At 37.5% G+C, this 144179-nt stretch overlaps 2 protein-coding genes across 4 annotated transcripts; one reads left to right on the top strand and one right to left on the bottom strand.

The window, feature by feature from the left end:
• Positions 1-2205: 2205 nt before the first annotated feature.
• On the bottom strand, positions 2206-12930 carry LOC101872903 (cytosolic beta-glucosidase). The gene is given in 9 exon segments (XM_031048381.2): positions 2206-2340; positions 2989-3068; positions 3071-3397; positions 3400-3477; positions 3480-3570; positions 3572-3613; positions 3615-3706; positions 8455-8688; positions 12861-12930. Coding segments are annotated over 9 exon segments (1149 nt in total).
• Positions 12931-41400: 28470 nt separating this feature from the next.
• On the top strand, positions 41401-97299 carry ADGRA3 (adhesion G protein-coupled receptor A3). Of its 3 annotated transcripts, none has more exons than XM_034064655.1 (19): positions 41401-42021; positions 58340-58411; positions 64901-64972; positions 66292-66363; positions 67207-67278; positions 68855-69015; positions 69832-70045; positions 70925-71089; positions 76216-76417; positions 80044-80193; positions 82985-83146; positions 83528-83653; positions 84731-84944; positions 85101-85309; positions 89643-89767; positions 90320-90443; positions 91395-91540; positions 95425-95520; positions 95714-97299. In XM_034064655.1, the coding sequence occupies exons 1-19, from the start codon at positions 41750-41752 to the stop codon at positions 96954-96956; spliced, it is 3897 nt and encodes a 1298-aa protein (XP_033920546.1). In that variant the 5' UTR covers positions 41401-41749; the 3' UTR covers positions 96957-97299. The 3 variants fall into 3 exon arrangements, with proteins under 3 accessions (XP_033920546.1, XP_033920547.1, XP_005148607.2); XM_005148550.3 differs by having other exon boundaries at positions 41750-42021; positions 83450-83653; XM_034064656.1 differs by lacking the exon at positions 80044-80193 and having other exon boundaries at positions 41403-42021; positions 83450-83653.
• Positions 97300-144179: the final 46880 nt, after the last annotated feature.

Genomic DNA, 144179 nt, shown 5'->3' with positions numbered 1-144179 from the left:
CTTGTGCAAAGCATTTGACACTGTCCCACACAACATCCTTGTCTCTAAATTGGAGACATCAATTTGATAGGTAGACCACTCGGTGGATAAAGAACTGGCTGGATGGGTGCATGCAAAGACTTGTGGTCAATGGCTCAATGTCCAAGTGGAAACCAGTAATGAGTGGTGTCCCTCATGGATCGGTGTTGGGTCTGGTCTTGTTTAACATCTTTGTTGGTGACATGGAGAGTGGGATTGAGTGTGCCCTCAGCAAATTTGCCGATGACTCCAGGCTGTGTGGTTCGGTTGATACGCTGGAGGGAAGGAATGCCATCAGAGGGACTTTGACACACTTGTGAGGTGGGCTGATGCCAACCTCATGAAGTTTAACCATGACAAGTGCAAGGTCCTACACGTGGGTCAGAGCAATCCCAGGCACAGCTACAGGTTGGGCAAAAAGAAAATTCATTGTATTCCTGCGGAGAAGGACTTGGGGGTGTTGGTCAATGAGAAAATGAACATGAGCCAGCATTGTGCACTCACAGCCCAGAAAGCCAACCATATCCTGGGCTGCATCAAGAGGAGCATGACCAGCAGGTTGAAGGAGGTGATCCTGCCCCTCTACTCTGCTCTCGTGAGACCTCACTTGGAGTATTGTGTGCAGTTCTGGTGTCCTCAATAGAAAAAGGACATGGAACTGTTAGAACAAGTCCAGAGGAGGGCCACGAGGATGATCAGGGGACTGGAGCACCTCCCATATGAAGACAGGCTGAGAAAGTTGGGGCTGTTCAGCCTGGAGAAGAGAAGGCTGCGTGGAGACCTCATAGCAGCCTTCCAGTATCTGAAGGGAGGCTACAGGGATGCTGGGGAGGGACTATTCATTAGGGACTGTAGTGATAGGACAAGGGGTAACGGGTTAAAACTTAAACAGCAGGGGTTTAGACTGGATATAAGGAAGAAATTCTTTACTGTTAGGGTGGTGAGGCACTGGAATGGGTTGCCCAGGGAGGTTGTGAATGCTCCATCCCTGGCGGTGTTCAAGGCCAGGTTGGATGAAGTCTTGGGTGACATGGTTTAGTGTGAGGTGTCCCTGCCCATGGCAGGGGGGTTGGAACTAGATGATCTTGAGGTCCTTTCCAATCCTAACTATTCTATGATTCTATGATTCTATGAAGTTCCTTACTGTGAGAGAGGTGATGCACTGGAACAGTCGGCCCAAGGAAATTGTAGATGCTTCATCCCTGGCAGTGTTCAAGGCCAAGTTGGATGGAGCCTTGAGCAACCTGGTCTAGTGTGAGGTGTCCCCATCCATGGCAGCAGTGTTGGAACTAGATTATCTTAACGTCCTTTCCAAGTCAAACCTTTCTGTGATTCTATGATTCTACAAAATTAAGGATAAAGAATAAAACAAGCAAAACTAAAAAAAAAAAAAAAAGCATGAAGATGGAAAAATGGCTACAAAAAACTATTGAACTATAATATGACATTCATGAATGTGATTGCTTTGGACAAATATAACATGGAGACTAGCTGTTATCTAAGTGAACCAGCATTTTAGAATATATTCGATTTGATTCATAGTGAGAAGATCTAATCTTTGTATACCACCAACAGAAGGTAAGGAAGGAATTTCCAGAAAGCTGAAAAGTGGGCTAAGTTTATTTCTATCAAAATTAATGGAAAAGCATGTTTCAAATGAAAAAAGAGCTTCACCAGTGCTAAACACTTCTGGCCATCCTGACATAAAGATAGAAGCTGAGCTATAACAACGTAATGACCTCATACAGGTAGAAATTACCACAAGGAAGATATTTTGTATGCGAGGTTATATTGTGCTGTAAGTATATAATGAGATGCAATGGTCAGGTCTTCAAGTGCACTCAACTTTGTACTCTTCATAATGAAAAGTATGAATGATAAGCACTTCTGAAGATCAGTGTAGTTGCTTTCCTCAATGAAGAAAGGTCATGGTATGGTCCTACAAAACTGAGTTTAAAAATAATGTATGTATGGAGCACCTTTTAATCAGTTTCCACCCCAAGATGGGGAGCAGAATTAATACAGCTTGCTTTCCTTTCAGCTAAACATGTGTTGTTTTTCTTTTAAACCCCTTCCTTTCCCTCCGATTTACAAGAGTTTTAGCTTCGAGAATCATTGGTTATTGCCCAATGCAAATAAGCACAAAGTAAAATTATATTAAGTTTGCACAATTGATCTTTCATTGTTTTAAATTGTGCCTTTTAAAATTTCCTGTAAAATCAGCCTAAAATACTCCCATAGTTGACTGCCATCAAGTAGTGCAGGGTCACTTTGGGAAAACCCATTCTCAGTGATACAAATTGTAGGGTTATTATATGTATCCTAGAACAAGAGAGTAGAAGTTTTATTCAGAACAGATGTAAGAAAGCCTATAAAATCAGATGCATTACCCTCTATCTTTTCTAAGCTACAAACTAAAACTAGTTTTCATCAAATTGCACTGACCCTATTAACTTAATTTTCCATGAGCTGACCTTTTATGACTAACAATGGAAAAGCAAAACTGTGCAAATATCCATGAAGACAGTGAAATGACTTATTTTAATGAGAAGACTAAAATATCTTTCCTGCATTAGCATCTGCTTATTGTCACTGCTCCTTAACCCCTTGGTACTGGCAGTCACTGCATGTCCCATTGCCAGGAGTAGCTGCATGCCAGGAAAACCTTACTGTTGGCGTCAGAAAGATAATTTCTGGACTTCAAAAGATGGTATAACACTGATGTGTCATTTCAAACTGTAAAATAGCTATCAAGTACAAAGGCAACAGGAAAACACTGAAGCTTTTACTTTTTCTACCTAGCATGCAATAATTAAATTAAAAATCCCAAGGTGAGTTGTTTTTTATGTCTTGTACAATGTCTTATGCCATCCAGATGGGCTCCTCAAAAACCCCAAATCACCAAAATTACACACTGGTTTCTTAGATCTTTTCATTGGCCAGCTAATAGCAGTAAAATGGTGCTGTGACCCATTCCTTGATATAACACAGAAGTCAGTGCAAACCCCATGGCACAACAGGCAACCATAAACTCCCAGTTGCAATAGGCCACTTTCAGATTCACCGTCCACTGAAACACTTAGTTTCTTGTCTGCATTTGCTTGGTCTTAGCAGTTCAGAGTGTAGAAGCCAGCAATACCCATGATGATAATTTTTTCCTCTTTAGTGAATTCTGGAAGACTTGTTGATAAGTAACTCTGCTTTGAATGCTTTGCAGAAATATCGGACTTCACAATGGCTGGGTATTCATCATCAACAAATATCCTGAAAAAATTATCTAAGTTAAGGAGCAAAAAGCAAAAGTCACTTTTTGATTTGCTACAGAGGTTTTACCAATCTCAGTTCAGAGTTACAGACACAAGCCCACTTTGTTTTGTCCAAATATCTTGATGCAACTGTGCCAGGTTTTAGCATGAGCTTTTAGCACATTATAAATGGCCTTGTAAGCTCTGGTACCAATACTGAGGGTATACCATTTTCACAGCCACATATAGGAACAACATAAGGCTCATTAATAGTGATCACCCAGTCTACAAATGTTCTGAAGCAATAATTTTTCATGAATATCAAAGGTCTATATGATCTTTTCAGATTCCCCAGTCATCTTCATCTTGCAAGGACTGAGGTAAGCCAAAGTGATACAGGGAGCAGGATGCAAGTTTGTCATTGGTTTTGCTGTAATAATTGACTCTTGAAAATATTAAATGAAACAAAAAAGGGTTACCTTAAAACATTTTACATTTTAACACATGAAGAAACCTCACTGCACATTTTCTCTGTTATGAGATGCAAATATTTTCTCTCAGTTGCATACTGACTACTGTTATAAGACTCCAGAGTTGGCAAAAATGCTCAGCACACAAAATCTTCCAAGCAGGCACATAAAATGAAATGAGGATGCAAATATTCAAAATAGATCAGTGGACAGCAACTCCCCAGGAGAAACATAATTCTGATGGGTGCTGGCCACATGAAAATATAATCCTTTCATTTAAATGCCTGAATGGCAGCCTGGTTGCAGGTACAAAATGCAAGCGTTTTGGAAAAATCCTGACACTTGAGAGCCTTACAGGTAGATTTGTTCTAATGAAAGCATTTATCTCCTTAAGAACTGTGTCTTTTAAAAAGTTCAGTGCCACACTCAGCAAGGTAACTAAGTTGATCTGTTGTGATTTGAACTTGATTGGCGGGGTGAGCTGTTCACTCTAGGCTGTTCCATTGTCTACCACTGTCTGTACCAGCATCAAGACAAAGAAGATACTGTCAATGCATTCAATATTTTGCAGTGGTGTGAATTCAACAGTTCCCTCATTAGATCTATATGATATTTAAAGCTTTTTATGAGGCTCTGCTAGTTTTTAAATAGAGTTTAGGGTATTGATATCTTTAGCCACCAAGTTGAATGACTTGGCATTCGCTTATTTAAGAAACCAACTCTCTTCCTTTTGGACTGCTACTGCTGCAGACTGCTCAGTCCCTCTAACTGCAAGAGGGAATTAGCTCGTCTCTCTAAAAACTCATGAGTTCCTACCTTTTTTGTCCCTCCTTGGTAAGACAGAGATCAACTTTCATTTCCTGGATGTGTTGTTAAAGCTTGCCAGCATTGGGGATGTACTTCTAGAGGCTTAAAAGGAATTCACCCTCTGCTCAGATTTAGCAGTGGCTGACATGAATATGTTTCCTAAAGGACTATTTTTATGCTCCTGAGAGGTCACTGTAAGTTTAAATATCAGGATACTTTAAGCTCTCAAATAGGCATTTTTAGTTTTGCTTGCATCCAAACAAAACTACATTGCTTTTAGGCCTTCTGTAAACGCTAGATATTGCTAAACACATCGTAAGCTCTGGTTCAAAGACTATCAATTAGCTTGCTCTTTTACTTGAACTATCTGGTTTACTGCAGTAATTGGAAAAGGCCAACAGTGGCCTTGAATTATTATTTGTTAAGCTAAGAGGTTCCAGCCAGAAATAGGTCTCCATCACCCTAGTGGAATGTAGAAATCAGTCAGGCTTTGCTTCAGAGACTCGGGCTAAATTATACCAAAGTGTGGGCACATATCCTAATAAGACATAGGTGTGTACAAAATAACTATCCCAAGGCCTTGCTGTATTGAAACCCAGAACTGAGAAAGGTCTAAAGAACTTAACAACAGAAAGGAGGAGGAGGGTTCCTAAGATGCAAAGGTTAACAAAATGTATATTTAGGAGGTTATGGATGGTTTAGATTATTATTCTTAAAAGTTTCTGAACCAGAGATTTTGTTTAATCCAAAGCAGGAAACCTGTTCATTAATAAATGTTTCTGTACTATATTGTACTATATATTCCCTGCTATTCTCAAGTTCAGGTTGCTATGTACTTCTACTTAAAAATGCCAATACAGAACCCCATGCTATCTTCTTCTTGAAAGAACAGTATTAGACTTCAAATTAGCCTAAGTTCAACTGACTGATCGTAAGGATTTGTGTCAAATGTCTTTTTAAAGACAACATTTACTGCAGCAATCAATTACAAACCCCAGATTTAGACAGTGCCTTCTCCTAAATAAACAGGTGCATACACATCCTTTAGCACAGCAAGACTCAATAAGTTTGTTTACAAAGTAATTCACAATAAATCTCACTGGTAATTTGCTTTTCCTTCCAAGTGCAGCACCAGAAAAACACATTAAATTCTGAGGAGATACACGCCTGTGGCCTGAGAATGCACCCATGGAAAAGAGGAAGGAATATACCAGAATTCTAAAATTTGAAAGGCAAATTCTTGCAATTTGCAAGAGAACAAATAAGGTTTGTAAATGTTACTTTTGAACAGGGACCTATTAGACTTTAGTGGGACTGGGTGTGTGTTAACTCTGCTGTTGGGACTACAAGGTTTACTACATAAGCTTAAACTGGGAATAAAGAAATCCTTTGCTGGTACAAAATCCTGTTCTAACATATTGAGAGTAATGCTGTGTAGAAGACTAGCATTTCTCATTCTAATTTTCAGATTATAAATTACTCAGTACAAGTTATAACATTTAAATGCAACCAGCTATCATTAATTTTTTACATCTCAATTAAACACCAATAGTGGAAAAGATTTATGCTTTGTATTAGGAAATGAAGAGAAATAGAACTGCATCCCTGAAAAATGTAAATGTCAAGTGAAATTTTCATGTTGCCTCATACCTTCCAGAGTAGCCTGATTTAGTTTCTATGGCTGTATCTGTGGGTCAGCTAGAAGCAGAAATGCAGAAGAAAATGTTCTTCTGAGAAAGTGTGTATAAGAGTTTCATGCAGACACCCTAAAATTTGTTGATTATAGACATTAAGGTGCATTTTGTCACTGGAAAGTGAAGGATTGTTCTTTTCTCTCATCTTTGCTCCCTATCCTGATTCCCTAACTTCGTGCTGAATTGAGGCATAACATCAAACTCTTCCAGACTCAATGCCTCTACTTCTATTATTTTTGTGTCCCTCCACGCTGACACCTTGTGTTTAGCAGTTAACTTATTCTGCTCAGGGTACCTCCTAGGGTAAAAAACATTGGACAAAAATGCTTTAAAAACAAACTTGGTGTAGGTTTTAACCAAAACCCTGGCACATCTTAGGAACAATACACCTACAACATCTCTACTTTAAAAGACTTTATCCTGACTGGGTTAGAAACAGAACTGGTTTAAAGGTTTTCAAATGTCCTGAGTCCTAGGTGTGAAATTGGTAGTGAATCACTTGGTGTGAATGATTTTATTTGAAAGGACATTGCTCTAGCTTTCTAATTCTTCACATGCTCTTTGTAAAAATGTTTATAAGGAAGATGATGGCCTTTCCATGCTATGCAGTTACAATTGCTTCAACAGATCACTGCACAAGAGAAGTGAACTCCTGCCTAATGAAAGCTGGCCTACTTGGAGTTCTTCCAATGCCCTTTCGTTAAATGTAAAGTTCATAATATTAATCAGGCAACTGCTTATACTGGGGATCAATTGAACGTTTTCTGAAATTACAGCTGAGTTTTGTCAAAATGTTAGCTTTCCTTACCAAGTGCATTCAGAATGTCTGCTTGCTGTCTTCCACTCCGACATCTAAATAACAAAGCCTATTCAGTAGGCAGCTCTGTGGGGTTGTACAGTGCCTGAAGCCTTAGCTGAAGGAATATCAGTATAGGAAAGAAACCACAAGGGCTCAGCCAAATTTAAGTTCAACACATCACAGAAAACATTCCAAGGCAAGGGCAAGCTGTGCCAGTAAAAGTGGGAAGCATACTGTAAATTTTGGTGGCAAAGGAAAAACTTCCATTCAAGCTTCTCCGGGATGTTGGCACAGTTTTTGCTGTCATGCTCTGCAGGGGGAAATGACTGGTTGGTCTGTTTGCAGCAGATTCATCAGGCCCGCTTTCTAATTCTTGAAACAAAGGTTTCTCCACTGTGGTGAAAACTGTAATCTGCAGGATGCAGAGGGCAGGCTGCTGCCTATTGAGCAGCCAAACTCTATATGACCAAAATTCTACAGAAATATACTGCTTCTGATGGTATCTTCCTATCAAGATAGGATAACCTGAAGAGGACTTTCCAAGAAACCTTTCCCTTTGAAGCCTTCCATCTTTGCAATCTTCAAACCAGCAGAAGAAAAGAATTGCCAAAGCAAACACTGCCCTAGAAGTATAAAGATGCATATCTTCTCAGCAAAACTGAGATTCAGAAGAATAAGAAGCAGAACTGAGATTCAGAGTTCATCCAAATCTACTTTGCTTTTTTTTTCTCCTCAAAACATTATGCTCTCAGCATACAAGAGACCTCAGCCAAGTACTTTGATTCTCACATCATTTTTGGTTCAGCCTCAGTTGTTTTTATCCTTCACAATTATTTTTATTTCTTCTTTCTTCTATTCCCTATGTTCTGCAGGCAAAGCTGCCATTTCCTGTCTTTTCCTAGTGAATGATCTTAATCTTAAATCCATACCTACATAATTAAAATTAAAAAATACAAAGTGTAGGAAATTCTTTGTCTGACTTCTAGCAATCTGACAAGCCTGTTTATGTGCTATATCCCTTTTCACTTTTACACTGTATGCTGAGAGTGTGAAAACTTTTCTCTTCAGAGCAGGGACTGTCTTGTGTTTCTGACAGAATGAAGCGCAGCTCCTAGCTGAGTCTAACGAATCCTCTCTAATTTGCTAAAGAAAATACATAGAGTTACAATTAAAAAAACTGGAGTAAGCAAAAAGATACATAGAAAACATAATACTAATCCTTTCCCAAAAGATTGTGCTATCCAAGGGGATCTAGAATATTAATTAGTAAGTTGTTGCAAACCTATAAAAAATCATCCCATAATTACTCTGAAAAAAGTTGCGATTTCAAAGCTACACTGCAGAATAGCATACTGGATTAATTATGCCAGACTGCAGCAATAACCTTGAATTAAAGCTGCAACCTTCTATTTTTAAGAAACAATTGCCTTTCTGGTTGATGAAACCTGTCGTCCCATCAGGTAACAGACGTGACCAGGAAAGAGAAAAGCAATAATGAGTCAATCCAAGCTGTTTGATACATTTCAAATCTTCCTCCCACAGAGTGTAGCTGCCACAAGCTACATCACCAGTCTGGTGCTTGAAAACTCGATCTCCTCCCTGATGGGTGAATGTGTCCCAGACATTAGGGCCCTTTCCATCTGCATTCCAGCTTTCTGCTTGAAAAACTGAACTTGGTCATTACACTTTTGACATCAAAAGACATATGTTAAATGTAAACATTTATCACAAAGTAGGCACAAACCCCTCTAAATCTTGTGAGTAAAATGAGCAGTATTCCTTCCTTGCTCCTTATATCATTTAAAGTAACTAGGAGCTTTCAGTTATTAGTATTTGTGTTAGGCTTTGCATTTATTCATATTTTCACTTGCTGCTAATTATTTGAAAAACCTGTTTTAAAAAGCATTCACAGTTCTGACACTCTTCATACTTCCTTGGCCAAAAATCAGATGTTTGCAACTCTTGAGATATTACAGGTTTTCACAAAGGGCATTTTCTAATGCAGCTTCCATCCATAAATGTAAAAGATCAGTCCATATCAAAGAAAGCCTTTAGGGTATGAGAAATACATCCAACAAATAGGTACTTAACGGCTTTCTGGATGTCCTTTGAAAATCCTGACAGTCTGTTAAAAAGAAAGGAATGCCATTATGAGCCATGGCCCTAGGCACATACAAGCTGAATTAATAACGCAGCTCTGCAAAACTTTTGTATTTTACTTAGCCAAACATTCACAGAAATGAATTTTGAACACTCAAAACCCCTACACCATTTTCTTTGCTTTCAGAGTTTTGGGAAATTTCTATTCCAAAATTGAGATAGACAGATTACTTTTAAAATATTCAAGATAGAGCTGCTGTTTGAGATTACACAGTATTAACATTATGTAGTATTTAAACCAAATAAATGCACCTTTCTTCATTACAAGCTTCTTTGTCTTTCAGAAGCAATGATGTAGCTGAGTCAAAGATTTCATTTTTAACGTGGGGAGCTCTGTAAACTTACACCCCTGCAAAACGTGGTTGCACAATAAAATTACAAATAACCCCAAAATGGCCAGCCTCACTTACATGCAAGGTTTTTCAGAGCCCCAGTGAATGCACAGTTCCAGGGTTACTCTTTAAAAACTAAAATGACATTGTGTGTTAAAATCACATATAAATTAAATATTAGTTGGGTTGTAAGATTAATAACTATATAATAGCTACATATCAATCCTCAATAAAAGTGTTTTAATAATCAATTAGTATCATAGAAATTAGAGATGGAGGAGAACTATTAGGAGGTCATTGAGTCCATCCCTTGCCAACGCAAGATTGCTCCCTTAAGTATATTCAGTACTTAATACACATCTGTCTTATTAAATCTAAGTTTAATGCAAGGTTAAGCATATTGAAGACACTTAATTTAAAGCATTACTAAAATCTGTAATATCACTTCTATAACCTAGCTTTTCAAAGATCATTGTCACATTTCATGCTCTTTACAGGATTTTATTGCTGCATATGAACACGGCTACATCTACATTTGGTTGGTCAGTAAATGAAACTCTTATACGGGACAACCTTCAAAGTAGGTCAAATTTTAGATCCAGACAGCTTGAGTTTCTCTTAGTCTCAGATTTTATCACAGACTTTCTGCTCTGTCTGTATGCTTTTCAGAAAAACACAGTACTAAAAGTTTTCTACATCCTGATTTTGATTTCAATTATGCTGGCTGAAATAAATAGTCATTTTAGAGGAGTGCAGGAAATAAATAAGTTCCGGTGATACCTAGAAATTAGAAGCCTTTAAAGCAGGCTTCCTGCACTGTATTGATAAGATATAGCTCTTTTTTCACTACAGTGGGAGCAAAGGGAACCAAAACCTGCCATAATGGGCAGCTGACACACCTTCGGTTAAGAATCAATCAGCAGCTAGAGCAGGTGCTGAACAATTTTGTTTTTTGTCTGCCTTCCTCCAGCAAAGGAGGTGGGAGGGAGGAGGAGAAGCATTTGACTTTCAGCAGGGTATGACAGTGCTACTCCAATGGCCATTAGCCACCAAAAAGCCCTGACTGGGGCTGCAGCAACAAACCCACTTCCAAGCACTCCTCATGCTCTTCGAAGAGTCTCTCTGTACAGCCTAGAGTATCTGAGCTAGCTATATATAGTGTAGGAAGCAATCTAGCCAAGGCAACAGAAAGCTTCACATACACTAGCATATCCTGCTGAGCCACAATTAGTCTGCACAGAACACTGCTCTGCTTCAATGAACTGAGCTTGCACCTCTAAGTTTGCTTGGAAATCTCCACACTACACAGCACTGCATAGTGCAGACAGACCCTGAGTTTTAGTGACCTTTGGAGAGAGGAAAGAACAGTGATGAAGAACTGATTTTACATTTCAAGCACATAGGTAAGACTTAACTACCAACTTATCACATAACATCAGTGGTTAATATGAATTATCATGAAACATGATGCATGTTCTCTGTTCTCTGCATTATGTAATGCATTCCATTATTACAATGGAATAAGATAGAATGTTTTTCCATTTAAGTGAAGCTCATGAAACAGGAATATTACTGATCAGAGTATTTGAGTTTTCATGTACTTTTCCAAGTTAGCTTTTCTTCTAATTCAGATGTGCTTTCACCTTTTGGAATGAATCTTTTCTGGCCTGGTCTCTGCCCAGAAGGTGACATTTTGCTTGAATTAATACAGTTCAACTATTTGGCATATGAAAGAAGTGAAGAAAACTACTTTTACCATTACAAGATTTTTTGCAACTTTTCCTTCTCTCTCTAAAAAAGAAATAAAGAATTAAAAAAAAAAAATCAAGCAGAGTTGAAATTTAGCATAGAAATGGCCCTCAGTAAGAAGAAGTGCTTTTGAGTGTTCTGGTGCAAATTGATTTTGATTTGACTGAGTCATGAACCTTTGAAATCTGCACTTTGAGCATGCAGAGTACAATTGGTATGATTTTTTAGCACTTTGAAATATACAGAGTGGAGGAGGTTGTGCTGTGCATAAATACATAGCTGACAGTAAAAAATAAAGTACTCTGTCAGCCTTTGCCTCATCCACTGTGTATCTTGTGATATGTGCAGCAACTGAGTTTGGAATCTACAAGAACTATTGCTTCAGTCATGCTGGCTTTAGGTTGGAAGCTGCACAGCTCCAAAGCTTTCAGGAGGAGGAATTCCCTGTTGTGTTTCTTACTTCTGCAGGAAGAGGGTCATCTGAGTAGTGTCTAGACCACATTATAGATTTTTTTAATGTTTCTCCCACTCAGAAGCCTTAGGAAAGCTCATTAAAAATACATTAAGAGCACATTAAGGTTGCACATCTAGCCACTCAAAAGGCAGGAAATTATAATGTCATTCTATATGCACACACAATTCTCATTTTAAAAATTAGTTAGTAGAGCTATGCGCATTGCAGGACTCGAGTTAGAATCTCGCCCAGAATATTGATTCCCTAGGAACAGTGAGCTGCTCAGTCTATTAGGTAAAGCTAACTGAGCTCGTTAAAAGGTACCAAGCATGGGCAAGTACTCTCACTTTCAGCAATAACCAAGAACTAAAGGCTACATCCTCATAGACAATTTTAGATCTACAACTCCCATTTAGGTACTGAAATCAATGGGAGTTAAGTGCCTGCAAGCTGCAGCGTATAATATGAGAAAATCAGATCTATATGTATTTTAAAGGTCTCTAAACACACATTTATGAAGGGATAAACTTTGGGGGTGGTTATGGGCTGTCGGTGACCCTGTACCTTATGGGTTTTCATTCCCTAATCTGCCACATATTTTTGTATCATACTGGACAAATCACTTTATGAGCACCTCCATCAGTTGGGAACATGAAACATGTCCCTGGGGGAAGGCCTCCACAAGTCCAGCTGCTAAACTCTCAGTTCACTGTTTTTCATGTTCTTTGAAGCTGAATTCCTAACTGAGGAACTCTTATGACTGTCAATGTCTGATGAGATGGTTCTCCCATCTGGTTTTGGAATAGCCAATAGTAATTACTTAAATTAGCTCTAGAGAAAGAAAATCCTCAAGAACTAATTGGAAAATAACTTGTATATACCTTTTTTTTTGCCCCCATTCTCAATAGCTAGTGAAAGGTTTCTCCTCCATTTCTATTACCTAACCATATTTCTGAGATTTGAAACATCTTTTACCCTCTTCTTACTACTCAGGCCAGAATTGTTTAAACAGAAGTGCCACATGGATTTGCTTCACATGTAGCATCTACATAACACAGCAAACACTCTCCTTTCTGAATCCAGACTTTTAGTTCACTTAAAACTTTACACTTTGTCAGCTAAAAATTTACACCTTCAATTTGATATGCTATTGTAGCTGCACCCCAAGCAAATCCAACTGGAAAAGCAATATCCTCTGGCATCAGCTCCAGAGGACAGGCGAATACGCAGCATTATGCAATGCTATGGAGATGTGGGCTTCATTTGCAGACAACAGTTTCTGGCTTGATCACTCTTCCACTTGTTACAAGCAGATTCTATACTGAAGACAAAAATAAACCCTGTGCAGCTTCACACACTGAAGGGCAAGCCATGCACTTTGCATATCTCAGGATTAAAGCAGAGTGGTTCAGTCAGCTAACAGTGAAAGTGGAAAAGGCAGCAGTGGAAAAGCCTAGGGTGGTCACAGTAAAGGGGCACCACCTACTACAAAGCGTTAGTAAGCAGAACAGATCACTGCTCACTTTCCTCTCATCTCTCACTTCCCAGCCAAAGGACTTTTTGGATGCTCTACTCAACATAAATCTGTAGTCATCAGGCAAAAAGTCATTTTCACCCCTTTTAGAAAACTTCAAAAAACAGCACCATATCTTCTTTTCTGGCATCAAATAGCTATTTTTTCTCTCCCAAAACCAAAACAACTTGCCTGCAGTATGTGAGAAAGGGTGTTTTGGACATTACATGTTTGGCAGTTGAAACCAATGGGTAGAAGAGGAAGATTTGTATGAGCATACAGACAGAACAGCTATCCTTCTTTAAAATGCCGTGGATGTTCATTTTTTCTAAGGCAGCAATGACAACTTTACAGCATGTGTGCCAGAATCAGCATCTGCAGAACAGCCTTCAGGTCTCTTCCTCTACCTTCTGTCAATGCTATTACCACTCTCCTGTCAGCAGGCTGGAAAGGGAGCAGCAGCAGGAAGACAAGTCAAGGTACGGTTGTAGCAAGTGGAGTGGGCTGCGAGTAGTTCACTGTCCCTTCCCAAAAACCTACAATACCTGGCACACTAGGTGGCACTACTGCAATTTTTTTGTGGACTTAAAGGAGGGTTTTTTTCCCATTATAATATTATAATCACACTGCTTTTGCAAAGGTCAGTACCTGCACCTATCAGACTGCTGGGCAATAATGCATGACCACTACTAATTTTTAATGCTTCTTTGCTCCTCTAGCACCTTTTTGATTTCACAGTCTTTCTGGGTGAGGACCTACTCCTACAAACCATTATACACATAAGTTATATTTTCTTTGATAACAAAAATAAGACAAACCTTAACATACCCAGAGAAGCCACTAGCACAGCTAATGCACATACTTTCACCAGAATTGCACACAATGAAAGAGTCAGCTTCTTAGGGAAAAAAAAAAAAAAACCACAACAAAAACACACATAATCCTTTGTAGAGATGCAGAGAAGCTGATTTAATTCCACAGTGCACATTGCAGAACCAGACAGTGCAGATGCAATGAAAAATAAATCAGGCTTTCACAGCAGGCATGCATTTCCTCAAGTGTCTTTCAAAGGAAAGGTAAAAGCCCCTTGAATACAAAGGACCAAAGGGGGAAATGAGGAACAACATACCAACTTGTTCCCAAAACTCATGCTGACATATGTTCTAGGCAAACATACACATCCTTTACATGTTTAATACAGATGACCAAAAATTGATACCATGAACTAGTTAATGGTCTCTGATCTCCTCAGGCTTTCATTTGCAAGAAGGTAAGCTTTGGTCAGTGAACAGTAAAACTCATCAGGGACACCTGAAATCATGATTAATAGGTATTAATGAACCAGAGTAATAATGCATATTTTTTACATCATTGAATGTTATTGGTAGGTACCTTTGAAAACTTAAGTGACATTGAATCTTTTCGTAGATAATCATACAATTTCATTTCACAAGAGATATAATAAGTATGAAACTCAATAATAAGGGGTGAGGGGCAGACAGGAGATAGTAGCAATAAAAAACCAATAAAAAGTTTTATAAAATGCTTAACCATAAAAACAGGGCTAAAAAGTATCATTGCTGATTCCCTAGCAGGAATGAGCAGAGACAGAGATGGAGTTTAGGAGACACCGAGTGGGAGGAAAATATTCCATAAGCAGGCTGGGGAAGAGTGAACAAAATTTGCCTCAGAGGTTAAGGAAGATTTGCAGTAATGAGATACCCAGCTATGCCAGATAAGTAGGTAGATACTGAAAGATACAGAGCTTCAAAATTCAGAAAAGCTGTGTTTATAGCAACTAATTTCAAACTCTTCTGCCAATATGATTTCTTGATTTGTGACTCTACTTCTGGTTGTATTTCTGGACTCATGAATCCACTCCTTGTTGCAAGAACTGGACTTGGCAATTATATTTCCACTAGACCCACTGCACATGATGGCACCTGGGATGCACCCACCTTCTTACTCTGGTAATTTTCACTACATCTAACAAATAACTTGAACCCAACCTAAATGTCAGTATTTCACTGTCCCATTGTTTTGTTCAACACATATAAATACAAAACCGAGCAAGATCTCAGTTCTACCTTGAGGCAATTTTTTTTCCATACTAGGTTTTAGGATTTTACGTTTTCACTGGCACAGAATATATGTAACTAGTTCAACTCAAGCCAAGTATTCCTATGAATAAATCAAGCAGTTATTGGGTATCCAAATGTATCTGGACAAAGATATTCAACCAATGAAGACCAAGAGTAATTGGCACTGATGCTAAGGGCTGTCAACCTAACTTTGTAAAATGCTAGGTATTACATTAAGGTGAAGGATGAATAGGCTTTGGTGTTGACCCCTTAAGACAAGTCATGTGGATTAATTATTATCAGAGTAATTATATCGTGTCAAAACTAGTTTTTCCTGACTGATGTTTCCTAATTACGTATCACAAATACGTTTAATAGTATTTATTATGGAATTTAGAAATCAAACTTTGAAAGAGTTGTGAAAGTTAAAATCTCTTTCCTGACTTTTTATACTGTGCAGGAACAGTAGGATGTAGCTGCTTTGGAAGCATGACTGTATGTCTCTGAAACAGCCAAAAATAGAAGTTCATATATTCCGTGAGTTGTCTTTGTAATAGCTATTCATAAGTTTAGCTTCCCTCCCTGGCAGTATAATGGAACAGCTATTGAGAAAACAAATTTACTAAAACATGTTAAAGTCTGCCAGACAAACTTGATTTTTTAATAGTAATACAAAATTAATGAATAAAGAGCTGAAGCTATACTGTCACGTCTGAATTTTAGCAGTATACTGTTTTCTGTGGGATATTTTATCACTGGGCTTAAAATGTTCTCGATTAAGTTATGGAGACAGTTTCCACCTTACTTTATGGCTGCAGTAGAGGACTCCTAACTTTGATCCTCTAAATTGAGCATTAATTAGAAGCCTCTGCTGCATTGTTGATTAGCTTTCCATCTCCTATTTCAAATGTGTAAAATTCTGCTCCCAAATTTAAATCAAATTGGAAATGAACTATCATGTTGTCTGAAATGAAGGGTGATAATAAACAATGAAGGGTAATGATAAACAACAACTTTGAAGGGAGGCATTTAGTGCAGTACACAAAGATTAGTATTACTTCTGATCTCATTTAATAGCTTCAATAATGAGCTAGAAGAGGGAGTAAATGGTACATTAATGAAATCTGCAGATCTATTAAACTAGGAGGAGCTGAGCACAGTGCTGAAAATGGAGAAATAATACAAGGGGTCATGGGAAGATTAGAAACATGGGCAGAATATGGCAATGAGATTCAGTTTAGAAAACAGAAGAATATTTGGGTAAAAAAAAACAACAGGTGATAACAGGTAAAAGTCTGGAGAGCTTTTGTGCTTGAAGAGATTTAAAATTAAGAACATTGGGAAAAGGCAAGAATATATAATTGAGAGCAGAGAAAAACAGTGAAATTGGGGCAAAACTATTAAAGAATAAGCAAAGAAGTAAAGGCTCATCTTAAGCATCTCTACAACCATCAGCTTTTTCTGCATTTAGTCTGGGCACTGGAAAAACAGGCTCTAACTCAGATGGTTAGAAATTCTGTAGCTATGGGTTTTTTACCTGGAAGAAAACGTGAAAGTAACCCATCCATTTAACGGAGAGTTGTCCTTCATGAGGTGAATGGCAGAACAGCGAGCTACTAGCTAAAACACCATAAAAGAACGTGACACTGAAGAAATAAAATATTCTCCTACTGCTTCTGGTAATCGCATCATGCAGCATGAATTTTTTGATATTGCTGAGGAAACTGATGATGTAATGCCGGCTGTTATGAGCTTGCCAATACCAGATATATGTGCACAATATCTTGGAGAGCTAAAGCTAGTTGTGAGCAAGTTAATTCCAGTTGAAGAGCTCACACAAATTAATCTTGCTGGGAGTAACTCTACACAAGCTACGGTGGAGTGCCAAATTAGTGTTACATCACTCCCCATACCAGACACAGTTTTGGCCATTCTGCATGGCACAGAATTAGGATGTATAGTATGCATGTAAAGTGATATTTCAAGTTGGTCATCAGTCTTCAAAAGTCCTTGGTAGCTCTTGACTGCTGAAGGCATCGTCCTTTATTGCTGAGTGCCTCCATACAGTTTTTTAAGTGGGCTTGGCTGCTCAGGAGTTTGTCACTGTCACTGTTGTGACCCAACACTAAGTGTGCAGATAGCAAGGCACTGATCCACAGCTTTAAATTTTCACACTTCAGTAAAAAAAACCTGGCAAAAGCCCTTTCATGTAAAACCATGCTCCATTCATTTATATCTCAGCATGTCCTGCCATTCCTTGTGTCTGGATTGTTCATCTTCTAGGTGAACACGCTTAAAGGCAATGAGCCATCATGCAAAAATGTCAAGATAAAAAAAAAAGGAGGATATATATGAAAACCAATGCAAAAATCATCAGAAGCAGAGACAGACCCCTTGGTTTCTCGTGAATGTGACTTGTTTGCTGAGACAGCAGCCCTTCACTGATGCTTCAGGGAGACCTGCCTATGTTTTACAGAAATCGAGTTTCAAGCCGTTTGTAGAGCTACCTACAGGCAAACTTGCTTGATATGATTTTTACCAGGAAAACATCTGCTGTACTTAATCAGATTTGCTGCAACTGGTTAGAATGACACATCTGAGTGATTTTAAATGAAATGTGTTAACATTTTTAAAATTGAAGGCAAAGAAATCCTATGTGTGTGTGAAAGCAGTGTATTTTCCTTATTTATGTCATGAATCTGCAGGCTATTTCATTACACAGCTGAATTTTCAAAATCATGTACATATAATCCTTGTTGCACATACCACATTCTGCCTAAAACCAGCATGTCCCATTTTTTTACAGTATGTACTTCAAAATCCTAGCACCTTATCCAAGAGTTATCTCACTCTGGAATATCATTTAAGTGTCCAAATGAATGCAAATCCAGAGAACAAATCTGACTCTTTTGAAAATGTGGGCCCAGTATCTGTTTGTTCTGATGCTTCTGAAACTTCTCCCCTGTTAACAGCTAAATCATATTTACCCTTAGAAACATATCACTTGGATTTTATTCCTGGGAGATTACATATGTGATGCCTATATTATTCTCCCACTCTAACACTCACAACTTCCATATTTCCCAGCACAGCTTTTGCTTGCTTTTGACCCTATATGTATCAACAAGAAGAAACCAAAGGAGGAAAGAACTCACAGAATCTGTCCTGCCACCCCATGCACTCATCCACCCACAGCCCCTGCTGCTGTTGCACTCCCAGGAGGCACAGGTGTGTGCTCCTGTCACAACATCCAGTTGTTGAGAAGTCTGAGTGTTCACAGGGATAATGAAGCTTTGTCTCACAGTCCATCAACCTCATACTGATATCAGTGGAAATCACCAGTCAGTGACAACCAAATTTGATAGAAAATTACAATTTGAGAGAACACATGGCTGAACAAATGGACAGACTGATATTGTTTTTGCAACTGATGGAAAGCCTGAAAAGTAGGTACAACTATAATATTAGGCACCAAAGAATGTACTCGGAGGAGGCACATTACTATTGAGGATACTATGGGAAATGCTTCAAGCAGGATGCGCAAGACCACACAAAAGTAAAAATCAAAATTCTCAGATAAAACTCTCTTTAAAACAGAATGACCATAGATGCACTTTTTGATTTTTCAATTCTATGCAGGTTTTCTCACCAAAACACCAGTAACCTAAAAATAACCCTTAACACTTCTTACTGCTGTTTCCTTTTAAGGCTTTTTTATTTCAGCATATACATAGAATAAACTAGGAAAGGATTCTGCTTAGAACAATTTTATACTTGGGATATATTGACTAATTTATTACATGTATTAAGTCCTGTAAAGTCCCACATTTTGTTTTCAGAATTAGCTAGAAATACTGCAACTGGTTTTCACAGCAGTGAAACTGTATCTTTAATTTTCTTTTCTTAGAGAAATGTTGTTTCTAATGTCATTGACTATGACTAATGACACTGACTATGACTTTAGCAAATATGCTTGAAAAGCTTCTTCCACCAGTCAGGATTAAGAAATCTCATTATATTAGTGCATTTACATAAAGTTTACTTCCCTATATATGGAACTATCTACTATTAAGCAGCAGCAAACCATGAGAGACAGTAGTTGATATTACTTTCAAAAGATTTGTGCTATGCCCTTATGCTGTAAATATTTTTTCCTTTTGCAAGAAATACTACCCATTGTATTCTTCATTTTTACCTTGCAAAATATTAGTGAACACTACTGCTTGCACCTGGAAAGGGAGATAAGTAGGTACAGCAATACTTTAATTTGACAAAGTAATCCAGATACCTATTTGAAATGCAGCAAATACAGGTTCTTTTTCAAACAACTTATGCTTCATATGTATATTATTTTTGGTCTTCTAAGCAGTATTACAGATGTGCAGTGATTTCTCAGGATTATGCTATTCTGGGAATTTCACAAAACACATACCTGACCCTGAAGCTAAACTAATGGAATCAAAAGAAAAAAAAAATCAACACAACTGTTTAATATAGCTCTCTTATGCTTGATTTAAACACATGAATAAAAAAAAAAAGAAAGATTAAAGGATACAATACATATAATGGTGCAGCACTAACCTTTTTATCATCACACAGGTTGCCTACTTAACAAAGAAGTCACATGGATGAATAAAAGATCTCATTCAATTTAAGCTCTTTAGATCTTTCCTCATATTTTAGCTTGACACAAAGAAAAGTGAACAGTGGTATAGTACAGATGAAATCATAAACATTTTTCCCTTTCTGATGAAATACTAGATAATTTTATAAGCACACAACAAAAAAAGTGTAGTTTATGAGTAAGCAAGCCTGGTTTTGGATCTATTTCCTTTGTGTCTCTTTCTCCTTTAATTGCCTCTTTCAAACTAAACTGCTGAATACATCAACTAATGGTTGTTGTATTAAGACTTTTGGCCCCTGACTGATCAATATCCAGTAGGAGGCAATAGTTAAAGATGCCAGGATGTGGAGGTTGGGTGAACAGACATATCAAGCTCTTAGAAAGTTTGCTGGTTCCTTACATTCCCATGGAGGCCTGTAGCAATATAGTGGATGTTTATGTAATGAAAAGATTACATCATGATCTATGACACAGACTAGGATGGGGAACAAAAAGGCAACCTTTTATTTTCTAGCCTTTGAAAAGCAGATTTTGTGAATTACCCTTATTTTAGCAGAATACATATAGCAACTTGTTAAATATATTTAAAAACTATTCACTGGTGGTCCTGCTACACACATCAGTGGTCATTGGTTTCGGTTATTTGTTTCCTTGTCAAAGACTGAGTAACTTTATGTTGAGTTCCAAGTTCTGCAGCAGAGTGTGCTCTACTGATTATCAATTATTTTTATACGCTGCTTCTGGCCTGCATTCCTGATCTTAGTGTCTGGCTTTTTTAAAAAAACAACTTTTGGCAACAGTGGGAAAATATCAGGGAAAGTTTTGTTTGGCCTCTGAACTCTAGCATGGAGCCTGCTCAATCTCTGTAGGAACAGCCTGATCCATTTAACGTAAAGAAGCTGAGAGGGCTGAAGTGTCATTCGCAAAGTGGACTGAATCTTTGGCAGATTACACAAACAAACCCTAACAAGTTCTCCACTGAGCTTCTGTAAAATGTATTTCTTCCAATGCTTACACTGGGTCCAAATTTTAATAAATCTTAAGAGACAGGAAAAGAGAGGTATGCTGACAATGACGTGCTATTGGTGTTCCAATTTTGATTCACTTCTTCAGTATCTGCAGATTTTAAAGCTATCTTGTTTTCTTCCTGCAAAAAAAATCTCAAGTTTCAGACACCTCTGATCCATACAATGACAAATTTGAGACTGAAAAGAAAAAGGTGGTCAGACACATGGTCCAAAACAATGAGGAACAGAGCTGTTAGCTGAAATATTTGCAGGAGTCTAGTCTTACTTTGCCTGAGTCAGGTTGGAATGTGCACTCACTACCAGATGAGTGTCCTAAGCAGCATACATTAGCTATCCTGCACTGAAATCATAAATTCCTCTTCTTTTTTTTTTTTGCCATTCTGACTATTTTATAGAGAAAAAAATTCATATGATGCACAATGCTGCATTCTGACAAAATATATGGTTCTAATGGAAGTGTCATTTTTTCCACAGTAAAAATAATTTAGAAAAGTCATAATAATCTCTGGCTTAAAACCCACATTTTCTTCCTTCAAAATGCATTAGTGTGGAATTCCTCAGAGTGCAGTGGAAAAATGCAAATTCTATCGTATTTTCAACATGTAGAATACAAAAAGATTCCCATTTTGGACTCTGTACACAGCTTCTATGAACAAAATCAACACAAACTTTCCATTAAAGCCACTGGAAGTTGGATCGGGTCTTAGCTTTCACCAGAACAAACTGTTTAATAAACCCAGATTAAAGGAAAATGCGACAATTGAATGGTATCCACATTTTTTCCTCCAGCAAAATGTCTTCATGTAGCCGTAACTGATACCTTAACTATTTTCTCAGCCCTCTTTCAATATGGCTGAATTTCCACTATGATAATAGAAATTGCAAGATGGTTGGGTTTTTTTTTTCATTCTTTCATTCTCCCTTTCCCTCTCCCAGTCAAGATTAGGCAACTCCTCATTAACATATGCTATATATATATATGGCTTCTAAGGGTGTTCTAAAGACTGCAGGTTCTGTATTTCTCCTGCAGTTACAGCACAGACTCTTGGATTGATGCCTAGAACAGACCCACGATGTGTATCTCTCAGCATACTCTCTCATGTGCTATTGGTTATAAAGCTTGCAATTGTTATACAGCTGGATTACTGCCTTAAGCATACCTTTGCCATTCAAGGACAAAATTTAAATGAAACAAAACCTTTGCTCTCCTAGCAACCTTCAATGAGAATGTCAGTATGACAAAGCAAGGAGTGCGTGTTTTTTAACTCGGAGATGATCTTGTGATTAGTACAACTTCTGTTTCTGGTAAATACCTGGTTATTTTGCATGGAATACTTTACAGCCATTAATTTGTCTAGGCATTGATTTATTCTCTTCCCTATTTAAAAATAAGGTGATATTAATTTTTTGAATTTTTTTAATCTAATTTTTTTCCCTTGAATGTTCTGAGTTTTCACATGAGAAGTCTTCATAGATGGAACAATGGAAAGAGAACAAAAGAAGGAGGAAATAACACTGTCAAAAGACAAAGAATCTTAAAAAAAATCAAGTGATAACAATTGTTTCCTGCTACAATACCATAAGCATGCCAGTGCAAAAAGATTCCAGTGCTGTTGTTCACAGATCTTTCTCTGTCTCTGAAAATACACTGTACACGAGAACAGAGTCCCTAGAGAAAAGAGAAATGATTTCTCAAAAGCCATACAAAAGATCAATATCAGGATTAGGAAAACATTTAGATCTTTCATCAGGCAAATGTACTTTTCAGGAGACAATACCTATCTGTACCTTCCCACATCTGCTAAAGAATTATCTGGCATTGAGCGTATTTCTGAAGAATTAGGAAAACATGTAGATAGATATTTACTTTACAATATAGTTATAAAAATGGAAATCTAAAAGTTCTTTGTTAGCTTTGGTTTTTATATTTAGGAACATAATGAAAATAATTTTATAGTGCTGTTTTTTTCTGGAAAGCATGTCTGTAGAAATGCTCAACAGAGTATGAAACTTCATATAATCCTTCAAAAATTGACATTAACAGAGCTTTATAGCTCAAATGTTAAAATGGCAGAAAGAAGACATGAAAATCAAAATCATGTATCCAAGCTCTGCTTTTCTATGCCATGATACTGCTGAGTGGATGCTGAAATGTACCTTTTTATCCATAAAAATAACTTTGCAATAGCAAGTTTCCTGTACTAAATTTACTTTGTATTTTAAAAGTTTAAAAGTTGAATGATTGCCTGTTAAAGTCAATACTACAGAATCTCAGCTTCTGCGGAGAAGGAGATCTTAAAGGCTTGTGTTCAGTATACAACCAATTCAAACATGAACACTGTAATGACATTAGAGATTACCTTTTTATCATTCAAATTTCTCCTGTAAATCTGTAAGGGAAAGAGGTGATTTTATAAAAGACATAATTATAACTGCTTTTGAAGTGAGTTGTGATTATAATCTACTAAAAAGGTGGATAAGTATTTGACTAGGACTAGAATTTTAATATGTGTCAAATCTATCTGCAAACAATAGCTTTTTCATTGAACAGCATCAAAAAACTGTTACAGTTTTACATTGTGGTTTATCTTTTGTTGCCCACCCAGCACTTTAAAATTTATCCTCTTAACAATCATTACAATTTTAATACAAATTCTTCTCAAACTGTATTTGTGTATATATATTGTGTAGATATTCATCACCATGATAAATGAAGGAAAGTTTTTTTGAACACAGGAAACAAATGGCCAAAAGACTTGTTTGGCTGTTTGAACCTAACTCAGGTGAATCTATACAGTAATGCCATTACACCACTCACAGAATCTGATACTTGCAACCTTCCGTGACTTCAGTCATCCTGCTCATTTTTTTTCAGGCACTGTCTCTTTACAATTCTTTGACCATTGTGGATTCTCTCCTAGGTGCTAGTTTCCCCTGCAGTCACTGCATCATTTAGCGAGTTAAATCATAGAATCATAGAATAGTTAGGGTTGGAAAGGACCTTAAGGTCATCTAGTTCCAACCCCCCTGCCATGAGCAGGGACACCTCACACTAAACCATGTCACCCAAGGCTTTGTCCAGCCTGGCCTTGAACACTGCCAGGGATGGAGCATTCACAACCTCCCTGGGCAACCCATTCCAGTGCCTCACCATCCTCACAGGAAAGAATTTCTTCCTTATATCCAATCTAAACCTCTGCTGTTTAAGTTTCAACCCGTTACCCCTTGTCGTATTACTACAGTCCCTAATGAATAGTCCCTCCCCAGCATCCCTGTAGCCCCCTTCATATACTGGAAGGCTGCTATGAGGTCTCCACGCAGCCTTCTCTTCTCCAGGCTGAACAGCCCCAACTTTCTCAGCCTGTCTTCATACAGGAGGTGCTCCAGTCCCCTGATCATCCTCGTGATCCTCCTCTGGACTTGTTCCAACAGTTCCATGTTCTTTTTATGTTGAGGACACCAGAACTGCACACAATACTCCAAGTGGGGTCGCATAAGAGCAGAGTAGAGGGGCAGGATCATCTTCTCCAACCTGCTGGTCACGCTCCTTTCGATGCAGCCCAGAATACGGTTGGCTTTCTGGGCTACAGAAATGTTTGCATGTATTTATTCTGAGAGGAACCTTACCAAAATGACAGAAAATAATTCAAGTTTCCAAACACTGGCCATCTCATAATTTCATTTGTTTCTTAAAGTTCTGTCTCTTTCCACACATGGCCCATACAACTGAAAAATGAATATAGCTTGGGTAAGCTGAATAACTCCACTAATAGGAGTAGGCTGGTAATAAAGCACTGAAAAGAACATTTCTACATGAAGGGATCTATGTGACAAATTTTGAAGTGTTCAGATAAGAGTGATGCTTAGAGCCATGTTAGAAAAAGTACAGAACCTTTCACTTAAGTAAAAGCAAACTGTTACATGAATTAAGATCACAAAGTTGGATGAAATGTAATTTTTTCTAATACTTTCTAAGTAAGTCACCTAGAATAAAACTGATCTTTGGTTAATGATCATATTGAAGAAATTTCAGCTATGAAGGTGAAAGTTTGACAAACTCACAAGTAACTGAAAAGGACAGAAAGAAAACATTAAGGGAACTATGAATGCCACTATGTTTCCCGTCAAGAATACCATTGCTAGTACTCTTACAACACAGTACAGACAGCAGAGTAAGGTGATCTATGGAAGAGCAATTTATCATTAATAAAGACAACAATCATCATGGAGACTGGAGATGAGATCATGGATCATCCAGAAGACCACCTAATGAAAAAACCAAAAAGACAAAGGCGGAAAGAAATTCTGTTTTAGACAGCTTCAGTTTCTTAGCAGTCTGACCCTTGAACCACTAAGTCATCAATTTCCAAATATCCAGTTTTACTGGCCAATTTCTCAGCAGAACATGACATGATCAATGATCTGAAAGTTTTTAGCTGGTTGTATTGATCAAATATATAAACAAAACACAACTCTCAGGTGCTCTGGGTTTACTGCTGATTAAGTGATATTTAAAACAATTAATGAATTAATGCTTGAACACAGAAGAAAAAAGACTAACTGATATAAAAGAGTAAAAATGTTTAGTGCTCAATTAATAATTTGCCTTATAATTGTTTTTTTTAATTGTTTGACGGGGAAAACAGAGGTGTGAACTAAAATTACCAGCTACCTACAACAGCTCATTTTTGGATTTCTGTTCATTATTCCAAAAGTGAAGGAAGCAGGATCACTGAGACTGCCAAACTCTCTTTGAATTATTGGAGCTAAAAAAAATAAACATCAGAAAATTCCAATTATTACAAAATGTGAAGGTTGATTACTTTTCGTAGTTGAAAAAGCAGATGAGCAAATGCTATGAAACGTTGAGGCAGGGCTGGTGCACACAAAGGAATTATGGTAAACTAATGAGCTTCCAGGTGTTGGCTGAGCTTGGGTAACTAACAATATTTGCACTCTTAGCCTCAAGCAAAAGTGAAGCAAAATATGTTTGATAAACCTTAAGAAAGAGCACCCTCCGGTAGCAGGACCAGCCCTAAACAAGAACCAAGTTTGCAATGACGTACCACTTCAGGAAAAAACAACCTACCTTATTCCTTCTTTTCCTGATCTGAGAACAGGAATGGTTTCAACTTTTAAAGGCAGCAATTTAATTTCTGACAGCAACAGAATGATTCAAGATGAAGTACTATCTTGCCTTTTCAGAGGAAGTATCAATAAAACAGGGGAAGCTTTCAGAAAGAGACTTGGAGTTAAATTCTGTATTGGTCTCACTGGAAAATGTAATTTATGCCTTGCTTAGACAGGTAAGATGGAAGGCAATCTAGCTGTTAGAAAATAAGGACCTGAGTTAAAGAAAATGGAAGGTAAGAGATTTAAGCCAGAAAAGAACACTATTTAAAGAAACTGTGAAAGCTCAGAGATTAATTTACTGTTAGTTCCATTTTACTTCTTGCAAGTACATTTCTTAATTCTTTAAATCAAAGTTCTTCTGCTATGCATGTTGCCATTATTTCCCTGGAATTGAAAATGTCTGTTTTGTTCAGCAAGTGCATGTTGGAAATCTTGGGCTATTAAAAGATGGTGCCAATGTTAACTATTATACAAAGGATTAAATCTTAACTAAGTAGTATTAAAAAGTGACTATAAACCTTTAGGTTATTGGTACTTCAAGACTTTTCAAAGAAAAGAAGACCAATATGAAGGATTAATAGTTAAGGTTATGCAAAATCCACTTAATCAGCATGGCTAATTTTAGCTTTAACTAAAGCTGCTGGCAACTATGTGCATTCTGCTTTAGGGCTTTACTTTTTAAGAGAGTGTTGAATACATTTTTGAGGTAAATTCATCTTAACTGAGAGTCTACCTAATGCTCTTTAATTGCTGAAAAAAGTGATTTTAATAGCATTTGTATTTAGGAGAGGAAGGATGTCTTCAACTGTGCATCTTTAAGACCCTAATATAAGCATTTTATTTTCACATTTATATAATACAATGCTTGACTATAAACAGGTGAGTTTTATAAACAATACAGTCATCAACATGGGCATTGTTTATGAAGAAAGAGCTGTTCTCCTGACAGTACATATACCATTCAGAAAAGATCTTAGGAAAATTGAAGCATACTCTGAAGAAATGAGTACAATGATTTGCTGGTCTATCTGAGCCACAAATGCTGAGGATGAGGGTCTTTCATTGACAAATGCTACCTAAGCAAGGCAGATGTACAGACTGTCAGCTCAAGCGCCCCAGGCACCTTAAGCCAGAAATATAAACTTGCTGATACTTACAGCTCTTTTACCCTGCTCCAAAATCACAAAGGATTAGATTATTCAACATGAATTGGATTAGATATGGTTAAAACAACATTATATGAACAATATATTTCCTGCCCAGGGAGAGTCAGATAAAATCTGACCACATTTCAGACTGGTGGGGTAATGTGTGGTGAAAGCAATGGGGTGGGTTTTTGGTGAACTCAGCTTTCACAAGGTTGTGAAAATCTTGTGGGAGAAGTTACCCTTTATATTGCAAAAAGTAAGAGCCATAATCATTATTCCTTAGCGAATTACAAAAGGCTTTTTCTAGAGGGAAAAGTGGGTGAGTCTGGTAAAAATAGACTATTGATTCACGATGATGTTATTGCAGTTGGAGGCCCAAGTGAAATTCAGATGAGTGTACCTATGTTAGCACACAGCTATTACTTATACAAACAAGGTAATGCTATGTTAAAACATATGTGTATATCCTATCATACTAGTATAAGATAATTTAATTTCTCATAAATTGAAGTCTTTTTAGGCACCTTTAATACTATTTTTTTTCCTGCATCATGAATTAAACAATTGTAATTCATGATCCTGCCCCTCTACTCTGCTCTTGTGTGACCACACTTGGAGTATTGTGTGCAGTTCTGGTGTCCTCAACATAAAAAGGACATGGAACTGTTGGAACAAGTCCAGAGGAGGATCACGAGGATGATCAGGGGACTGGAGCACCTCCTGTATGAAGACAGGCTGAGAAAGTTGGGGCTGTTCAGCCTGGAGAAGAGAAGGCTGCATGGAGACCTCATAGCAGCCTTCCAGTATATGAAGGGGGCTACAGGGATGCTGGGGAGGGACTATTCATTAGGGACTGTAGTGATAGGACAAGGGGTAATGGGTTAAAACTTAAACAGCAGAGGTTTAGATTGGATATAAGGAAGAAATTCTTTCCTGTGAGGATGGTGAGGCACTGGAATGGGTTGCCCAGGGAGGTTGTGAATGCTCCATCCCTGGCAGTGTTCAAGGCCAGGCTGGATGAAGCCTTGGGTGACATGGTTTAGTGTGAGGTGTCTCTGCCCATGGCAGGGGGTTGGAACTAGATTATCTTAAGGTCCTTTCCAACCCTAACTATTCTATGATTCTATGCAGTTTTGCTTCACTGTGCCTGCTTGCATGGCCTTAGAAGGTCATCCCAACTTCCCTTGGGATTTTCATTGCTAGTGCTTTTTCAGCGAAATCTGTTCATCAGCTAGGATCATCAGGGGTGATATGCTGCATTGGATTCAGTGCATCCACCTATGTGAATATTCTGCATGTGGCAGTGATCAGCAGAAGATGCTCCAGAAGAAGGCACTAAACCTCCCATGAGGAAATAAACTTTCTTTTACTCTAAATTAATGGTTGGAGAAGGCTTAGGCCATGGGTACCAAAGTTCACAATTGCATGTAATTAAGTCTGTTCACTCTATATAAAATCAGGCAAAGTCAGTAACTGAACAAAAAGCCACTTCAAGGAAACAGGGAATATCAAAAGCAAGTCAGAAGTGATTTCTTCCTTCCAACAGTAAATTTATGCTGTAATGCAGGTTGTGATGAGCTCTGTGCACTTACAGAAGTTAGGGTTTCAGCTAACCAGTTTCAGTGCTGTTATCATTATTGTGCTAGCAATTGTACTTAAAAGTCTATTAAATATTCACATAAATACGTAGACAGTAATCTGTCACTGATCTTGGTGCTGCCATGGCTATACGGCCATCCACAGCTCTGTTGCAGGTTGCCTTTGCTACAGTCAGTATCTGCAACAGCTACTTTTCTAAAGGGGTTTTATTTGAGTGCAGCATAGATGTCTTGAGACCCTTGCATGTTTTGTATATACGTCTCACAAGTGGGTTGAATCATGGCTATGTTAGAAATGCTTTCTTCCAGACTGAAAATTGTAATTAGATTGAGTATACTCAATGGAACTGAAATAACACATATTGTACTATTTCCCTTTTCTAAATATAATTCATTAACACAATTCTGCCTGTTTAAAATCTTCCTGTTCCTGCCACATAGTCTTACTCAGACATTGGCTTTGATCCATGGCAAGGGGGTTGGAAATAGATGATCTTAAGGTTCTTTCCAACCCTAACTGTTCTATGATTCTATCCTATGATTCTGTTAGTTTAGACCACTGCACAGCAGGCCACTGCATGGTCTTCTTTGCTACACCACAGAAGAAGCTGTATCTCTTTGATTGTTTGTAGTGAATTGTGGGAGGTGTGTCTTTGAAAATAAATTATGCTAATAGTTCACTTAAAAAATCTTCCAAGTTTTGAATTTTCTGTTTATCATTGTAGACTGGCACTCAGAGAATAGTAATTATGAGCAATAAGCAATTGAGGCTGAAACTTCATATTCAAATTTAATTCAAATTTCTTCACCTTCAGAGTATCACACAACTCTCATCACCTTATGCAGTTGTGGGTTTGGGTTTTTTTTTTTGCTGGTGGCATTCAGATAACATACATTTGCTGGACATATGTATATTACCTTAACAGTTGTTACCTTGTTTTCTGTTCTTACTTATATTCATGTGCCAAAATCCATTTCTGTGAGGTAGATCTGAAAAACACATTAAAACTATTTGGGAACTATTTATCTGTGTATGTTTGTACATACATGTTTATAGTACAGTTTCTCAATTAACAACGAAAAAGAATACCTTTCTGTATCTTCTAGGAGCTATAAGCTCTAACCAGACATCCCTAAATCAGATGATGTGTGGTTTTCCTGTTATTGTTTTCTTTTTTCTTTTTTTTTAAGTAAAAGCATTGTTACTCATAAATCAATCTATTTAGGTATATAATAAATTATTTTAGTTCTAGAGTAGAAAGTTAAGTACTTAAATCTATTTCAACTTATAAGGAATTACTTGCAATGTAAACATTGAAACATTAGACAGGGTGAACTTTTCCCAGCATTTTTTGTGTAAACTGTCTGGCACATTAGTTCCTCAGAAATGGGTACTGGTGCATGTAGGCTTCCAAAGTAGCAGAATATTCAGAAAACATGGTAGCCTCTGAGTTGGAAGTTGAAGTTTTACAGCACCCTTACTGCTTGGTGAGACTAATTTAACATATCTCATGTCTTCTCATTTGACACTGCAGCATCAACTCTAGGCATGTGGGTCTCCAGTAACAGCAACTCTGCAGTCACTCCTGTTTGCTGTCTAATCTGCTCATCATAAACAAAATTTCTCCTTTGTAATTTGCCTATAGTTCTTATCTTGTTCTCAGCAAGCAGTATTTGCAATCTAATATATATTTGTATTTGTAGGTTATTAAATGTTGCCATCATTCTTTTCTATGAAGTGAACACTCCTACCTGGAAACCCAGTTATAAGGAAAAATCCTAAACCAGTAATTTTTATTACATTTTTTTCACTCTTAAATTTATCTTACAATAACACTGCGATTGTATTAGTATGTACATTTGAGGTAGCATTCATTATGGAGAATAGATCTACCTTATTCATTGCATCTTTACATGTGGTACTTGCCCTGAAAAAAATCAGTCATATTTTTTCTGTTATTTTATCCTTGCTCTTTTTAAAATGAAGTATCATGTGATATTTGACTGAAATTAGCAGGTAGACTGCCCAGAAGTGAAAAGCCACTCCTGCAGAAGTCAGAGGCAATCCCACATTTATTTCAACTTTAATGCAATCTGGTCTATATTAAGGGTGTAGAAGTGACCGCGGCAAAGTTTTACTGACAAGGATGTTATTTGTTATCTATATCTTACTGTTCCCTTCATTATACTTTGAAATAAAACCTACCGCAGACTGTACAGGCAGACAAAATCAACTGCTGAACAATTACTGCTATTTTCTTTTTCTTGTGTAAAACACTGTTAATTTCATCTGCTTATTCTCTGTGCTCTGCATCTCAATCCTTTTTTACATCTGATGTTTCCTCTCAAGACTTTATTTTTATTCTAATATCTAAAATACTTTTTTTGGTGTTTTGTTGTCAAATTTGATTAGCTCACTCTCTGTTCAAGTGTCTACTGCTCTTCTTACTTGGGAACAAGTATCTTTGAAACGAAATGTTAATCTTCCTTTAAGACTTCTAAAAACTGTTCCTTTCCTCTAGCACCTATGAAAAACCTTGACAATGATGAGTCAGCTACAATGATGTGTCTACAGTTGCTGTCTTACAAAAGTTCTTCTCATTGATGTCTTGGGCTCTTACGTCTTTATCATATGAGTTCTCTTGTCACATCAGCTTTTGAGACAAGTTTTTCTTCTGTATACTTAAAATCCAAAATATTCTCTTAAGTGTCAAAACACATAGATGCCATAACTGCCAACAGCATGCCGACTGGCAAAAATAAACAAATAATCCTAAGATTCTTTATTAGCTTTTATAAAGAAAACAGAGCAAAAGTTCCCAGATGCATGTGACGCCACTAGACAGCTTTTCTCACTCAGTCACAACAAAAAGGCATAAACATTTCATGAATCGTGTGATTTTTATAGACGAATGGACAGAAATATCAGTCAGCAGAAGCAACGTCAATAAATAAATTTGAGATAATCCTGCGGTAATCAAAGCTCTATTTAGATAGGCTTTGGAGTATTTAATACATCTAAATAAAGAAACTCAGCTGTGTACCAGAAAAACGATGCTGATGCAAGCTATTCTGGTGCTGGCATAGAACCAAAATGGCTGTCATTTCTGCTGTTCTGCTCAGTTTCTTTATTTAGGTGTTTCTTATACTCAATGCTGTTTTATGGGGTTTATCTTTAAAAAAAAAAAAAAAGGTTAACAAAAGCCCCTCATGTCTAAATTGAGCTGTGTAACATGTTTGATCATCTGAAGTGTTTCTGATCTCCTCCCAGCAGCCAGCTCAACTGTTCATAAAGTTTCTCAGTGTTTGATTTATTTACCTGCTTATTAATTTCATGTTGGTTCCATTTAATCCCACTTTATTTAGCTTCTTTTTGAGAATGCCATGTGCAACTGATATCAGTGTCTTACTAATATTAAGAAATTCTGTGTACCACTTTTGCTTTATACATTCATTATTTCATCGAAGAAACCAATTAGTTCAGTTTCACTTCATTTGTGCTTTTTACAAATGTGTTACCGATTTATCACTGCGTTTTCTTCAAGCTGTTTACATACTGACTGCTCTTGCTTTACTAATTGTTCTAGTTATTTGTCAGGTATTGAAGTTAAATTTAGTGGCCTATAATTCTTCTTCATATTTCCTCAACAATCACTTTTTCTCTTATTTTAAACTGCAATTTAATTTATGCTCCCCTTGGTTTCTAGACACAAAGAAATGGAGATAGATATTAAACTAAGCAGTAAAGAGTAACACTTAACTAATAAAATCTAGTTCAATCTACAAATGTCTTTAGTGGGCACAGGAGAAAGTTTTGCTTAAACTGGACTTGAGAAGTGGCTTCTATCTTTGGCTTACAAGACTGTACCCTCTCTTGTTGCCTGTACTTCCTGTTTTCCATAAGTGTGCATTTCTTCATGGTGAGAGGGACAGTAAAGTAAAATGTTGGCACCGTTGTTTGCTTGGTATTTTTGGATCATGAATCAGCTGAGATTAAAGATAACTGCTCCAGCCAAATTAGAACTAGGACTACAACATCACTCCTAAGGCAGTACAGCAAGAAATGGATGTCAAGAAACAGAAATTATGTAATCTCTGGCTTTATATGAGGAACTAACATCAAGTCCTACCAAGACAAAGAAAATGGACACTATTTGAAAAGTGGAGAGAAGTGGTTTTCAAGCAGCCGAGAACCAATACACAAAGACATTTATTTTTTAAATCTCATCAAAGTTTTGGATCTTGGCCTTAAACTCAACTGTCAGCCAGAAACAGCTAAACAATGCAAAGGGCAGTAAATCTGTCTATATTATTTCTTTAGCTAAAGCAATTTAACTCTTTTTAAAGACTCCCTGTTTTCTCAGACTGCTCAAGATTATGAGGCTTGAACTCTCTCATGGCAGTGACTGCCAACAACTCCCTCAACTTTCAACTTCCATTAGAGGAAAGTCCTCACCAACATTGTTTTATCTCTGCAGCAAAGGCAGACTCAAACTAATAATATTCTACACAACAAATGTGAAGCTAGCCAGAAAGGCTCAATGCTAGCCTGCACTTCAGGAATGTGATTTTTAAAGCAATCCTTTGACTGTTCACCATTTGCAGCATACCATGCCAGTCTCCATTCTGTTCTGTGATTTGCCTGCTAGGGACAGGTAGTTGATACATCTGGCATGCAGTGCTATAGGGTGGGAGAAAAACTACAACATGGAATTGAAAACTTATGAGAACACAGACTGGCTGCAAGATGCTGCAAAATAGAAATTACTGGACAAACTTAAGAGGTCTGCCCAAGAGCAGAGAAAACAGTTGAAATTCTATATTTAATATTTGGAGGCCTTATGTCTTGTAAAAATAACACATTTGATTTTGTCTCTTTACTGTGGCCCTGACATGGTGTCATACAACATCTATAAAGGATACTTTCTTTTCCTAGTGATCAAATAGCTTCTGGTTGAGACTGCAGGGAGAGTCTGCTAAGCATCTCTCTTACTCAGAGACGTTCAATTAATATGTCTTGTACAGCTGAATGAATTCCAGAGAACAGAAGCTGTATTACTGTTGTGCAGTATTAAAACATAATGACTTGTGTGAATTTTAAATATGGAAAAATATAGCATAATTCAACACAGGATTGAACTGATAGTATATTTTAGACTATATGATTCAATGCCAGGTGCTTCTGGCATTAATTTTGAGGAGACTTGCCCCTTTCTACAATGAAACATCCAGTTCTTAGATTAAAATACTCCAATGCCAGCTATTGCTCATGACTGTGCAGTCTTCCTCGAGTCCTAGACTCCAAGGTCTAATTCCAGCACTATTGCAGCTTCTCACATCTGTTATGCACAGGACTGCAATGACACAGTCACTTCTAGATCAGTTCTGTGGTGATCTTGATTCATTTAAAGAAAATTATTTCAAAAATTTCCAGTCCTTCATCCTCTCTTGAGATGTGGTCATTTTGTAAACTCAAAATATGTAAATCCCACAATTTTTGACTCACTGATTTTAATGAACTGCTGAATATCAGGTCTTTCAGTCAACAGGGATTACTTTTCCCAAACAAATACGTGATATTTTATTATCTTCAGGTAACGCTAATTACACTGGAAGAAGATGGGAGAGAATCTTTAATATCACTGTTAGCTGAGAAGCCTGGCAGAATGTGATTCACAGAGCACCTAGTAAGTGCATGCTAAATGAAACAAATTTACTCTGTCTTTAACACTAATTTTAGTAGAAAATATGAAACAAAGATCAGATCTGCTGGGAAAATTGGTAACCTTTTAAATTAATGTTCCCTCAGCCACAATTAATTTAGATTTAATAGGACAGTTAATGTATGTTATTTGAATACTGATTATTAAACATTCATCAAGGATTAAAAGTTATGTAATAGACTCATGACTGTGAAATTGATATGGACCTTTTGCATAGTCATAATACTCTGCAAATATGTTTTAGTATGTAGTTGCTAGTTGTTTAATATATGATAACTGTTTAATGAAGTCTAAATTAAATACTTGTATTTTAAGTTGAAAAAATGTCTGGGAAGTACAAAACACAATGTAGAGCATGTTTACCATGCTGCATTTATCAACATAAAATCACATTGTTTAGAAAGTAGCCAAAAAAGTGAGTATGCTGTGGGGTCTGCCTGAACAAAAAGTTTTCTCTGGGTAGTTTCATTGCTGAAACTCCCATGAAACTGCCTCAGTGTCAGGATGACTGAGTACTCAAAAAGCAAGACCCAGAAATTCTGCTGATGTTGACATCAAAATGCATTGTTTTCCCTACTGCCTTCCGCCTTGAGAGGCAAACCTATAATGATGTATTAATTGCTATTTATTATTATGTTTCCAATTGTTTCATTTTTTTTACGGCTTGTGGCTGTTTACCAGAACTAAAAGAATCCTTTGGATAAAATGGACTGGGGGAAAAGACCAGTGTGAGTCGTAATGCAGAATGTTCAGATCGTGTTTTTATTCAGTAATTGAGGGTGCCACAAAGATCTCTTCTCTAATGACAGGAATGCTAGCTCTGCAGCCAGACAGGCATGCTATAACCTACTGCTGTGGCTCCACCTGCTGAAAGGTATGGGTTTGAGTTCAGGAGTACCACGGTAAGACACATTGCTTCTCTGATCCACTTAGTGCTTTTTTTCTGCATTTCTGCATGGTACTGGCTATGCCATATGTCTTTATGCCATACCGGGTGTAGATGCACCTGGGTTACTGGACAGCAAGGACCTCAGCCTCTGTCTCAAGGGCAACATGTTACTTATTGTCATCAATGTGTCTGTATCTTCTGCTACATTGGCTGCACATACACCTCTGAGCCCAGATGTACTTCTTATCATTCTCCCCTTTTTGCTTTTTTGACTATCATCCAACCCTGTCTCAATCCTGTAGGATATTGTCTGGCCTACAGTTGCCTGTCAGTGTAGGACTCAGCTGCTGTTTGGCTCTGGCCAGTGTAGCCTTTGTTATTTTCTTTAACTATCACATTAGCCTTTTCCATTCTGGTTTTCCTTCTGAATTTTCTGTCTGAGTTCAGGGTACTGTTCAGGGAAGAGAAAGAGAATCTCTTGCTTCAGGCACCATTATACAGCCAATAAAATTGAGACTTTTCGATAGTTAATGTTCTGTAAAATCTAAGGTGATAAGATTTGGGAGTGAAGGAAATTCTTCAACGTGTTCATGTTAAGGAAGTTTAACTTCTGAACCATTTGAATTGCTTAAACATCAGATAGCTTCTCTTTCATATGTTCACACAACAGTACAAATCCTGATCCATCTAGCTAGACATAATCACTATCATCTTGGAACACTATTGCCTTCTTTTCAGCCATAAACGCTGATGTGCTAGTAATGAAGTAGTTCAGCTTTTGTTTCCCCTACTAATTTTTCCCAAAACTCTGTGTGTTTGGATCCTACTTACATTATGAAATTAATATATTAAAGTTTTTAAGAAAGTATAACAAGGAGTAGAAATAAAACTATTTTATTTCAATCTTTACTAGTAGATTACTGGTTGGAAGCCTGTAAGCTTATTACTGCTGAGTAATGTGCCTAACTAATGACAATCTTTTCAAAAGGGGCTGAATTGACAGTTACACATTTTAGCAAAATTTTTAATGCAAGGTTGTATAAAAACTACATTTATCTCCTTCTCTTCCATATAAATTTAAATTTAAATAGCTCTATATTTATTTCCTTGAAAATTAACATCAGGTTTATAAAAAGCCAGGAGAATGCAAAATTATATGAAACAATTATCTGGAGGCCAAACACTAAAAAAGTGGTGATGGAATTGCATGTCAAAAAGAAACCTTGCACAACACATTTTAGGTTTTTTTTCAAGCTGTGTACACTGCTTCCTAAAATTTAGCAATGGGACTGTATTTCAAAGTTAGTATTCCATCTAAAATTATAGGCTGGAACAGCAGAAGAGGAGCAAGATCCCTCTATGAATCTGCTGAATCCACACCGTATGGGTTTTTTCCTTCATTCAAGGCAAAGAAAATAATGAAAATCAAGCATAAAAATCTTCAGGGCCTGACAGTTCTTTCTGCAAAAGTGCATCTGTTGATATTTCAAGTTTTAATACATAAAATCTAAGAGTCTAATGGTGGCTTAATTTGGGATTTATTGATAACCAAACCCAGAGACTTAATAAATAAACAGCTTTGAGAGCATTCTCCTTTTAAGCATTTCCAAAAAGTTTTCCATAACTACACAAACTAAACCAACTAATGTCTGGTATTCTGCCAAAGCATTCTTGAAATATGCCTACTTAAAGGAACAACCGGGTAATGAGAAATAGTGTTTCTCTAGAGACTCCCAACTGAGTCTAAAAACTGTATTTTCCCCAGTTATACTATTGACACTGAAGATCTGGAGTCAGCTGGGAGAAGGAGTTGCACAGAACATCTCTGTGTCTGAGAACAAATGGAGGATGTCCAACATGACAAACACCAGCCAAGCATCTGCGAATACCTGTGTTTGTCACAAGCAACAGCAGAGCTTGAGGTAACTCAGTGAACTGCCTGATAGAGGCACGGATGTAATACTACAACCTGCAGCTCTGTAAGAAGTAGTTATAGAAAGATGCCTCTGTGACTGCTTGGTTACCAACACCATGTCAGCATGTGCCAGCAGTTATCATCAGTTCCCTGTACTTGGAATAGCAGATAACCACACTACTGCAGACATAACTGAGGGCAACCAAATGCTTCTTCTTTCTTGACAATTGCTGTAGCAAGCAAAACATAACTGATGATGTCCCAGTCCATGACATGTGGTAGGTAGAAGACTGTGACAGTGAGAAAATAAAAACAGAGATGATCTAAAGGCACTGGCAGTATGAGAGTCCCTTGAGAGGAGAATTAGGGAGCAACCATGTCAGTGAAGGTGATGATAACCCATAAAAATGTGCAGGGATGTGAAACCTGAACTGATAAAAGCAAAGGACAGGAGTAAGCAAAGAATCAGAATGACAGATAGACAAAAATCACTTAAAAGCTCCTATTTATCTCTCCAACCTCAGGACAAATGAAGGATTTGAAGTGCTGCCAAAGCTACCTTTGTTTACACAAACACTGTGAGATTCTTTTCTTTTTTTTTTTGCCTTCCCCTCTTTCCCACACCCTTTTTCTTAATATCTTCGGTAAAGAATTTAGTATTTAGTAGATGAGGAAGAAGAGAGGAAAAAAAATTAATTTTCAACATTGAATGCACTAGTCCCAAATTTTATGAAAGGAAGGGGAAAAAAAAGACAAGGACAAAGTATACTTGTTTGCAATCTGGAAGCAAAGCACATTCAAAAAAGTTCAGCTTACATGCCTCACCTCCAGTAAAGCATTACCAGCAGCAATAAGATTACAAGAACTGATGGAGAATGAGGAGGATTGAGAGAAAGTGAGTTTGAGGGTATTTTTTTCAATACAGAAAAAGGAGCAAGAATTGCAGGAAGAAGTAATATTCATGCAGCTATATCCAGAAAGTTTTAGGAACAGCTTGCTTCCATTTTTGCAATACCAACTACTATAATAAAAGATACTGCCTCCCTCTACAAACCTTGTCTTCCTTGAAGTTACATAGGATGACTTACTTTGCTGCCCAGGCAAGCGGCTCCTCTCCCCTCCCTAGTGCCCTCACCTTCCTCCAGCTCTGGCATTTAACCCTCCAACTCAGTAACCTGGCAGAAAACTAAACTGAAAGATAATAGAAAAGGTGTTTGAAGCAAACATACAATGTAACTGTACTTATATCCTTAGAGCACTACAACTACAATAAAGATAGTAATTGAATAAACTTGACAAAGGTATATGGCAGTTTAAGAAAAAAAAAAACCATGAAATTTGTTAAGTGACTGCTGTGGGACATATGTTTTGGATTAAGAGCTTTCCTGAGTCAATGTAAGAGAATACATTTTCAAATCTTTGGCACAGAATGGAAGTTGCAGTGATTTGCATGAAAGAAGAAAGATGAAGGTAAAAGCACAAGCCTTCAAAAACAGCCTTTTGCTTGAAGCCTTCAAACTTTTTGAAGATAGGTGAGGAACAATATGCCCTGGAGTCAGATTCACTGCAGAAGCAGACAAACTAAGACAACACAAAACAGCAGAGAACAACACTTCCAGGTTTCCATAGTGGCAGTTTAGAGGCATCATTTAAAATTGTAGGAGAGTTGCAACTGTGATCCCCAGTTAGAGATCTGAGTAGGGGTGGTCTCAGTGGAGTGGAAAGAGCAGAGCAGGTGATTTTCAGAAACACCAAGGGCAAGTAACACACTTGAAAAGAACTGGACATGACATTAAGATGAAAACCAGTGGCAAGAAATGTGTCTCACCACTATTATGGGAAAATCAAGAGTTAATATGATCACAGTCACCAGAAGCAACAGTTCACCACTTCCATCATCATCTTTAGGTGATGTGACTATGGGGTCATCTCACTGATACAACTGGACACTAATGGTGTCAAAACATACACATTGCCACAAATGTGAGAGAACCAAATAGCTTCAGAAAAACTTGGGAATGTTTCCACCAGTAGCACTGAAGTGCCATCTTGGTTAGCTATGCTGAAGCTGTAGTGATGCCAAGCCAAAATTCTGGTGGGATCAATGGTTTAAACTCACAAACCAGCTCCAGTGCCAGAAGAGGCAGCTTGTATGCACTATCTTCATGTTAATCCCTAACCCAGCACAAAAGTTTTAGGAAGCTGTGCAGTGAATTGGGTCATGTTATTGATGTAGCTGAAGGTTATGAGACGAAAGCAGCAAAAAGAAAAATTGTTTAACCCAGCACTAATTCTGAGGGGAAAAGTATCTTAGGCTCTTGTTTGATATTGTCATTCTGGCTTTAAAACTCCTGGTGCCAGATTAAAAATGATGGGGCTCCATGCTACCAAGCACTGATCTAATACAAATTCACTCTGCAGCTTGAATTTGCTTAAAACAAAGCCCTACATGGAAGAATCAACTGGTGAACTTATGCTAACTAGCTCTCTTTTTTTTTGCAGCTGGCACAACAGCAGCACAGGAGCACAAAAGAATTGTTAACTTTGTATTTTGTGTCCTGACCTAATTTAGTTCAAGTGTAGCAGCAGCCTTACATCTCTCTCAGATCAGGTTGGTCCTGCTGTGTGACTCAGTGGCAAGCAAACCTAATATTAGACTTGAAGGACCTGTGTCCTCTTTGCATTCTGGTCAACAATTTCAGTACGTGGGACAGGTTCCATCCTCATTTGTAAGAGGCCATACAATCGGGGAGAGAAAACATGATAATGGGCAAAGGGTATCCACAACATCTCCCAATAATTGTGAAGTTATTACTCTAACCTTGTTTCACTTGCCCCAGTCCACAATTCCTGTTGCTTGCCAGCATCTTTCATTAGGTTACATTTAAAACTGGGTCACAACCCGAATGTTCAGTATTACCCAAGGATACCTTAGGTTAATGACTCCGTAAGACTGATTTTGGCAGCTGTTTTTGCCAATGCCTAAAATTGCACTGCTGTGTAATAACAGGTATTTTGCAGGATGTTATTTGCCAGTGCTCTTCTGCAAGAATGGGGCATTGTGAGCTCTTGGTTAGGGACCAGAACTTCCTATGGGTTCTGTGAAGTCTTGCCTAAAATTTTAAAGTAGGTACTGCCAGTTCTTGTAATTTGATTGCGAGTCAGGTAACAGTTACTTTATTATCCTCACACCTACCGGGGGCAAAGAACATATTGAGAATTTCAGCTGTCATTGGCAAAAAGGCATTTGTGCCTGGCTGAAGAGAAATGTGAGAACATGACCTAATTACACCAAGAAAAGCAGCCCCAAGCATGAAATGAAAAGGCACATTGTAGGAAGGGTGGGGTTTAGGTTGGTTTTTTGTTTTGTGGGCTTCTTTTTTTTTTTTTTTACATTTCAGTTTTATATTTTTCCATCCTTTGGCTCTTCAGCTGCCAAGTGAGAGTAAAAGGTTACCTCATTTTACAGGGATGATTTGAGGACAAATGTCTTACAAGCACAAGATACTTGGTGTTCAAGAGTCTTCAAAGTCATTCAGCCTCTAACCAGGAGATGATCCTTCCTCTATGAAAGCGTGAACAAGAGCTCCTCCAGTTAAATCCACGGGTTTGGAACTGGGTAAAATAGGTAAGCTATGGAAGCAGAAGCAAACTGCGCCACCCTGTTACTGCGACGGGACAGAGCTGAAGAAGCAGGGCCCAAAGATATCGGTCATCGGGGAACCGGCAACTGCTCGGGCACGGAGCTGCCGGCCGAGGAGGAAGGGGCAGGAAGGCCTCGACAGCTCGCGGTGGCGCCGCTGCAGGGAGCGGTGGGACTCAGAGCGGACCCAGACCAGGCCTGGCGCTGCCAATAGCCCTTGCAGGGAGGGGCGACTGGAACAGACCAAGGGCTCCCCATCGAGAAGTGGCAGGCTGCCTTAGAAAACCTCAGTCCCTCCGCTGGGGCGCGGCGCAGGAGAGCTGCAACACAACCCCCGACCCCCGACACGGAAGCGTGCTCGCAGCGGCAGCAGAGGCGACCAGCGCGGCGCTTGCGCAGTAGAACCGAGGCCCGCCGGGCGTGTTAGCTGCCGCGGGGCTCCAGCACCGGCGGAAGGCGGCGCTGCTGCAGCTGCACGGAGCCCGCTCGGTCCCACACAAAGAGGAGGGCGGTTGTAGTGGTCACGGCTCCCGCCCGCAACCCACCGGCCCCGCGGCACCACATGGCGGTAGTGGTGCGGACGCGTCCGGTGCCGCCTCCGTGGAGCTAGGCCAGGGCGAACCGCGGCTTCTGCCTCTGCTCGCCGCTCTCCCCCCCGGCCCGGCTGACCCCGTCCGTCCCCGCCGTCCGCCGGAGTAGCGGAGCAGGGCCCTGCACGGCCCCGCCATGCTGCCGCCCGGCCGCCGCATTCTCTGTCGCCCACCGCGCCGCCGTCGCCGTCGCCCGGCCGAGCTCCTGCCCGCGCTCCTTCTCCTGACGGCACTGGGGGGCGGTGGCAGTGCCGCGCTGCCCCCAGGCTGCAAGTACGATGGTCGTCCCAAGAGCGCAGGTAAAGCGGCGGCGGCCGGTGCCCCGGTGGAGGTGAAGGTAGTTTGCAGCAACCTGGAGCTTGCTCGGGTTCTGCCTCCCGAGACGCTGCCTAACCGGACGGTCACCCTGTGAGTACCGATTCCGGGTGGGGGGCGAGCGGCCTCGCTCGGACGTGGATGGGGTAGGGAGGTGGGAGGGAGTGCTGGTCTGAGGTAGAGTGGGGTCAGCCAGGGGGTGTGGAAGCGTGGTTGCCCCCTCTGCTGCTGTGGAAAGCCCCAGGAGTGTTTGGGTTTGGGTTGGTTTTGTTTGTTTGTTTTTCCCCCTACACTTTTAATGTTTTCTCTTACTTTCCCGGGATGGTGATCTGGGGAGCGCATCCCGTTGCTCACCGGCGGGGCAGGGTGTTCGGCTCGGCGGGAGCAGCATCCGTCCACCTTGCTCCTTCCCTCTTGGGGTTGCTCTCCATCAAAGGGTTCGGGCTGATCCGAAGGCTTAGCTGTTTCTTTATTAAAAGTAATTAACTCCACAGTTTTATTTGTTTATTGTGTGGGAGGGGTTGTTGGTTGTTTTAAACTTCCCTAAATTATTATTTTTAATTTATCAGGAGAAATGGGGATTGAGAGTACCGTGCTTTGACGTAGTTCTAACAACTGAGTGCTAATAGGGAGTACGAGCTGCTCAGTCTGCTGTCGGCTAGGTGGGCCTGAAGTTTCGCTGTAGCGAACAGCAACTTGTTTGTTGCACTTCGCAGTAAAACCAGCCAAAGGGATTTGTTTTCTTTCTTTGGAAGAAAGCTCAGTTTACTTCCATGTAGCAGTAGGTGTGCTCTTTTTATGTGGAGGCAATCCTAGCTCATCCATTTGAATAACAAGTTTCAAACAGGATATGCAGCTTATTCCAAAGTAAGAAATATTTTGCTATTTACTTAGACATGAGTGTGCACATGTAAAAAAGTTATTTGCAAGTTGTTTTTCTTGTGGAGACATTAACTGGTCACTCTAACAAAGAAGTTGTTCATAGAATCATGGAATGGTTTGGGCTGGAAGGCAACTTTAAAGGTGTCCAACCCCCCTGACATCAGCAGTACTGGATTTCATTGGTTGATGGTCCTGGAAGTGGAGCCCTGTCTGTTCTTTTAGAGTCTTAAAGTGCTTGTACTACCATGGAAAGACTCGAGCAGCCAAGTAGTACTCCAGAAAATCGATGCAAAGAAACGGAATTATGGGGTCTAGTTTAAGATATGCATCTACTTAACTAGAAATTACAGGTTTGAAAGATCTACCAGTAAGTACAGTATGACTGTAGTTCTGTCATGAGAACAAGTCTGACTACTGCTTTTGTGAAATTAAGACAGCATTGAAGCACCGAGGGGCTTACTTCAGTAAGTCTTCGTGACTTTGAGGATCCAGTCAGTGGCAGATGGATGGATCTGGACATAAGAGAAAAGGGAAGGCCAAAAAAGGGAAGGTGATTAAGGCTAAAGTAGTTGTGTTCTCACTTAGCACACTGCAAGGGTTCAGAAGATAGTTCAATGTCACCTGTGAGAAGGGACCAGAAATACTCATATGTGAAATAGAAAAGAAAGCAAAAAGTAGGTGTTGATGACTGGTCAACAAACGTATTTCAGTCTTTGTTAGGCTCAAATGCTTTGCAGCTGAACAGCTGTTAAAATATAGTATTATCCATTATAATTTTGATAATAGTGAATGTTAGTATGGTTATTATGCTGAACTTGACTTTGGGATCTTTTGGTTCAGAAAACTTGGAGCTCTGATGACAAAAAGATATCACACACTGCAGCCTTACCGTGTATGGGCCTTTGTTCAAAACTGCAGTGACAAAAGAATTTGGAAGAATGGTTCATCTTTCATCTTGATTTTGATAGTCCATTATCTAGAGTGTACCTGGAGCGTATCTACATACACTAATTAGTTGCTTTCTACTTTAATTGAGCTTTGAAGCTTATAGCTTCCAAAATATTTATTTCTCCCTTTTAAACTTTTTACTAAACATAGCAATAACCAATGTGATAATTTTCATTGTTACTTCTGGTATCATAACTGTGATTCAGATATCATCATAAGCTGATACAATTTATTAAGAACACAGGCTTTGAAATTTTCCTTAAATATAAGGCAAAGACTACTAAACCAATGCTTCAGCTTTTTCTAAGAGTGAACACAGTAACTGTTATTGTTCAGGATCTTTCAAGTTGTTGATTCTGGAGGCATTACTTTCCGTATCATTGAGAGAGTTTTTACTGAATCCATGTTAACCTGGTTAGAAAGTTCAGGTGATTTATGGGATGTATTGCTAGGTGCCATTTCACTAACATGTTGATTAGTAGTGGCTGGGTTAATTGTTATCTAATCTTTTGCCAAAAAAATACCCCCTTCCTCCCCCCTCCCCAGCTGATACTTAGAATTGAAACAATTGGATAGTGAAAGGCTGGCTGATTAGAGTCAGAGTGCCCTGAGTTATCTTGAATCTTGATTCTCGTGGGATTCTTCTATTAAGATAAGTAGGAGTTCTATTATAGCTTTTTGGATTAGTGGATCACTGCAGAGATAAGTAGTTGAAAATAGATCACTGTGGTGTAGATCGGCTTTTAATTCAGCTAACTTCTTTTTATGTTGACTCTTATTTTGTGCAAACCTGTTTTAAATATGAGCGCGTATATAGTTTTACATGACATCTTGGTTTTCAAGGAAGCTAGGAATGACTCAAGTGTTTATATTAATTTTAGAAATCCTGATTCCATTCTTATCCCCTGGTCAAATTCTGGGACTTTCAGTAGATCAGCTATGGTGCATTTAGCATTTCAATTTTTTATTTTTTTTTCCCAGTTTAATTGTCCTTTTGAGGACAAAAGTCTCAAAAAAGGAAGGAAATAAGTAGTGGAAATGAGAATAAACTAATAGTGTCTTAGAATGCTGGCAAGGTTCTTTCATTCTTGCACCCATTGTAGTTAGTGGTTAACAGTGATACTGATAAGTTGGACAAAGTCACTTCATTTATGAAATGTCTTGGCCTTTGTTTGCCAGAAAACATTTTATTGTACTAATAATTTAAGTCAGTACTATTTAGAATCTTTAGTTACAATTCATAAAAAAAATAAATCTAAGCTTGATTTCACTTGGTAAGAGACAAAAAGAGTTTGTTTCATGATTGAGGAAGGAAAGCAAATACTGGAAGAAAAGTATTAGAGATATTTATGGGAGAATATGTAATGTTTGGATTTTGACAGTACTATAAATTAAAATTGTTTTAGAATCAAGGTGGAATTAACTGGTGCTTTACCGAGATTCTGGTCAAATTCCAAGGTGAATTCAAGTATAGTTATAGCTAAGCAAAGGGCCTTTTTCAAGCCATATATAATAAAAACTGATTGGGATGCAAATGAAGGGTGTATCTACATGAAAATCATAGATGGCATTGAACTTTGTAGTTTAACTAGCCAGGTGAGATGCTTTTGGTGTGAAGATAACATAACTGCTTGAATGTAACTCAGTACTTTGACATGCTCTGTATTTCAGTAGATAATTGAAGTCATTGCCATGATTCACATTTAAGTAAGGAGTGCCCTATACTCTTGTAATAGCAGTCTGAGATAAGGTATTAATTGCTGTTGTGTTTCTTGAGGTAATCTCTAATGATGATGTCATAACCTATTGGATATTAGCCATTACTTCATTCTTTGGAAGAGAATGTCTAATCCTACTGAAGACAAACCCATGAAATTGTAATCCTTGTTACTTGATGAGAATTTTTGTTTCCTGTTATACATAGGTTATGCTATAGGAAAAGGAATCTAATTAAACAGAGGAAAAGCATATTTATTCAGTAAAGAATTCTACTTCTGAGTTTGGATCCATACTGGTCTGCAAACAACTTTACTTACCTATGTATCCTGACAGGAACATATAAGTGTTTGCACTTTGAAGTGTTAGAATTTCTAAGCCATCAGCCAGGATTTGTGATCAGAACTGTTCCAATACATACTTAACTGGATTGCTGTTGAGAAACATCCTAAAATGTCATGGGATTTGAGCAGCTGAAAGGCATGCAGTGAAAGGACTTCTGGATATCTACACAGCCTTTCCATTTATAACACAAGTTCCTAAATTCCGAAGTTTCATAGCAAAAGATCACTGGTATTGCAAGAAATAACTTGTATCACAGTCTGTGGTTACGTTATGATTACATTGCAATTACATGTATTTTGTGTCACTACATAATTTTTTTCCTTCTTATATAAAAGGAACTCTTCAAGTCTTCAAGTTTTAAAACTGTAAGAAAACTTGAAGTAGAAAACTACTATTACGTAGTGATTTATATTTATGATTTATAATAGTGTTTTTCTGGGGTATAATCTAATGCTTTGCTAAACCGTTTTAATTTCCTTTGTTTTTCTTATACCAGCCTTTCTCTATTATGTGTTTGGAAAAGTGTCCTTTCCCAAAATGTTGACAAACAGGAAGTAGGCGTAGTAAATGCAGCAGTTTGCCTCTTCAGGTATATTTCCATTATTAATCTGAAGGTATTCTTGGCAGCTGGTGCCTTTTTGTTAAAATATTCTAGCTTAGATTTTTATAAATGCCCAGTACTAATAGCTTGAGCAAGGATAACATTTTTTTTGAAGACAGAAATGCTAATAATTCCCATTAAAACTTTAATTTTCTTTGGTCAGTGGATACACAGACTATGCAAAATATATTTTGGTTTATGGACACATGGTAGTACAGAGATAGAACTTTAGAATTGTCCACCATTTAGTAATTCACAAGTACTTGTCCACCATTTAGTAATCACAGCTACTTGTAGTTGCGTTTTTACCAGTGGCATCTGACTCCTAAAAGTTATTAGTGATATTTCTTTTCTGGTAGGCTTGTATTCTAGTACACCTAGTCAGTCTATCAGATTTTGTGTATGTCTTTTACCTTGTTGAGAAAATTCAGGAATAGATTAATCCTTTGCTGTATGTCAAATCTAAAAGTTAATGCTAAGTTTAAGGAATTGAACTAGAATTTGTGTTGCAGTGATGAAGAATTAATGTGTCTCATTCCTCCTTGCTTGCGGTTTATGTTTCAGAGTTTATTTTCATGATTTAAAGTATGGAACTGCGAGATTAGATTTTTCAGAATTTAATGGTTCCCATATGTACTTTGCATGGGCCAGATAAGTTGTAGGTTCATGGATTTGTCATTATTGCATTATTTAGTTTATCTTCGCCATAATAGTCTCTATGGTTTTTGATTCTACACAGTTTGAATACTTCCTTTGTACCAGTAGTTAGTTAATCCATGAAGATTAAAAGCAGTTGATAATTTCCTTAGTCATAATAAATGGTTTTAAACTTCAGAACTTAAGAGAACTAATGTATGTTTTTGTGAGTTTTGCTTTCTGCAGTGAGATAAGGAGTGAATTTTAAATACTAATTTGCAAAATCTTAATTTTATTGAATATCTTTAGTCTTTAACAAAGTAAGTAGGTTAGAGTTTTCTTTTTACCTTTGGATTTCACTATTTGGCTGTTCAGCAGTGAGCACTGCAATGTCTTGTTGCCTTTAGCATACTACAGTGAGATAGATCATATCCATTATGTGCATTACTGTGTTGTGACTCCTTCTGTAATGACACAGGGCTTGTCCAATGGTGCAGTACAGTAATGTCCTACAGATCTCCAAGATGCCTTAGAGTAAATGGGATGACAGTGCACTGCAGAGCAGAGCTGTTTTGTCCCAGAGGTAGTTGCTTTGCTAGTATGTGTGATCCAAGCTAGTCAGCCAGTTTTGGCAGTGCTGTGGAGGACACTTTTGAGGTAGTAACTTGACCTTTCTGCCAAGGAAAACAAACTAAGAGCTGGTTTTTTTTTGGGGTGGGGGTGAGAGGACACTGAAACAAACCAAACATGATAAATACAGACTGATGAAAGATGTTTAATAGGATGTTTAAGAATTAGGAAGCTTAATTCCACAGTTTTCTGCACTGAGCAGTGTGTTCTAGGATTTATCCAAGCAAGTTTACAGCATTACATCTGTAGGTGGCTGTGGGTTGTGCTGTTTTCAGGTGCTTTGTCTAAGAGTACAGTCTCTGTCCTCTGCTAGATCATTTCAATTTAGGGAAAAAGATGCTTTGAGGTAGAGGGAAGCAAGGGTCTAGACAGAGAGTGAAGAAAGGCGAGGAGATCTAGATTAAAATTCAGAAACTACTACTGGGAGTTGGGGAGGTGTTAAGATGGGAGCGTGGGTTTCTTTGAATGGAGATGAGAAGTCAGAAGGATTTCAGAGGCAATGAAAGCAGGTGCTGAAGGATGAGTGTAACTGACTTAGCGTGCTATCGGCAAGAATTCTTGGAAGTTCAGCAACTGCACACAAAATCAGTAAAGGTGGGATTAGTGACTGAATGTCAGTAGGAGGTGGATCATATAATGAAATGGTACTGGCATAATACAATCTGGAAAAACTTCTGTTATCCACATAATGTGCTATTTCCATCTGAGGAGATGAACATAAAGGCTTACTTCTGTCAGAAAGTTAGCATTAAGTAGAGTTAGCAAGTTATGCTCAGATTTCTAAAAGTATCCTGTAAGACATCTCGAACAGCTGATTCCAATACCTTGAACTATTTAGGGCAACAGCCTCTGGTGTTAACAGAAACTTAAGGCAGTTAGAATCACAGAATCATAGAATAGTTAGGGTTGGAAAGGACCTTAAGGTCATCTAGTTCCAACCCCCCTGCCATGGGCAGAGACACCTCACTCTAAACCATGTCACCCAAGGCTCTGTCCAAACTGGCCTTGAACACTGCCAGGGATGGAGCATTCACCACCTCCTTGGGCAGCCCATTCCAGTGCCTCACCACCCTAACAGTAAAGAATTTCTTCCTTATATCCAATCAAACCTCCCCTGTTTAAGTTTTAACCCGTTACCTCATGTCTTATCAGTACAATCCCTAATGAATAGTCCCTTACCAGCATCCTTATAGTCCCCCTTCAGATACTGGAAGGCTGCTCTGAGGTCTCCATGCAGCCTTCTCTTCTCCAGGCTGAACAGCCCCAACTTTCTCAGCCTGTCTTCATATGGGAGGTTCTCCAGTCCCCTGATCATCCTCATGGCCCTCCTCTGGACTTGTTCCAACAGTTCCATGTCCTTTTTATGTTGAGGACACCAGAACTGCACAAAGTCCTCCAAGTGAGTTCTCATGAGAGCAGAGTAGAGGGGCAGGATCCCCTCCTTTGACCTGCTGGTCACGCTTTTGATGCAGCCCAGGATGCAGTTGGCTTTCTGGGCTGCAAGCGCACACTGAAGCTGGCTCATGTTCATTTTCTCATCGACCAACACCCCCAAGTCCTTCTCCTCAAGACTGCTCTGAATGTCTTCTCCAAGAGAGAAGAGAGAGTTCTCAGAATTGTATGTTGTTAGGCTCATTAAGGTTTCCATAGATTGCAGTGAGCTGGCCTTACAGCTGTGTGCTGGAGAAGGGAGGTCCCCTTCTACCCTCTCTTGCTTCTGACACAGGGATGATGAGAAGCAAGGGCAGGGGAGAGGAGGTCTCTTCCTCTGAGTGAAAGTTACATCTGCATCCAGCTGCCTGTAGAACTTTAGCCTGAACTGGAGGTGTAAACTGGTGTGTTTGTACCTTCACCTCCCAGTTTCTCACGGTGTGGGTGGCTTCCCACCTCCCCCCCCAGTTGCTGCTGTACTAGTATTTCTCTGGCTCCATGCCTAGTCAGTTCAGGGTGCTAAACTATCCAAAACCAGTTTACATCTATAGGATTAGGATTTAAATTTTTGTAAAAATATCTCTGTGTGCCAGCAGCTAACAGGAAGAGGTTGCTAACGTGTCTAGACAAAGCACTTTCTAGAGAACACGTATACCTGACAGGGAATGTAAATAAATATGCGACTGGGTGTGACAGCCTATGCTATAATTAATACTTCTGCGATATGACAAATAAAATGTATTGGCTGTAACAGCTTGTTAGGAGAGTCTGGCTAGGCATCTATGTGAGCAGAATGTTCTGTGAAGCAAGTTACTCTCTTTCATGTATGTATGGAGGGGTGGGGTAAACTTGCACTTAAGGGTGAGACAATGAGAATCCTAAACAGTGTATGTATGGTAGATAAGCTCCTGGACAAAATCAGAAAAAGAAAGCCTACAGAGGATGGAAGCAAGGATAGGTAGCCTAGAAAGAATACAGAGAAATTGTCAGAGCAACTAGGGATAGGGTTAGAAAAACTAAAGCCCTGATAGAGTTAAATCTGACCAGAGATTCAAGGGCAATAAGAAAAGATTCTACTGATACATTGGTGATAAAAGGAAGGTTAAGGAAAATGTGGGCCTTCTCTGGAAGGAAATGGGAGAGCTGGTTACCTAGGATGTGGAAAAGACTGATGTACTTGACAACTTTTGCCTCAGTCTTCAATGGCAAGTGCTCCAGGCACACTGCCCAAGTTGCAGAAGGCAAAGGAAGGGACGAGGAGAGTGAAGAAACACCTGTTGTGGGAGAAGATCAGGTGTATCTAAGGAACCTGAAGAGTGCATAAGGACCTGATGAGATGCATCCACAGGTTCTGGGGAAACTGGAGGATGAAGTGGCTAAGCCACTATCCATCGTATCTGAGCAGTCATGGCAGTCCGTGAAGTTCCCACTGACTGGAAAAGGAGAAGCATAATGCCCATTTTAAAAAATAGAATGAAGGAAGACCCAGGGACCTATAGGCTAGTCAGTCTTATGGTGGTGCCAGGCAAGATAATGTAGCAAATCCTTCTGGAAACTACGCTGAGGTACAGGGACAATAAAGGGGTTATGGGGTGCAGCCAACATAGCTCCACAAGGGCAAATTGTGCCTGACAAACTTGATAACCTTCTATGATGGGGCTACAGCATTAGTGAATGAAGGAAGAGCCACTGACATCATCTGTCCAGGCTTGTGTGAAGCTTTTGACTCTGTCTCACATGACATCCTTGTTTCTACACTGGAGAGACACAGATTTGATGGATGGACCACTCAGTAGATAAAGAATTGGCTGCAGGACTCATTCAGAGAGTTGTGGTGAACAGTTTGATATCAAATGGAGACTGGTGATGAATGGTGTTCTTCAAAGTTTGATACTGAGACTGGTGCTGCTTAACATCTTTGTTGGCAACATGGACAAGTGGGATTGAACCTTGACAAGTTTGCCAATGATACCAAGCTGTGTGGTGTTATCAATATGCAGGAGGGAAGGGATGCCATCTAGAGGGACCTTGACACACTTGAAAGTTAGGTCAACGCAACCTCATGAAGTTCAAAAAAGCAAAGTGGGTTGGGGCAATCCCAAGTACAAATACAGATTAGGCAGAGAAGTGATCCAGAGCAGCCCTGAGGAGAAAGATTTGGGGTGTTGGTTGATGAGAAACAGAACAGATGTTGACCGCAACTCTTTCAGTGAGACCAGCTAGCCAGCAGTAGGTGCTCACAGCCCAGAAAGCCAGCAGTACGCTGGACTGCATCAAAAAGAGTGTGATCAGGTTGAGGAAGGAGATTCTCCCCCTCTACTCTGCTCTCATGAGACCCCACCTGGACTACTGTATCCAACTGTGGGGCTCCAACACAAGAGGGACTTGAGCCTGTTGGAGCAAGCTGTAGCAAGTTCAGAGGGCCACGAAGATGCTTGTAGGGCTGGAGTACCTTTCCTATGAGTAGGGGGTGAGAGAGCTCGTGTTGTTCAGCCTGGAGAGGAGAAGGCTCTGGGGAGACCTTAGAGCAGCATAACAGTATCTAAATGTGGCCTACAAGAAAGCTGGAGGAGGAACATTTTACAAGAACATGTAGTGACAAGACAAGGGGGAATGGCTTTAATACGAAAGAGGGGAGATTTAGATAAAATATTAGAAAGATGTTCTTTACTGTGAGGGGGGTGTGACACTGGTACAGGTTGCCCCAGGAAGTTGTGGAACTGGAAGTGTTCAAGGCCAGGTTGGATGGGGCTTGAAGCAGCCTAGCTTAGTGGAAGGTGTCCCTGCCTATGTCTGGGAGGTTGAAACTAGGTGATCTTTAAGGTCCCTTCCAACCCAAACTATTCTATGATTCTCTGAACTCAGGAGGGAGCAGAAGGAAGGGGAGTAAGTGAAGAGTGTTACTACAGAAGAAGGTCATCGTCTTCTCTTAAACTTACATATATTTAAGGTAGAGAGAGCTTTAATGAAGCTTCATAGAATGTAATGTTTTTTGTTAGCTTTAGAAACAGCACCTCAGCATTACTCTTAGAAGAAATTGGGTGATTGAATGTTCAGGAATCATGTAGGAATAAAAAAAAAAGTCCACCATTGCATGATATAAAGTTAGGACACTCCCAGCTACAAATGGAGTGGTATAAATAGATACAGTTTTAATTCTGTGATTTTGCTATATCTGAATGTTTTAGTTTACAGTCTTAGTATTGTTTACGATGCGTAATAATGAAATAGTACAGGAAACCTTTTATGTGTTCCAAACTACTTTTCAAATGTTTCATTGCTAAGCTTCCTCAATTATAATGCTTTTGTTAAATTGGAAAATACTGTCTCCTTTTGTTAGAGGCTCAGGAAAGGTTCGTATTTTTTATATGTAGCTTGTGGAGTGTTTTCATTTTAGGGTTACTTGTATGCAAGTCCTGTTCATGTTCTGTGCAGTCTATTATTTATGTTTCTTTCCCTTTGACACAAGTAACTCACTAGAAGTCGAAATACTTAACTGTTGAAAAATATTGATTTTATATCCTCGCTAAATCACAGCTTCTACAAGATAAACTTTGAAAAATGTGTTTCTTTTTGCATGTTCACAGCTTTCAGCAGAAAGCATTTTTCTTGGTTGTACAGATGGTTATTTTAGTCCAGTTTTTGTTGGTGGATGCTTTCCCAGTCCTTAGAATATACAACCATCATCATGTAATGATTTGATTTATTTTCTTTTTCCTGGATCTCTATTTGAGTGTTTTAAAATGTGTTCTGGAAGTTCCTTCAGCATTCAGCTAAAAGTTACTCGTCTCCCAGGCTGTGTACAGCCTTCTTGGTGGCCATTTCAACTATTTTGTGATAGTATTAATGGAGGTGTATTTTAGTAGTATCCTATGAAGGGATTAATTTGTGAACTCGCAGATGCATTCTAAATTCCTGTCTAGTTGACTGCTGCTTTAGTGAATCAAAACTGTTTTATTGAATAAAACCTTTTTTCCCTTAGTTTGTTTCACTTTAATGATAAAACAAATCAAGCCTTGATTATTTTTCTTGCTGCTGTATCAAAAAGAATGTTTATATCACCTTTAGTATGTGTTGCTAAAACTCATTCTTGTACAAAGGACAAACTTTAAGTTGCACTGTGTAGTTATGTTTTGCATGCTAGAAACTGGACATCAATAGCTAAAGGTCTTGCCAGTAAGTTAAGAGACAGAGTTAAGTTTGTTTGCAGAGTTTTGCCAAATTCTTCTGCCACTTTATGAAGCAAAATGGAAACAGGGCTTTTGAATCCAACAAAGGATCACTATTAACAAAGGGTCTCTTAATAAAGGCTATTCAACAAAGGAACATTTCAGCAATGTTCTTGGAATGGATGAAAAGCTGGGATGGTATTTGGTTTGTTGGTTTGCTTGGAGTTCTTCTTGGGGGGGGGAGGGTTGACATTTTTTTTTTTTCTGAGGTACACTGTTTTACCTCAGTCTTTAAAACCATTGTGCTTGATCAAAGGAGAGTTTGTTGCTTGTTTGTGTTACTTTAAGGTGGCTTGAGATATTAATAATGCTTTCTAGCACCTACTTTTTAGCTGCCTTTTCTTAGAAGTTTTTTAATTCCTGTGGCTGTATGTTTGCATGTGGTTGTTCCATATTTTATTTGCAGTTATGTAAAGGTTGGGCAAGCAAAATGCATTTATTCCAAGCAGGTATTGTTGCTCATTTAAAAGAGGGGTTGCGGGGTGTGGTGGAAATCTGCTCTAGAGCTTGTAAGACATATGGAGCAACAGTGACACTGGGCTACGGAAACCCCTTTGTGAAATCTCCAAGTGCATAGCTTAGGTTACAGCCACTTGTTAAAGAAGGGTTGAACAGGGTGAGGATGAAGTGAAGATCTGTTGCTCTCTATGGTTTCCCTTTAAATTTCTTAATGATGGAAGAGCTTGTGTATTTTCAGAATTACTTGCTTCTTAGGAAAAATTATAGTCTTAAACTAGTAACTTAGAATTATTACTGATCACAGATAATTTCCTGTGTCTAAGTGGTACATAGCAGTCCATCAGTTCACTGTACATTAATGTACAGAAATTGTGAAAGTGACTATAAAACATTTACTTTGAGGTGAATGCTTCATTATATTTTGTCATCTTATGCCACACCCCTTAACATTTCAAATAATGTATAGACTAAATATATTAATAGCAAGTTTTAAACTGCATTTTTTTTAAAGATTGCACTTACTACATTTTTAAGTGTGATGAAATGTCTTAGGTTATATGGAGTGTTGTAAAATCTACCATTTATTGTGCTAAACCTTTATGGTTGAGCAACTAACAGCCTCTGCAGTGAAAATACTAAATCAGGCTGACTATAATTTGTACATCACACTCCAGAGAGAAATTTACCTGGTGCACAGATATTCAAAGGCTTCTACTTTAGGCCTATTATTTTATAGTCAATGTCAGAAAAATAATTTTTTTTATAGAACTGTAATTTTTATTTAGTTTAAACTTAGTTCTGTCAGTTATAGCTGCTTTTGATGTAGTTTCTGTTCTGTTTTGAATAGCTCTTTTTTCCTAGAAAAATACAGATAAAATCAATAAATGTTAAGATGAAGTCAGTTACAACTAAAATACAAATAACTTCTGTGCTACTAAAGATGGTAGTGTGCACGCTTGCTTCTGTTGACTTGGATGTTTTGTGAACCTCCTATTTTTCTTATTGTATCCATAAGTCTGAAATTGGTCTTTTTTCATGCCGTTGCTGTTATGCTTTATGTTCAGTATGCATTAACTGTTAATAAAGGGTTTTATACATGTCTTAATTTTTTTATATGTTATTATTTTTCTTCCTGCTGATGTTTCTGAAACCAGGGAGGGTGTTGAAATAAGGATGTACTTTGCTCTCAATAGATTTGATTTGCAGAATGAATCCTGACCTACCATTTCTGTAATAATACTTACTATATAGGTTAAAACCTTTTTGAGTAGAAGTGAAAGTAGTTTCAAAGATTTCAGGATGTGTGATTGTAATGCTTTGGTTAAATTTTACTAGGTTTGCAGGCATTCCAAGTTGTAGATTATTACTGTTATGCTTACCAAACTTGAAGTCTTGCAAATATATATTCTGTTTCTGTTAATGTTGAGCCTTCCTTGATGCAGAGTTTCCTTGAAATACATGTAGATTTATAAAGAGTACCTGGGCTTCCTGGATTTGTACATCTGCTTTTAAAAAATACTCTGTTTCATTTGTTTGGTCATCTAGGTTATTACAGCTGCAGCCAAGGGGCAGTTTGCCTTCTTTTCTTCCTATAAGGTAGCTTAATGTATTTGACTATACTGTATTTTCACAAGAGCATATTTTCTTTGTTGACACTCCAGTGAATGTTACAGGCATTATAGGCACATACAACAAATTCTCAGTATACTTTTTAAGTATTTTTTTTTCTCATCCTTTCTATCATTCTTGTGATCAGCCTTCACCTGGGATTAGCCAACTGTGTAACATACTATGATGATCACACTTTTACAGTTGACACAAATTGACCTCTTGAAAGATGCCTTGGGTAACTGTGTAGTTTAACATTCGTTGCTTACACAGCAGTGGGCACTAGGGATGACTAGAGATGAGCTGCAGAAATACATGGTATGACTGTAAGGTAAAGAGAAGGAATGGGTTCTCTCCTTTTAGCATCAGAACTATTACTGTGGTTGAAAGTTTTTTCAAAGAATTTTCAAACTTCTGTCTGTCAGACTTGAAATGGAAAGATTTTCAAATAATTTGTTCAGCTCTCTTGATTCTGTGTGTGTAAAATTGAGAAAGATTGATGCAAAATCAGAGCTTTGAGACCAAAAAAAGCCTGCCCTATGTTCATCTAAGCGACAGAGACTTGAGGCAATCTTTGAGAAACCTGGGCATGAAAACTACTTAGCTTAATACATGGTTGTATCAAAATGGTGCTGTTTTCATAGACTGGTATTTCTGTATTTTAGTTCTACCTTATTCGTGTGCTTTCAAGTACTAATCCTTGTCATTAGGTAATAAATTTTATGTATTGGATGAAAGAGTGTTGTGTGTTTATAGTTAATGGCTTTTTTTAAAGGATATCTGAAAGATGTAGTAGGCTGGAAAGCAATCTCCTAGTGGCAGTTTTAAGTGCCTGAAAATGTAATTGGTGTAAGTGAAGAAGTGCATGAACATGATGGATCTGTAAGATGTGTTTGTCAGAGGACTTGTCTGAAATTGAAGTGACTGTAGCAGAAGTTGTGGAACAATCTGACAGAGTGAATAAATTTCCAGGACATGACGGTGTGCATGGGAGAGCTTTTGGGAGAAATCAAGGATGAAGAAGTCAGGTGGTGAATGTCTGAAGTCTTGCTTAGAATGAAACTGATTTCTGAGGACTGGCGGGATGGCAAATGCGCATGTTCATAAGTACATCAGGAGTTTAGGAGAAATGTGTTTCTGAGTCTGATGTTTATATTGAACAAATCAGTAGAATTTATAATAAATTTGCAGTTTACAATAAATATACTTTACACCTAGACAAAGAGAAGGAGATGTACTCTGGAATATTAACATCTCCTGTAATGCGAAGCTCTTCCCCACAAACTTTGAGTTTTTCAGAATCTGCAAACAGGGATGATCCAGTTGATATAATGGGACAGATGCTTTTCTAAAAGCTGTCTCTCTGTCCCTTTCCAAAGGATTTGATGAAAATGGTGTGTCAGCCTGAAATGGAAAATCACTGTATGAACAGCTAACTTGCCGGGGAATAAGAAGCGGATGTAGAAGTAAATGGTTAGCCTTCTCAGTGGAATGGAGTTTGAGAGATCTGAAACACACAACATATTTCTTCATAATGTGTATAACATTGTGAGTGTGAGTTGCTTGATATATAATAAAGAAGAGGGTTAAGTGAAGAATTTTGGAAGACATTTATGAAACTAATAATTGGGCTGTAAAGTGGCAGAAGCAGTACAGTGAAAATTGTATCGGGAATGATGACAGTTCTGTCTTCATATATACGATGATGGGCACTGAGCTGACCAGAAATCTTCAATTCTTAGTACAAGTGGTGAAGAGATATTAGGTATTAAAATTTGCTAGGAAAACAGGAGGAAACAGAACATCATTATCCCATTATGCAGATTTGTGACTTGTCTGTTAAAGACTGACTGAGTTCTGGTGGTCTTACCTCAGAATTTTTTTAGCATAATCAGGCTGGAAAGCTCAGGAATTACTATGGTGCCACAAAATTACTTTTGTGTGAAGAGTAATTAAGTAAAATATGAATCTTCCATCTGGCAAGAGACCATCTAGGTTTCTGCATAATTACACACAAAAGAGGGGGTAGGTAGGGATTGATTACTGCTTGTTTCAATGTAAGAAATGCAGAGCATCAAATGAAGATAGCAGGAGCTGTGCTCAAAATGTACTGAGATGAAGCACACTTTATGAAGCAGAGCTTTGTACTGTGAGACTTCATTGTGGATGCTAAAATTTTGTGATTCAGAATGAAAATACACCCTTTTTTTGTGATAGAGAAATGTGAAGGTCCTTCTAAGTAAGGAAGTGCCCAGCTGTACAAGGGGTTTCCTAACTTAAAGGTAATTCGCATCTGCAGACAGCTGTGACTGGAGGTTGACTTGTCTAGATGGGTCTAAGCCACTTGTGTGGAAGGGAATTTGCAGTTGTGTGGTCCTTTTAAGAGAAAAAAATGATACATAAAAGGAGTGCTTGCAGAGCTTTTTTTTCAGATGTTTTAAGAAGACTGTATTGAGAAGAAGGATCAATGTGCTGGGATGATGGCTGGGAAGGGTGGCATGACATGGGAGAAGTGAACTTGTGTATGCGGCTGAGGGTGGCAGCAGAGGAGAAGGGAAGCAGGCAATATGCTACATGGCTTTGAAAATCAAAATGGGTATGAAAGAATGGAATGTTGAATGTGTAGACTGGCTGTTTAGTACCATTATTTATTATGCCAATTCTTGTGTTTTATTATGATAATTTTTTATAAGGGTACTTTCATATGTTAATTATGTAAAGTTGCATGCTACTTGGGGGCACATAACAAAATCCTCATTCACAATCTTTAAGCAGTACTGTTATATACAACTCGGATAATGAGTTAGGCATTGTAGTTTGATGTAAAGGCTGTTAAACAGAAAGATGTACACCAGAAGTGTAAGCTGCAGCAAATAATTTGTTACCAAACTTAAAATATGTTGTTCTTGTCTGGTTTTGTTTACAGGATCCTGAATAATAATAAAATAACAGAGTTGAAGAATGGCTCTTTCTCTGGATTACACCTTCTTGAAAGATTGTAAGCACTTCTTAAGAAGCTATTTTCACTTTAAAAATAAGTGATATACCGTTTGTTTTATTAATAATTTTGCAAACAAAAATATCTTGAGAGATATGTTCTTTATTTTGATGTATTTTCATTTGTGTGTGTTTGAAGAATTAACAGAGATAAGTATTCTCTTCAAGGATGTGAATGTCATGTAACAGCATAAAGGGATAATCTGAGCAGTGGGTGTGATTAGGGCAGTTTCTGTAGGAAGTTCAATGGAATGCTGTACCAACTGGATGTGCTTCATTGTTGTTAGCCTCATAGCATGAAACCTTATGTTGTAAAGAAAACTATAATTTCTTATGAAGTGTGAAACCCTTTGTTGAACAATAGTAAGGGATATTTGCATGGGAAGCAGATGAAGGCTAGATTCATTTGAAGTTGTTGACATTTAACAGTTTTGCTTCTTCATATACTTCATATGCTTCTTCATACACTTCATATACTTCTTCATATACTGAATGCATGGGGGAGGACAATGGGGGCAAATCTGATGGGAGTAACTTTTTGGATATGTTTTGTTTCCTGTTTTCACTTTCCTTTTCAGATGATATATTGCCTATGGCATAAGAAGCATTTTAGCTTCTGTTACAGTCAGCTTTTTTCCAGCTGGTAGAAGGTCAGGATTGGCAGGTTGATCTACCTGGGAGCACGCAGAAACTTTAGAGATAAGGATTTTTCTAGGCCATTTGACTGGGAAAGTCGCCAGCTTCATAATCATCTCACAACATCTAGGAAGCGTTCCAAATGAAATTTGGCTTCAGGGGATTAAAAGTATTTTATTCTTCCTCTAAAACTTGAAGGCTGCAATCCCGCTCACCTGGCCTAAGTAAATCCGAACACTTACACCACTCTGTCCCCCACATGCCAGAAGAAAGATTTGTTTTATGCCTTAGCAGATGAGCTTTATTGTAGAAATAAGCCAGCATGACAGAGAAACAAGGTTATCAGAGCGATGGCATTATAGATCTATACACATTCTTTTGACATCCTTGCTTAGGTAATAAAGGTGTCTGCTGACAGTTATTTGTTATAACTCGTTACAATTTCCAGACAGGAAATACTCGAAACCCTAATTAGTTTGAGGTGATAATTTACGTTTGCTCAATGAATCCAAATCTTAATTTTCCTTAAAATCATAAGCACCTAGCTTTGTTCCATTTAACTCCTGTCATTTGTAAGGTCTTTTAGTTTTTTTTAATATCTTCCCTTTTTATGAATGAAGAGAAAACAATAAGGCAGTTATCATGTTTTGAGCATTTAAAGTGATCTGTGATAGTATTTTAGAGGGTGTGGTGGTTTCATCTGGAGACAACATGCTTAATGTACACTGGTGTGTACAAATGATTCTAATAGATCAGACACCTTCATCATGAAGGAAGGGATAACTAGCATGACACTAATCATTAATGACATTCTCTTCTATTTTTGTGTGTGCATGACTTATTTAAAAACAGTATCTAACCACAGTAAACTGAAACTTTTCTGTTTTAAATCTTGTAACCCTGAACAGAAGCTACTACCGTAATTAAAATAATTTTTCAAATTTACATGGCTAATCCTTAGAAGAAAAATTGAAAGCCATTGTAACTTCTAAATTTTAGCATTGTTAAGCCGATTCAAATTACACTCCTTAATGTACATGGTGGTAACTTGCATGCCTTCAAAACTGCAGTTTTTTGACAGTTACTTGCTTGTTTTTTTTTCTTACTACTCGTACTTCCCCTTGTTTCTTTGAGTGTTTTCTTCCTTTGTATATATGCTCTTTTCCCCACTCTTTAAGAGAGGAAACAGAGATAAAGAAGTTCACTCAGCATTTAAGTAGTAGTTCATTCAGATAGTAGCATTGTCACTTAACAATACTACTTGCTAGGGAAGACATTTTGTATGCATTTAATGCTTGCTTGTTCATTCCTTGTAACATTATACTTGCCAACAAATATTTTTTGCCATTTCTCTGTAATGGTTTTCAGATAGAGTTTAGATGTGTAGATATATTTAACCAAAGCCTTTAAAACAAAATATACTATTATCAGGAGCATATATCAGCATAATAATTGTTTTTAATTGCATTTTAATCAGTATTTGAATCCTCAAATACACATTCACTATTTCATAATTTATGTGTTAACGCACTAAACTTTTTTTTCCTGTTTAGTTCTTAAGCATCTTAATGAAACTGTACATATTTTTAAATGGTATCTGTTATTTTATCAGTTCTTCAAATAAATTTGGGGATATGATATCTGCAGCCCTTTAGGTTTTTGTTTTACTCAAACATGTTATGTTCTGACCTCATCCATTCCTTTCTGACAATTATTCACTGTTACTGTTGCAAGGAAGAAATGGTTTTATTTGTTGCTTGTATGCCAAAAATTATGGGGAAGTACATTAAAAATGCTGCCCCCAAGTAAGAATTTCAAGTCTGTTTGTTAAATTTTGTTTATGTATGTTAATTTATTAAGATGTAAAATTTGGTAATGCATTAGTTTGTAAATGGGGTGATAAGATTACCAAAACAAGAGTTTGTTTTACTGGAGGGTGAAGTGTTCGTTAATTATAGCATAGTCATTTTCTACTATATCAGCATCTACTCTTCTAGGAAAAAATCATGCAAATAACAGTAAGCAGATCAAAGATTTTAACTGCCATAAGTGATAATTAAAGTATCTGTACAAAAATATGTTAAATATTTTAATCTCCATTGGCTTTGTTAATGCTGTGTTTTGCTATGAATTTCCTGCAGTTTAAATGCTGAAATAACTTCTTGCACACCTAAATTATGACAGCTAATATTTCATTTAGTAGATACTTAAATTTATACAGCATTATTCAAACTTCACCAGTTTAGAAGAAAACTGCTGTCTTTCCATCTGGAAGCTAGTCAGTGCTGCTGGTTGATTTTTGCAAGGATAAGGAAGATTATGTATTTGTAAAGTACTGTTTTTAATCATACATGAGGGAGAAGAGAGGAAGAGACAAGCTTGGGATTTAGTAAGGTATTTAAATAGCAGAAGAGGGGTTTGATATTTATTGAACTATAAATAATGCTGAGGGCTTACCAAAGTATTTTTAGGATACACTAATATACCTTTGAAAAGGGAAAATATGCAGTGTGAAAGGAGGGTTATTTGTAGACAGTCTTATTTTTGTCTCTTGTTTTTACAGCACCAGTCTACAGATACATGGATGCTTTCAGTAAAAATAGAAGCATTTAATAGTTTTTCAGAGAGTAATAAATTCTGATTTTAATTCTTTCTGTGATAGTGCAGCAGAGCATGTGAAAAGATAGACCTGAGTTCTCTTAATGATTTATCTGACTCTTTTCTTTTTTAAAGTTGCTAAAAGAGATTGGAAAGTATCAGTATTTCTTCTTTGAATTTTATTGAGCAGAGAAACAGTTCAGGAATATTCATGAAGTTGTTTTCTGCTCTAACTTTAGTTCTGGTTTTGGTCGTGAAAGCTCCCATCTTTTTGTTAGCTGTCTTCTCTCCGGAGAAGACCCAGAGTGTTGGGCTAAGAAAGTACGAACAAAATACTTGCTTTTGCCATCTTCACCTTCTTCTTGGTAATTTCCAAAAGATGAATGGTGCTGGTGGGAAATAGGGTTGTAGTCTCTGGTAAAAAAATCTGTGCTGTGAAATTGAATGCTTTGGAGTATTCTGTACTGTCGGAAGAAATCATTTGAAGGAAGCAAAAAGGTTTTTTTTTTTTTTGGTCTAGGTTTTAGCTTTCGTTTAGTTTGCAGAAATGGCTTGGGCATTTCCTTTTTTTAAAACTTTTTTGCATTACGTCTTGAAGTTTTTGCTTTTGGAGTTTATCAGTGCATGTCACAGGTGGTTTGATGGGGTAAACACAAAACAGCAAAATGAAGTGTTCTAAGTTGCTGTTGAATTTTCTAGATGTGAGGGGGTTTCAGAAGAGTATGTAAGAACTTTTCAGAAAGAGATTATTTTTATAATGATATTTTAATTTCCATTTGGAAAATGTCCAGGTCTCAGAACTGTCTGTTGTGGAGTTGTAATATTACCCTAGCTGAAACACTCTTCTAATGGATTTATTTTGGACAGATTTTTTTATTTGGACAAATTGGTATCTGTGACTGTATCCTGTTGGTTGAGCTTTCCAAAGAAAAATTATTAAAATCCCACTGCTAAAAATGAATAGCTTGTATAAATGTATTTATTTACAAGTGGTAAAACCAATGGAAACTTCAAAGCCAAACACAACTGTCTGAGATTGTCTCCCCCACCTCCCTTATACATGAGAATCCTCTCAATCTGTTGGTTTACCCATGACTGTAATTTCTTCATTTAGAAACTGCCCTAGATCTGAAATCCTGGCAGTTGCACCAGCCTGTGTATCAACAGCTTTCAATGTTTCAGAATTGCTGCCAGACATGTCAGCTCGATGTTAATTTTGTGATCTTTATATTTTATTTCACAGTTTTCATCTGCTAATACATTTTGATAGATTAATACATAGCTAGTGCTTTCTTGTGACTGCTGCTGGGAGGGGGAAAATTCCCCAGAGACTCCCCAACTGTTATAGATGCTGATTGAGAAAATGCTGACAATTTGGGCTTTCAGGATGTTTTTTTAACAATTACTTCAGTACTGTGCTTCATTAGTGCTTTGCTATCTTATTTGAAAATACAGAATACACACTGAGTTTTATAAACACATTTTTTTGGCATTTCTTAAAAGAGAATTTATCCATTCTAGTGTAATTATCCCTCTAGAACTGGTATTAAGGAGGAGACAAAAAGACAAAAAATTACATAAAGAGACTAGGAAGTACTATCAACTAATCTGACAAAATGTATAAACAGTTTGTGGAAATAGTAAAACTCTTGCTTTTAGTTTTAAAATTTCACACTGAAGCAGTGGATTTGAGAAAGGGGTGTATCAGGGTGTATGCTTCGAATTCAAGTAATTAATGGGATGCTCACTGATATAGGCTAGTGGATTTCCAAGACATGTTGTCCAGGTTTTTCTTCCCTGAGTATTTTCCACAGTGAGATTTTGAGTTTAAGTGGGAGTTACATGATTTTAAACTGAAATTTTGAATGTGCAGAATAAATATTATTTTTCTTTGTGTCCCAAACACTGATGGTAAAGAAAAGATTAATAACATTTAGTATTCTGAAATTTGTCATGGTCTTGGTACTGGCTTTATAAGCCTGCAGAAAGAGGCTTAAAAACATGACAGTTCTTAAAAATGTTTATTAGCCACAACATTGAAGTGTGATCCATGTGCCATGACACTGTTTTACCAAGGCTTTTTAATCTGTCTGCAGTAAACGGTATTGTGAAATCTTGGGATGAATTTATGTTTTCACTCATGCATATCTGTGTGATGGTAGGCATAATCTTCTTGTGCTGTTCTCTTTTGGGAAGAATTGTTAATGTTGTGGTAGGTTTAAGAGATGTATTTTCTAACCCCAGCATACTAAAACTTTGACTTTAGTTGGAAGTTACTGATTTTTTTCTTTTCAAATGCAGAACATTCAGATATTACCAAGGAATGATTTCTTTTTTTTTTTTTTTTTGGTAGTAATAAGTGCCTGTGAAGTTTCAGATAGTATAGTAAAAATCTTGGCTTCATAAGGAGGTCGAAATAATTTTAACATTTGTGCAGTGATAAAAGTTTGTTCAAAACTATAGAAGCTGACACATACTTTCTGTGACCTTTCAAATTAAGCTGTATCTACAAAATACTTTGAATTAAGAGTTAAAACTCCTATATCACTTGCACAATTAATTAAGCAGTTTAATGACATAGTTACCTGAGATTTCTCCTCACAATGTCATAGTCTGGAAACTTAAGATTTAAAAATCTGTCCTCTGAGTTTTTCACCAGCTTTACTTGGGATTTGCAGCCAGGGCTTTGCTTTAGTGCCAACAATCAGTGGTAACTTTCGATGCTGTGTCTTTGGTGTGCTTTTAGGATTTTGTTTTGCTTCTTTTGGTAGGTGTTGGGCACTGCTAAAGTATTTGAAAACGGGTAGGCTGAAGAAGACAACTGTGCTAAACAGTATGGTACTGTGTGATGAGCAAATGTTACACCCTGAGCAGCTGTAACCTACTGGGACACTGTGGCAAAGTATCTTTAGCTCTATAACCTTTCATGTGATAGGAACTGGTAGAATATTTAATGAAATACACATGCTATTTATATTCCTCTTTCTAATTAAAATACACATTCTCAATTTTTTGAAAAATACTGTTAGAAAAAGTAGAATGTGTTGCATGGGTTCTGGTTTTGTGTGGTTTGTTGGGTTTTTTTATTTTCTATTTTTTGTTCTGGGGGGTTGGGATTTTTTAGGGGGTTTTTGGTTTGGGCTTTTTTTTTTTTTTCAAACAAGACTTTCAAACAAGTTAAATGTATCTTCATGCCTGTGTATCTGTTTTAAAGGGTAGTTTGTGGTAAACGTAATGTCGTGATTTTTCTCCACAGAGACCTCAAGAACAACCTTATTAGTACGATAGATCCAGGAGCTTTTCTGGGGCTTTCATCTCTGAAAAGACTGTAAGTAGTATATATATATATATAGCTAGTCAGTCTAAACAAAACAGCCCCTGAGGAGTACGTCTTAGGTTCTGGGAATGTAGATAGCTAAGCTATTAAATATTAAAAGTTGAATATGTATTTGGTGTCTATATACATACATATATTTATGTATGAAACAAAGTGCTTTCAGTATTATGACTGAAGAACATTCACTGCTTATGGCTTGGCAGTCTCATTTTTCTTATGGACTGTCTTTTGTTTTATTCCTCTGTTTTTGTTTTTGTGACTTGAAACATCACTGGGTGAACATTCATTCAGAGCTTTGGTGCCATCTAGTCTTGTTTTGTTAAATGTTAAACTCCTTATGATTACTTTTCCCCCCAGAAGGTCATGGTGGAACACATTGTCCCTTGCTATTGATACTGCATTGAATTACAGCACTGTTAATGCTTCTTTATTGAAGGTTGTGCCAACATTCCCCTTAACACATTTTTTATGTTTAAGGTTTTATACCTTCATTGTAAAAATTCTGTCCCAGGTGAAACATGAAAAAAAAGATATTGGCACGATGGCCTCCCCTCATCTAGTCTGCCCCTTTCACTCTTCAGATTTTCAAAATATCTGGACAGTTTTTAAGTCTTACTGATTTTCCTGCTTTACCCCTCTGCTTCCTCTAGTCAGCATACAGCTTTCCATCTTAAGTTTTTGTAGTATATATGTTCATTTGTCACTGATTAGATTATTTGCCTCACTTAAAAGGAAATCTTACTGGTAATCGCACTTTTGGAAACCTGAAAAGTAAAGGTGAAGGACCAATTCTGGACCGTTACTGCTTGCAAGCTTAATTTTTATTCCTTTAAAATGTTTTTGGCAATTTGATTTAAGACCTACATTGTAAAATATGTAATATTTAAACATTTATGTAAGTGTAAATATAGAAGTGGTCCTACTTATGTACAACAAATGTACCATTATAGGAGTCTCTGGCATGTTAAATTAAGTGATGTAGCACATGTAATGAATATACTGTACAAATATGAAAATTTATTTCTAGTGATGTAAGCCAAACCTGTTCTAAGGGGTTTTACTGGTCAGACAAGGCTCATTTAACCGTGTATAGGCAAACCAGTACTGCTGCAGAAATGGAATAAGAACTCTATGTGCCTGTGTACACCCATACAGAAGTACCATTTGGGTTTTGCTGAAAAAGTTTAGATGAAAGGCCAGCTCAATCTGTTAAGTATTTCAATGAAAATTCATGATTCTGTTTGCACACTATGTCATTGGAAAGAAAAAGTTTTTTCCTTATTTTTTTTTTTGCCTTTTCCTATTTACAGAGACTTAACTAATAACAGAATAGGCTGCCTGAATGCAGACATATTTAGAGGACTTGTAAATCTAATTAGATTGTAAGTATGTTTTGATGCATATAACTTCTTTAGTCTTATATACATTAACAGTCTTTGTTTCAATGGGAGTAGTTTGTTTTAAGCATGTGCTTGAAGGCCAAGCAGTGTGATTATGAGGGTGTGTGATAGGGGCAACCCAAACCATGCTACTCAGTGCTTTGTGTGCTTTGCAGGTGTTTCCCAGTTTCTTAGAAGGTGTAGCAGGGTAAGGGCTAGCAGACTGTACAAAGTATTTTCCTTACAAAAATATTTCAGGGTTATAGAATCTTTTTAAATCCATGCCTTATACCATGGCATCAGTGTTATTGTGTTTTGCTGGCTCTCTTGCATGGTTTGTAGCTCTTCATTTACATTAAGGAGATAACATGTAAGATTACAGAATGTTTCTTTGCCCTGGTTATTAGTGTCTTAGGCAATGTTCTCACTGATAACAGAGAAAGTGAGATGTATAATATTTTTAAAAAACATTCTGCTAGCTCGAACATGCCTTTTAATAGCATGTTAATGGCAGGATAAGTTCACTGTGAACAACAAAGTTAATTTTAAACTTCTTGAAATGTATGCTCAACATGTGTTAGTTGTTGCTTTAAATACTTTATTTTTATTTGTTTTCAATCCTTGTTCCAAATCTTAAAGTTCTTCAGCTGAAAAAGTACTGGGGAACATATAATTTGGGGATTTTGGTAGGCTATCAGACCTTGTTATTGTTCTTATGGTCTTGTAACAGTATTGTAATAGTATCTTGTGAGTTTTAAAGTAATGTTATCTTGAAGAGGGTTTTTTTTAATTTCATATGTCAGCTGCTTGAGCATGAGTTCGAATCATGATGCTTTCGCTTAATAGGAATCTTTCTGGAAATCTGTTTTCTACGCTTACGCAGGGAACGTTTGATCATCTTGTTTCACTAAAGTCTCTGTAAGTACTTACATGTACTGCATCTAATCTTTATTTACATCATCATTTGTGTTCTTAACAGAAACCATTTCACATAATTGCTTGTACTGCATTTCTGCATTTTTACTTTTAAGCCTCTTAACTGTTTTTTTATCTGAATAAGCACATAGGAAATGTATGTACAGATATTTGTGTGTTTATATAACTTCCCTCAAAAGTTGCTCAATATTTGGTAACTTAATTCTGGGAGAACAAAGCTGTAACTGCATCTGAGCTTCCAAAAGCTTTATTCTGTATGTCATTTATTACTTTATATATATATATGTATATATAAAATAAATACAGTGTTCCACACCTTCTTTTGACAAAGGAAACAAATACTTTTAAAAAAGCTCTAATCCTTTAAAACAGTATAATTTTGTTGCATATGATGGTGTGTACATCTCAACCTCATGTTACTTTTCTCTCATTTAATTTCATGAGAGTTGTAGTCTTCTGTAAAGAAGACAGTAAATGAAAAAAGTTACCAGTGCTGATGATTAGCTTGCATTTTTCCGTGATACTCATGACATTTGGCTCACGGTACTGGGACTTTGTCAAGAGCTCTGACTTTTGGCTTTGACACTGAGTTTCTTGTTTATAAAGGCAAATATTTCTTTCCCTCCTTCAGCTTCTTTTAATTGTTCACAAGTTGCTATTCCTGGTATTTTATTTGTGTACAGAAAAGTTGCTGTCCAAGAACATCACAGGTCTGACAAGAGCCTGGGTATAACTTGCTATTAAAAATGTGTGTCTGGAGGAATTCCTGTGAACAAAGACCAAATGGAGTTTCACAGGAATGTTGATATAGTTTATGAAGCGTTCTGTCTGTGATGTTGTGTTATCCTCTAGATATTTGCAAAAAGAAAGAGAAATTATGTTTTCACTAGAAATAAAAAAGAGTATAGACAAAGCCATATGGCTTGATACATTTTTAACTGTTTCTAAACAGAGAAAATATTTATACTCTCTTTTTTTTTTTTACTTCAGCTGACTGTATCAGACACCTGTGGGGATATTTAGTGTTTTTTTAGTAGAAAGTATTAAATTGTACAGAGAAGACTTTAAGAATCAGTGAAAAAGACATATGATTTTTGTATAAAGCAGAATAAAACTATCATTAAAATCATGTGACTAGTGGTTCTGAAAAGAGAATTATGTGAAAGACTATATTTTTGTTGATTTTATTGTTAAAGCGCTTGATTGCTAAAATGAAGTAATGAAATGTGTTCTTATGTTGATGCATATTCAAGCAATTCCTTCTCAGTGCTCAGTTAAATACTTGAATTTACTCCATGAAAGAAATTACTAGAAAACCTTTCATGCACAGATGTTGCTCATGTTTATGGAGAAGATTCCTTTTCTTGGGGAGAGTGTGTACTTTTGTTCTTAGACCCCAGCTTGCAGAATTGTATATATATGTCGTGGTAGGCTATTCTGGGGTCGGACTGCTGGACTCTTGAGTGTGTGACATAGGTATTGCATATCTGTTGACCTTAAGCTTTCAGACCTTTGAGTGTTGCATTTTGTCACTGTGAGCACTTATTTTGTGTTGCAGAGAATTTCAGACTGATTATCTTCTTTGTGATTGCAATATACTGTGGATGCATCAGTGGTTAAAGGAAAGAAATATAACTGTACGTGAAACTAAATGTGCATATCCCAAATCACTACAGTCACAGATGGTGACTGGTGTTAAGCAGGAACTTCTAACCTGCGGTAAGCACTCCAGACAATGGATACTTGTTTTCTAACATATTCCATATTCTGTTAATATCAGTGAACAAACTTTGTTTCCCTGAAATCCAGCACTTACATGGTAGTGGTAATAGTGTTTCTTTTTCAAAGGCTGAATCTTTAGTGGTGATTCAGTGGTGTTTGCTTTGGAAATAAATTGGTCATTGTGGACGTTAGTTTGTAGAACCTAAGGATGAGTAGCACTCTGTGGAAATAAATTCCTTTTTCCTGGTAATCCATGTTTTTCAGGGTTTTTTACCCAAAATTCACAAGAGTCAGAAATTGAAAATTTTGCTCCAAAGCCTAGCTATCCAACTTAAGATGTGTAAATTATTCTAAGCCTGAATTTCTGAAGTTTAAAGGACTTGCTTTTATGACTTAGTTTTCTACATGATAATTCTGTTGTTGATTAGCCTTTTTGTTTTGGTGAAACAATGACCAACTTGCTGAACTTCTTTAGAGATACTCTGTCAAAATAATAAAGCATGTATTTGTGACTTTGAAATCTTAATAGTGAGAAATAGCAAAGAAATAAAATGCACACATATATTTTTCATTCAAGTTTATATGCTTCATTCTTTTGGACGTAGGGGTAACAAAAGATTTTTTGAAGTGTGTTACATAAAAGGGATATATGTTTTGAAGAAGAATATGATGAGAATGTGTTTTTCAGTATCCAATGTGTAAAAGGTAGCTTTTATATAAATCTTGAACTCAGTGTATTTTTCTCCTCTTTTGAAAATTATGTATATGACAGATTCTTGGTCTTAATTGTTCATTTTATTTCTTGAATTCTAGAACCGCCACTTGAATTACCATCTTTCTATATGACTCCATCTCACCGTCAGGTTGTGTTTGAAGGAGATAGCCTACCCTTCCAGTGTATGGCTTCATATATTGATCAAGACATGCAAGTCTTGTGGTATCAGGATGGAAAAATAGTGGAAACTGATGAGTCCCAGGGTATTTTTGTCGAAAAAAACATGATTCATAACTGCTCACTGATTGCAAGGTGAATCCATAAAGAGAAAATGTATTTCACACTCATTTTCTGCTCTTTCCATAGTGACTCTTTCCATAACCAGTAAGGCCCCCTTATATCTTTGCTGGGTGAACATATGTAGACAGAAGTGTCCAATTAAGGAAGTGGTCTTATAACTTCACATATCTCTTAAATTTCCTAGATTTGGTCACCTTTGCTAACTACCAAGTTTGAGGAGGGTGGTCTAGCAATTTGATTAGTCAAACCCACCTGCTTACAACAGGATTAGCTAGAGCAAGTTACCCAGGAAACTGTTGCAGGAGAATATTGCACTTCTGAAAATAAGGTATTTAAGTGAACTGCTCATGGATTTTTCCTGTTCATTTTGAACACACCACAGCTGGTATTATTGAAGATCTCCAGCAGAGATCTGTGAGTATAATTTATTTTGCCTGCAGCAGATTTTTTACTCATTCAGCATTTACAAAGTGTTATATATCCTGTAGTTGTATTAGTAAGTTAGGACTTTTTTCTCACAAATTATGCATTTGAGAAGTTATTTTAGTTTGGTCTTTCTGGAGCAACTAGAAAAATTTTGTGTTGGAGAGCAATGATAATAACACTTGGGGAATTTGGACTTCTTTGTGAAGTCAAGGAAGTTTTTTGCATGGCTGTGCTTTTCCTTTTCTACCTTCGCAAAAATGAAAGCTGGAAGTATAATAAATAATTCTCTATGAATTATAGTACATGGTTTCATAGATAGCTCTGGTTTTGTAAGATGGCTCACAGTTGTATGTAATTGGTTATTTCTTCCATTGTCTTTCTGTACTTTATTCATCTTTTGGTAAAAGTTTATATAAATTTTATTGCAAGACTTTTGGGGTTTATTTGTTTATTTTCTCTTCCCAGTGCACTGACAATCTCAAACATTCAGGCTGGCTCCACAGGAAACTGGGGTTGCCATGTACAAACCAGACGTGGGAATAACACAAGGACAGTAGACATTGTGGTGTTAGAAAGCTCTGCACAGTACTGCCCTCCAGAGAGGGTTGTGAACAATAAAGGGGATTTCAGGTTTGTAACCTCCATTTTATTTTTTTTTTTTAACTAAGGTATTAGTATTATGCTTTAAAGGCACCTATGTGGATATCCTAAATGATGTGTAATAGATTATTAATTGTACTAAATGAAGAAGTGCCCACAACTATACCATAGAATGTTAGACTTTGAGCTTGTTAGTTCACATCTTTGGAAGAGATGGAAAGTAAGTGATGATATTTGAAATATATAAATGAAATTATTGGAATAGAGTTAAACTTTTTAGATGACCTGTAAGCTAGAGTTGGACTGCGTACTGACTGGGGCTTTCCATCAAATTATCATTCTGTTTTTAAAACCCTCCTGCTCCTGTATGAAAAATCACTACATAAGAAATAAGTTCTCTATATATATAATTTTTAGAAATTATGTATGTGTGTATATGTATATACACACACACATAAATATACACAAGATATTCTCCACACGTACACCTTATGAGTATTAGAATAAATAAGATGAATGGTGCTTCTTTTAATGATTGTTGAGACTGTAGTGGTAGCTCTGATGTTCCATTGTTTATCTTTTGTTCTTACCTCTTCACCTGTTTTCCCTTTTCTGATCTTTCTGCTGCTGGTCACTCTAACAACACGTTACTCCTGGAGGTGCCAGCTGTAACAGATAGCTTCTGTATAGATTCTCTATCTGTAAGGTAATTCCCTTTATAACTACTCTATGTTGTACCTCCCCGCAATAGCTCCTACTGAGAATTAGTGTATGTCATAGCATAAGTTTTCACTACAGTCTGTAGGATTTCTTAATGTTGTAATAACTGCTTTTACACACTTACGTATTTTAATTTTCCTTATGCTGCTTGACTATGTTGATCTTCTGCTTGATCTTCTGTTTACAGTTACAAACTTTTCTTCCTTTCCCTGTGTACATTAGAGTTGCATTATAAGTTGCCTTATTTCTATACAGCTAATCTAAGAACATAAATCTTTTATCTCAAGAAATTAAAAGTAAGTTAAAGCATGTTGCTGGTACATAGTTTTTGGGGTAAGACAAGCTTTCAAGTGCAGAAGGCCTTCTCCAGTTGTAGCAAGAATTCAGGTAAAGTTTTGAGCAAGAGCATTTGTTTTGAGTTCATCTTTTTTATGTTTATCAGCTGGACAATTTGAGAAGGATAACCGTGTATGTGGAACTGTTAGTAAGGGAAGTAGTGTTAAGATAACCTGCTGCACAGAGGCAATTTGGAGCTACCGAAGAACTTCCCTTTCACATTGTAAGGAATTATTTGTATAAAAAACTTCGTGCATATTCTCTTTTTACACTTTGGTGGTTTCAATTGCAGGGATGAGCATTATCTTAGAAAATGAGAACTTCCTGTGTAAGATAAAAGGTGAAGAAAGTCAAACAGATGCATGCTGTATTCATCAAAGAACACAACTATTTAAATCACTTATGCTTTTTTTTATGATACGAGTGTGAATCGTTCTTCTTTGATTTGCCATTAGAGGTGAAAACAGATGGTAAAGGCTTATTTCAAAGTGTTTTCCATTAAATTAACCTATGCTGTTCAGTGACTGTTCAGTGTAATAGTATTTACCCCCTCTGGAATTCAGTAGAAAGAAATAAGATTTCAGGAAATGTTCAGTGTATCCAAAAGTTCACTGTGTCTGGGTTTACTGTAAAAGACTTCCATTTGTAGTTTAGGTAGTGTAATAATAAAGAGTAATTTTTCACCTTTGAGACCATATGGAAATAAGGCTTTGACTAGTGAGAAAATGGTTCTGAGCAGATGGCTGTAAATGATCCTAGGTGAATTTGATTTTATAGCTTTTTAGTTGGAACTGGTTAGTCATTTTAGCTTGGAATCTGTTTCAAAACTGACATCTAGATTTTTATCCCTTCAGAGATGGGATAGCAAAGTGTGGCAAAGGTGGATGTTTCTTCAATGTGTTTGGCAGTAATAGTAGTTTACGAAGATTAGGCAAAAACTGTCTTCATCATGGAACCAATTTAAAAAAAAGTATTCTTTTAAGTCTTACTCAGATAATATCCCTGATATTACAATCCATTATTAAATTGAAAATACAGCTTACACGTTAAAATTTAACCTAATGCTTCTGTTTCAGTAAATCCTCCGTCCAACTGTTGTGTTTAGAATAATTTTGTGCTGGTAGGTGATAGAAAACTTTCTTAAATATGAGACTTATCCTTTTGAAAACTATTACTCAACTGGATGTAATTAATCCTAAAACTGTAATTGTCATGCTGAATTTAGAGAATTACTAAAGTATAATAAGAAAAAAACATTAGACTACGTGTAAGCTAATGAAATGATGACATATAAACTCATTGTGACTGAACGTATTGTTGATTTAAATAAATTAATGTTTTCAAAACAGAATGAATATGCATGAAGAAAAGGATTCTTTTATAATCTCATGGTCTGACTTTATTTTTTTTTCTTCCCTGAAATGAAATTACAGTACTTAAATGTAAATGAACCATCTTTTTCTGCACAGCTGTCTACTCTCATGTACATGTGATAAATTTTGAGCACCAATTATAAATGGCAGTAAAATAAGAGTTAATACAGTCCAAATTTGCACTCCTCCTAGCAGTTATGTAAACTGTGAAAGATATTCTGGCTTAAGCTCATAAGAAATTAAGAATGCAGCCAAACTGATGAAGCCTTTGTTTGAATAATGAGAATTTCACGTCATTAGTCACCTTTTTGAGCCCTGCTGGAGGGATGTCCTCTCTGACTTCATGGAAAGTGGAGAGTTCCTCATCAGCTCATCTCATACAAGTATTGGGAGTATGTCTGGGAATGACTCAGTTTAACATTCACTTAGCAAAAATATAAAGAATAAGGGAAGTGCGAATGTAGCTGCAGCTGGAATCAGTCCTTCTGTCTCATTCACCACTGGGCTGCAAAGAAACTTGTAACTCCATAAGGTGTATTGTGAATGGGAGAGGAAAGACGGTAAGGGACACTTCCCCACAAAGCTATTTTCTTGGTGACATTGTGTATGTTGTTTTTGTGATGTGAAATCATAGCAAAAAGGTTGGAGTTTTAAATTTTCCACCTTTCAGTCTGGTTTAGTGGGAAGCTTTCTAAAACATAAGACAAATAATATGAGTTTTATTAGTTAAATCTTTCTGTAGATATCTTTTATAAATGTAGTACAGACTGTGACTGGCATTGCTAATACTCTTTTGAGAAGATTGTGGTAAAAGATAAAATGCTGTGTAGAGAGATAAATGAAAAGTAAATGCAGTAGGAATAAAAGGACAGTAACAGAAGGGGAAGAGGTGGATTAAAAAAATAGAAAAAATGGTAGGAAGAGCAGGGAGAGGAGACAAATAATATTGTGATAATCTGATAACCTTTGAAGTAGTGTTCAACACTGAAACTCTCCCTTTTTCCATTTGATGGCTACCAGAGTTCCAGAAGATATATATATAGAAATTATACTAATTTAAAAATACAGTAATTAAAGCTCTCCTGCAAACCATGTTTCTTCTTTAAGTTCTGGTGTTCCACTCTGGTCTTTAGTTTTCTAATATTTTAGCACTAGGTGTGACTAGTGAGTGCCGTTTTTCTGTGAAAATATTTGTCTTGGAGGCTGTGTCATATAAAATCTGTCAGTACCCCAGAGTTTAAACTATTCTAAGGCCATGTGGCCATGTGGAAAATGGAGCTTGCTCAGTTTCTGTTTTGGCAATATTACTTGGATTTTAATTTTCTGAGATGGAACATTCTTCTAGGCAGTTACTGCATCCTTCTGGAAACACAGATATTTGTTTCTCTTTTTTTTTCTTTCAAATACAGATACATTCTGAGCATATCTTAACTTACGTGATAATAGTGACTAAATGGCCACTTACTGAAATGCAGTCCAGATACAAAAAGCAAACTAAATCACTGTCTAATCCAATGGAATTTTTTGTTTGACCATTTCAATTTTTGGAGACATCTGCTTTGTGCAAAGCCCTTTGAAAGACTTAAAGTTGAGAAAAAGTATGTTAGCTCTTAAGACTGTTCAAGGAACTTGACTTAATTAGGGTACAGAAAGTCTGATACAATTAAATGTAGCTCTGTTCTGCTGTCAGTTTTAGTTAAACCTTGTATGTTGGGTTGTTGTAGTTGAGATGCTTAGCTTTCTGCAATTTAGGTATGTATGCTTATTGCTTTTAAACTTTAAGTGTTACTCTACTGAATGATAAAATACTGCTTATCCATATGCTAACAAGGGAGAGTGCCAGAAGCAGGGGCAGGCAGACTGGCTGGCATTCCTTGTCCCTGTCCTTCTCTGTTCTCAGCACCGAAGCTTGATTCAAGCATGGTTGCCTTCTATTCCTAAGATTCCTTTAAATCATTTCTGATCTAATGAATGATCAGTGCACTAAAGCTGTATTGCAACTTAATTTTATGTATTTATTCTTTAATTCATTTTTATCTCTGCATATATTTATACTGATAAAATATGCAGCAAAATTACAGAGGAGAAAGTTGAGAGACTTAGAAGTTTTCTTAAAAAGTGCTTAGTTCCACATGCCTCCCGTGAAAAGAATTCTCTTCTGCTCTTAACTTTATGACCACTTTCTTTTCCCATTGATTATTATTTGGTATCATGTTAGGTTACAAAATTGATCAAAGTCATAGTACTACTGCTACTCTTAAATACTGTAAATGTAGTCTGCTGTTCATATCTGCAGTTTAGTTTTGATATGAATGCTGTTTGAAAGTTATATTGATCCACGTGAAGAGGACAAGTAGAAAGCTTGCAGGGCTTTACTATGTGTTTAACTGGTTTTATAGTGTTAATACGGATTTTTTCATGAAGTAGGCAAGGTTTCTTATAAAAAGGTGAACTATTTTTAGTAATCCTATAAGCACCTTCTCTCCACCTGCAACCTCATAAAAGAATGAAAAAAAGCATGCTAGCATTAGAACTCATTTTGTTAATAGTATACAAATATGAACAGCTTGAAAATACTGAATGTGAGCCAAGGTGGCCCTTTAAATACTTTAGAGATGCTTAGTTTTGAGTGTCTCATTATTATCTTTATTTCACATTGTGGTGCTTAATCCTTTTATTTACTTGTCATGTAAATTTGTCTAATTTTTTTTTTTTTTGCCTCCCCAGGTGGCCTAGAACATTGGCAGGCATCACAGCATACCTGCTGTGCACACGGTATTCTGCTGGCAGTGGGATATATCCTGGCAACTCACAAGATGAGAGAAGAGCCTGGCGCAGATGTGACAGGGGAGGGTACTGGGCCGAAGAGGACTACTCCAGGTGCCAGTATGCAAATGATGTGACTCGAGTTCTTTATATGTTCAATCAGGTAATTTTTGCATTTCTAGAAAATCTAATTCTTTAATGAAAATAAAAACTCTGAAGTCTGTTTCTCTGATTTTTTTTTAAACTGGTAATGCTGGTGGTGTAGGTAAATTATGATGAATACATGGCTCTGAATACAACTTTGTAGGGTTATGTTAAGAGCTTGGTTTAATATCTGTTTTGAGTGCCCCTAGATTGAAAGTGCAAAGAAAATTTTACTCTTTGGTGTACTTGTGTAAAGCATGGGAGAATGGTACTTGTCATGATTGGTTTTCTCAACTGTGTGCCCTGTCCTGACCATATGCTGCAAAGAAATAAGGCAGACTGAAGTTGTAAGGTAGAGCAGCTATTTCCATTATAATAACAGAGAATAGTCAAACTCTGCCTCTGTTGTTGCAAAACTCTAATAGACTCAGTGTGGGCAATGAGAGTTAACTAGTGAAAGTAGTATTAACTAGGTACTGTAATCTGGTAGTACTTACCAGGATGCAAGAGGGTATTCTTGATTTTAAATGTAGGTATGAAACAAAGTTTCTTGTCTCCAAATTCCTTTCGAGGCTCATGTCTAGTTAACTCATACTTTCACAAATGCTTTTCTACAGTGATGTATCCAGCCTTGTATGTATAGGTGCTGTATTGTATAATAATCCACGAAGTTTTGAGCCTCTGCTTTAAGCTTGATGATTTCCACTGCACACTGTCAGATCACTAGCATCAGTGCAACTGGTAAAACTGCAGAGATGTGAGAATGTTTTTTGGTATAGTGTGTCTTTTATATTTTTTGGGGTTTTGTTGTGTTTTGGGTTTTTTGTTTGTTTATTGAATTTGGTTTGTTTGGTTTTTACTAATACAGCCATGCCACTTGATTTGATGTTGGTAGCACTGCCCATATTTAACATAAGTTCTGGTGCTCATCTGATCTCAGGATAGGATTACTGAGTGTGATCAGGGTGTGAGTTCACATACTTTCAGAGAAAACTTCACACTATCAGAAGTGCCATATGTCCTGTCTGAGACAATCTGGATCTGAACCGATATTTGTGCTTGTATTTCTCTGATTTATACATGTAGTGAGGTCTTGATATCTAGTGGCTTGGGCTATATCTAGTTTGAGGCAAAAGCATTATACTGCATATTGTGTAGATAGGTTGTTGCTGACTTGCTTCCTCTGTATTGTTACTTACTAATGCAGGCATAGCTTTTTATCTTCATGCTCTGATTCCCTGAAGACCAATGAGCAGTGGTGTAAGGAAGATCGAAAGTATGGGAGAGAGGGGGAAAGGGAAAGGACTAACTGTTTTGGTCCAAGACAAACTTAGGGATTGACATAACTGTTCTCTGCTGCTTTATATTCCAGGCACTAGATGGGCATGCTGTGGCTTGGTCGCAAGAAAGATACTTCAGGGCTGAAATGGAGGGTGGTAGTGCAAAATGATTGATTAGCAGGTGGGAGATAATGCTGGGCGATAATGCTGGGCATCCCTTTGCAGGAGACTGCAAGAGTTGAGTGTTTGCTTATTGAGAACTTCGCTGCTGCTGGTTTGCTTTTTCCTCACCTGGCAATTTTATCGGCAGGCCATATAACTGCTCCTGGCTGTGTCCTGTAGAGTCACAACTGCTCAAGAGCCTGGATTACTTCAGTCTGGCTTAACTGCTTTTGTCTAGCCAGCATTTATCAGGTTGTGAAAGAATGTTGCCAACTTAAAAAGTTTAAAATGTGAGGGTCAGATCAGTATCTTCGGAAAGAGCTGAAGTATAATTTCTATGTGTGAAGTAGTCATTAAAAATACATGCACACAGTGGTTTTACACTGAAATATAGGTTTATTTTTGTATTTTCAAGGAATAAGTGGCATGCTTCTATTTTAGTTGTTTTTACTCATTAGACCCTTCATTTTTACATGTAATATGCCCAGAATTTTTAACCGTATTCTGCAGAGAAATTTATTGTCTCTTTGAGACTAATAATAAAAATAGTAGCATTATAAGCACCTTTAACACCTTTGAGCACAAAGGTAGTTGAACTGTTCTGAAAATTAGAACTCTGCCAAGTAATTTAAATGAAATAGAGATCTAAGTTTAAAGTAGAGTGAAACCTTTGTAGTAGTTATGTAAGAACACTTACATTTCACTGTTCTTGTTTGTGTATCTGTCATGGTTTAAACCCAGTCAGCCACACAGTTTCTAGTCCTGTCCCATCCCCCCTGCTGCAGGAGGGATGGGGAGGAGAATTGAAAGAATATAACTCCCATGGGTTGAGATAAGAACAGTCCAGTAACTAAAGTATAACACAAACCACTACTGCTATCACCAATAATAATAATAAGGGAAATAACAAGGGGAGAGGATATGATACCACCTGCCGAAACGGGCCCTTCCGGGTAACTCCCAGTTACCTCCTGGGCATGACGTGCTGTGGTATGGAATACCTCTTTGGCTAGTTTGGGTCCAGTGTCCTGTCTTTGCTTCCTCCCAGCTTCCCCTCCTCCCTGCGGAGCATGAGACTCACAAAGTCCTAAGGCAAGTCTAAACACTTGAGCAGTAACTAAAAACATTGGTGTTACCAGCTCTGTTCCCAGGCCAAAAGTCAAAAACACAGCAGTGCACCAGCTACTGAGAAGGAAAAAAAAATGACGGCTACTGTTGAACCCAGGACAGTATCATACAGATAAAGTTTTAGGTGAAAGGAAATGTTAAAAAAAAAAGTTCAAAGAAATTATACAGAATATCTGAATATGAAAGTTTACTTTGTTCAAAGTGTGTGTTATGACTTTGAACTTTATTTACTCTTTATATGCATGACTTTTAGTGCTTTGGGGGAAAAAAATCTGTTAATTGCATTCAAATCTACATACAAGTGCTAAGACTAGCAGGAACAAATACATAGTTGTGCTTATGTGGTACATTACAAATTTGGTAGGACAGACGAGATGTCTGTACACCAGAAAACGGAGGGATGGAACTACTCTGTTTTGGATTATCATGGATAAGCAGCATCTGAACATGAGCTGATAACATTCACGCAGTTTTCAACTGTCCTATGTGAAATATCCCATTTTTGGTCCCTGCTGGCTCAGTCATGTTGATGTTGTACACTATTTAGTGAACAATTTTCCAGCATGGTGCTTGTTTCAGGAATGAAATAATGAGCTTTGTCATAAAGAGGATCTATCTTGTTTGGGTTGTGTTTGTATGTGTGTATCCCAAATGCTTTCTGTAATTACAGAATCAAGAGTGAATGCTCCAGCAGTGGTGTGCTTGAATGTCTTTTGGTTTTTGTTGCTATAAAATGTATTTTAGGAGCTTTGTGTTCTCTTGCCTAGGCTTGCGTAAAAAGGAAAATAAGCACTTTACAGTAATGGTTTCCCCCTTTCCTTTTCTTGGTGCAACACCTTTCTCCCTACTAGGGCAACAGGACAAAACCCAGTTTTTGGGTGCTGGTACAAGTGCTGGTTCCTTGGTTTGTAGGAAGTATTTTTGCCAACAGATGAAGTGGTAGTCCCTGGCTAAAGCACTGTGATCCCGGTGGGAATTGCCGTCCTCTTCAGGGAAAATGCTTATTAATTACTGAATTGTTGCCTCTATCTTGCACTTTTCACTTCTACAAAATGATTGTTTGTTCTCTATGTAGATGCCGCTCAACCTTACTAATGCAGTGGCAACAGCAAGACAGCTCTTGGCTTACACTGTTGAAGCAGCAAATTTTTCTGATAAGATGGATGTTATTTTTGTGGCTGAAATGATAGAGAAATTTGGAAGATTTGCTGAAAAATATAAAGAGGTAACTGGATAATTTGCCATCACTTTAAGGATAATCAAAGTGTTTGTCCTAAAGTATTCTGAGCAGTGAAACCTTCTCAACATTAAATGCAGGCACTGAGTTAGTGGATTATCAGATTCTATTCCATGTTTTTGTTTGTTTAGTAGGTCCCTGAAGTTGCTGACCCATGGTCACAGACTTCGCACTCGTACTGAGATGATCCAGCATTCACTGGACCTGTAATGTGAGTAACACCTCTGGTCAGCACTGGAGCAGGGAGATAGGTACAGTAAGTCTGTTTTTATTTAATATGGAGTGGGTCACACAGGTTTTCATTGATGTGTTCTTATCTAATAAAAATACAAGTAATGAAAGCCTCAGAGATCCTCTCAATAATGAATAAAACAAGACTTATGTTCTCCCCTCCCACCACGGTAGGCTGTCTTTATTCAGTATTGAGCTGTATCTCTAAGGTTTTCAGTATTCCTCTATCTTGCAGGATATAAGACATTAAAATAAAATCTTAGAGAATGCTCATTGTTGGGGAGAAAAATGCAAGTGGTTGTACCACTTGTGGGTAGGAACTCTGTTTCACTGCTGAACAGAGGTTGTATTGATCTCACTGTACAGTGCATGTTGGGAACTTGGAGACCACAATACCTCAATTTTAAATTTGTGCAAAAAAAAAACCAAAAGAACTCAAAACAAAATAACTAAAGAAAAAAAAAAGAAAACAAAAAAACAAACCAAAACCAAACCACCCCACAACCAACCAACCGAAAAAAAAAAAACAACCCGTACAAAACCCAACCAAATTTTTCCTGTCTGTCCCCAGCAAACCATAAATGCTGAATCCAGATTCTTTGCAGAACTCCTTGGAGAATTGTCAAGCCAAAACTTCCTTTTTACAGTCATAGCTTGGATGTTTTGGTGTATTTTGGAATTATACAAGCAGTTAATTAAATGGCTGGTTTTGTACCCAGTTGAAAATAGAAACATGTTTTAGATTGCTACATGATTTGTTACATTACAGGGATATTCTTGGCTCTGATTTGTTGGCTGTAGAGTGACATGGTCTGGCATTACATTGCCATGTCTGAAGGTATATAGGTGATAGGAAAAAATTCTTAGGTAGTTAAAGTTGGTCTTAATTGGTTTGATTTGAAGTCAGCCTTTGCTTTGCTGGTATATTCAGGGAATGTGAATACCATTTCATGTAATTTTTTAGGATCTATAATAAGACATAGTTATTAGGGTATTGCTCTGCAAACTTTTTCTTGTTATTGTATTCACATACCATGCTACTGTTCTTTAGTTTGTGTTACAGTGGATATACTTTTAAGAGAAATACTATAATTTATAGAAAGCTTAATTTAATAGCTTTTGCATGTCAGAAGCAGCAAACTGAAGACAAATGTTCAGGAAGTTCTTGACAGATAGTCTTAAGTTAGAATAGAGTTGGCAAAAAGCTTGTCTGTACCTTGATAAGCCAGGGAAGAAATTAAAAGATTTTTTTTTTAACAGTATGAAAAAACTTGAGTCCTGTGACTTCAGGATCTTAATACTGATACTTTATTGTAAACCCACCATTTGTTGATGTGTAAAACATGTTACCACTTTTTAGGTCATTATATCATAATAAACATCTTCAATTAATTGAAATTTTATTTGTTCTTGAGAATTTAAAGGGCTACAACCTGCAAATGTTCTTTGAGGCTCCGTTAGCTGTTGAGAATGTTTACTGACTGTAGTTTCTGTCCTTACAAGAGGCAGTTCCTAAAACAGGAAATATTTTTATATTTATTTCTTGCCTTTATCTTTAAAGATGTAAAAATCACAACAACTGACTGTATTCTGTCCTTATAAGTAATACTCTAAAAAGAAACTGATCTGGATGGCAATGGAGTTGTCTTCCATGCCCCACCCTGTTTCTCTTTAAGCAGAAAATCACAGTCCCTGAATTTAGTCACTGTGAATTGCATTTCAGTCAATTCAATTAGAAAATACGTGCACCTTCCCTTTTGGTCCAGTATTTGCCACTGTTTCTTAAATGTCATGAAAATCCAGTGAAGGCCAGTGTTGTCAATGCAGGTGCTTGTTAATTTTGGTGGAGTTGTGGCCTAAATAAATTTCCTTTATAGTTTGTCTGTCATACAGAAGACAGGGTAGGACTTGTGAGCATAAACGTACAGCAACAAAATTGGTGGCTTGAAAGCAGCTCTGGTGTCAACAGGTATTTGTTGTCTCATGTACAACCTGTGACCTAAAACAGGTCATGCAAAAATGAAGGCAAGTAAGGAAGCAGTAAAAGAAAAGGCAGACATACCAAAAAGAGGAAAAAGCAGGATTGCATCCTCATCTTTGCCTATATTACTCTTTTCTTATCTTCCCCTGTACATGCAAACTGCTTTACTGTTGACTTATAGTTTATTTTTTATTTTAATTTAATTTTATTTTAATAAATATAACTCCTAAAGTAGATTATAAGTAGTCCTTTTAAGTAATTATTACAGTAGAATATGGAGCATTACACTCTGCTTTTAATGAAATACCTTTATTTCTTGCATTTTTGTTTTCTAAGTATTATATAAACAGAAAAATTATATTGGCATCAAATTTTTCTTGAAAGAAGGTAAATGCTTGAGTCAACAGAATTTCAATATCTCAATGTGACAAGCAGGTGATTGAAATAGGAACAACCAATTTCCTTTTGTTTTTTGTGCTGATGAGTCACTTTGAATTTTCTGATAATGATCCTACCTGATGAATACTTTCGGAGATATAAAATAGTTTTATTTTGCTTCTCTGCTAGCTCGGTGACGTGATGGTGGACATAGCAAGTAACATTATGTTAGCTGATGAGCGTGTACTGTGGATGGCACAAAGGGAAGCCAAGGCTTGCACTAGAATTGTACAGTGTCTACAGAAAATTGCTATGTATCGACTTGCAAATGGAGCTCAAGTTTATTCTACTGTAAGTATAAATTTATTTATTTAGAAGACATTTTGCTGCCTCTTGAGTTTCAATAGCTTTTTATTTTTCTTAATAGATGTTGGCATTATCTGAAATGCCTACTATTTCTGTAGAGAGAAGAGAAATACTCCAAACAGATTTATCTCTGCCAGATAAAGTTTTCTGGGTGATTTTTGTTTTGTTTGGAGGGGGGGGGTTATTTCGTTAAGGCAGCGAATCCCTTTTAAGATTATTATTATTATTCCTGTGATATGTAAAATTATTTAATGTTTGATTTTATTAATTTTTTTTTTGTCGTCACAGTATTCTCCAAATATTGCTCTTGAGGCTTACATAATAAAGGCTGCTGGTTTCACTGGGATGACATGCACTGTGTTTCAGAAAGTGGCTACATCAGACCGTACAGGACTCAATGATTATGGGAGAAGAGATCCAGATGGAAATCTGGATAAACAATTAAGCTTTAAGTGCAACGTTTCAAATACACTGTCAAGTCTGGCTTTAAAGGTAGTATACTCATTGTTTCCCTACTGACTCTGGAAAAATATCTTAAGTATGAGTCATTTGGAAAGCAAGCTTATATTATTTATTTCTAATGTTAAAGTAGCATTTTACATAATCCAGAATGACTATGACAAGAGATAATTAAAGTGACAAAGGATAATAAGGCTTGATTATAGAATATTTTTTAATGGACAGGATTTCTAATGAGCAGGTGTGGCTTCCTTTATTAAAACTTACTAAGTTGAGAGATACTTTCAGACCATTTCATTAAGTACGGAAATTGAAGTGCTCCCTAGGTCATAATAATATTTGGCTTTATTTTGCTGTGTTTTCACCTTCATTACATATTAAATGAAATATTACCAGTCTCCTTTAGTATTTGAAGTATTCTGCTCAGAGTGATGCTGTAATTAAGTATGAAGTAGAAAATTAAACTAAAAAGTTAATTTTACTTGAATGTGTGTGAGCATATACACACACACATGCATATGTATTTGTGGCTGGGTATAGAATAGAAACACTTCCTCATATTCTGTAAAGGTAATCTTTCAGTTACACTCCCTAACATGCTGGCTTGCTTTTATCACTTAATTTGCTTGAATTTCACTGTCGGGTGTATATTTGAAATTACATTTATGTAATTCTATGAAATTACATGCATGCTTCTCTACCCAAGTATAATTTATATACAGATTGTCAAAACCTGTTTGTATACAGCATTTAATTTCAAATGGTATTAATGCACAGTTACAGCATTTCTCTTTGCTTGTCTTGGTAGCTGCTTTTAGTTGCCAGTAGTCTGATTGGGAAAACTGGTAATACTTTGCTGATGTTACAGAGAGTAAAGTTGAAGTTAATAAGTAAGGTAACTGCAGATTTAATTTAATTTCTTTTTCTTTCTTAAAAACTGTTAAGAGTTCAGTAACCTGATTCAATAATTTTATTGTGGATTACTTGGAAGCATTGTCAGATAGGTTTGTCACAACACATAGCCTGCTAAATGCAGTTGGAGGAGTTGTTAATTTAATCTCTACAAAGAATTTCACTTTCTCTTAAAACATAAAATCTGTTTATTTTTAGAACACAGTTGTAGAGGCCTCTATCCAGTTGCCAGCTTCCCTCTTCGCCCAGAAGCAAAAAAGAGAAATCAGACCAGCAGATGAATCTGTCTGCAAGCTTCAGCTTATTGCATTTCGCAATGGAAAGCTTTTTCCAGCAACAGGAAATTCCACAAATCTGGCTGACGATGGGAAACGCCGTACGGTTGTAACACCAGTTATTCTTACCAAGATAGGTTTGTCTTTTATTATTACTGTTTTATAATTTTTAAAAAGTAGGAAACATTTTTGACCTCTTTGTTTCAGCTACTGTAGATCTTATAAAAGGGTTTTAGGATCTCATGTGCTATGTGTTGAGAAATTTACATGCAAATGCATTTCTTTCGTAACAGATGGTTTAAACCTAGCCAGTCACCACGTTCCTATAAATGTGACACTGCGGCGCATTGCACATGGAGCAGATGCTGTTGCAGCTCAGTGGGACTTTGATCTACTTAACGGACAAGGGGGATGGAAATCTGATGGTTGTCGCATTCTTCTGTCCGATGAAAACATTACCACCATTCAGTGCTACTCCCTCAGCAACTATGCTGTTTTAATGGTATGACAGTTAGAATTACGTGTCTCTTTCTGGAACTTAAAAATATTCAAAATACAGTTCTGGTTTTGTTTTTTCCTTGAATGAAAGGAAATGAGCTTTCCAGTGTTTCATTTCACAAAACTGGGCATAAGAAATGTTCAGGTTTTGCTTGCATTGATACAAATGTTGATGTAAGATGAGGTTTAAATAGAAATCTGTTAAAATACACTTAATTGCTGAATATACTAGGCACAAAAGAATTTTCAAATGAAAAGTACTGTGTTTTAGGAAGCCATTTTAATGAGCTACTTAATCAAATAGGCTTCTGTGAACTTAAGTCTAATAAAGACAGTTTAAAAATAAAGTTGAAAAAGTTTAATCTAATACAGAGAAGATAGGATTTTCTAAGTTGTTAGCTTTGTTTGTTGACAGATGTTTTCCAAAGTGTTTCTTTTTTCTGTGATCTATAAGCAGAGATAACTATTTCACTGCAAATTAGCTTTTCATTCACTAGTGTAGAAGTCTGTTACCAGAAGATGTCAATTGAAAAAGGAGAGAATCTATGTTGGTAAAATGGTTAACCAGTTCTAAAATGTAGCAATAGTTAAAGAAGAAGGGGACAAGACACCTTCTTTTCGTGCGTGTCCGTTATGAAGCAGGATTAATTCTCTCTCTGTTCCCAGAGCTCTTAATTTCAGAATTTGGCCTGGGAAGCTTCCCTTTTTACAGGTGGTATCTGCTATCCTGCTCGTCAATCATCACCACAGATGCTAAATGATAAAATATGATACCTAAAAATGGTGGGCTAGTAGGAAGCTGACTGAAATAGTAAGAGGTTTAGGAAATATTGTGAAGTGTTAATTTGGTATGAGGTATGTTGTAGTTAATATGCTCTCTGTGGAATTAAATACATATTGTCATGTAATCGTGTGTGGAAGAAAGAGGATTCCTTTATGAAAATCAGTGCATTAGAAGCTACTTTTTTGTTTTGTAACCCAAATTTTCAAATATATTCCTCTTAAGAGAATTAAATATTAGAATACAAAAAAGCTAAGCAGAAATAAATTTTTACATGACAGGCTTTAAAAAAGAACGCAGCAACTTTACCTTTGAAGGTACTGTTTTAAATTACTTCAAGCTGTTATAATCCTATAGTTACTGTCTTTGATATTTTTAAATATATAATCCTTTTCTGAAACATAACAGCATTCTTTAAAATTCAGAATTAAACTTCATTTGTATGTGTAGTATGCATTAAAGAGATTATGCTTTAAGTTGGTCACATTTCTGTCCTCTAGAGGAAATAAAATGAAAAGCATATATAGTCTGTTGCTGTAAATGAGTACTTGTAAATTAATAGATGGTAAGATTATATCAGTATCTTATTATGAGTTATATAAAGAACTATTGACAATCAGAAATCAAAAAAAGAGAAGTAGCAGCTTTCTTCCTTTTCTGTGGGTGGCTCTCATTCTATGCTTGCTAAAAACTAGTATTCCTTAAATATTTATCTGATTTCCAAAATAATTAGGCTCTAGGAGCTGGAGTAGAGGGGGTAGGTGAAGTAGAACATTGTAATATTTGTCTTGCACACAGTTAATACACTGCAAAAGCTCTAGATGTCTTAAGTGGCTGCTGAAAAAGGTTTTCATGCCTATCCATATAGTAATTAAAAAAGACGTAATAACTTAGTTCATTTATAAAATCTTACAGTGTTATGAAAGTCTGGGTTTTGGCCCCAGGCTTATAAGAGATTCTTTTGGGTTCTGTTTTAGACATTTGGCTTTTAATTCAACAGTTGTCATTAATGTCAGATACATGAACAGTAGTGTCAGGAGAGAGCTGAATGCAATGCATCCTGGCTGGTTGGTGAATGAGTTAACCAGAGTTATGTCACTCTTTTTTTGATCTACTTTAGTGTGTATATGTATAGAAGAAAGCAGGCTGTAATGTACTGACCTGTCTTCAGACATTTCAGAACATAGGTCTCATCTCAGGAGGAAACTTGTAACGGAGTGCCTAGTTTTCTAATCTAGTGATTTGGGAAGATACAGTTGTAAAATTTTGTTTTAATTTGGAAATTATTTTAGCCACTGTTTAATAGTAGAGGAGGCAACCAGGAGGATCAGCTGAAGTTTCATTATTACAGGCCTGTAACAGAGGAAAAAAAACAGCGCAGGCAGTCGAGAAGAGAGCTCTGCTAGTTGGCTGTAAATGCCCCAGTGTTGTTCTTAATGCCATCTCTACTGTTATTTTACTGTCATTTTTTTTTTTTTACTGAAACATTATGTAGGGTCAGTTTAGCTTAGAAATAGCATTATTAGCTCCCTCACTCCTTTTCGTAGGTCAGATTAAAAATTAGTGCAATCAGTAAGAATTCCACTGATTTAGTGGGTATTGAGTCAAGGCCTGTGCTAGCTAGGCTAGGCATACTGAGTTTTCTCAGATGTTTCAGAAGATTATTGTAAGTCTTGTGATTTTGTAGATCTTGTTCTCAACATTCACACCAATACATCTTGTTATTTGTCACTAATCTGGAAGCAGCAGTCAAAATATTATAAAGGCCTACAAGGATACTGGAGAAGGACTGTAGCAATAGGACAAGTTTAAGTTTAAACTTAAACAGGGGAAGTTCAACTTAGATATAAGGAAGAAGTTCATTACTGTGAGGGTGGTGGGGCACTGGAACAGGTTCCCCGAAGAAGTGATAAGTGCTCCATCTCTGGCAGTGTTCAAGGCCAGAGGTTGGACAGAGCACTGGTCTGACATAGGTGACATGGTTTAGTGTGAGGGATCCCTGCCCATGGAAAGGGGGTTGGAACTAGATGATCTTTAGGTCTTTTCAAACCCAAACCATTCCATGATTCTGTAAGTTGCTGTTCTTCAGTACTCACTGACTGTGTGATAATGTATTTGCTCATGCTTGTAACAGCAGTGAGTTCCTAGGGAGCTCTGGCTGGATATCCACCAACCTATGAGTAGTGTTGAAATCATATGACACTGACTGCCTGAGGCATAATATCTCATGATCTTTCCCGAAAATTTTTTTCCAGGTGCCAAAGAAAACCAAGTATATAAAACCCAAACTGACAATCTGATTAAATTAGTTTGAAATGAGGTTGGTGAGTTAGTTAGGAATAACAAATTTATATTCTGATGAAAGAATAATTGAAGGAGTGGTGAAGAGACTGCTGACTCCAATTACAGGCTTCGTTTCAAGAGCTCTTCTTCTGTCCATGAAATTAGATTACCCATCTTAAACTATAACAACAGATTTTACATCACTGTGCTTTTTCTCAAAACAGACTGAGGCTTCTTCCTAATTTTGTACTTTATGATTGGTAAATTTGTTCTCCTTTCCACCAGCACGCTTTTAAACTTTGCCAGCTCTAGAGGGTTTAGAGTGACTTACTCAATTATAGGTGAGAGAAGTTTCTGTATCCTGTCTGTTCTGAAAAAATATTTTTCATAAACCAGATTTGCCTAAGATTGGAGTTAGGTGTCATAGCAGCCTTCCAGTATCTGAAGGGGGTCTACCAATGATGTTGGAGAGGACCTCTTCATTAGGGACTGTTGGTATAGGACAAGGAGGTAATGGGTTCAAACTTAAACAGGGAAAGTTCAGGTTAGATATAAAGAAGAAATTCTTTACTGTGAGGGTGGTGAGGCACTGAAATGGGTTGCCCAAATAAGTGATAAATGTTCCATCCCTGGCAGTGTTCAACACCAGGTGGGACAGAGCCCTCAGTGACATGGTCTAGTGCTAGGTGTCGCTGCCTATGATGGGGGGTTTGGAACTGAATGATCGTGAGGTCCTTTGCAACCCTAACTATTCTGTGATCAGTGGTAAAGCCTATTTTGTGCTGGAATGGACTGAAGGGTGTCCCAGTGTCCATTACCATTATGGAAATGGAACTCCAGTAAATTGTAGCTGCATTCAAACAGAATTCCTTTTTTTTGCTCTTTATTAGTAAGTGAAAAAGTCACCTTAGATGCTTGAAACACTTCCATGCATTAACAGTTCAAGGTTGCATTTCATGCTTATTTGTTGAGTAATATTTTGATGAGTGGCTTCAGAAAACTTGAACTACGCTGAAGAGCTGTTGAATTCTATTTGCGTTTTCAGCTATCTGTTCTGGTCAAACAATAATCATAAAATAACAGCCTGGTAGGAACATGTGGGTGTCATTTGGTCCAGTTACCTGCCCAAAGTTTGATCACCTTTAAAGTCAGATCATATTACATCGTATTTCACCTAAAAGGTTCCTCTTACTACCTGTGTTTCCTCTGCCAGTCCCCTGCCCTCAGAAGAATAGATATGGTGAACTAACATTAATTTTGTTGTTGTTGTCAGGACTTGACGGGAGCTGAATTATATACGCAGCCAGCTGATCTTCTGCATCCAGTAATTTATGCCACTGCCATGGTTTTGCTAATGTGTCTGTTGATGATCATAATCAGTTACATATACCATCACAGGTATGAATCAAGACTTAACTGAAAAATTAGTTTCATGCGTACTTTTTCTTTTTGATGGAAACTTGATATGGCAATCTGCATTTGGTTGAGGTTTTTCCCTACAAAGTTTGTTGATGCAAACTAACAGTTAAGCAAGTAGCCATTTCATCTGCTATTGAGTTTGATAGTTTAGCTCTCATAACCATGTATCTCTTTTTAATATTTTTAACAATGTATCTCACTTTTGCTTCAGGATGAAACAAGAGACCACTCAAGAATGCTGGTAGAATTTAACAAACTCTTCATTTGTTCAGCTTTACATTTTTGTTGATGTGAAAGCTTGAAGGCTAACATTTTTTAATCAGCCCTTAAATAGTTGTATAAAGCTAGTTAATATGAGGTTGTTATAATTTCTTGTGATGAAGACCAGATTCTATTTGATTGCAAAGTATGTGGTAGTCAAATGATCATTCATAGTAATTACAGCTTATTTATCACAAGTGTATCTTGCTAGTTTATGAAACACAATAATGTAGCTTTGTTTTACTTTGTCTAATTTTTTCCTTTTAACAGTGTGATCAGGATCAGTGTGAAAAGCTGGCATATGCTAGTTAACCTGAGCTTTCATATTTTCCTGACATGTGTGATGTTTATTGGAGGCATAACTCAGACCAGGAATGCCAGCATTTGCCAAGCAGTAAGTAAACATGGCAAACACTTGAAAAAATCAGTTACTGGTTTCATACTCCTACATCTGTATGCACCCCTTCTTCCACCTGCAGAACAGCACAGTACGGGCATATTATCAGAAGGTAAAATTTTAGACAAAAAGTAGGGGTTTTTTTTGAGATTTCTCTGCATTTTCAATCAGCCATGGAGGTAAAACGAGTTTCTCACTCAAAAACTAGATTTTTTTTTTTCTTAAAATGCTGTCACAAAATCCAAGCCTTACTGATTAGTTTTGTTTTTGAGACTAACTTACTATGGAATTATTATGTATAGGCCTTTATGTGGCCTTTACTGGTTATGCAAAAACTGATTTCTGTAGGTATTAAAGTAATTACTTCCAGTTGCTTGGTAGTATACCCTAAAGAGAGGAAGAGAGAAGTGTTTAAGGTCAGAGAACCATGCTTTTGCTAGACAAACATCGCTAGCTTTATTGAGACTCATCATTTGTAGTGACTTGTTCTTCTAAGATTTGGCCATCTTTAATTCAGTTGCAGTGTTTCAGTATAATGACAGTCCCCAGTATGGAATGATATCAGTGAAACTTCTTTTAATGTTCTGGTTTGGTTTGTTTTTTTTTCATCCAGTGATTCATAGGAGTTTCTAATCCCTCACCTTAATACTCCATAATGCTTTTTGGTTTTGGTTTGGTTTTTTTCCTTTGTGTGTTAAGTTTCCCTTCCACTAGAGGCAGCTGCAGCTATGTAGCCTTTACAGACTCAGCTGATATGAAGATGGGTTTGTAAAACATTCTTTATTTTTCACAATGAATTGGCCTTTAGAACAGTCACAGTAAAGGACTTTTTCTTAACTTGAAATGAGCTTGTGAAAATTCAGGCTTTATGTGAGATGCATGTTAAATGATAAATTTTTTAACTTATTAGGGAAATGTTTAGGCATTCATTTATATTTTTCTTCTCAGGTTGGGATAATTCTTCATTATTCCACTCTTGCGACAGTACTGTGGTTGGGAGTGACTTCTCGTAATATTTACAAGCAAGTAACCAAAAAAGCAAAAAGATGTCAAGATCCTGATGAACCACCTCCTCCACCCAGACCAATGCTGAGGTGGGACTGTTTCTGCAACTCATTATTTCCTAGGTTGCTGAGCTTATATTCTGACCAGAGAATGTAACAGGTCATTGCTTCCTTTTCCTTCCAGGAGGTCCATAAAGTTCCTTCTAGATTTTTCTGTTCCTCATCATTGTGTTAAAGAGGATGAGGTGAAGGACAGTTGGTCTTAGATTATTGCTGTTATGTTGCTGTGTGTCTGATTTGTACAATAAGAAATTGGTAGCTTTTCAGCATCATCAGTGGGGCTTTGATTAGCACTTCCCACGAAATTATCAGAAATAGCAACACTTCCCATGAAATTATCAGAGAAAAAAGGAAGTATAGAACTGCTGTCACACCATTAACAATAAACACTGCAATTTAAGTAAATAAAGATTAATATGTTTTCCAAGGATTCCTTACAGCTAATTTGAAAAGTAGGTGTCACTCTTTATCAAATGAAAATAGTGTTCTTCATGAAGTGTTCCTCTTAGAAATTTTACATCTGAAATCACCAAAATGGGACAAACTAATGATCTGTGAAATTCATCCTAGGTAAAGAATTTCTGATAGAAAAGAATAACATACATTGTTCATGTAGCTTAGTGAGCCTGGGGGTGTTAATTAAGAACTGCTAATCTGGAATCGTCCACAAGGTGGCAGAAGGCGATTAATTTTGATTAGTTATAGGCAAAAATGTGGAAAACTTGATTTCCAAGTACGGAGACTGCAGAAAATCAAAAATGCTTTTCAGAATATCATAAAATTTGCGTTATTACATATAAGCATATAGAAATATTTAATTGATAAGTTAAAAGCTTAATATTCATACCACTTTTAAGTGCTCTCTTTGCTTTCCTTAACTTTTATTGGATTTTTTTCAAGGAAAAGTCAATCTGATGTATTCACTATAGGATATCATGCCTGTTGCCAACTGTTTGCCTTCTAGCAGGGTATTGAGTAGCCTTTTCAACACCCATTGTGAGTTTTTTCTTTTTTATCCCTTATTTGTCATGGAGTTCTTGCTTTGGGAAATGTTACAGTAATTACCAGCCTCACAGACTCAACTCTGCATAGACATAAACATGTACATATCATTTCATCTCATCTGTGACAATGGCAGTGACCCTTCAGACAAGTGTCAGATCAGAGTAACCAGGCTTCATATTCTTCAGTTTTTTCTGTGTCCAACTTCTTTCAGATCAGGGATTTCCACAGTCAGAGTGATGTGTGATGTTTTTGCATGGAACAGCCATAGCAGGATTACTTTTGTTTAGGCTGGGTTTTTTTTTAATTCAGTTGTCTTTTAAATTTATGATCAAAACAAAACTATCTGTGGTGACATAGTACAAAGTTTTATGCAAGAACTGGTCACCCACTGTTATCAGGTCTCATATTTCTTGAACTTTGAGGGACAAAAACCGATTCTCTGTTGCCTCCACACTGTTTATATTCCTCTTCTATATGCCTTTTCAGAATTACAAAAGGTCTTTCTGACCATTAAAAATAAAAGCCCTGATTAATGTGTGTAAGTAAACATTTTTCTGCTTAGGTGCCATATCTAAATTATTCTCCTCTGTGGTTTGGGGGTTTGAAGAAGTCCACTTTGCAGGTGGTAGATAGGCATGATCTTTATACTGATCTTCAGCTTCTGTAGGTATTTTCTAAAGGTGCACCTCATACCTGTTAGCTTCCTTCCACTCTAGCACAGACAAGCTTTTTTCTTTATTTTGGGAAATAAGACAGTTTTGCTGGTGGTGATTATAGTTACTCAGTGTTGATGGAACTTTGTCACAGGTCACAAACAACGTGGGGGAAGACTTTTTGAAATGGGTCTGGTTTTCTTCAGAAAGCTGCTATAGACATTAAAGAGGAGTTGCTGTGGTTCACTGTAGCCAAGTGGAGAAGATAGTGCAACAGTTGGCACCAGCTGGAATTTCTTAACTGGGAAAAATCCATGACAACTAAATATTTTGCCTTGCTATGCCAGGCAAAAGAGTGTAAAAATACCCTGAGGTACTTAGATGCCAATCACAAGAAGTAAATGGAGTTTGTCAGGCAGAAATGGCATTTGTTTAATGGACCCCAAACAGGACAAAAGGAAACTCAGTTTTTCTTTTACATAAAAGAGCTGCTTTGCAAATTATCTTACTGAAGATCTTAATAATGGGGTACTTCATGTAAAGTATGAAATTAAATATTTGTAGTACTATAATAAAAATAATGGGTGAATGTTCTACTTAGGAACACATTTTGCTATTTAATGGTTTGTCACCAGCATAGCACCTCTTGTGTACTCATGTCATTGGATTTGTTTTTCTCTTTTTGATCTAATTTAATGAAAAGCTTTAGTTCACACAGCACTCTACTCCCAAGTCATAGTATTACTGTATGTCCTTTAGAATAGGATCAGAGAACCACAGAGTAGTTTGGGTTGGAAAGGACCTTAAACATCATCTAGTTCCAACCCCTTGCCATGGGCAGAGAACCTTCCACTAGACCAAGTTTGCTCAAAGCCCCATCCAGCCTGACCTTGCAGCACGTCTTGTGTATGGTTTTTGGTTACTATTCTGTTCATAGAACTCCTTGTTGCTTAATAATTTTGGGTTGTAATTTGGAGTCTTAGGAATTGGGGAAGACTTAAACTCAACAACACACAACTGAACAGGTTTTGTTTTTTCTCTGTTTTGTTTTTGGGGTTTTTTTTTGGTGTTGGTACTTGGTGTCTTGGTTTGGTCCAAGACCAGTTTTAAACATGTTCCTTCAATACAGCAACATGAACTACAGATGCAAGCAATCCATATTGCTTCACTCTCCCACCAGTAACAACTTGCCTTGTGTAGAACCACCTTGACCTGTCCATGTGTGAGTAGTAGTGCATCATTGAGGCAATGATTTAGTTATTTTTAGTGCAAGAGAAGTAGAATAAAATCTGCCACAAAGATCTGTTTCACTTGGCCAGGTCCTGATTGCTGCATCAAGATACAGAATAAACCAATCACGGTATTTGATCTTGGTAGGATTCAGCAACTGAGTAATACATTTAGTCTACCTAGACTTCTAAGAAAAAGGATTTATGTGACTGTTGTTTTCTGTCTCAAGGGGGACAGTGGTAACTCCTGGTGAATGATCTACAGTGGAAAGGTCCAGGATCGTAGGAATAGGTGTCTCCAGATGATAAACTAAACTATGAATCTGTATGTCACAGCAGTAGGTTTTACTGCATGTTCTGATCTGAATTTGGGCTGGATTAGCGTAAGATCCAGGACAGAGTGACATTAATTGGAGCAATTATCAATAACTGTTGATCTGCCACTAATGAATTCAATGTGAATTCATAGAAATAGGAATGAAAAGTAAGATATTCCAATAACAAATGCCCTTGTGCTTGTGAAGGCAGTTTTCATTAACACCACCACAGGGAAGCAGGAGGTATATGTTTTGAGATTACAGGGTCTATTAAAACCAAATAAATAAGACCACCACCAACACCTTCACCCTCAAAAAATCAAGGTACAAGAGCTCTTGCAGCTGATCTTCTGAACATAGTGTCTATAATATGGGCAAGTTATCTCTGGAACAAGAGACTGCTATTTTCCTTCTAAGTTTCCATATTTTCTTCCACCAGTTTACAACTTCTGACTGCCAACTTTTGCTTCTTCGTTCTAACCATGTAACCAGTGCCAGCGAGGGAGGTGAGAGAGAGATGGTTTATCGGGGAGGAAGGAATTGTAGTGAGGAAGGCATAGGAAAGAAGTCATATTGCTATAGCCCAAACCTGTTTATTTTCTCAGAGAACTTTATGAGTTTCAGAATCCTGGAAAGTTCTAATTTTCTTCATTCTGAATAAATTCCATTGCCATTAAGCAGCCGCTAATATACTGACTTTTACTTTTTAGGTTCTACCTTATTGGTGGAGGGATCCCTATCATAGTCTGTGGAATAACAGCAGCAGCAAACATCCGAAATTATGGCAGCAGACCTAATGCTCCTTAGTAAGTACTGTATAGCTGGGAGCTCTGTCATAAGATTTCATGGGTTTGCTTTTCTTAGTACTTGTTGCCATTAATCCTGATTCGTCCAGAAAATGTAACACGGCCAAAACCATTTCAAAGTACCATTATGAACTGATAAAGCATAAGTGACTTGTGATGTTAATTCTGATTCTTTGGTTTGTTTCTTTTCTAGTTGCTGGATGACGTGGGAGCCTAGCTTAGGAGCATTTTATGGACCAGCTAGCTTTATAATTTTCATAAACTGTATGTATTTTCTGAGCATATTCATACAACTGAAACGTCACCCTGAACGTAAATATGAACTTAAGGAACCTGTTGAGGAGCAGCAGCGTCTGGCCACCAATGAACACGGAGAACTGGCTCATCAAGATTCACTGTCGGTGTCACTAGTTTCCACATCTGCTTTGGAGAACGAGCACAGTTTTCAGTCACAGCTGCTGGGAGTAGGCCTTACTTTGCTTTTGTATGTCGCTCTGTGGATCTTTGGAGCTATGTCAGTTTCCCTGTATTACCCCATGGACCTGGTCTTCAGCTGTTTTTTTGGGGCAACATGCTTAAGCTTCAGTGCCTTCCTTATGGTGCACCATTGCATTAACAGGGAAGATGTCAGGCATGCTTGGATAACGACTTGCTGCCCTGGAAGAAGTACATATTCAGTGCAAGTAAATGTGCAGCCATCCAGTTCCAGTGGAACCAATGGAGAAGCCCCTAAGTGCACTAACAGTAGTGCAGAATCTTCATGCACAAATAAAAGTGCATCAAGCCTAAAAAATTCTTCTCAAGGTTGTAAACTAACTAACTTGCAAGCTGCAGCAGCTCAGTGCCACCCTACTTCCCTGCCACTGAACACAGGTCCTCAGCTTGATAACAGCCTCACTGAACATTCAGTGGATAATGATATCAAAATGCATGTAGCTCCCTTAGAGGTACAGTTCCGGACAAACGGACACCAAAGTCGGCACCATAAGAACAGAAGCAAGGGGCATCGTGCTAGCAGGCTTGCTGTGTTGAGGGAATATGCGTATGATGTTCCCACAAGTGTGGAAGGAAGTGTGCAAAATGGCTTACCTAAAAGTCGACAAAGCAACATTGAAGGGCATTCAAGGAGCCGAAGAGCCTACTTGGCATATAGAGAACGTCAGTATAACCAGTCCCAACAAGACAGCAGTGATGCTTGCAGTACACTTCCAAAAAGTAGCAGAAATACTGAAAAAGCAATAGCTACCAACAACAAAAAAGATATTCTAAGGAAACCTATAGCGGTTGAACTTGAAAACCAACAAAAATCTTATGGCTTAAATTTAGCCATTCAGAATGGACCACTTAAAAGCAGTGGACAGGATGGACCCTTGCTCACTGCAGACGGTACCGGGAATATTAGAACTGGGTTATGGAAACACGAAACTACTGTGTAGCAACATAATTCATTGAGGGATGAATCCATATGGACTGTGATTACACATTCCTTAAAGCTGTTAACACTTTTGAAGACTGTTTACAAACTGTAGGTACCTTATGCAGGGAGGGAACAAAGATAATCTTCCAAGCAAGAGATTATTGTATGCTTTATTGTCTTTGCTGTTTTTAGACAGATGAACTCTTGGTATTTTGTGGCATTTTTTGGAAGCATCAGTCTTGAGGGATGCAGAACACAACAACTTTGTACATTTTTATTTTTTACGTGTAACCCTGCAGATGTGTCCACAACACATTTCAAATTTGTATTTAAATGTATAATAAATAGTATTTTCCCCAGCAGCCCAGAGTTTCACTTATTTATTGGGTTTTTGAGGATTATTGTACTGAGGCATCATCTTGAGCTTATTACTTCAGTGTTTGAAACTTAGGAGTTTTAGTTACTAAAGAAAATACTTGGTGACTGAAATAGGCAATGGAAATAGCTCAATTATTTGCATAAGGCCTAGAATTTGTTGGAAATGAAGCAATGTTTTAACGATATTTTTTATATACAAGTAATTTCTTAATGCCAAAATAATTGTTTGCTACTTGTTTCATAAGTTACTTATATTTTCAGATGGATGTAGCATATTTTAATGCACGTGTACAGAGTTGCAGTTTACTTGATAATGGTTTTGGAATAATACTCTATTTTGCACTCAGATCTAATTGATCTGCCTGGGATGTTTTTGTTAATTTGTTCTCATTCATAATTGAGAAGATTATGAATGTTCACAGACAATAGGTGCTAATTTGCAAAGGTCATCGGTAACAACCAGTAAAAACTCAGTTGTAATGGTGAGGAAGAATAATAACACAGGTGTTTTTTGTAGGTGCTAATGAGTTAGTCTGCTAGTGTGCAAAATCAGAGGCTTCAGGTTCAGTGCCTCTGTACAAGCTGACTCCTGTGGAGTGTTTTGAGTTGCAAGTTCACTTTTACTCACCTGTATGTGACAACTTGGAGAATAATCTCCCATACTATACAGCATCTGTGTGAAAAACAGTTCCAGTAGCAGAGCTATGTTAATAAGGTTAGCAGTTTTTAAAAGCATGTAAATCCCGGCAGTTAGGAATAGCTAAACCATGTAATGTTTAAATTATTGTAAATCTTGAAAAGTAAAAAGTTGTACTTTAAACACAAATTTATAAAGTAGTATAATTACAAACCTTAGTGTCAAGGTCAAAAGTTTTCATGCAAAATGAAATATTACAGAATTATTTTTTAAATTACAAGTATAGTTTTCTATACTTGTTGACATCTTAATGTAAGCAAGATATTTTGTGCCATCCTGCTGCAGTGACAAATTTGAGGTAGCAGTTGCAGAGGGAAATGCTTTGTCTGTTTCTGGTGCCAATTCCTGTCTTGATAAAACCATATGCGTTAAATAGCAAAAAATATTTCTATATAATCTAATACTGATAACTTTTAAGCAACAAGTGGAGTTGGATTGTGTATACGTGGCTCCCTGTTTACTTCTTCTAGACATGTTGCTGTTGGATATTTTAGTTAAGTGTATCTATTTGAATACAGATACAGGGCTAATTCTCAGTACTGAAATGTGTTAAATAATTTATAATGTGAGGATTCAGGTATGTTTAGTTACTGCTTGCCAGGTTCACTGCACCCTCTACTGATGAGGTTCATGGTCTGAACTAATCTTGGATGCATTGTACAAACCTCTCCAGTACAGTGTTAGGAATTGGGTTCTATTTCTGCTTGTGAGTAATTACCATTTAAAAATTCCTCAAGCAACATTCTCACAAGTGGATGACTCAGTTTTGATTGCTATTCTATTTTACTGCTTCAAGAGAGGTTACTTTTAGCTTGTAATTGAGCTTACAGCTACTGTTTGGGTAGGTGCAGGAAGGTGTAACTTCAAAGTGCTGCGATCTCTGGGAATGCATTAAAAAACATGTATGAAATACAAGTCACTTTTGGATTAGGCAGCTTTGAAGAAAGTGTCTTTCCTGACCAAAAAGGTAAGTTTTCCTGCTTTTGATAAACACTTGAATACAAAATTCACACATGAAACATCATTGCTTGAACATACAATTAAGACATGAAGGTGCAAATGTTTTGGTTTTACTGAATGAAGAGCTCTCTATATTAGTATTTGCTCATAGATGAGATGTTATCAGAATATCTGAAATGCTGTTTTAAATTTGTGTTTTAGTTTCTGTACTGTACTCCATTTTGACCAGTTAACACTGTCCTGCTTGCCAAAGCTGTTTGTCTTATTTATTGTATTGGTGCTTTTTCACATCCCTGAGTGAACTGAAGGATTGGAGCTTTTTCAGTGTGTTTTGGCTGCTTTTTTTTTTTTTTTTGGGGGGGGGGGTGGTGTGGTATCAGTTTCTAGATCTGATAGAGATTAATAGCATAGACATCTGTGAGAAATTCTATTGTCCTTACAGTTCAAAGTTAATATACAAAACATGAAGAAAGTTTCTGATTTAAACAAACACCCTGTGAATTTTTAATCCCTGCATTCAAAACTTTTTTTGTGTTGTAGAAGTGATTTTAGTTTTAGTTTAAACTAGGTTTATATACTTCCACCATTTCCACGATTGGTTGAGTATGGACACTTGGGGAGAGGGAGAAGGAAATGAAGTAGTGTTATCTAGATGTTAGATGTAAAATTAGTTTTGTATAGAAGACAACCTTTGGAAACTTTTAGGTTGGCAAGAGTGTAAGTATGACAAACTTTCATCTCTGTAATACCAGTCCACTAAAACCACCTCACATCTGAAAAGGAAACATCTGAAGCATCTTGAGTAGAGGTGAGGAAGGGAGCTGGATGCTGCTGTTCATCAGCCTGGCTGTTTCTTAAAGCCCTTGAAGAATTAGTGCTGCTGACTGAGCTCTTCTGACTCCAGCCATGGCTCTCCAACATATCACATACTAAACCTTGAGTCAGGTGGGGGATGGATCTGCAAAGTTGAAAGACAGTAGCTAAAAGATCAGTGCAGAGATGTGCCAACTTTATTAAGCAAGCTTTACAGCCAGTTGAGTACATGGCTAATGTGACTTTCATTTAGAAACCCAACCGACCTTCAGTTGCTGCAGCGATCTGCTATGAGAATGGAAGTACTTGAATCAAAATGAAATCCTGAAATACACAATTTGAGTATACAAATGAAGCACTTAGCTGAATGTAGCATTTTCTCTGAAGTTGGTGTCTACTCAGTATGATAGTGCTTATAAATCTTACATTCTTCAAGCTCTGCAGTGAAGTAGATGAGGCAAGACTTAATTTTAGTTTCCATTAGATAAAGATTCTTGAAATCCCGTACTTGATGCCTAAGTGCTGAATACAGTAAAAGTTCGATGCACCTCTTCCAAGGGATATCTCTGAAAAGCCTCAAATCCAATAATTAACTTGCACGAATGAAAAAGAATGCTAAATGTTAGAATAACATAAAAGATTAATTTCTTAAGTGGCTAGAGTTGCTTCAGAGAACATACTTTTCATTAAATGAGTAAAGCCACAGTAGACAGAAACTTTATACAAAAGAAAATATCAAGTGTAAATCTAAGTTCTCACTTGGAGGAGGAGTTCAGCCCCCTCGCAAATCCTAAAGGGCCTGCTGTGAGGAATCACTGTAATTCTTGATACGATGATTGTTTCATATAAAACATACCTGATGTTTTCACTTCATCCACCCAAAGTTCTCTTTGCTATGATTTCTCTTTTTCTCCCAACAGTCATAGAATGGTTTGCCCCCCACTCCCACCAGGGACAGGTACACCAAGATGAAATATTCCTCTTGCACCCTTTTTCCTAATCTCTTACCTGTTATGAGTTAATACAGTGTTAGATTGTTGGCTGCAGCCTCCCAACACCGTTCTACATCATTAAGCTGTACAGCAGCTTCCCGAATTGTTTGCAGCAATTTCCCTTTAGATCATGGTAAGTACATAAGTCCTTTCAGACAGAGTCCAAATCTGAGCAGCAGAAAACTGCAGTAGGCTGAGGCATGATTTCATCTGTTAGCTGATGATGTTTGATGCAACTAGTGAAATGGGAACTTGTAGGAAGGATGGGTTTCCTCCTAGGGGGAGGGGGCACCCCTGGTAACATCCAGAACTGCTGAGAAAGATATTTAAAGTTAGAATAAATACTCAGATGTAGTGTGCATCTAATCATTGACAGGCTTATCTAAAGGTGCTAGACATGCAACTTCTGCAGGCCCTCACAGGAGCTGTAATACAAGTACTTGAGGACTCTGTTGACACAGAGCACTTAACCAGGTGAGACCACAATTTAATCTTTAATGGGCTGAAGTTGTACTGCTATTACAAATTTTCATGTAAAACTGTACTTGAGTTTAATCATAGCATGATAACTACAAGGCAGATAGTCTTGCAGGGGAGAAGAGTTTGATGCCAAACAGGAAAGGATAGTTGAAAGGCCATGTTCTATGAAACACGATTGTAGGTGTAAAAACACCTCTTTGCAGGCCATTACAGTCCTAAGATTTGATAAGCAGAAAATGGTGCTATCACTGGTACCTCATTCCTTCCACCTGTAGATGATGAGCAACCCAGCAGGTTGCTCTAGAATGCTACTGTGCTAGGGTGATGTACACAGTTGGCCAGTAACCCTCAACAGAAGGAGGATCAGGATGTGGGAGCCATTACCAGTTTGTCGGCACCTACCTGGGAATGACTGGCATTATCCCACCCTGTGCTGTAAGGCCATGCGGCTATCTCATGGCTGAAGTTTTCTCTCAACTGTGTGGACAGTGCAAACTGGCTTTAAAATGCCAGGAATAGAGTTAGAACAGCCTTATGTTACCAGCTTCAGAGAAATGGATCTTCCTACCTAAAACAGTCAGCAGCACAGTGATAACTGCAGGTAGAGTAAATAGTGTCAACTGCTCCCTCCAATACATGGCTCCATAGCTTTCCTGTCACCTTCAGCAGCCAATAACGAAGCGACCCCTGTTGTGTCCATCTTTTTTGACACTGTTTCATACTTTATGAGATTTTTTCCTTGTCCGTCTGCTATGTAAGTGAGCTACCTGGCAAGTTTCATTCTTTAAACGTATCAGCTCAAACAGTGTGATTTCCCCTTCCCTGCGGCCACCTTCTATTTAGTGTTCCTGGGTGCAAGAACAGGAAGGAAATACAGCTTAAGATTTGATCATTAGTTTTGTAATGAACTCTTGAATAAACTCATGATAGAGGGAAGTTTGAGAAATGGGAGAGGAGTTTCCTAATCCTGTCTAGTATTTCTGATACAGCAGATGGGAAGTTTTAGTCCAGTGCTTGCCAGAAAAAACAACTACACAACAAAAAGACACCAGCCCCACACAACACCAAAAATACAAGCCAGACCTAAGCTAGCAAACAAAAAAAACCTTCCTAGACAGAGAAAGCAAACAAATTCCTGATGCAGATCCCAAAAGCAGCAAGAGCAAAATTTAAATACTGCTTAATAGGTAAAAATGTGTTCACAGTAGCAAAGATGAAGCTGCTCCTTCCTCTGAGGTGCCCTTAGGTTGCCCAGTGTCTAGACATGGTGATAGTACTGGAGACTAATTGCTGAGATCTGGTGGTGCTAATTCAGCCCCCACTGGCTTATGTTTGAAGCCTTTGTCTGAAAACAGGCAGGCAGACCCAGGAGTGTCAGGAAACAGTAACTTGGAGTGAGGTTACATGCTAGAAATACCACAGCAATTAATGGCCAAAGCTGCTGGAGGGGTGATCTGTGTTCCATGAACATCTTGTTGTAGAACAGTGTAAGTACCACAGTCCTCAGACTGGGGTAAAATTATTTCCTCCCTGCTGTCAAACAGCTTATACTCAACTTACACAGGCACCCAATGGGGTTTTTTCAACTCCTTTCCCCCCTGAAGTTAACAGATAACAGCTGTTCACTCAGCAAGTTGGTAGCTCAGCTTGTCCAACACATATGGTGTGAGTAGCTTTCCTCTCCTAACAGGTTCCATCTAATTACCTTGTTTCCCAAAATACTTTTTTCCTTAATGATGTGCACTGGAATAAGCAAAGCCCCAGAAGCTCACCCCAAGCCGCCCGCACACCCTTCCGCCCCGAAATACTGCCTGCTGCTGCAGGGTCCTTTTTTTTTAAAGTGAGAAGCATTTCTTAAAGCTTTATTCAACATTATTGAAATTAAGGCAGACAGTAAATTCCTGCAAGGTCAAAGGATTTCTTCCATGAGACTTGAACTGTTTACCTGTGTAAGATGATGAGCTCTGCAATAGCATGATATCCTTGTTAGTCTGGATCAGAAATGCAAAAGGTTGCCCGGAGGTGTATCTACGAGCTGCTATACTATTCCTGTTAATTTCCTTAGGGCTTCTGCTTTTTAACAAGTATCACCTTAAGAGTCTTCTCAAGAGAATGCTAAATCATTCCTAATGCACTGAAGAGCACTTAAGGAAATAAAAAGTCTACCCCTTTTCTTTCTGAGGGCACAAGACAGAGATTTTAAATTTATGCCCACCTGCCAGCGTAACTTTAACACAGCTGTTAAATACAGCTCTATTGAAAAATAATAAAAATGATACATACAAACTTCTTCAGGAAACCGGGTTGATTTTGGTTGGTTTTTCCAGATGTGTCTGCTGAAAAGATCCAAGTTACACTTGGAGTGTAGTTTACATTAAGGTGAGTTTTCAGTGTGTTACAGAACGGGTGTCCAGATCCACAAAGCTATAGGGAATGCCTCTCAATGCTCTGCCTTTTCCATTGCGTGTTATCAAATCAAAAGCCAGGGTGCTATGAGGCAGGTGTTGGAGGTGAGCTGCTGGTACCTTGTGCATTGTGATAATGAGGCCCCAACTCCTCATTTCCATGGATGTAAAATCTCAGTGAGTCCCTGCTCTCACACTAGCTGTGATCAAGTCTAGCCATGGCCAGCAGAGCTACCTGCTAACTGTAAGTCATTGCTCTCCCAGAGTACTGGACTGCATGAAACTTCAGCAGGAAGAAAACACATGCTGCTTTCCAAAGCCTGACCTGCACAACTGCCCTCCTCAGCCTCATGTACACAGCTATGAGAAACAAGCTTGGTTTTCACTCTGGAGAAGCTGTCCCTTGGAGAGCTACAGCACAGCACTTGGCAGCTCTTAGCCTGAGGCAGAGTTAGAGACAGACTTCATTTGAAATTATTTGACCTATAGGCAATAAACAAAAGGAAAAAATAAACAGTGCATGTTGGTTATCAGCCAAATGATTTACGGAACATAGAAATTTGATATCAGTAATGGAATTGTTGATCCATTTTTTTATACTGTGAGCATAAGATTCCAAGTATCGTATTCCACCTGTTCTAACTCTCCTCATCCAGAAGTATAAGCTTCAGTGGCTATGTGCAAAGGAAGGGAACTGCTTACAGCCCTGTGAGGAAGAAGCCAGCAACTCTGCCTTTTCCCACAAATTTCTGTGGGCTTTGAATGACAAGAGCTGTTCTCTGACCGAAGAGGGCAACTAAAAATACATGAAGTCAGAAGAGCTGATATTCTACATACATTACTTTTGAAGAGCAAAGAATTGAGCCAAGAGTACTGAGAAAATGTTTAGTTCTTGATGTACAGCCTTTGTTTCAAGGAAACTTGCTATTAATATATATATATATATAATAATGCAAATATTCCCTTTAAGAACAAATTTAAGTTTGCGTTTCTAGTTTTACAAGTTTTGTGATGTTTCTTTTGTTCAAACTTAAATAATGTATACACTTTTCAGCAATATTACAACTGTATTTATTTGATAGTGGGGAGACGCAAATTCCCTAGAACTGTGCCCCACTTGTGCAAAAGCAAGGAGGAAGCCAAGGAACATTAAAGGACAGGCAAAATGAGAATGGGGACAGTAATGGAAGAAGAAAATGTGAAAGAAAAGATTTTTCCATCTACGCCAGGACTCTGAGGGCCGGTAGGCACCAATAGGTGCTGCTTCTGCCTCCCGATCCTCACACACTTCCAAGTACCTTATGGCTGCAGAAATAACTTCAAGGGCCTGAAAGATCCCAAGAAGATTTGAGAAGGAAGAACAGAGAAAAAATAATTGTGAAGACAAAATTATAAATATATCATAACGTTGGTAGTGCCATGCACCGGTAATGGGCAATATAAAGGAATGGGAACTATCACAAAGATAGGGAAGGGACATAATAAATAAATGATCTGAAGTAACAATGTGAGCAATAGCAGGATGGGAAAAGGCAGTGCAAGCCTGTCACAATAGACTGTTTCAGTCACGGAGAGAGCGTTGCCATGGATTTCAATAGGGAGCAGACTTTCAAAGTTGCCCGCAGTTACATTAAAATGGAAAAAGTTCCCAAATGAGAGCACACTCAAGATTCATCTCCAGAAATGAAAGCCTACTTCAGTTATAGTGGTAGCAGAGAAAACAAAGAGCACACTGCTGCTGTGATAAGGAACAGAAAATGCAGAAGACTGGTAGGTAATACTGCATTCTAAATAAAGACTTATTATTTTCACTTTTTCTATAGTGCCTTGGAATTGTATAATTGCTTTCTGGTCCCTCTATTGCTATCAGCTCTATCTGTATTACCAGATAGTAACAAAAATCAGAGCTTTCACTCAAAATCACAGTGTGCATAACGTATTTTTGGTCCACAGCATCATTATCCAAGGTGTTATTCTAACATTCTTTCTTACGAGAGAAGTTTAATCAAAGAACAGCAGGCTCTAATGTCAGCTTAGCAAAGCATTTTGACTCTTATGGCTAAATAGATTTGTAAGGCACAGGAGAAGTTAATGTAGAAAGTGATCCTTCTGAAGAGTTTATGTGCCAGTTTATTATAAACTGTAAATTGCTTTTGGAGATGAAAGACATTCTTTTCTGTTATTAACTATAAGATAATGACACTTACTGATTCTGAAATAATTTCAAAGCTAGGGACAGAAATATGCTCATCTCACTGCACCTCAGCACTCCTGAAAGAGTACAGTACTGAAGTATTCACCTTTCAATCCCAGAAGGATGTGGATGCAACAATAACCAAACCCTTCCCATAATATCCATGCTGTAACAAATTGGGTCTTCTGGGTTCTTCATGGGTGTTTTTACAAAAGGGTAGCATTCCTTAAGACTCTTTGTCTGAAGTGGCAGAGAAATGGTCATAAAGGTACCAAGAAACACCAGGAAATCAGTGGAATTTAACCTACATTCATATATCTTAAATAAACTAGAAGAGGCAATTTTGAATTCTGATTAGTAATCTCCTATGTCTTGAGTCATCCTGCCAGTTTTCCTGGGATTAGTTGTTGATGAAGGTACTAGTTAAACAGCATCTCTAAACTCCTGCAGTCAATCACTGCAATTTTTACCACATAAACTTCTTTCACTAGTAAGATACAAGAAATACATTATCAACCAATAGTAAGTTCCCTAAAGCAGGAAATCAGGCAGTTTTGAGTATTCACTAAGTAAATAACATCAAACAGCAATTTTGCAGCATCTGCTCATGTATGCAAAAGTTACATTTATGTTCGCCATACCCATTAGGTGAATTGTGAAACTCTTATACATGTGATGGACTCCAGTGGTTCCCCTGGTCTGATGGTAGTGGTGATGGTAGTAGCTCTGCCTAAAAGCCACTGAAAATCAAGATAGAAAATAAGCAAGGAAACAGAGCTGAGAGTGAAGCATTAACCAGCCACCTATATCAAGGCAATGTTTGTTGGTTCTGTTGTTTGCCAAACAGAAGCTTTATTTACAACAAGAACAAAGAATAGAGATTTGGGTCTGGTCCAACAAAAGCCTGAGCTTGTTAATGTCAGAACTGAACCCAAATTCTCAGGATAATTCTACTCATTCTAGATTTTTTGCTAATTTGTTAGTATTTGCTGCAAATCAAAACAGGGGTTGTGTGTGCACATGCATGTCTGTGGGTGGGTGTATAAAATGTATCAGCTTCACCCTCTTCCAAATATCCCCTGGTAGTTAATTAAAGAATGCAAAATTTCCTATGGATATTTTCAGAAGATCCCAGGTGATTTAGGAGCTAATAAATTACTTTCACAGAGATCACAGAGCTCTTTGCTTCTGACTCAAAAGGCACATTGTAAAATCCCATCTCGCATTCTTGTGTTTTGATTTTTGTTAAGAAGCCATCACAGGTTTATTTGCTTGCTGCTGCTTTTTTACAAAATAAGATTTACTACACTGGCAAACCTTTATTTCCCCAGAAGATGGCTCTGAAGGCTATATTGCAGGGTGTACATTTTTCTATACTGCAGTGTAAAATCCTTTCATGTGTTATATACATTGCAGGCAGCTGATTCCAAGGAATTTACAGCCAATATGCAAATATTTCCTAAAGTCCTTGAGTTTGCCCCAATAGCGTTACTGCAAAACCTATGGCCAGTGACTCTGCCTGAATTGTGGGTAACCTCTGTGGCAAGGGGAGCTTTGCTCTCTGCAGAATCACATATTCAACTTATCTTTCCACCACTGTAGTATTTTATTGTTGTTATCATTATTATACATCTAGGATAATGATTATACTATTCTCCAAGCAAATTAGTATCATGTGCCTTCTGTTTGAGGAAGGAGCTATTAGAATTAGGACAAGTCCACCAACAAGTTATAACTCCAAACCCCTCCAAACCCCTCTTTGTTATCTGTAAATTGGGTGTCAATGGGCTATTAGCTGCATGAGCAGGTTCAGCAGACTGACAAAGAACCAGACAAACCTTCAGAGATTCTCCCTGTTGTCTCTTGCAATGGGCATGTTATGGTGGTGCCTCCCCATAGGCAGCTAGTGCCTGATTTGGTATAACACTGTGCTCTTACAGCGTAGTGAATGAGGTGTCATCAGATTGGGACTGGGACCAATTTACTGGAATAGACTGACCACCACTGTCCTCTATAGAAATTCAGCAATACTTTTGTACAGTTAATGTCACCACCTCATGAAAACCATGTTTTCTCTCCATAAGACACATATGATTAGCAGCAGGAGGATATTCCATCTTTGCCATTGTCAATGCTCTCCCCTTGCTCCCTAGGTTGTTCTCATCAGGAGGCAGACCTGGTTCACTGGTGGTCTGTGCAGGAATATCCTCACAAAATCTGGCACCTTTTGTGTGAGTTTCTTGTCTGGTTCCACAAGGATCTTACTCCTGCTACCTTCTGTTGTACAGCCCTTGGCACTCTGTACTAGTTATCAACTTGTAATGACTCCATAGCACCCTGGAAGCAGCTTCAGAACACGGAATTGGGTATTTTCCTCATTGATCCTAATTTTCCTGTCCCCCAGCTTTATTTGTGCTATTAATGCTTCTTTATTTCCAAGGCCCATTAAAGAAATTTTTTTAATTACAGCCAATATTGTTTTTTCCTTGTTTCAAAACTTGGGAGAATCAGATTAATTTCAAATGCAGTCACTGGAACATTAACCAAAAGTGTAATTAGAAAACAATGTGTGAAATGCATATTAACTAACATATGAAGATAGACTTTCGTATGTGGTTTATATTGCTGGAAGTCATCTTCATGACCCTCTCAAAACTGTGGCTGATGACGAATCATGCGACTAAGGACCTAACACTTACTTTAAGCAAAATATTTTGGGGTTGATCTAATACCTATATATGATCTCAGTTATTTTGCTATAAATGTCTTGAGTACATCCTGTAAAGCCCGCTGGATACATAATCTCTTAATTTAATTATTGAAACATGAAGAAGTCTGGAAGATTAATGGAAAGATTTGGAATTGCACTGCTCTTGTAAAACTGGACAGAGTAATAAAAATGACAATCCTGAGTAGTTTTATGAAATTCTTTTCAGTATTGCAGAACGAAAACATACTTTTATGATAGTGGTGAACTGTAAGTGATAAGATATTAAAGTAGATCATAAATTCCTAGTAAATATTTAAAATGGGTTCTTCCAACTGGAATTTGACTCAGAAGACAGCCGCTTTGAGGACTAGCATTTTAAAGAAGCAGACACAAGGAGTTACACTTCTGAGGCTCATCCATATGATAAAATGGGTCATTTTGTGACCATAAAGTTGTCAGACTACTGAGGTAGTTCCCAACCACAATGGTATGCCCACATAATATGTGCTGGGCAGCGCTGTTCAGAGATGCTGCCTGGGGACTACAACACAGCAGGCCCACATCAGCATGATTCTGAGCTTGGGTTGGCAAGTCCTGCCTTCAAGCAAGACCAAACAGTGCCAACATGCTCCATCCCTGGTGGTGTTCAAGGCCAGGCTGGACAGAGCCTTGGGTGACATGGTTTAGTGTGATGTGTCCCTGCCCATGGCAGGGGGGTTAGAATTAGATGATCTTAAAGTCCTTTCCAACCCTAACTATTCTATGATTCTATAACACAGTGCTGTTTTGCCACGGCTACTAATGTCATACTCTGCAGCAATACCACACTCAAAGCCTCACCCTTTTACTTCAATGACCTGAGTTACACAGGCATTTTTCACAGAACCACAGAATCCCAAGGGTTGGAAGGGACCTGGAAAGATCATCTAGTCCAACCCTGCCACAAGAGCAGGGTAACGTAGAGTACATCACACAGGAAAGACTAACTCTCCTTAATGAGTAAGTTGGTGACTTTTGAAACCAAGCTTAAGATTTCTAAATTTCTAAATTATTTCACTTCAAAATGTTCCATGACAAAGGATCAGCTGTAGCATGTTCAGAGAGGTTACTGTGTCAGCAAGGCACAAAACATGTATTTGCAACAAGTGGAACCATCAAACTTCAACTGTGGATATGGCAAAATGTCTCTTTCTCCCTTTAATGCTAAAGTTGCTTGACAAGGCCAGAGAAGAGCCATGATGCATTTAGCTAAGTGTGATGCTTGGAATAAGCTGGTAGCATCAGTGAAAGTACTCTTATTTTCTGGAGATGTGGAAGTAATGTGAAGGAGATGCCCTGTGGATATTCATATCATGGAAATCGTATGCAGGCATCCAAAGCAGCTTTTCACTTAAGAGAGGTAAATATTATCTGTCGCTGTACCTTCTGCCTGTTAAACTCCCCTTATAATTTTCTGTATCATAAATCTCCCTACTTTTTAGAAAAGCAGGTGGAAAAAAGATCCATTTGGGGCACATTCCTTTCAGATGAGTATCTACCTTCACCCATTTCAATTTGTATGGAACATTCTTGACTTACTCTACTCAAAAAGGGATAAAAATCTCAGGATATGGTAAGTGAGTACAGATAAAATCAGCCAACTGATACTGAGGACAGACTACCACTCTAGTCAAACCTAGAAATATCCCAACCTGAAAACCTGTTCAGAACTTCCATTTTGTAACTGGACTACTACACAACCAATGAGACAAAAAGCCTCCAAACTATGTTTAGGCTTTGATACTGAGAGAACTATTTGGTTTTCAAGATTGCAGTAAAACCTCTATAGTATCATACACCTGTTTTTCATGAGCTGACAAACATCCATTGAGACCCACAGGGTGACTGGGGTGGGATAGTATTGGTGAAGATATTGCAAACACACCAAGTCACATCAGATGAGTGAAAAAATTCTGCCCAAGCAAAGTTAAACAAAAAACTAAACCACCACCTCCCTCACACACCCTTAAAAAATCCCACAGTTTACCACTGGGCCCACAAGTATTTCTGCACAATCCAGTGAGACTTCAGCTACCCGCCTTTGTCTAATTTAAATATATAGGAAATCACGGGCAAGAAGAAAAGATGACCACAGCTAATGTATTGGCCAGAAGTGGAGAGAGGGAGAAAGCAGTCACAAATTAGTCACTTTTGGCAAAACAGTTGGGCAGAGAGGCACAAAATCAGATGTTCCCCTGGGCTGGCAGATGTGAAACCGCAGAGGGGGAGAGAGCAGTTACAGAACAGGGTAAGAGTTCTCTCTTGCTCCTCCACTGAGCCTCTAGAACAGATCCCAAGTGTTCTCCTGGTTTGTTTCACTGGAATCATTCTCTACAATTATTCCAGTTGAATTTTCATAGACGTAGGGGACTAAAATATTCTGTTCCCCTATTCAGTGCAGATTTTTCCTCTGTCTTTTCCTGATCTCCATTTCAGTATGCAGAGTTCTCAAAGTTTAAACTTTCAGGATACACTTTTAGACAAAAAAGATGTTTCAGTATCAAAATCTCTTCTTCATAATTTAGGGGCTAGATAGTCAGGCTTTTAAGTCAAAATCTGTTGTGCAGTTCACTTCAACACTTCTCCTTAAGCTGATTTTGTTGAATTCAGACATTTTTGATGATGAACCACTGAGTAATGGTTAACTTTGAAGTCTCCAGCTGTTAGTTTCAGAAGAATGCAGAAAATACAATGTAAAAAATGCAGAAAAAGATCTGGAAAAAGTGTTTGTTCTGTTCATTATAACACTCCTACACAATAAATTCTTGGTATGTGTGAATAAGTCATCTTTAGCATATGTCATTCAGTAGCCTTTAAGAACTGCCTCATAGTCAGTACTAGAGAGATTGAAAGCTAATGTTATTTTAGCACAGCAACTATTAGCCTATCTTCTGCTGGTATTATTAAAAACTGCCATGTCCAGAGGAATCAGAGAAGATCAGACCAGCCTCACTAGCCACAGTTATAGCTGAGGAACATTGACAGAGCACTATTCATCTCACTGCACATGAATCCTGCAGGAGGTATGAAGATATCTTTCCACTGCCAATCCCTGCAGTGTTGTCAGTACAGAGAATGGGCAATGGATATCAGTTTAAAAACAGCAAACAACCCTGAAGCTGATACCACAGAAAGACAGAAATAGCAGGCTTTTTCAGTCTGTACTGTGAGAAAGTTGGTGACAGACACCAACACCTGAGGTTGGGGAACACAACTTCTATGTGTTCTAAATTTTGATGTTAACTTGCTTGTAATATTTTCAACAAGAGTCATATAGTCTTTGGAGATCTTGTTTATTACTGAAGATGAAACTGTAGTGATTATTTAAATCAAGAAAAATTGAATAGGTTTGTGGGTACAGAGGGGAATTAGGAGGAAAAGGGGAATGCCAAGAACCATGAACTTATTGTTCGGTAAATTTGAATGACTATATTACTAAGTTGTCTTTCACCTAAAAATATAATTTGTTTTCATATTTACAGAGATTTAGAGGGCCAGAAGAGCAACACAGGCAGAATAAAATTGGACTAAGTATTGTGAACACAAAAGGCAGAATTTAAATCATTAATGGATTAGCTAGACAGGAGTATTTTTCTTCTCAGAAAAAAGATTTAGTTTTTTTTCCAACCTGCCAACTGACCTTTGGTAATTCCTCTTGATGAATTGCGTAAAGGTATTTAACTTAATCTCTAGAAAAACAAGTCAGAATCTCAATGCACCTTTTGCTAAGTAACTATCTGAAAGGAAGTGAACTGATGAAAACCTCTGTCCTGGGCCCTGCAAACCTTTATGTTGAGTATTCATAACTCAATCAATTTCCTTTTCTTGGAGACAGTTAGAGAGTGTGAGTCACTATTAATAATTCCTGAAGTTAATTCAGAATATCTTTGTTCCTGCAGAGAGTAATCTTGGTATTCATATACAAGAGGATGTTGCCCAAAGGCCTTATACCTGTGACAAGGAAAAAAAAAAATCAGGTTAAAATAAAATGATTTAAAATCCTGGAGTTATACATAACAAAAGGGAATTTTGTCTATTGGTAAGCCTTGTGCAAAAGCAAATCCTCAAGTTATGAAGGAGTCAGGAGGTTGCACTGCAGTTGATCTGCTCTCTTACATTCACCAGTAATCCATAGTCTACCTTTGTAATGTCTGAGGGATTTGGTATATATAAGGTCTCTCTCCTTCTGCTTCTCTGATCCTCTTCTTTTCAACTACTGCTTCAATAACAAATTGCAGTACTTGAAAGTTCCCTAAGTGCCTTGCTGTTGTACCATTTCATACCTAAGACCCACTAAGATCCAAATAGCAGGTGGTTTTGTGCTGGTGTATCAAACAGTATCTGCTGTTCTTAGACTATGCATAGTATTTACAGAGAAGCAAATATTTATAGAAGCAGCAATGTTCATGTAGCAAACAGCAGAGTGTAAGGAAGGAATGCTACATTTAGCCCCTATTCTCAGGCTGAAGAGTTCAAATCCACACCTCTTGGCAGGAGAAAGCATCTGTGCTCTGTGAGAGAAGAGCTGTCTCCCTTCCTATGGCTGAAAGAAAAGGAACCCAAGATCAACCAATCAAGCAAGCACAATGGACCATAAGAGTGAATACAAGAGGCAGTACAATACAGTAGCAAGCATTTGTAATTGCAGTGTTGGTCAGAAGAGGAGACATCTAGGGTTCTGCTGTCATCACTGCCTCCAGGACCTCTGTAGAGGTGTCCTTGTTGATGTCTTTCCTTGTTGATGTATTCTATGAGTATGCTCCAAGCAGCATGAGGAGGATTTCTGTGCTTCATCTTGCACACTCTGACACACTCTGACAGTGTGTGAATCCACAGTAACATGAGAGAGGTGGAGAATGGCTTACACGCAAAGCCTGGCATTTCCAGCACTGTTCAAGGAAGACAAGTCTGCTTTCCCCAGGTAGACCTGGAAAACTAACCTGTGCCTCCCAGCCAGACCAAGCACTTGAGAAATTTTGTTAAGAAATAATAATAATTATTTAAAAAATAATAAATTTAAAAAATAATAAAATACAAAAATATGCTAATAAGAAAAGCACTTTCTTCTGCTGTCATTTCCCTGCCTTTATACATTCCCAGAAAGATTTCTTGAGATAAGCTAGCATCCATTTAGTTGTAGGAGGACTTGTTTCTCACCCAGGACACCTGTATCTAGCTCATCAGTTCTGCGAAATGAAGGCCTTGAAGCCATTGCTGTGTCCATGCTTCCTGTTCTGAAAGCTTTAGGGGTGACTGTTTTGGATCTTATTTCAAGGTGCTTTTCACTTTCCTCTGAGTCTTTATCAGGGCCAGATGCCCTGGTTCAAACACTGTAGTGTTGCATTTGCCAGTGTGAACATTATCAGCTCTGGCTGTGTTTGCAACGCAGAGAAGGAAAAGGGGCTGGTGGCATGTCTGTGTATTCATCACATGCACCAGCCTTCACCAGTAAAGGGAAGGATATTGCTGAGGTGCTTTTTCTTTTGTGTTTTACAAAGTGGGGGTAAGTGTGTGCACAAGCAGGGAGTCTGAAGAAGGGGAGATAGTTTAAAGAATATGATTGAGCTGGGGTAGCTCTGAGACCACATGTGGGAACAAGACTAGCATAGGTACCAGCAACTGCAGGCTGATTGCTCTAATTCCACCTAACACACACACACCCCTTGACCCCCTAGCTTTTTCCTATCACAGAGCAGAAAAAGTCAGCCTCAGGAAACTCCATCCAAACACAGATTTGTTGTTAGAGCAACAAAATGCAAATCCTTATTTTATACTAAAAAGATTAACAATAAAGGCAGTTCTTACCTAAAGAATCTGTTGATTAATATAGGAACAGATTGAATAGAGGAAAAAACATTGAAGCAGCATTAGCCTGGTGCATGACCCATTACAGAAGTGTTGATGTTGGATTTTTATTAGAAGAGCACAGTTCTCTCACAGATAAATGGAGTATTTTATTGACTGTGTTATAGCTCTGCTAGTTTAAAACAGAAAAATCTGCAGAGCTTTACTTTTCTTTGATTTTTACCTTGCCAAGAATCCACAACCAGAGTGTTAACAGCCAAGGTATATCCTAACGTGCAAGTTGGAGGTAAACAAAAAGTCATCAAATTTATCTAGCCTTTGAAGTACATGGCATATAATGAACACATTGGAAATGAAACCCATTATTGCTTCAGAAACAGAGATGATTACATCCCCTGATTGTTCAAAGCACTACAAAGTACACAAGACAATCACATGTAATTGGTATAAATTGAACATCCTGAACTGCCTGGAGCTTAAATTGAGAAAATGGAGAACAAGACCAAAGACCTATAAAATATTAATATTTTCTTGAATAGAATGCTGAATTTATATTGTATGCTTAAGCTTTATTTCCAAAACTTATTAAAGCTTTCTTTCCCGCTGGCTGAAACATACTGTTATCCCAGCTCCAAACACATACAACATAACAAGATCTGCTATTGATATTTGGGGTTCTATTCATATAGGATAAAATGTATCAAGTATTTGTGTGCACAATGTTTATATCTAGGTGTTTCTACTAATATGGTAAGTATATAGCATAGGTATAATTCATAAATCTAAAATCACCTATCATGAAGAGAAACACATTATTTTGCTGTCAGACAGCAAAGGGACTTCATCTTTATTTCAAAGCATCACTTCTCTGCCAATGTTACATTTTCCTATAAGAGGAATGAGCCCTTGTTTATTAATAATGTGGTCCAATAAAAGGAATATTAGAAAGCCTTCATTCAGTAATTGTTTCTCCTGTTACAGTCTGAATTCTATTGGGCTATTCAGATAAGGATTAAAAATAGTATTTTCCCCATTATTCTTTAATTACCATTTCTCCAGTGGGATGTATAAAACAATTTGTACACAAATCTGATGAAATGGTGGCCAGACATAGGATTTTGAGGAAGAGGGAAAAGGAGGCAGGTCTTGAAGTTGCATAATAAAGTGATGACAGCTTTAGGGTCTATGTGATTGTCAGTCAGTCCTAACCTGGCTAGGAAAAGTGTCTTTCCTGTTTAATGCATTTTCTGGAGTATCAGAAGGAAAACTGAGCACTCTATTGCATCTAAACTGGGAAACACTTTCAAGCTATTGGTTCATACTGGTTCTAGATGTCATTCACTGTTACTGTACTTAGAGAGGTGCTCTAAATTATGTAATGAGCTTGGTATAAGAGAAGAAAGTTTAATCACAGCCAAAAGAAAGGATAGTTTTGAGGCATCTTTTAGAGCTTTTGACACCCATCAAATTGATTTGCAGTTTTAGTTCCATTCCTCATACAAGAATCCCATACAGTCAATTTCTTTCAGAAAATTTGAGTTTGAGATAGTAAAAGCAAAAAGCAAGTCACATGCTTTCTACCAATATAGTAAGATTAGTGTACATTGTCACTTCCTGCATTAAATGGGCACAGAAATCCATTACTGAGAGGACAATGATTTCTGTTCTCAGCAACAAGGAGTTTGATTAACAGAGCACATGCTGTAATTTAAAAAAGTCTCAAATGATAGTCAAGAGATTTCTGTACTGGAACCTGATTAAACATTATATCACTTTTATGGATTCCAGATACTATTTAGAGATCATGGATGAGAAAGTCAGTTTCATCTGGAAAGTGATGAGATTGTTTTACAACATTATCTTTTGTTAGCCATTAAAGTTTATTAAAGATACCATAAGCTACATTATTCCTACTCTATTTGCAATTTATAGTGGATGTTCCAACAGAATACACTAAAGCAGGAAATGTTATTTAAAGTAAGCTAGCCATAAATGGATAATGGCCATGCAGATATGAGTAGTAATCCTGTTTGCTGCTTAATATGTCTCTCTTAACACTTCTATAAAGGCAGTAGTTAATAACATCGCTTCAAAAATGAACTTAGTTCCTTGGAGATAACTGAAGAAACTTTTATTACTTTTACCAACTAATCTGTAAGGAATGCAGTTTCAGTTTCTGCAGCTGCTACAGTACCGCACATAGTTCAAACCCAAATCTTTCTCAGTATTGATATCCCTATGCCTTGTTGGGATCCAAACAGATGAGATATTTTCCCACATTATCTTAGCTACCTCTTCCCACAGGACTCTTCAGATACAAAACTAACATACTGGAGCAAATCCCACAAACGTCTGTTCCTTTCCTTCAGAAACTGATCTTAGTCACAAAGGAGTCCTTTTGTGCAGTGAATAACACTACAAAAACACTTCAGATGTGGTAAAAGTTTCTGTTTCCTCATGTCCATAGCAAGGCAAAACATACACTCCTGCTTCCCTGGTGCACTGGATTCATAAGTGCCTCAACCTTCCTCTGCAGAAACTACCAAAGTTTGAAAAGTAAAAGTAAATATAAAAAACCCAACCCAACCAACCAATCAAATGGTTCAGAGCAATGTGGCTTTCTCATGGGTAAAGTGTTTTCACAGGGAAAGGTACTCTAGGTTTCAGTTTCTGATTCAGCAAACACAATGAAAACACTGGTTCCTGGTTTTATTAACAATACTCATTCTGGATTTTGTTGGGTTTTTTTTTTCTTTTTTTTTGCTTTACATGCTGTTTGCTGTAAATCTTGTCCTCAAACAATTTATTCACCTCATGAATAGCATGAAGTCAACTTTGAGCTGTATGCTGTGAGATAGGTGTTTAAGGTAGGATGATGTAAGTCTTGGTTACAGTGAATTTATTTTAACACAGTGAGTGGTGATGTTTTCGATTGGGGATTAAATACCCCAAGCTTAAGTATCCAAGCTCTCAGACAGAATGTTTGAAATTAGGTATGTTAACTGTTTAAAGTAATTTCTGTCTTACAACATTTCTGCCAATACAAATTGCTCCGTATTGGTAAGCCTTTTGCCATCTAGATAAAGACAGACCTTGTTCTTTTTGGCCCTTAAGAGCTAACAGATAGATGGGTCTTCACCAGGTTATTTCCATTCACTAGATTAGTCTGATATGGATCTGGTATTTCTTTGGTTCATTTTACTTACTTAAAAAGCATACACATCATATCTTCATTCTCAGATCAATGCCAGTTTCCCCCTATGGAGGTTTCTGAACAAATAAAAAGCTCAGATTTCCCCTGGACTCCCTATGAGGAACAATTCACTTCTCCACACAGCTATAGCAATCAGTGCTTTATCCAGCCTGGCTTTTCCAGTTGCCTCCTGCAATATCTGTCACTGTCAAACAGCTCCATACACGATGACCACTGTTAAATAGTATCCCTTTTGATCTCTTCAGTTTATTTCTTACTACACTCTCTCTACACAGCTTAGGATGGGAGCAGAATTTCTTATTTTAGCTATTATGAAGTAGAGAAGAATTTTCTCCTCTTTATAAGGCAATTAGCTCAGAATATCCTTTTCACATAAGGAAAAATTTCATTAACAGAGGCTGCTGCCTGGGAAAAGTAATCTATTTGACCCAGTAAGGGTAGAGACATGAGGTTCAGAGGGCGGAGACACAGCTTAAGCTGGTTCTGACACTAGCTGTTTCCTATTAGTTTCCCAGCATGCTACTTCCAGAAGAGAACAGGGTAGATAAGAGGATATATGGTGTTAAATTATTTAAGCAAGTTTTTCAATAGGATTTGTCAGCCTTATAAGGGCAGGAAGTCTCTTTTGCATTAAGCAGCAGAAACAAAATAAAATAAATTTTAAAAAGGCATATTCACTTGCTGTGATGCTGACATTTGCTTTAACCCCAGTAATATAATACTGGTAGTTTTCTCTTAAGAAGTTCAGAATATATCATTGTAAACTGATGCAAAGCTACTACTTTTCCAAAATTTTTTGACAAAAGAAAATTCAAAGTGCTGGCACATTAGAAATATATCACATTATTAATAACAATGATTTGGAAACAACAGTTTTACACTGCATGTATAATACAGACATTCAGTGAAACAAACCCAAAGGATGTAATTTCCAAAATGAAAGATGCAGAAGACATAAAAACTGATCATTATTTGAGCCTAACACTGCCAAGAGTTATGCTTTAGTGGGTAACAGGTATCATTTGTTAAAATGTTTGCAATGTCAGTATCTGTATTTGAGGAATCCTCCTGTTTAAGTAACACAGAATGTACTCAATTTTCATTGCTCTTCCTGGATTATTAAAAAGGTGACTTTTCTTCCTTATTTACTTTCTCAATGAAAAAAAAAAAGGAAGAAGAAATAGGTGTTAAACCCAAATTGTGCTGGGCAAGTAAGCCTACAGCTAACTCAGGTATGTTGAACTAGGCACATATCCAGTCAAACCAGTGAGGCAAGGCTGACAGAAATTCTGGAAGGCACCATGTCCTTCTCAGAAAAAATGTTTCAACACATTTCAAAACAAAAAATGGGAGCCAAAATAAGTAAGTACCCATCTGGTATTTATCTGCAATTCTACAGAAGAACCACTTTCCAAAGGAGCAAGTTACATTGTGCTTGATCAAAAGCATGCAACACTCCAGCAAACTTTCACATCCCTCCCTATCCTTTCACCCTCTCAATTGGATATCTGTGGTAACATAGTATGTAAAAATAGTCAAAGAGGTAAAAACAGTGTTTGGAAACACAAATAAGAGCAACACAGTTCTCACAAAAGAGCGGAAGGGTTCTCAGGAACAAACAGATCTGCCAAAACAGCTTCTCATTTGTGCCTGCAAAAAAATCCCATCTCCCAGCACATCAAATCAGTTGGTTATACCAAATTGGCTATCCCACTGCACTTTGAAATCTGGATTTCCATTAACACTAATGACACTTGCATGCTTGCCTGGTTACTCCCATTCATTCCAGCATCTTTTGTGCTGTGGGACCCTCCTTTTCTCTCCAGAACTCCATCTGCCCTTTCTTACAGTCTTTGATTTGCCATCTGTTTGGTTATTACATGAAAGGAGGCTGTACATGCTGCTCTTCATTTAAAGGACTCTTAGCAGAGACACTGCAGCTAGCACTGCAGGCATTTCTAAGGTATGCTGATGCACTTTCCAACCTTTGCTTTCTCATCCAAATTCCATTTTACAGCTTCAGTACTACAGTCATACAGCATTTCACATCCTATTGGTATACCTTCTGTATTTAGAGTATCATTAGAGTGTCTTTAGAGCAGAGGGAAAACAGCTATGGGGACATTACTGGGGGGACTTACTTACAGATAACCTGATCAAAAGGACTCTGTGGATGAAGAGCTCTATAGAAAGATAGGAAGAGCCTCACGCTCACAGGCCCTTGTTCTCATGGGGGACTTCAACCACCTTGATATCAGTTGGAGGGATGTTATGGTCCAGCATGAGCAATCCAGGAGGTTCCTCGATTGTGTGGAAGACAACTTTCATTTGCAAGTAATAGAGGAGCTGACAAGGAGAGGTGCCATGTTTGACCTCATGCTCACCAACAGGGAAGGGCTGGTTGGAAATGTGATGCTCCAGGGCATCCCAGGTTGCAGCGATCATGAGATGGTCAAATCTGAGATCCTCAGGACAGTGAGAAGAGCGTGCAACAAGCTCACTGCCCTGAACTTCAAGAGAGCAGACTTTGGACTCTTCAGGAACCTGCTTAGCAAGGTTCCATGGGATATAGCCCTAGAGGGCAGGGGGGCCCAAGACTCTTGGTTAATATTCAAGGATCACCTGCTACAAGCTCAGGAGTGTTGCATCCCGACTAGAAGGAAGTGCAGCAGGAGGGCCAGGAGACCTCCTTGGATGGGTAAGGAGCTGCTGAGGAAACTTCAAAGGAAAAAAGAGGCTTATAAGAGGTGGAATCAAGGGCACGTGGCCTGGGAAGAATATGGAGATGTTGTCCAGGAAGCTAGGGACCATAGTAGCAAAGCTAAGGCCCAGTTACAATTAAACTTGGCTAGGGATGTTAAAGATAACAGGAAGGGATTCTATAGGTACATTGCAAATAAAAGACAGGCTGGGAAGAGTGTGAACCCTCTCTGGAAGCTATCAGGAGAACTGGATACCCTGGATTTGGAGAAGGCTGAGGTTCTTAATAGCTTTTTTGCCTCAGTCTTCACTGGCAAAGGCTCTGACCGCACCACCCAAGGCTTGGAGGGCAGATTCAGGGACTGTGAGAATGAAGACCTTGGGCCCACTGTACATGAGGATCTGGTTGGAGACCATCTTAAGAACCTGAATGAGCACAAGTCCAGGGACCTGATGAAATCCGTCTGCTGGTCCTGAAGGAGCTGGCAAATGAAGTTGCTAAGCCACTGGCCATCATATTTGAAAAATTGTGGCAGACAGGTGAAGTTCCTGATGCCTGGAAAACAGGGAAATATAACCTCCATTTTCAAGAAGGGGAAAATGGATGACCCAGGGAATAACAGACCAGTCAGTCTCATCTCTGTGCCTGGAGCAGATTCTCCTGGAAGGCATGCTAGGGCACATGAAAAACAACAAGGTGGTTGGTGACAGCCAGCATGGCTTCACTAGGGGAAATCCTGCTTGACCAATCTGGTGGACTTCTATGATAGAACTATGGAACTGATGGACGGGGTAAAGCAGTTGACATCCACCTGGACTTGTGGAAAGTGGTCAACACTGTCCGACACAACATCCTTGTCTCTCAACTGGAGAGACATCAATTTGACAGATGGACCTCTCAGTGGATAAAGAACTTTCTGGATGGCCACACGCAAAAGTTCTGGTCAATGGCTCAGTGTTCGTCTGGAGACCAGTAATGAGTGGTGTCCCTCAGGGATTGGTGTTGGGACCGGTCTTGTTCAACATCTGTGTTGGTGACATGGACAGTGGGATTGAGTGCGCCCTCAGCAAGTTTGCCAATGACACCAAGCTGTGTGGTTCGGTTGATATGGTGGAGGGAAGGAATGCCATCCAGAGGGACCTTGACACACTTGTGAGGTGGGCTGATGCCAACCTCATGAAGTTTAACTATGACAAATGCAAGGTCCTACACCTGAGTTGGAGCAATCCCAGGCACAGGTACAGGTTGGGCAGAGAAGAGATTCAGAGTAGCCCTGCGGAGAAGGACTTGGGGGTCCATTCCACGGCAGGGGTGTTGGCTGACAAGAAGCTCAACATGAGCCAGCTTCAGTGTGCACTTGCATCCCAGAAAGCCAACCATATCCTGGGCTGCATCCAAAGGAGCGTGACCATCAGGTTGATGGAGGTGATCCTGCCCCTCTACTCTGCTCTCGTGAGACCTCACTTGGAGTATTGTGAGCAGTTCTGGTGTCCTCAACATAAAAAGAACATGGAACTCTTAAAACAAGTCCAGAGGAGGGCCACGAGGATGATCAGGGGACTGGAGCACCTCCCATATGAAGACAGGCTGAGAAAGTTGGGGCTGTTCAGCCTGGAGAAGAGAAAGCTGCATGGAGACCTCATAGCAGCCTTCCAGTATCTGCAGAGGGCCTAGAGGGATGTTGGGGAGGGACTATTCGTTAGAGACTGTAGTGATAGGACAAGGGGTAACGGGTTGAAACTCAAACAGGGGAAGTTTAGATTGGATATAAGGAGGAAATTCTTTACTCTGAGGATGGTGAGGTACTGAAATGGGTTGCCCAAAGAATATGTGAATGCTCCATCCCTGGCAGTGTTCAAGGCCAGGTTGGATAGAGCCTTGGGTGACATGGTTTAGAGTGAGTTGTCCCTGCCCATGGCAGGGTTATTGAAGCTAGATGATCTTAAGGTCTTTTCTAGCCCTAATTATTCTATGATTCTTTCACAGTAATCTCTGTGTCTTCTATTCCTTGGTGAATCAATCGAAAATGGGGGTGCAGCTGTTCTCTTCTCTTGAACAGTGAAGAGACAGTGCTCTGAAAAACTGAACTCTGACTGTGTGAAGAGATACTTGCAGCAGGGTGTAGAACCAGAGCAGGTGGTATGGAGAGACATTTCTCAATGTTCCCAAAGCTAATCAAGGTTTTCTGAAACTGGGTAATACATCAGCTTGCTATGTGAGGTGACTCTCTGCAGGTGAGGAAAGAAGAGGAACATCTTCCCCTGAATCAAGGTAGCCAAACCTCAAGCCTTTCTGTGGAAATGCACAACTAAGAGGTAGGATTCTTCATCATTCCCAATATGTTACAGAGCCTGTGCTTTTACATGCAAACCATTCATTTACCGTCATTCAAGTCTACTTCAAAATTTGCATCACTGTATAAAAGTTTTCACTGTGATTTTCTGGCTTAAAAAGTAAATGCATTGATGCAAAAAACAATGAAAGATAACATTGCACGTGTATGTTCTATTATAACCCATTTCCAGCATATTTTCCAAAAGCAGGTTACCTTCTTGTTTTCATGGATACCAAACCAGAACAGCTATCTGGATATAAACATAGAAGAAAAGCAAGATGAAGCAGAGTAAGAAACAAGGAGAAGTATTGATGAATTAAGTTACTGCATTTTGAGATTTATAAGCTGGTATGATGCTTCAAATGTAGCCATCCCTAAAGAGAGACTGTAATTTAGACCTCATGTCAAAACATTCAAATGCCACAAGGAAGGGAGAACAGTGCCTCATCTCTAATTTGAAATATTTCAAGGACCTGCCATCCACTTTTAGTGATGAAGTTTAAAAATGCATCTGCAGTACATCCTGTAATCACATGCAAATGTTTAAATAATGGAATTGGAGTATATTTTCAGGGTATTTTTCTCTCCCTTTTCTCTGACTAATTTGTCTCTCTCCAGAAACTTTTCTGTTTAGGGCTCCTCTGTACTCCTCCTATAACAAATCTACAATTTCTTTTTTATTCAGAAATATAAAAAGAATCAAGTCAAATATTATTTCTGGTGCATATTTCATTCTGTAAGCTACACCTATTCAATAATACATTCATTGTTAGAGACTGCAATAATGGGAGAAGGCATATGAAAAGCTTTTGACCTTCATCATTAAAAAACGCCAATGACAAGTTTTGATTAATTGAAAAAGCCATAAAGCCATCAATTTTATGTTCAAGGGCAGAAAGTCCCCTGCATCAACAGAAAAATCCTTGCAGTTAAGACTCAGATTCGGAAGGCCTTTGCTCAATTTACAGTACTAGCACAGTATCCCTGTTTGATCACAAGTACAAAGCACTTGAGATAATTCTAAAACATAATTAGCCTTTGCAGTGTCTAGGGTCATGCATCAGTGTCAAGTTTAAAACTGAGATTTCATGCTCACAATCCAAGTCAGACATCTAAAGGAAGGTTATTCATGAGCAGGGAGGAGTAAATCACAGAAAGGACTTGAGCACTTGCTAGGTAGGCCAATAGGGTGTCTTTTCTGTCACCTATAAAAGGTAGCTGAGCTGCAAGAAAATCAGAAGGTGATCATCAAGCTAACAGTTTAGTGGTGTGATGCTGGAGACATTTACTTCAGATAGGCCCATTCACGATGCATTGGTACCTGCAGCTCAAATCCTTCATTTGGTTCCTGGCCTGAGTAGTCAGTAACATGCAAAGGGTGTTCTAAAGTTAATGAAATGTTTCCACAGACTTCAGTTAATGTTTGATCAGTAACATAACTGTCAAGAGCATCAAGTCCTTTCAATACCTATTGAAGTAATTATTTCCCAAAGGTTGTCAAGAAAAGTTGAGGTGTCCACGTCTGGATACATTCAGTAACTGTAAAAATATCACATAGGTCATATTAACTTCATTATAGTAAGTGAATGACAAGCAACCATAGCTTGAACATAGCTAGACAAACAAGTAGTGAAGTTGCACTAGTAAATGATTTGCATCATTGCTTGTTCTAATGGTCAGTATCATCTTATCCTTGTCATTTGTTTATCACATCCAACAGGGAAATTCAGTTGTCAAGATTGAAGAGACAGGCATCCTTCCTCTCGAAGTCTTTTTGAGACATGGTGAACTTCAGTCAGTTGGCAGGGCCAGAAGCAGGAGTAGCATACCCAAGCTGTTAAGCCCACATGACAGAACTTTTCCTAACAGTAAGAAATAGCAACAGAACAGGTTTTCTTGAAAAACAGTTATCATTTTCCCTCTCAGTATTCAGTATTTGGAGAATTTCCCAGGGTTTATGATCTTTCAGATATATTCATTCACACATTATACGAGGAGGCATTAACCAGCTGAACTCTAGCTAAATGCTTATTTCATGCATTTGTAAGTTGAGATAAAAATATTACTGATTCCCATGCATGCTGTTATAATCTCTCTTAACTGCACAACTTCTTGTTTTCTAGCGGAAAGAAAATATTCTAATATGCTGCTCATTAATAGGCAAATATTGTTATTTTTTTTAAATTGCCTGTCAAGTTGCTTTTCTTTAGAAGTTGTCTAGTGAATATTCAATTTAAAGTGTCAAATCCTTCTGTCCTTGCATTACTTAGTATTCAATTTCATTTTCAATGGAATTTTGTAAAGCAGTACTTTTGGACCCATGTACCTCTTCTCTTTGTGCAGTCAGTTTTTTTCTTTGACATTTTAAACAATCGTTTTCCCCACTGAAGCCATTATAGTTTAAAATGTGCCAGACAGGGGCAAGCTCTCTAGTAATGATCAATTTTGCGGACTTTTTAGATATATTTTTCAAGTTATCCTCAGGCATATATATTTATCAGACCAGTTTGCCTTGCAGACTCTTTGTGCTGGCTGGTAAGGAAGAAGGGAAGGAAAAAAGTTCTGGTGTGACTGCCATCTCCCAGGCAGAGTCTGCAGATCTGCAGTTACAGAACAGCTTACCTCTAAATGTGGGCAGAATTCATAGAACAACAATGAGTACGGGGCTCACACAAGTCGTTTGGTCAAAATAAATAAAAAACTGTACACCAGATGCTAGCTGTTTACTTACAGCACTGACAACTCCAAGGTACAGCACTATGTATCAAATATTAGACACACAGGGGTCTAACAGGCAAGGGGAGATAAAAGATGTATTTGTGCAAAATGATAATTTCAACTGATTACCAGAGGTTCATTCCACAGCTGCTTTAACCAGCAGAACTCAGTATAATTACCACTCCACAAATACCAATAGTCTTCCTCTGTATTTCAGTGAAATGCTAGTCCTTTTCTTTAATGTCTATCTCTGCAACTGCCTTTAGATCTCTGCTAGAGGTTTGACTCTGAAAAGTCATTTATTTTAGATAGAGATTTTTATTCTCCTTTTTTCTTTAGCATAGAAGTGAACTTTAATAACTTACCCACATGCTCCAAACCCCTTGTATTTCATCTTCCCTTCTCAATATGAGTCATGTTATTAACAAAAGCTTTACAAACCAGCTCACCTATATCCATTTACTAAGCTCTTCCCAATCACATCATACATTTTTAGGAACACATTGTTAAAACAAGTATGATTTAGCTTTCTTTGCATAACTGTCCAAAAAGATATCTTTCCTTTGAGGAAAGAAACCACCTGAGTCCTCCTGACCAAACACAGTCTCCTTCTGAAGGTTACAACATAGTTTACTCTTCTGCGTGTGGGCATCCCTTCCCCATTTGTTCTTAAAGAACTTCACCACTGAGCTTGCCATTACTTTCATCCTTGTCCTTCTGGTTTCTACTCACCCATACTTTTGTATGTAACATCCTTCACCTGTGGTTTTCATTCCCTCTCATTATCTAAGTATGTGACAGCAAAGCCCTGGCTTTTCTCCCCTTTCTGCCTTTATCAGTTTTCAGGCAAACACTTTCAAGCAACAGCCTTCTCACTCAGTGCCCTGCTCAGTATTCTTCTATTCCTAACAGCATTCGATCCAGAGACAAAATAAGCCATTACTGTTAATACTCAATATTTGCATAACACCAATTCCCTGAGACAGATACTCCATGATTGCCTCTACAGAGACATCTCAAGAACTAAGCTTATGTATTGATAAAAGTAGAAAGTGTTACAAAAATTTCCAATAAACAGGGCTTTATCCAAATTAACTTTATTTACAAATGATTAATAATTTGAGAGACAATAAGCAAAGCAGCTTGGTGCGCAGGGGAGTCTCCACTCCACCAACGACGCACGAATGTTCTCCTGGTTTCCATCCCTTTATACACTCTTATATCCGGTCCACATCCTTTCATGTCCTTTCATGGTACCATTTGAGTCTGTGCCATCCTGTTGCTAGGGGTCTTATTCTGCCTTCTTGAAGGCTCCTCAATCTTCTTCCTCATTCTGTGACCTTTAAGCAGCGAACCATATCTTTGCAGCAGTGCTAAGCTTGCACAGGCATTGTCTATCTGCGCTTAGCATAAGACTTATTACAATCTTGCATAAGCACATATTCATCTTTTTACCCCTAAATAACTGACACGAATCAAAAGTCATTTTCTTCACAAAAGTCATACATATCTATCTGCATCAGGCCCCAGAGAATTGCTGTAGTAATTTCAGTTTTAAGCTCAATACAAAAGCAAGCCATGTCCTGCTTGTTCTCTAGGCCTATATTTCTATTCAATACATCTCCAACGGCAGGATCAATCATGATATTTTGCTGCTGCATCATACAGGTTCTTTGAAATGCTGAGGTCATTGCAGGTGGTGAAGTCAAATGTCAAGAGATACCTGCCAAAGATTATTTCATCTTTTAAAACTTCAGTGCAGTTTTTAAAAAATGTTGAATTACCTTCAAAATTAGAACAAGTAGGCAATTGGAAAACATATTTTGCCATTAATGTAATTGCTTTCAGCCATATTTCTTGGACATTTTGTATTTGACAGAAAGAAGGAAGAAATCATGCCAATTTATTTTGTGTAAGTGGTGAACTTGATGAACTCAGCCAATTACATGATGGCCTTGGTCTATTTGTAGTAGAGGAGAAGTGAATCACAAGTTTTTATCTGGAATGAATTATCAGAGGAAAAAGATAAAATGTTGACATTAATCTTCATCACAGTAAACAGTGTAGCCATTACTTACCGCTGTTAGGTTGTGCTCCAGGTTACACAGACTCATACTGAGACATTACTCAGTATAAACTACTTCAAATGGGGGTGGTTTTCAGTTTTTGCATTGTGCAGGTCAGCCACATCTCTCAGAACACCATACGGCAGTAGTATACCTCAGAACCTCATGGCATATGATGAGTCCCAGACAGACTGTATGAAAAATGTGTCTACTGATTTTCATCCTCCCCCTCCAACCACCCACGAGGCATCAACTGCCTGCTTTCCTCTCCCACCACACTAGTGAAGTAGCACAATTAACTGCTAGTCTTGAGTCCTCACAATGTTATTATACATACCCCTCTTAAAGTCTTTTTCAAAATCAGGCCAAGCCCCATAATACAAACACATTTCTTCCCTCATTCCTTTGCCAGATGATTTTCAGTTCCCTCAGCTGCTCCCTTATTTTGCCTTTGTCTCTCAGAGTTCATCTCACACATCAGCTGACCAGAGGCAGAGTTCAATAACAGTCACCTGTCAATGTACCCTTGTTGCATACACAGTAAGACCAATTCCAGCTAGCACCTCATTTTTGGGTCTTCATTCAGTTCTTTGCTGTCAATTATTTTCTTTCACACTGCGCAATACTCTGCTTTCAAAATGAACTTCTTAAATGAAGGGAAGGTTTGTTATCCTTCCCTTCCATCTTCACTTCATTTTCTCTACATGCCTATTTAGAAGTGCTCAGACACCTTGCCAGTTCTACTTCTTACTCTGCTCTGAGTGCTAGAAAAGAATATGTCTTTCCAGCCCTCTGCCATTCTACCAGCAGCTTTTAGTGCTTTTTCAACATGGAAGACACTGATGTTATGACTGCCTTTATGACTTCTCCATTCTGAAAAGTTCCTGCCTGACCATTATTCTTACCAATCTGCTGCATTTTTTTGCATGGTATCTTGGCGACCACATTCCCTTTCACAGCCGTTTTCCGCTCGCAGCTTCCAAACAGCACTTTTCCTTCTCCTTAAATACCTCTTCACTAAGTTTTAATTCATAGCTGCCACCTTTCCCTGAACCTTCAGCATCAAAAAGCCCAAACACATTGTAAGAAGTCAAGACCAAAATCATGTTCAGCAACTTAGCACTCATTTGACTATTGCATTCAACACAGCTGGCTAATTTCCACCTTCAAACATAATTACCCAGCCTTTATTTCACCCAGTTTCTTATAGGAGCTACCTTCTTCCTCTTAAATCATGGGCTGGTTAGATGGGATGCCTGAACAGGGCTCATTAACCTAGAGATTTTGGACCTTATGAAAAAGACAACACTATTACAGACAGGTAGAACGTTAATTTGGTTGGGATGAGAATTATCAGAAAATAAGCGATTTTTTTGTGTTTGTATCTAAGGAATCAAGTGATCCCGCCCCTCTACTCTGCTGTTGAAAGACCCAACTTGGAGTACTGTGTGCAGTTCTAGTGTCCTCAAAATAAGAAAGACATGGAGCTGTTGGAGCAACTCCAGAGGAGGGCCATGAGAATGATAAGGGGGCTTGTACACTTCCCATATGAAGTCAGGCTGAGAAAATGGGTGCTGTTCAGCCTGGAAAAGAGAAAGCTGTGTTGAGACCAAGTCTAGTGTGAGACATCCATGCCCACGGCAGAGGGATTGGAACTAGATGATTTTAAGGTCCTTTCCAACCCAAACCATTCCGTGATTCTGTAAATTAGAATTGCTTTAAATTCTGTCCCTGTTTTCTCTAAAACTTTACTCATTTTTGAGCATAATGAAGCCTTCTGTTGGGATATGTGAAAAAATGCTTTCTTTTTGGCTTCTGCTCAGAAGCAGAACTGAATATACCTTTTTTTTCAAGCTTTAAATGCTATACAGCACATTTTTATCTTTCTGGTGGCCTGCTGGTGCTCTTGCAATAAAATACAGATCATTTATTCATGTTATGAAAGCATCTTGCAGAGTCTAGTCAGAGCCTGAGGTTCTATTTTGCTAGGTGATGGATAAAGCCAATAGAACGTACCAAAGTTATTTCATTTGTATGGAGAAGACAAAATACTAAACCTTTACAAATTGCAGTGGAGTTTTTTATATCTTTCTGTGACTTTTGATTATGCAGTAATGGTCACATCCTCTATTGATCTAAATCAAGATGTTTCTATTTGTTCCATGCTTGATCAGTCAAGTGAACACAGTTTGCAGCATCTGAAGTACTTGTCCTTTTTTAAAAAAAATACGTATTCACACTCAGAGTATTTTATTTTATAATAATTAATAGGAAACAAACAAAAAACCCCACCTTACACTCTGTGCTGTTCATATGTGGTCAGAACACTGAGACTGGACAGCTAAATGTACTACCCACCTACAGGTTGTCAGCTGCATTTGTTCCAAAATACATTGCACAGCCACCATCTGTCAATCATAAAATCTGTGGCCAAAGAGCAATTTACTAATTTAGAAATTTTGAAAAACACAGTTGCTGATGGAACTGATAACAAAGGTTATTGGATGTGTTGATCAGTATTAGAAACAAATATTCATTGGTTTTTACATGTTTGCTTTAAAAAAAATTTTTTTTCCAATTTCACTGATAATTTGGCACATGAACAAGTTGCTGCCGTACTCAATTAATTCAGTAATTTTGATGTTTTATTTTCTTGCCTTACCAAAAAGCTCACAATTTCAATAAATAGCCTTTCTTTTCCATTTGCCCATTAAAGCAGGTTTAAAGAAAGAGTTTCAGGACTAAAGATACACATTTTAGGATTGTAAAAGCTGCTGGAGCCCATATAAAAGAATGAGACCAATTTATTACCTCTGGGTAACCAAAGGAACCATTAGTAAATGAAGAGAAGCTAATACAACTCTTATAATATGAAAACAATTAAGAGGCAAATCAAAAGAAGATAGACTTCTTAGTCTAAGATTTCAGAAAGTTTCCAGTCTCTGGTTAAAACTAGAATAGCTGTACATACAGAGACACTTTGAAGAGAGTGAATACAAATATAAGGATATCATCGGCCTTCAACCTGAAGGACCTCTACGTTAACAACATTACAGGTGTGGGTATACCACCCTTTCTTTTTGAGGTGCAGAAGAGGGAAGAAGATGTGATGGGCCTCTGTTATTTCTTAATACCCAGAAACACACTAGTGGTTTCACACAGTTATGTACAGAAACATCTAGCTATCAAATCTTCCATTTTCATCTTCTCATAGCTGGATTCTTTCTTTTCTGCTTAAAATATGGCAATGAAATGCAGCTTAAAAAGCTATCTCCCAGCCAAAGGTTTTCTTAGCTTGAAAATTACCACTTGCCTTATATAAAGAATAACAGCCAGCTCTTGAATTTACTCCATAAGATCCATGTATATACAAAACACCAATATTTAATCAAAGCATAGAGTAGCTTACAACATAACACTCTTAAATTTTCCAGATGTTAAGTTTAAGTGTTTATATCAGACTAGCACATTGCTTAGGTTCACAAAGCAGGTTGTGTTCTAGGATTCATTTCTTTGGCCATGAACATCATCCATGCTTTCTCAGAACTTGCTGCCTGTGAAGGAAATTGTAATTTTTTTCTCTTGCTCATAGAAGAATGTATGCTAAAGGCATACAGATGTAAATAGATTTATAGCTATTAAAATTTGCCTAATGCTTATTGAATTATGATTTTCTATGTCATAATATAAAAATATTGAATGCAGTCTTTATCATGTAATACTTGTATCTTTCTTCAGTATAATAAAATGGTTACACTTTGGAAGTGATGTTTTCCCTTCTTGTCAGTGTTAAGGAGAAAAAAAAAATCAAACTTTTGTATGAGATGTTTCTGTGCTGGTGGAGAATTAAGATTACACAGGTATGATTGTAAACATAGCCACATCAATAGTAGGCAAAAACTTTGGATAGTTGAGTGAGATCTGACTCATTACTCACTCTTTATAAATGTTCCCCCTGTTGTTCAAATATTTGCACAATTTCCACACTTCCCTAAAGACATACAGTAAGAAAAATGCTGACTTTTGATGGCTTGGAACTTGTATCATAGTCTTAATTCACTGATCTTGGCATTTAAAGTACCCACTCTACATTGACAAGCATGGCCTCTTTTTACATTTACCAAAAGTTTCTAACAATAAGGCATTTCTTTGATTGAGATAACATGCAGGTGTAATGAATTAATACATTAGACCTTGAGGTTTTGCTATACTAAAATTAAACTTCTGGATCAAAAAAGTCCACCAACTTCATTTAATATCAAAGAAGAGGTAGAGCAACACACTATCATATCAAGTTTTTAAAAAATCTAACAGTTGAATAAATGGGAAATTAAAACTGTATAACTGAAAAGAAGGAATACTCATAGATAAAATAATCTAACACATAACTCAGTAACACTTCCTAAATAAATTCTCCACTGTGGCTGGAGTCTATGTCCTAAAAATTCCTACCAGAACTGGCTGTTATCTTAATACATTTTAGAATATATATTACACCATGGATTTGGGATTCTTTGAACAATGATTTAAAGTACAACTTAAAAAAATAATGCATAAAAAATGGGGAATATTTCTTTCTACTTTTTCCATAGAATTTTGCATAACGCAGGTGAGTTTTTTTTCCTTCCGGCGTATTTGTACAAATACCTAAGAATTTATTACTATACTACTTTTTTTTGCTATTTAAGCTGTAATCTTTTTAACCCCAGGATAATGAAAAGGTTGAAACTGGAAGAGACCTCAGTAGTTCACCTTGTCCAACCCCAAATAACCCTTAATAAATGTTTAGGATCAGTGATATTACGGCAATAAGTTCCACAGGGTAATTCTAATTCACACTTTAAAAGCATTTATATTTATCAAGCTTAAAAGCATGTTTAGTTTTGTCTTCTTTTATTTCATGGCACAGTCCATCATTCATCAATTAAATAAGGTAGAAAACCATAATACCATGGATGACATTCTCAGCAAATATAAATAGAATTCTACCTATGCAACAAACTTGACAAATGTACAGGGGTTTTCTTCAGCTTTAATGCTTACAAGATGAAAGGCACAGGTTGTTTTCCTCTAGATCTTTGGACTTTAAAAATACGAATATTCTAATTCAATAAAGAAGTGGACAGTAAAATCCTGTATCTTATTCAGGCTATAGACTACCCACCATTATTTAGATTACCATATGTCACTTACTAAAATGTGACATGTATATTAGCATCTAGCTAATATAGAATCTAGTTTTTATAATACATGTTATAATTGTATTAATACTATATGATATCATAGATACTATAAATTATATGCTATAGTAATACATATATTATAAATATAATTATATAGCATATTTGTACTAGAGCTACTCAAGTATATTATACCCTATATATACTATGTAATTATATACTATTTATCGTATAATACATTATGTACACATCATCACTGCTGTTACATGTAGCTGATGGTAGGGAAATGGAGAATAAAGATTGTTGCACTGTTTACAAAAATGTGCATCACCTCAGCTGCTGCTGGTAAAGTTTTGTTGGGTTGAAATTTCACCTAATAACTTGAGTATTATTTTTTATATATTTATTATTTTTCATACTACCAACAGTTGTGATGATACTTCAGAGCTGTTCATTCAGCATAATTTATATGGTTTATTTTGGTTTTGGTAGCACAGCCTTTTTCAGATCAATGAAATGGAAGATAGATGGTGATAAATTAATTGCTTTTAAATTCCTTTTAAATCTGCCTTTATTATCACACATATTTACTGTGCTAGTTCATCACAGCACAGAGGGCCTGGCTATACTCCTTTGCAGTACAAACTACACCAATACCACATTTGTTACCAATAAACCAGAGGCACTGTGTAAAAGTATTATTTCTTTTACTATAAAACCACACTATAAAAAAAAATTAACCCATGGTTTTCTGGTTTTCTCTTAATAAATGGGGCACTGATTTAATATCTCATAGAGGGATACAAATTAATCAAGGGGTACAGTATTCTGTTGGTGTTAGTTCTTTGTTGAATCAGTAAATCCTCACCAATTTTTTCAGACCCTGGAATTCAGACTTGATACTTGAGTCCTGATATGGCAAAAAAAAAAAAAAAACAAACATTTAAGCCTGACCAGACACTCACAATTAGATTTTTTTATGCTCAGAAAAAGTAGCCCCAGCTTTTAATAAAAGAACTGGTCAGAGAATTACATAATAATGTCTGTCTAAATATGCACTAATATTAACCTCTGCCTTGTCAATAGGTCGTATGGAGGAAGATTAGTTCTTACATTTAATTATGTTTTTATTCCACTGAAATTTTGTCTTTTTTTTTGCTTTTGCACCTCATTAGTCATGATCAAAGTGTATGCCTCTTAATAGTACCTCAATGTGATGCTTTGATCATATTTTGTGACTAATTTGAAAGTCCATTAACTGACTTACAACAGAGCCTGGTGCATTTGAAGTTTTTAGAACCTCTTTCCTGGGGCCATTTTACTCTGTCATATTTTAGGTATTTAATTGAGGCTCCCGGGAGCCTAGTTGCTCTGGGGTTCTTCTAGAATTGCCAGAATAAGACACTTGCAGTGGAAAGTGAATCAAGTATCTCTAGAAGATCATTCGGCCCTTCTGTGGGCCAAATTTTTCTCAGGTAATTTCCACTGAGTAGAAGAGAACACTGTCAACCAGTATTTTAACTTAAGAAACCTATTTAGATTCCTAGAAATAACTAGGATAACTTTGGTCTGTGTTTTATGAACATGATCTTCCTTGCTTACTCATGAAGGTCTATTTTAATGATTCTTAGATATGGGTATCGACTGACAATGAACATGTACCTCCATGAGCTATAAGAGCATCCCTTCATGGGCTCGAGAATAGCCACCTTAAGGTATTTATTCTATATACCTTGCACTTCCACATTGGTATACCCCGCCCATTTCATCTATCTATATCCTTACTTTCTTGGTGTTACCTTAAAGCCATCTTAAACCTTACTAGCAGAAATCTTTGATCTGATGAGTGGATTCATCCTTAAAAATATCTGCAAAGCATTGTTACTCCATGTAAGTAGTTCCACTGCCAATTTTTTTCTGCCTCTGAAAACTGTTTGCTGAGGAATCAGTCACAGTCAATACAAACATATGTAGCAAGGCCACATGATAGAGTGTCACATGATCAGAAATCAGTAACTGCTTCAGAAAATGGAATAAAAAATGTTTGGTATGTAATTAGGAACTTCCACAAGAAGAACTGTGTCAAAACCCTCATTAGTTAGAGGTTGGCTTATATTCTCCTTCTGTAATAGATAAGTGGAATATAATTCCTAAGAAATTTTACTTCATTCTTCACTGTCCTGGAGCCGTATTTCAAGAGATGCTATTCTTTTCATTGCTGTCAATAGTCAAGTTACTGGATATCAGGTGAATTAAGACAAAGTAGTTATTAATTTACAAAATAGTAGAGGCAAAATCTCTGTATTGTATCAGAGTAACTTGTATGCCATAAAATGGTGTGGAGTCAGTTCAAGTTAAGTCCTGTGGCACTGCTGCATGCAGATCCATGTATACTCTTCAGCAGAAGCAACCCAATCCTGTGGCAGTGTATAGGAGCACATTCTTTGAATCAACATTTTTTCAGGCACCAATTTCTTGGACATTCACTTGAGAACACAAATTTATTGTTAACTTCTGTAGCTACCAGACACTTACAATTAGCACTTTCAATTTCTGCCAGTTGTTTAGTCACATCTAATCATTGTGAAAGATGCAGAAAATATTTCTGAAAAATAATCAAGTTTTCAAAAATGCATAATGACAATTTTATTTGGCATTACAATTTATTGTATTAATTTTCCTGCCCCGACAATGAATTCTAACTCTTATTACGATAGAAACCCCAGCTGTCTCTTACTCACCTGATATGAGGTCCATATAAAGAAACCACCAAGTTTTTAACACATTACAAAGGCAAAGGGCGCCATTTTCTAGAGTATTAGAATCTGGTCTAACTCTTGGTGGAAATAAAAGCTTGCTTGGATGAAGTCTTTCATTCCAAACACTGAGTTTTGCCCCTAACTATAGATTAGTTAACTTTTATTCCTAAAATCTAATCTAACTCTTTAAAATCCAACTATATTTTGTTAACCATTTAGAGTTAAAATTAATTCAACTAGATCTTTTTTTTTCTAGTAAATGTGATTGTAATACATATCAGGAAGAACTGAGAAGGTGTGCTATGGGTTCAAGCATAGTGGGCAAAATAGCCAGTTTAGGGATTATTTCACTAGTTTGTTTGATTATGCTGGATGAAGAAAAGGTAGAATCACTCAAAGTAGATTTTAGTACACCAATTCTCTTTCTGCTGACTTAGCCAGGATGTACAAGCAGATGTGTTCTCCTTTCTTGGCACACCATCTATGGCAGGCTGTGATACTGTATTCTGAGAAGGCAGGAATCACAGCAAGGGCAAACTGTCAGAAAGCAGAAAGTTAAAGAAGTTTTACAGCAGAGAAAAAGGAGGACTGCTGCAACAGCTTATGACATGCTGGATGCAGCTTGGGCTGGGTGGAGTAAAGTTCAGAGCAGGATGTAGACAAGCTGCAACTTACAGGAACCCTATGGAAGAAGGAACTGAGAGCTCCTACAACGTGCTGTAGCTGGATGCTGGCAGATTCTCTTTTTAAAGAGGGAAGTTGAGGGAAGGTAGGGGAAAGCTGCAAAACCTGTGGGACATAAGGCCTGGAGCTAGCCCAGGCTCTTAAAGAAATAATAAAAATACTGCTTTGAGCAGTGATGTAACCCAGATCAAGAAATTGAATTGCTCTCCTACCAAGCCTTTATAGTTAGATCTGCTGCAGTTCAAATCCTGTCTTCTAGGAGGTTCTGACACATCAGCCTGCATATATGTTTAAATGCATACATGTCTGTGTTAGGGGAGAGTATGTGTGTATGTGCCACAAAGCAAGACAAAACAGGACCTGATCCTGAAAAACAGAGCTCTAAAAGGACTGGACAAACCATACTTCCAAACTGTCTTTATCTGGTACTAAACTTTCCCCAAAAGAACACACATGACAGATTTTATTCCAAACTGTCACAGAGCCTCAGCACCAAGAATATGTGCAGCTACCCACCCTGCATTGTATCCAAGTGATCTTCCAACAGCAACTAGCAGCTGAAGAAATTCTTCACTTTCATGCTCTACACAATATTTCAAATAGTTGGTCTATGCCAAGGGAAAGCTGTTGTCTAGTTCAAGTCATTTTACCAAGCTTAAATCTTCCTCAGAATGAATGACTTCATGGGGGAGAGGCTGCTTGGATAAAATTGTCCTTATAAAAAAACTACATTCTTAAAAATGGATTTAGAATATAACCTGAATTATGCTTATTCCCCAGCAATAACTTTTCTGACTATGCGTTATTTTGACTTTGCTTACACATATATCTATGGGAAAGAATAACATAAATTTAAGTTAATAATTACACAAATTTATGGTTATTATTAGATAGTTTTGATCTAAATTTGTACTGTATCTCCATGTATTTCAAATATAAAGAAGCATCAATTTTGTGTCCTAGTTCAGGTCCACTGCTTCTTAAAATAATCAGGTGTATAGACAGAAAAAGTGGCATAAATTTTTTGGCCATAATACTCTGAAGAGTAGAGAGGAGATGTAACAGAATGGGGTATTTATCTCAGACATAGACAAGCATGAAATTCAGTAAGATACTAAATCAAATCAGCAGGGGAAATGACTGTTTTTCATTAAGAAACTGAAACTGAGGTGAAGTAGTCTGAAAAGATGGCTAATGAGTTGACATAAATATCTGACAAAATTCAGTGGGCTCAGGTGTGCTTTGTATTGAACTTGCTGTTTTTAATACAGGAGATATGAGCATTTATAAATATGTTTGAAGTTTCACCAGCTTGCCAACAGGTAAACAAATAAAAATAGCTTATTGATTTACAGACACGTCAGGGTTTTTCAAATGTGAAATCTGAGCAGCAGGGTGATAAGACAGTTTCTGCAATAGCTACTGTGTTAGGCATTTTTTCCCCCAGCTAGTTTAATTGCCTTGTTAAAGAAACTGTTGGCTGTTTTTGCAGGAGCACCAAGTCTAACAAAGTCTGACAGGAGTCAAGATCACATACTCTTCTTAGTCCTTGGAAATGATGTGAAGAGTAATAGTTTTATCTGGGTTTAGTTGCTAAAGGGGAACCCAGGATATATCTGGATATAAAGCTGGAATGTTCAAGTCTAACACTGGCAGCATGAGAGTGAAGAGGACTGACAAGCACCACAAGTTTTGCTTGGTTACAAAATCTTACAATTTCAAACAAAGTAGAAAAAACTCCATTAGTAGAGAAAGAGGAGTTTTGTTTTTTTGGGGTTGGGATCATTTAAAGGCCTCTTCTGCTCTGAGCTGTAAGAAGGACCAGAAATCTCTGGTTTTGTCATATATATCAAAACAATGAACATATGGGAATCTGCCACATAGGAGACTGAGCGAACTGTTTGTTAGACCCTCTGCTAGGATTCTTGCTGACCTGGACAATGTTTCATAGTAATGGGAATTAAGATTTCCATTTTAGACTAGAGTAGAATGGAATAGAATGGAATGGAATGGAACAGAACGGCTGATACTTTTTTTGCTGAGATACCAACTTTATCAAGCTAAGTTGATTAACAATCGTCACTATATTGAAGTCATAATCGTACTTCAATTACAACTGATCCATATATCACTGGTACCTTATCAGTTACATGAGACAAAAACAAATTTCTTAGAGAGTTCAAACTAGAAATAGCTCATACACTACAAACCCCTACAGACCTGAGTGAGATGTTTATTTGTGATATACTTTGGGTGGTTCTTTCTGAAAGTGAATTTTTTCAAAACTGAGAACCTTGGGTATGAGAAAACAACTGTAAGGGATTGAGAATTTCAGTAGATACATATCATCATGCAGCTAAATTACGTAATTCAGTGGTGTGTGGTTGATTTGTAGCAACTAGACCATCACCTTGCCTCCTGCAGAATATTTTATACTTGTCATAAGGGTAAACAAACTATATTGACATAATATTTTTCTTGAATAATGTTGATCAGTGTCAGGAAAGCTATGGTAATCTTTTATATTTTGATTTAAGTAAATATTTATTACCTATTTTTCCATTTTTGAGTATGTGTCTATTAAAAGCTGTTTCATAACTCTTAGTCCTACAAATGGAAAGAAAATGTAGTACATTGAAGAAACTTATTATACTTCAATGATGTCTCAAAGTAAAAGGTAATTTTCCCCTGTAACTGTTTTTTTTCTGTAGCTGAGACTACATAAGGAGAACGCAAATGTTAAGGCATGAAATTTAATTGCCTACTGAACATTCTGTGAGTTTTCTGGGACCTCAGACCTGCACTGCACTACACATATGCTACATATGCTCTAGCAATTCCATTAGGAATAAGGGTATGCTTAAGTATCCAGTCTCCAAACTTAGATGTTCCAAACCCCAGATATCAGTTTCCTTACTGTTTTCAATCAGTACATCGGATTCATACTTACACATAATTTCATCTTCTAAATACTGTCATGTCTGTTACCAAGACAACATTTCAACTGTTCTTTGGGGAATTCTCTGGAGACACAGGCAATTAGTGTGTAATACATACATACTGTGAACTGACAGCATATTGATACCTAAATTCTCTTCACTCTTTCACTTCTGCTAAATTAATTCTCATAGCACCTAAATAACTGATAAAGAGATTTTGTTGCAGCATGAAAATTTTGATGAAGCCAAATCACCTGCACCTAACTCTGCCAGGATTGCTTTGCATTCCCCACATACTTTCTTGCTGAGGATCATTTGTCATGTATTTTCAAAGTATGCCTAACTCCAGAAAAGATGTAACTTCTCCCCAGTCTTTCAGCCCTGACTTTAATCTTCCTACCAAAGGAATAGTGAGAAAATGTGGGAATATAAATGCTCAAATTTCTTTTCTGTCTGTGGTAACACAAATGCAAGCTTCAGATTAATCCTGTAACAAACAAACTAGATACATATGCAGAACCAAGTACTGGACAAGAAGGAGTGGAGAAAGTAAATGTTAGCATATCAGTGTGGTTACTGATTTCAATTAATACTCTAGCAGATGTCTTAATTTCCAGTTTTTCCTACTGGCTAGCTCAGATGACTTCTCATGCAGCTGAATGTTCATTGTGAACTGGGTTTCCTGCATTCAAAACTTCCCCTGTGTTTTGGAAAGAGCTTAATAAAATTCATGGACCTAAGTACATTTAAATTCCTTATAAAATACAGAGGACACTTTAGAAGGGATTAGGGAGAGGAGAGGATTAGCCACTGTTCTGAGAAGAAAATGTCCAAAAGACAGTGATTTAAGGACTTAAATAAAACACGAGTGCTCAAGGTAGGTGGCATTTTAAACACCACAGCTGCTGGAAGAGAGCACATTTGATTTAATCTTTTTCTTCTTTAGATGTCTAAATTATAACTTGCATTCTGACAGACACCCAAACCCCTCCTGCTTTTAGCAGTTAAGATTTGCTTGCTCTTGAGGGGAGTGTGTGTTCTGTTTTGTTGTTCTTTTCTTTCTTTCAAATCATTAATAAATGCTATGTTCTAAAACATGACTAGATTATTTATTTATAATGGTTAGTTAAGAGGTTTGCAAGACTTGAAATCAGTAAAAGACATTTTACTTTTTAAGGCTGAAAGACAAAACCAAGAGAAACTTTGAACAGTTGCAAGAAGTAGAGGTCTGTAAGCTATTATAGAACAACTGAACTTGGAGTGAAATCTGGATACTGAAAGGGACACTGGAACTTTCCTAATTTAATTCAGTAAAAAGCCTCAAGCCTCCATCATTCATTACTTTCAAAAGAATACTTCCTAAGCTTTGGTCAATTAAAATTAAAATGAAGTGATGCCAAAAACATGCCATAATTTAATAAAGCAGAAAACCAGCAGTATTTGTAACCTTCTTATGTCTGTATTCAAATATCTAGTAAGTATACTGTAATTTAACTACATCCATTAAAGATGCTAATAAATCATGACATCACTGCAGTTTGCATTAGAAAACTATGAAATAAGACAACCATTAATTCAGATTTAAATTAATGTATACTTTTTAAGGAACTAACTCAATAGGTCTCCTCTTACTAAAAGATTGCTGTGGCATCAGAAAATATGAGGACCATCTCTAAACTGTTAGCAGGTTTACTGATTTGTATTACAACAGACCCTCAAAGGTATCTATTGATGGCCACACCTGTCAGAAGACACAAGCAGAGAGACTTTGTACTTTGCCTTAATTCAATCCTGAAGTCCTACAAAAACCCACTGACCTAGCATCTAATCCTCAAAAGCCCTTTGATTAACAGTTTAGTGGTTAAGAGCTGCTTGCTTTTAATTACAAAAGCTGTTTTTCATTCAGAAACCAGAACAGGAGGATCTATTCTTCCAAGTGAAAAATGCTGCTGCTTAATGGCACAACAAGGTTCTCATTTGTACTTAATGAATCTTCTGGTTTTCTGCCTTTGGCATTGTTTCAGTGAAAAACACAGAAAAACTCAATGGTTGTCTGGATGTCCTTCCAGGACACAGGAGTCACGGTTTTCAGTCTCCTCAGGCAGAGGATGGAAACATGAGCTTCCTAATTCCTTAATAAGTGCTTCCTGTATTAGTTTACTGTACAAACCTACATTAAAAAAGTAACTCATTCTTTGCTTTTCTAAAATGGGCTAGCCATGTGCATCTGGATCTTGACTGGAGAGATATATTTCTTTGCAATGTTGAATGTACCATGCAGAAGATAGGATTTTAGAGAGATTTTGGCTAACTGTAAGCATCTTCTAAGTAAGTTGAATTTGATGATTTTTTTTATTTTGCATGCTGACAAGAAGTCCCATTTTCTGTCACTTTCTGAATCTCTGTCTCACGGCCCTGTGGGTATCCTGTGGGTATTCATGGGTAACCCTCTGTATTCACTCTTGGTTTTGTCCAAGTTAAAACCCTAATTTTAAAACCTAACCACTTACAATGTAATATTTTAGTTATAATATATATTTAATTATTTACACTCTTTTTAAGAAAAAGGTGTGAAAGCACCAGTTGATTAAATATCTGTAAGCCATCAAAAAGCAGAAATTCAGGCTATTTGGATCACACAAATAACTTGTTTATCTATCATTACAACTAGTGTGATGTTTCTCAAGCATTTTGATGGAAATCAGGACCAAACCAATGCGGGAAAAATTTAATTTTAGCATGATTTTAGGCCTAGACAGTGTTTTTGATATGAAAACCTATTTCTAAAATTTAGCATACTGACTATAATTCTAAACTGGTGTTCTCATTCAAAAACTTTGTTTCATTGTGACTTTAGTATGGTACAATCTTTAATAAAACTGTATTTAATGCTTTCATCTTTTTCCACCAATTTTTCTCTTTGACTTTAACTTATGCAATAGTCAATATTCAGATCAACTTTCGACTCAGATTCTCAGTACACACCACAGTATTTTGCCACTTGAATCCCTGAGCTCTGCTTATGGCTAAGTATGCAACAGTTGGAACACCACCAGGAAAACTTACACTATTCTATCCAAAATGCTAAGAAAGAGGCACTTTGGCTCTGGTACTGTCCTCATGCTGAACTGTCTTGGTGTTAAGGAGCCTAGAAAACTCTGAGCTCTTCCTTCACCTGCCAGGTTGGTTTCTGAGGTTCTACCAGATATATTAGCAAAATCTCTGCCAGAATATTGATGAGGTTTTGGTAAATTTAGACCATAATCTGAAGAGATTTAGTCTTTGCTGAATCAACAGCTTTTAGTAGAAACATTTTATTAGTCTTATTTGTTGCTTTTTCAATCATGTAAATTTACGACTAACTCAGCTCTGGGCTTTGTCTCCCCTGTATTGATTTGCAATTTCTGAATGTTTGGAAACATATGATTTATATAAAAATGGCAACAAACTTTAATACTTGTGTACCCTAATACACTTTCTGGACATTTAGAAACTTATTTCATAATGACTTCTTTTCACATAATTTTAAAACAAATAATAGACTGAAGCTGTCCGACAAATACAGATTCTTAACTTACAAATCAGGTCTATCTTGCCACCAGTGGAAGTTTTGAAAACAAAACTAGACAAAAAGCTTGAAAAAAAAGAGCTTCAAATCTCAGCTTCATGTCAAAAGCATTAAAAAAGAGGAATGTATCATATGTAGTATTTTGTACATACATTGTTCCCTCAGAATGAGATGCATTGATTGTGAAATGGGAAACCCATAGAAAAATCAAAGAATAAGATATAGTTCAATAAACACTTTAAAAAAAATAGGATCTTATAAGGAATGTCATGGTCTGTCCCATAAAAACATCTTGGTGACTCATTGAACTGCTTTTTCAATAAAATGACAGATGCATTCAGATTACTATAACGTCATTCCAACTTTGTGCACAGATATGACAGAATGTATAATCACATACATTCTAACTGACTGTCAGACTTCAGAGATGCAGAGATCAAAATAAATTTTTCAATCCTGATCATGAGTTCAAGTGTCCTTAATATAGATATTAATGATGATTTTATTATGCAATTATAAATGCCCAAGAGAAAAAGGATTGCATTAACATTCATCTCATAAGAAGCAGAAAGATACTCTCATCATAAAATAGAATACCCTTTAACTTCAACTTGCATGCCTTTACACCCAGACTTCTAGGGCTGTAAATACAATTTACTACTGTCTGTATGCTATACTAGCTATATTTCTGAATATTACCCTGAAGACAAGTTCAAACAAACTGGTTCCTTTTAAAGAAAGAGAAAACCCACAAGACAAGCCATGACCATTTGACAGAAAACATCTTTTTATTCTTTGGGATACCTTTGGATAAAACAGGAAAGTTCTATGGCCTGTCTTACACAAAGGACACTAAAAGTACTTCTAAAATTTTCTTCTGATTTTAAACTCTAAGAAGCTATACAAATTTTAAAAGAAAGAAAGAAAGAAAGAAATCTACCTTTACTTTCCATATTTGTCTTTATTACATTGAAACACATTTGTATTCATGATTTACTGCTAAACTTCAGAATCAGAACAATATTTGGCTTGTAGATCATCTAGAGGAATAAATGGAAGGTACAAAGATATAATAAGGGACAAAACCCATGCATATGCTTTTGTCATTCAGTGATAGTTCACTACTTACGTAGGTAGGTAGTACCTCAGGTAGACATGCTGTTGGAATCAGATGTTCAACAGTTGTAGGCAGCTTCTGCTGGGATTTTCAAAACCACTGTATGTCAGATCTGTTACAGTGATTCTGAAAATGTCACAGGTAAATAACCTGTCCTTCAAAGATTTCTAGGAGTTGAAAATGCAGTATTTTATGGCACCAGTAAGGATAGAATACCAAGTAAACTGCTTGCTTAATGAAACTGGCAAAACCCTCCTAGCCTAAGATAAATTGCCCAATTATTTTAAAATCCTTAATAATTACACTTAACAGAATTCAGGAATTGCCACTTGAAAGCTTGTCTTTTTGTGCACACACTCCACTTTGATACTTCCAGAAGGAAGTGCAGCAGGAGGGCCAGGAGACCTCCTTGGATGGATAAGGACCTGCTGAGGAAACTTCAAAGGAAAAAAGAGGCTTATAAGAGGTGGAATCAAGGGCACGTGGCC

Source organism: Melopsittacus undulatus, chromosome 7 (assembly GCF_012275295.1).
Source record: "Melopsittacus undulatus isolate bMelUnd1 chromosome 7, bMelUnd1.mat.Z, whole genome shotgun sequence".
In the NCBI taxonomy this organism is placed as follows: Eukaryota; Metazoa; Chordata; class Aves; order Psittaciformes; family Psittaculidae; genus Melopsittacus; species Melopsittacus undulatus.
The sequence above is the reverse complement of the archived record's forward strand: the minus strand, read 5'-3'. Positions and strand labels throughout refer to the sequence as shown.

Excerpts from the sequence above, each read along its gene's own strand:
- ADGRA3 (XM_005148550.3), top strand. The coding sequence starts at position 41,750 with ATGCTGCCGCCCGGCCGCCGCATTCTCTGTCGCCCACCGCGCCGCCGT. Across the intron at positions 71,090-76,215 it reads AACAATAAAGGGGATTTCAG|GTGGCCTAGAACATTGGCAG; the intron begins GTTTGTAACCTC and ends TTGCCTCCCCAG. Across the intron at positions 84,945-85,100 it reads AGTTATTCTTACCAAGATAG|ATGGTTTAAACCTAGCCAGT; the intron begins GTTTGTCTTTTA and ends CTTTCGTAACAG.